Consider the following 122,976-nt stretch of genomic DNA (forward strand, 5'->3'; position numbering starts at 1 on the left):
CGCAAATGACACGATTTCATTCTTTTTTATGGCCATATAGTATATATACCATATTTTCTGTATCCATTCATCTGTTAATTGACACTTAGGTTGATTCCATATCTTTGATATTGTGAATAGTGCAGAAAAAAACATGTGAATGCAGGGGTCTCTTTGATGTATTTATTTCTTTCCCTTCGGGTAGATACCCATTAGTGGGATTGCTTGTGTGATCGAATAGTAATTCTGTTTTTAGTTCCTGAGAAATGTCCGTAGTGTTTTCCAAAGTGGCTGTACTAGTTTAAATTCCCACCAACAGTACAGAAGAGTTTTCTCCTCATCCTTGCCAACATCTGTTATTTATTTATTTATTTTAGTAATAGTCATTCTGACTGGGTAAGATGGTATCTCATTGTGGTTTCGATGTGCACTTCTCTGATAATTAGTGACGCTGACCATTTTTTCGTATTGGCTGTTCTTATGTCTTCTTTGAGAACTGTCTGTTCCTGTCCTTTGCCCACTTTTTACTTGGATTATTTGCTTTTTCCTGTTGAGTTGTTTGAGTTCCTTATATAGTCTGGATATTAGTTGCCTGTCAGAAGAATAGTTTGTGAATATTTTCTGCAATTCAACAGGTTGTTTCTTCACTCTGATATTTTGCTGACAGAAGCTTTTTGTTTATTAAGTCCCATGTGTTTATTTTTGTTTTTGTTGCCTGTGCTTTTCAGAACTTAGTCATAATTTCTGACTCTTCTGGTCAATGTTCAGAAGAGTTTTCCCTTGGTTTTCTTCTAGCTTTTTTAAAATATAGTTTTGGGTCTTATATTTAAGTGTATGGTTCATTTTGAGGTTTTTTTTTTATATGATGAGAGAGAAGAATCCAGTTTCATTCTTTTGTGTGGGGGTATATGATTTTCCCAGCACCATTTGTTGAAGAAGGTGTCCTTTCCTCAATATAAGTTCTTGTCAGTTTTGTTGACAATTCATTGGCTGTATACATGTTGCTTTATTTCTGGGTTATATTCCATTGGTCTATGCATGTATTTTTATGCCATATCATGCTGTTTTGGTTATTATAGCCTTGTAATATAGTTTGAAGTCAGGTAATGTGATGCCACTAGTTTTGTTCTTTTTCCTTAGGATAGCTATGGGTATTCAGGCTCTTTTTGGATCCATATGACTTTTAGAATTGTTTTTTACTATTCTGTGAAGACTGACATTGGTATTTTGACATGGATTGCATTGAATCTTTATATTGCTATAGACCAATGTGGTCTTCTTAATGATCTTAATTCTTCCAGTTCATGAGCATGGGATGTTTTTCCATTTGTTTGTGTCATCTTCAATTTCTTTCATCAGTGTTTTTTAGTTTTTCCTGTACAGATTTTCACCTGGTAGGTCATTAAGAGGATATTGTTTAATTTCCATGCATTTGTCTTGTTTCCAGAGTTCCTCTTGGTGCTGACTTGTTGTTTTGTTCCATTGTGGTCTGAGTATATTTTTAGTATAATATTGATTTTTTTTAATTTATAGAGACTTATTTTGTGGTCGAATATATGGTGTATCCTGGAGAATGTTTCACATACTGATGAAAAGAATATGTATTCTGCAGTTGTTGGGTAGAAGTTCTGTAAAAGTCTGTTAGTTCCATTTGGTCTATAGTGTAGTTTAAATGTGATGTTTGTTTGTTGATTTTCTGTCTAGATGTTCTGTCTAATACTGAGAATAGGGTGGTGAAGCTTCTTACCTTATTGTATTGCATTCTATCTCTCTCTTTAGATCTAGCAATATTTTCTTTATAGATATGGCTGCTCCAGTGCTGGGTGCATATATATTCAGAATTGTTAGATCCTCTTGCTGGGTTGATCCCTTCATCATTATATAATGACCTTCTTTGTCTTTTTCTACTGCTCTTGACCTGAGGTCTGTTTTATCTAAGTATAGTTACTGCTGCTTACTATTGGTTTCCATTTGTGTGGAGTATCTTCCTCCATCCTTTGACTTTTGGTCTATATGTGTCTTTTCTTAAGGTGTGTTTCTTTAAGCTGCATATGGTTGAGTCATTTTTAAAATCCATTCAGCCCTTCTATATCTCTTAAGAGGATACTGTAATCTATTTACATAGACGGCTATTATTGATTTGTGAGGCTTCCTTTCTGTCAGGTTATTAACCATTTTCTTGTTTTAAATACTCCTTGTTTCTTTCCTTTTATCTTATTGTTTGTCCTTGTGATTTGGTGGATTTCTGTAGTGGTACCATTTGAGTCCTTTCTAGTTCTCATTTGTATGATTGCTTTACCAGTGAATTTTTTACTTTCATGTGTTTTCATGATGATAATATCATCCTTTTGCTTCCAGGTTTAGGACTCCTTTGAGTATTTTTTGCAGGGCTGGTCTAGTGGTAATAAATTCCATCAGCATTTGTTTATCTTGGGATTACTTTATTTCTCTTTTATTTATGAAGAATAGTTTCTTTGAATATTCTGTGGTGGCAGTTATTTTTTCTTTTAGTACTTAGAATATATCAGTTCCTTCTTTTCTTGCCTGTAAGGTTTCTGCTGAGAGATCTGCTCTTAGTCAAATGGTATTTCCTTTAGAGGTAGCTAGATGCTTTTCTCTTGCTGTTTGTAGAATTTGCTCTTTAACTTTGACTTCACACAATCTGACTATAATGTGCCAAGGAGAAGACATTTTGCACTGGGCATCTGCCTGGGGATCATTGGGTCTTCTGTATCTCTATGTCTAAATCTTTTGTTAGACTTGGGATGTTTTCATGTATTATTTTGTTGAGTAGGTTTTCCAATATTTCCTTGTTTTTTTCACCCTTATAGATACCAATAATTTATAAATTCCATTGCTTTATATTGTCCTAAATGTTATGAAGGCTGTGCTCATTCTTTTTTGTACTTTTCCCTTTATTTTTGTCTGACTAGATTATTTCAAAAAACCTGTCTTGAAGTTCTGAGATTCTTCTGCCAGATTCAGTCTATTGTTGAACTTTTCAGATGTGTTTTGTATTTCCTTCAATTAATTATTCAGTTCCAGAATTTATATTTGATTACTTTTAAAAATATACATCTCTTTGATAAATTTCTCATTTATGCCCTGAATTGTTTTTCTGGTTTCCATAGTATTGATTCTCAGAATTCTGTTGTATCTCACTGAACTTCTTTAACATCAATATTTTGAATTCTTTGCCTGGAGTTTCAAAAATTTCTTTTTGATTAAGATCTATTTCTGCAGAATTCTTGTGTTCCTTTCCTTGTTCTTTCATGTTTCCTGTGTCCTTATGTTAAAAACTGTGCATCTGGTATAACGGCGGCTTCCTCCTATTTTTTAATTTACTCTCAAAGAAGACATTTTCTTGAAAATGTATCTATGTTGCTTGTTTGGTGGGGTGCTTTGGCTTTGATTATGGTTACGTGCAGTAGTAGTATACTTTCTGTGTATTTCTTTGACTGTAAATAGTATTAGTGATATGTGTGATTTCTTTGGCCAGTTGGACATAGTTATTAGTGGAGCATATGGTAAAGTTGTGCTAGGGACAGGGATGCTCAGTGGGAGAGTCTTCAGGTCCCCAGCATTGGCATCAGTGGGCTGAGCATCTATCTTTGTGCCCCAGGGTGGTATATACTGGCTTCTCTGTTGGCAGTTACCAGTGGGTTGATTCTTGGGCCTTCAGGTTGCTCAGTTGGACGCCCATAGTAGCATCAATGGATCAAACAATCGTGTGGGTTCTTAGGCCCTGGGCAGCTAGCATGGCATTGGCAATAGCAATAGCATGGGCGAGATGATTCTATGAGTCCCAAGTGATGTGCATTAATGTTGGTGGTGGCTGCAATGGGCTGGACAAGATAGTCTTTGGACCCACAGGTGGCACTTGCAGGTAGGTGCCAGGCAAGGTGGTAGCAGCCAGAAGTTTAGGTCCAACCTCAAACCCTCAGGAGAAGTGCTCAGTTGCCCAAATGAATTGGGTTGAGCCATCCACAGGACCCTGAGCTATATGCTCTGTCTCAGAGCAGGAGAGGTGAGGCGAAGCTGAGCTACATGGGCTTATGCTCAGGTCCTCAATGGTGAGAGCAGGCACTAGCTATTGTGGGCAGGGTCAGGACAATCACTGGGTCCCAGGCAGAGTATTTGGGTGAGGGGCAGTGGCAGCCTCACTGAGGCCCTGCTACTGAAGAGGGTAGGGCCATCTAGAGTGGTCACAGCCTGGGTCAGTTGAAGGTGGCAGAAGAACATACATCCCTTTCACACTCCAGTCCTGGTGGGGCTCAACCCCCACCCTGGTTGCTGGAGCCCCCATCTGGCTTGCAAACAAGTTCCAGTGGCAACTTGTACCCCTCTTGCATCCTTGTCTCAGATCCTGGCAGTGCTCGCTTCACAGCCACTGCTGCCCAAACCTTGCTCACTTTCTAGCCCCAGCTGCAGGAGCACTCCTGGCTTCAATCCCCTGTCCCAGCAGCAACAGCTTAAGTTTCTGTAATGCCCCAGTTTCAGTGTCTCTGGGTCCTGAACAGCATATGGTTTCCAGAGGATAAGCTTGAAAATGCTTAAGTGTCAGAAAGGTGTGGAACCCAGCAGGAGCTCCCTTCCTGGAGTAGTTCTGTCCAATGGTGTCCTGACTCTCTATGTTAAGTTTCAGGTGTTGGGTGTTGGAAGGGTTGGGGGCTTCTCTCTTGACCAGGATTGCTGAATTCTGCCACGGAGATGTGGGTGACTGGAAGTCTCTAACTCAGTCCTTTGTGCATTGGGAAGTCACTCCCTGCTCCAGGCCAATCCCAATCAGGGAGGCTGCCTCTTTTCTTTCTCCTTCCCTGTTTTTGGTGCCCCCGGTCACTTCTCTGGTGGATTCCAGGATTTTCCCTTGGATAATGTAATTCAAGTGTGACTGTGTATACACTACTCTGGTTCTTCTAAGTGGAGGAGGCAGGCATGAAATGCTTCTAGTTAGTTGTCTTGAGCTACTCTTATTTAAACAATTTTTAAACACAATAGTATCTAGATAAATGTTCATTCATCCTTACTAAAATAAGAGAGCTAGTTTTGCCTTTATTTGATATATAAGTAATTGAGCCACCAATAAGTATAATACTTGTTCTAGATTATTTTTTAGGTAAAAATGTGGCACATAATAGAAAATTCAATGAAATTTGTCTTAACAGTAAATAAAGTTATATCATGTTCATAGACTGGAAGGTTAAATATGAAGTTGTGATTTCTCATTATGTTTCTTTAATGAACTTTATTAGGTATAATTTTTATAGTCAAATTTGGAATTTATTTCGCCTAAAACAGTTCCAATGAGAGAAAAATTTTGACATAACAGTGAAAACAAAATCCTCATACCTTACAATTAAAATTTTTGGATATTTGTATCATAAGCATATCTGGCCTATAAGAAGCATCATTTCTACTAGAGATTTCTCATCAAGAATAAATGAGGTCCTTTTCATGAGGAAAACAAACAAAACTCTTAGTCATAACTTTGATCCGTGTTCAACCTCCTCAACAAAGTTTTGCATGCATTATTTTTATACTAGAGATGTGAATTTTTAAAATTAGCAACACATATTTTTAATATACCTGAAGATATTTCCTTCCTTCCAATAATTATCAATAAAAGGAAAGGCAGGTATATGTACTACTATTATTAGATCTATCAGCCTAATTTTAATTTCTAATTAATATCTTTATTTAAATTGTTCAGTTTAATAAAAATAATTTAATGGGTTAAGACACTGCCTTCAATTAGGTTTTAATTTAGAGCAGAAGACAGATCCTACAAGAAGACAGTCCTACATGAATATTTAATGTTGCATCTGGGCACTTTTCCTGACCTATGCTAGTTTGCCAACCAGTGTTTGTCCAACATACAAAGGTAGGCTGCATATACTCAGAAACCAAATTATTGAGATTTCAACAATATACAAAAGTCATTTCATATGCTCATACTTTCTGTTTATTCTCTTATTTAAGGAAAAATTCACATTGTTAATGGAAAAACAGGTTCTTGTGCCAGCCGGCTAGTAAATCTCATAATTTCATTAAAAACACTGTGGATAACTTTGTACGCTATTAATGGGAATGTACATTAGTACACCCATTATGGAAAGCAGAATGTTGGTCCTCCCAAAATTAAAAATAGAACTACCATATGACCCAGAAATCCCATTTATGAGTATCTATTGAAAGAAAACAAAATTCATATATTGAAGAGACATCTGTACTCCCATATTTTCCAAAGTACTATCCGCAACAGTCAAGATACGGAATCAACCTAAGTGCCCATCAATGGATGAACAGATAAAGAAAATGTGGTATGTATATGCAAAAGAATATTATTCAGCTTTAAAAAGAAAGAAAATTTTGTCACTTGCAACAACATGGATGAACCTGGAGGAAAATATGCCAAGTGAAATAAGCTAGGCACAGAAAGGCAAATACTTCATGATTCTGCTTATATGAGGAATCTGTATAAGTCAATTTTATAAAAGCAGAGGCTAGAACCCTGGTGATCAGGAGTGGGGGTTGGAGACAATAAAGAGATGTTAGTCAGAGGGTACAAAGTTTCAGGTAGACAAGAGGAATCTGGAAATCTCCTGTACTGCATGGTGACTATAGCTAATAATACTGTATCATATATTTCAATACTGCCAAGACAGTACATTTCCAATGTTCTTATCACAAAACAAAACAAATATTGCTGGATACAAAGCAATCCTTTTGATGAGTATAAGGTGTTACTTTAAAGTGCAAAGGGGTTGATAAGTGTGAGATGTAATGCATATATTAGTTAGCTTATTTCTTCATTATACAAGGCACTCATATTTTAAAACATTAGGTTGCATATCATAAATATACACAATTTTATTTGTCTATTAAAATAGAACAATGAAAATTCAAAGGAAATGTCCACAAAACATCACATTATATGCTGTAAATAAATACAATATTTATCTTTCAATTCCACCTCAATAAGGCTGGAAATATTGTGTTGAAAAATCCACAACTCAGCCTACTGCCTGGCCCTCTTGAGCCTTCAGGTCCCTCCAGCACTGAGACTTGGGATTCAGCGTTGTGTCCCCTGTACTCCCACATCTCTTCTTGGTCCCTGGGGCAGCGCTTACCTGAGGAAGAGGAGGCAGAGGCAGATAGCCAGGATCTTCACAGCTGCTTCCCCAACAGCCACCAGGACCACCTCTACCACAGGTCCTGATTTCGAAAAGTTTTTCCCCAGATGGGAGCAGTGGCCTATAATCCCAGCACTTTGGGAGGCTGAGGTGGGCGGATCACTTGAGGTCAGGAGTTCAAGACTAGCTTGGCCAACATAGCAAAACCCTGTCTGTACTAAAAATACAAAAGAAATTACCTGGGTGTGGTGGCACATGCCTGTCATCCCAGCTGGTAGGGAGACTGAGGCATGAGAATTGCTTGAACCTGGGAGGCAAAGGTTGCAGTGAGCCAAGATCACACTACTGTACTCCAGCCTGGGCAACAGAGCGAGACTCTGTCTCAAAAAATTAAAAAAAAAAAAAGTTTTGCCCCACACTGGATGGGTGAATACACACACTTTTACCCCTCCCTGTTGGGCATGTAACCTTGTTCACCTTCATGGAGAACCACTTAGCCATATTTTTCAAAATTAGAAAGAACATATGATCCAACTGTTTTGCATTTAAGAACTGATTTCACAGGCATAGATGTACACTTGTGGCAGCAGATACAAGATTATTTATTGCAGTGTTACTGTTGGCAGGATAAAATTAGTGCCATGATATTCCATTAGGCACAAAATCAGAGTCCACATTTTTGATGCCATAAAAGTGGAGTCCATCCACACAGTGGAATCACACACAGTACTGGAGGAGAGTAATATCACTCTGATGTCACTACTGATGTTAAACTATCACTGAGCTCCTTCGGGCAAGCAAATCAAGGTGCAGTGCAGACAGTACAGACACTGGTGGATTCTGGGGAAGGGCATGGGTGACTGAGGGCAGATTCTACTGTGCATTCTGAATTTTCACCCATGTGACTGTATCGTCTGTCCAGAAGAACTTGGATCAGGACTATTGGGGAGAATAAGAAGATGAGGGAGGAGGAGTATTCAGGAGGTGGGGACTCAAAGCCTGGATCTGCTATGTGAATGGCACCCTGTCCTTGTTACGGGGCCCATGGGAGTTGTATGTGGAAGAGGCCAAGGGTAGTGAGGGGAGGATGGGGACAGGTGCTCAGGTGGCTTCGGAGACTAAGGATGGGGAAGACCCTGTTTCACTTACAAGGGGGTCTCAGTTTACCAAGGTGAGTCCAGGAAGAAACAGTAGCCCAGCCCTGCCCAGAGCTGCAGGCCCTATTCCCTCAGCCCCAGGGAGGGGGCTCTGTCCTATCTGTGCCATCTCCTAGAGAGACACCGATCCTTGGGTTCCTTAGAGCATCTGGAACAGGAAGAGAGAATTTCCTTTTCGTTGGGGTTGAGATGAGGTAAAAGTAGGCACTCCTTCCCTACCCCAGAAGCCACAGGAATGTCAAAAGGCAGAGCTTCTGTCCTTCTACTTCCCCTGCTCAGCCAGGCCTCCAGGACATAGTCATAAAATGTCCCCTGCCCTGATCCTCCTCTGCCCCCTACACCCTCAGGAACCCAGGCATCTTGGCCCCAGCACTCACAGGAGACACTGAGCTGGATGGTTCTCTCTGTGGTCACACCAGCTCCAGGGAACTTCACCAGCCAGGTGAGCTTGGTGCCGTGGTCCTGGGGCTGTGGGGTGATCATGAGCACCGAGGAGCCGAAGGTCCTGGAGCCCAGATGCAACAGGGAGACCCCCATTCGGAAGAATGTGGAGGGGGGTCCTCCCATTCACAGGCTCAGAACACGTAGCAGGTAAGGTTCCTGGTGTGACTGGTACCCGAGGATCTCCGGGATGAAAATGTTGGGCTTGTGTGTCAGGGCTGAAGAGGAGAGAGAGGAGCTTGGGGACCATCTGAATGTTGTCAGCCCACCCCAGTGTCCTTTCACGGCTGTCCTCATGCCACCACCTGTAGAAGGAGCACAACCTTCATTGCATTATTTCTGATGTCTGGGCTCTTAACATACTTGTCATATTCCAAGAGAGCATCCTACAAGATATGAATGTTTCCTGAAGGGTTTCTCCTTTCTGAAGAGTCCCCATGGGCTGGGCGCCATGTCTTACGCCTGCAATCTCAGCACTTTGGGAGGCCGAGGCGGGCAGATCATAAGGTCAAGAGATCGAGACTATCCTGGCCAACATGGTGAAACCCCGTCTGTACTAAAAATACAAAAATTAGCTGGGCATGGTGGCAGGCACCTGTAATTCCAGCTACTCAGGAGGCTGAGGCAGGAGAATCTCTTGAACCCGGGAGACTGAGGTTGCAGTGATCCGAAATTGTGCCACTACACTCCAGCCTGGTGACAAAGCGAGAATCCATCTCAAAAACAAAGGAAGGAAAAAAAAATAGTCCCCGTGTGCGCCTCTGATGCTCAGGGAGAAGTTGTTGGTCTCGAGGTCCCTGGGCAGTAGGAATTGGCCCTGGGTCCTGCCATGAAGCGTTTGTCCTGGTCACTGGAGGATTGTGGTCTACATCCACCCCTTTCTGGAACCAGCATAGGTGAAGGGTTCCATAGCAAGTCCAGGGGTAGGGAAATTTGCACAGCCTGAGAACACACAGGCCCTCCTGCACCATCACGGGTTCCTGGAGCTGCAGCTGGAATCCCAGAACCTAAGCCAGGGGCTCAGGAGAGAGGAAGAGACTAAGCCGTGGGCTCTGGAGCCTCCTAAGTGGGGACTGCTGTCTCTGCAGCCTATGCAGGGTCAGCAGCAGTGGCATCTCTGCCTCATACCCAGGGGCAGACCTCTGAAAGGGAAGGGAAAGCTACAGATGTGGGAAAGCAGAGGAAGTTTGTGGTGAGAACAACAGGTGACCAGCCCAGAAAAGGGAACTTCAGACACACAGAGTCCCTTGTAAGTAACTCTTTAAGAAAACTGAGTTCCATTTTTGCATGTTGCTCAGACAAGGCAAGAGGCTTGTCCTAAGTAAGGCAGCAATGAAGGACCAGGGTCCCCAAGTCCTGCCTCCTGGACTTGTGCACAAGTGACTGGAGAAACAGGTGCCACCTGGCCAGTTCCCCGTGAATCACAGGCTTGGGACCCCCATGGAGGTCAGTCTCCTAGGGATGAGTGCCAGAGGCGTGAAAGGGTCCAGGTGAGGTAAGAGCAGCAACACTTCATTCATTCCACATGTGCATTCATTCTCAAACAAAAGTAAAAGAGACAGAGTTGCATCATTCCTGACCCTCAACTAGCTCAAGTAGTCCTGGAAGACAGACGCAATCATGGGCTTGAGTTTTCTCCAAGGACAATAGGGAGTCATGGAAGGTTCTCGTGCAGGAAAGTGTCAGCGTAATATATACATGTCAGAGAGATCCCTCCAATGCCAGACTGGAGGCTAAGGGCCCAGAGAGAAAGCCGTTGTGATTGTTCGGTAAGGAAGAACCATGCTTTCAAGGAGAGAGTCATGTAGTGAATTCTTAGAATTGCATGTGACCTCAGTGTCCTTTTTAAATACCAGAAGCAGGGCTCAGTCACCCTTAACAATTTCCAGTTCTAAACCACATTCAAACGGCTCAAGACAGTGGCCAGAGATAAGAACTTAGATGGGCACAGTGACTCATGCCTTCAACCAACCCCAGCACTTTGGGAGGCTGAGTGGGGTGGATCTCTTGAGCGGAGTTCAAGACACCCTGGGCAATATAGAGGGAACTCATCTCTACAAAAAAACAATAGATAAACAGAAGAAGCAGCTTCATCTCTCCTGCAAAAGCAGATTGGCCTTCCTGCTTTTTCTGGTGCTACCTTTAAGGGAACCATTCAGATATTCGCCCATTAACTTAAAATAACCACATCTGATTCCCTGAGAGGTACTGCCTGATGCCATGTGCTTTTCTTTCTCTCTCTGCCTGACTCTTCATTCCTGCCTCGGGTGACCCAGGGATGGACTGGGTCCCCCCACTCATTACTGCCTCCCCCCCCACTCATTACACTCTCATCGCCTGGAGTTTATAAGTAAAAATCCTTAAACATATTTCCCAGCTTGGTGGTGCATTGAACTTGCACCCTCCAGCTGAAGAACTGGGGCTACCCTAGGCTGGGTTTTCCCCCAGGACACCTGGGAGGTTACAAGGGTGGACTTCCAGTGCCAGGGCAATGGTCAGGCAGACATAAAGTGAACATGGGTCAGAAAAGAACCACAAGGGCATCTGTAGCTTACACAAGTTGCCCATGTGAGGCACCCATGGTCATGGGCCAGACAACCAGGCATTAGATCATCTTCCACATAAGAGAAAGATCCTGTGAAAGGTAAGCTGTAGACACCACATCCAGCTCTCCTTCATTTCCCGTTAGGGCAGGGTCATCAGCCACTCTGGCACTGGAACCCCAGTTTAGCTGAGGACTCTCAAAACAAGTCACCTTGGTAACTGAAGAAAGAAGCAATTTGAGACATTTTCAGAAAGTGGACTTTGCAGAGTTGGCAGTGGTGCACGACAGAGCAGGAGCACAGCCATCTCAGACAAACACCGCCACTTTAAGTTCCGGCTCCCTTTCTAGCCTCATGCATTTCAAGGAAATCCCTTCTCTTCTAACAGCAAGCAGCCAGAAAGAGCAGAAAGTAAAACACAGATAAGACAGCTCAGGCACAGAGGGATGTCAGGGGGCAAAGTCTCTTGGGTAACCACCAAACTTCACACTCATACAAGGGCCCCAGTAAAACAGTAGGCCTTAACAAACACATTCCTTTCCCTTTAGGTACACTAAGATAGGGAAGCTAAAAGCAGATTCAGGGGGTATGCCTGCAGCTTCAGGAAGATGTGTGGGAACAGACACACAAATCTCCCTCCCAGAAAAGCAAGACAGAGAGACAGAAACATTCTGAGCCTGTGATAAGCTCTCCCACCCTGAACCCTTAAAAACTCTTAGTCTGTAAAAGAGAGTGCCTCTGACCTAACTCAGCCAGAAGCCCCTCTCAGGTTTCATCTCCAAAATAAGCCTGTCTTTAACTGTTAAGCCACTTTTTGTGTTTCTTTCCTTTTTCTTTAATTTTTATAGTGCCTGAGGGAGGGGAGCATCTGCAGTGGCTCCCAGAGCCCAGACTCAAGCAGCAGGGGCCTAGGGGTGTCATGGCAGAGAGCTGGTGCGATGAGCAGTCAGGGCTTGGGGGCAGGTCTGGTCTGGAGAGGGAGGAGTAGGGAGCTTCACAAATCCTATGGGAGTTGGACTCAGGGGAGGTGGACGTGTTCACCAAGGGGGAAACGGAAGGCCCTGGGGGGAGGGGTGGGGAACCCACAGTCTTAAGCTTAACTGTGGGTTGGGGAATGACTGAGATGGCCTGGCCAGGGAGGTAGGAGGAGAAGGAGCTGTGCATTGGTGACATCAGTGGTGAGAATTTTATCAGGGATGGGTGGGAGGGGCAGACTGCAGGGGGCAGCGGGGTGAGGGGGGGTGGGACTCATTGGGATGTCTTCAGCCCTCTCCCATCAGAGCTCTGGGCCTCCACTTCTGTCCTGAGCAAGCAGGAAGCCCACCTTCATCACCACCCCAGAGGAGGGGTTTTTTCCTACCTGTACTATTTCTTCGGGTAGGGCCAATAGCCAGGTTCTGTGGAGCATCTGGCATCTGGAATGGAGAAAGGCACCATTTTCTACTACCATGGGGAGGAATATGGCTGCTCTGCCTCTTTGGCTGAATCCACGGAAAGCTGCTGAGGTGAGGACTGGGTGATTTCTTCTCCCTTCTCCAGCAGAGCTCCTGACCAGGTGTCGAATCTCTCAGGTCCTGAACCCTCCCCATCCATCCTGGCAGCCCTCAGCCACCCAGGTGTCCTGGCCCACATCCAAGGGGGATGCTGAGCCTGGTGGTGCAAGGAGCTCAGCTGGGCTGTGAGAGAGAGCTGAGCTGCAAGGTGGCAAGGTCACCGATTAAAGCAATGATAGACCAAACTGAAAGGATAAATCAAGCATTTAATCACAGATGGCAGTGATAGAGGCAAGAGTCTAAACCAGAGAATGCACCAACTCTTCTTGTTTCATTTCCTGCCTCCTCTCTGAACTGGGTCCCCCCACTCATTACTGCCCCCCCCATTACACTCTCATCGCCTGGAGTTTATAAGTAAAAATCCTTAAACATATTTCCCAGCTTGGTCAGGTGGCTCATGGATCAACACAGACATAGGGGTCAGGGTCCTCTCACTGAGGAGGGAGCCCTGAACAAAAGGCTCAGACAGTTCCACAGACCCTGGGAGGGGTGGGGGCATGAGAAGGGCTAGGAGTGGAAAATAACTGAGTACTGAGTCAGAGTGGGGAAACATGTCTTCAAGGTTCCTCCTGCCCCCAGCAAGGTGGTCTCAGCAGAGACATCTGTGGAAGACCTCTGTCCAAGGCCTCAGACAAAGAGGCCTAGAAATAAATGTAACTGGGATAGAAATGCAAATATGCACGGTGGATGACTGGCCAGAGAGGTGCAGTCCTTGACCACAACCCAGTGTGAAGAGGGTGGAGTCCCCCAGTGAGGCCTTCCAGGAAAAGGCTTTGTAACTGCCTGTAGTCAAACCTGAAAAGCCACAGCTATGTTTTTAACCAGGTGCTGGACTCCTCAGATAGTTCTATCCATGGATCGACCGCTTCCTAGGAAGGTCACCTGGCATGGGGGCCTGATGCCATGTTCTTGGACCCTAGGATACAGAGGTATGCTGAGGACTTGGGGGGGCTTCAGAACCCCAGGAAGAGAGGTGCATCCTCCTTCACAAGCCCCTAGCATGGCGCTGTTTAGACTCCAAGATGGCTAGACTTAAGCTTAAAGGGATATAAATTATGGGTATCTGATACAAGATAGAGAGGAGAAGAAAACTCAGAGAGGAGACCCCAGAGTGTCAACCTAGGGGTGGCCTCCCCTGCCCTCAGCCCTGGGATCCTGCACCTCTCCCTTACCCTCCAGATAAGAAACAGGTATGTTCCTGCCTCTGGGGCTCTCCCCTGAGGACCCTTCTCTGCTGGTCACAGTCAGAGGCAGTGTCATTCATTGGGAGCTATATTTCATGTGATATCTCTGACCTAGAGATGTTTTCCTACTTTCCTGCATCTTGAACATCTGATGCTTAGAGAGCAACCGTGGGCCTTTGGGTCTCTAAGGAGGTTGGCTTTGCCCCAGGTCTTCTGTCTTCTGTTCCAGGTTTTTCTTTTCTTTTCTTTCTTTCTTTCTTTTTTCTTTTTTCTTTTTTTTTTTTTTTGAGATGGAGTCTTGCTCTGTTGCCCAGGCTGGAGTGGAGTGGCACAATCTCAGCTCACTGCAACATCTGCCTCCCAGGTTCAAGCTATTCTCCTGCCTCGGCCTCCTGAGTAGCTAGGATTATAGGCACCTGCCACCACACCTGCCTACTTTTGGTATTTTTAGTAGAGATGGAGTTTCACCATGTTGGCGAGGCTGGTCTCGAACTGCTGACCTCAGGTGATCCACCCACCTCAGCCTCCCAAAGTTCTAGGATTACAGGCATGAGCCACTGTGCCTGGCCTTCTTCCAGGTTTTGACAGGGCTTGTTTGTGGCCACAAGGGGATTATGGTGTCTGTGGGCCCCCTCTGAGATCCAAAGGTGGGTGTGAACTGGGTTAAAGTCAGTCCAGAAAACCCACAGATTGCACTGGAGAATGAGGCTGGGCACAGGATGCAAAGGTTCCCCCTTCACCATCACTGACTGAAAGGTGAGAGCGCAGCCGGGTGATTCTCATGGAACTGCTGCCAGGAAGCAAGCTGTGGCTGCAGCCTGACTGAGCAACCTCTTCCTCAGGCCTCTGCTGCCCCCACAGCGGGGGCAATGGCAGCAGCAGAAAAGGATGTTCTACATTCCGCTGACACCATCTGATTTTTTTGGGAGCCGAAAAGGCCAAAGGGATCGTGACCAACTCAGCATTCCACTGGATCAAACAGCAAACTGTTTATCATGAATGAAGGATGTGAGCAAACTCACGACTGTGCCTGCCACCAGAAGGTTTGCTGAGGACCATCACTCCCTGGCCCCGGCTCCTTGAGGTTATCTTCTGGGACATCTAGAGCCTACTGTTCAAGGAGTACAGTCTTGCAAGCCTACTCTGGACCAAGCAGCTGACCTCTTCTTCCTCCACCCCCTCACCCCACCTTCTCGCTATCTCTTTTGCCTAATAAAGATGGAGGGCTGTGTGAAACTCAGGGCCCTTGTCCACTAGAGGCAAGGTGCCCCCGACCCCTTCTTCCAAACATATTCTTTTGTTCTCTTGTCTTTATTCCCGCTTTCGTCCCCCTTTGTTCAGTCCACCAAGGTCCGTGCAAGTTACAAGTGGCACCGCGAACAGCGACAGGATCGGGCCCTCCACAAGTGGCGCCCCAAACAGTGAGAGAACCAGACTCTCCACACTGATTAGCCTCTCCTACGTGGAAGTGGGCACAACCATAGAGTGATAGATTCTCTTCCTGGACTGAACGCCATAGTTCCTTTCCCAAATTTCTGCCTTCAGCAGGAACACTACTTTGCCCTCAGAACACTGCAGGGGAAATGAAAGTTGAGCTCTCCTCTCCCCTGACCACAGCAGGGTGGGACCTTCCTTCCGCCCCTTCCTCACCACCTGAAGACCAACCCCCACTTCCCTCAAGAGAGATGTGAAGTTTGTGGGTCTATTTTCCCCAGGTGCTTTTCTTGGAGCCCCTTGCATAGGGTCGTAGGAGGGCGAGACTGAGACTCTCCTAAAATGGAACCCTCTCTGTCCTCAGTTCCAGCCCTGGCTCCAGCTCCAGCTCCAGACTTAGGTGAGCTCTTTGGGTTCAGGGTGAGGCAGACAGAACTCGCCCTGGGTCTCTGTTCTTCCTCCCACTTCCTGTGGGCCCTGCCTCCACATGTACGTACACAGTCTCTTCCCTTTGACTTTTCCACAGTTTTCCAGCCTCTACAACTCCTCCCCTCTGTGGGGTGACCACCAAATTGGCCTCTCCTGGCCTCTCTCTCTCGAAGTGAATAGCCTGCTAGGTCTCCCATGGAGAGTTCCCCATCTCTAAGCTCACAGGACTCTTTTTTCAATCTAAGATCCCTTGTGTGCCTAAACACTTTGAATGTCTTCCCTTCCATCACTTCCAAAGACCATGCTTCCATCAGCCTCCTGATATTCTGTTCTTCCATTTAGCCTACAGATCCTGAAGTATATATACATAATATATATTTTATATATGATATGTGACATATAATATATGTATATATTATATATGATATGTGACATATATAATATATGTATATATTATATATGATGTATGACATATATTATATATTATATATGATGTATGACATATATTATATATGTTTATGTTTGTGTGTATATATATGTAAAATCTTTCAGGATTGGGCACAGAGCTAAAGACTGTAAAGGACCATGAGTCTTGTTCTTTGTCCTTCAGAGCTCCATTTGGGTACCAGTACCAGTCGAAGACGGAGGTGAGAGGAGTAGGGAAGGAGAGGGGGAGGGGAAGAGAAACAGATTGAGACAGAGAGAGAAGGAGGGAGAGAGAAAAAGAGAGAAGAGGAAGAGAGGGAGAGGGGAAGAGAGAGAGAGAGAGAGAAAGTTTTCCTTCAACAGGAACACTCCCTTTGCCCTCAGACAAGGCAAAGGGGGAAAGAAAGGGAATAGAAACAGGTTGAGACATAAAGAGAGGGAGAGGCAGGAAAGAGGGAGAGGGGGAGAGAGAGACAGAAGAAGGGAAAGGGGAAGAAGGTGAAAAGAGACATATACTGAGATAGAGAGGAAGAAGCAGGGAAGAGGGAGAGAAAGGGGCAGGAGAGAGAGAGAGAAAGAAGGATAAGGAGGAGGAAGAGGAGGAGGAGGAAGAAAAGGAGGAGAAGGAAGGAGGGGAGGCGATGGGAGTTTATCACAATTAGACAGGGATTCCTGAAGGCCCTGGGGGTGGAGTCTGTCCTGAGAGGCAAGAAACCAAGGATACGCGCAGAGTCCCTTTCTGAGTGATCTAAAGCCCCATCTCCTGGGCATGACCGAGAGCCCGAGAAGGGCAGACCCAGACAGGGAGGTTTTCCTATCCTGCCGCGTCTTCTCCCAAGTCTCCCATCAGGGCCTGCCTAAAGAGGCAGGCGGCTTTCGCTGCACATCCAGACACATTTTGGTCCTGGCGAGCCCCAGGCATCGGAGGTGGCGCTGTCCCTGGTGCTGAAGCAGGGCTGTGTCCCTGGTTTAGGAATGACTGGGCTGTGCAGAGGAGTCTGACTAGATAGGATCCCGATCTGGGATCTCTACTAAAAATACAGAAATTATCCAGGTGTAGTCACGGGTGCCTGTAATTCCAGCTGCTCGGGAGGCTGAGGCAGGAGAATCACTTGAACCTGGGAGGCGGAGGTTGCAGTGAGCCGAGATAGTGCCATTGCACTCCAGCCTGGGTGTCACAGTGAGACTCCATCTCAAAAAAAAATAAATAAATAAAATTTAAAAAATTTTAAAAAAGGGTGCAGCACAGTGTATCAAGGATGTTTTGTGTGTAAAAAAGCATGCTCACATGAAATTTGTATACTTACTTCTAGATGAAGATACACATGCATAAGGCATCTCTGGATGAATGTATCCAAAACAGTTTACAATGGAGGCCTCAGAGGAAGCAGACTAGGAATCTGGAGGGCAGAGGTGAGACAGGTGCATTCTATACATGCCCACTTATGTCTTTTCTTTGTGAGATCATGTGAATATATTGCCTGGGAAAAACTTCTTAAATTAAAATTGTTGAAAAGTAGAGAGGAGAGGCTGAATGAAGAGGCAGGAAGGCAACATCTGATTCTCAGATTTGGTTCTATTAGTGTTGGTGAAAGAGCTGAGAAGTTCCAGAAAGCTGCCAGGCCGGACACAGTGGCTCATGCTTGTAATCCCATCACTTTGGGAGGCTGAGGCCAGCAGATCGCTTTGAGCTCAGGAGTTTGAGACCAACCTGGGCAACATGGTGATTCCTCGTCTCTACAAAAAAATGCAAAAGTTAGCCAGGTGTTGGTGGCTTGCACCAGTAGTGCCAGCTACTTGGGAGGCTTAGGCAGGAGAATTGCTTGAACCCAGGAGGCGAAGGTTGCAGCGAGCCAAGTTTGCACCACTGCACTCCAGCCTGGTGACGGAGCAGGACTCCATCTAAAAAAAAAAAAAAAAAAAAAAAAGATTTGACGATAAGAAAGTCCTCGTCATCGTGGTGAGATGAGGGAGTGTTCCCTGGGGCTGAAACAGGGGACAGAGGATTTAGATTTAGGAAGTCTTCTGGCACCTGGCTGGAATTTCTGATCTCAGCCCTCCTGTCGAGCAAGCTCTGAGACTTAGACTCTATTCTGAGGTGTTGGAGGTGCCCTCCCACCCTAATCACAGTCTTAGAAAGGACAGTTTGTCTCCTACCTGTGTTATTTCCATGGAAGACACATGGTGAGGTTCTGTGGAGCATCTGAATTCAAAAGATGACACATCCCTCTTCAGTTTTGAGGTTAGGGGAGCGTCCTTTTGGTCCCTTCCCCTGCTCAGAATCCAGGACCCCACTCCAAGTATCCCATACCCTGACTCTCTTCCCACGGCCACTGCCCAAAATAACTCAGACTCACAGGAGACTTTGAGTTGGATGGTCATCTCTGCAGTCACATTAAACTTTGGGAAAGTCACTTGGCAGGTGATATTGGGGCCGTGGCTCCAGGGATGTGGGATGATGGTGATCTCTGAGAAGTGAGGTGTCCCAGGGCCCAAGGAAATGACGGTTCCCCATGTCCAGGAAAAGGTGAGAGGCTTCCTGCTTTTACAGGCTGCTGACACGTAGCAGGTCAGGTTCACAGGATGGCCAGATTCCAGAGTTGCTGGGACTTGGATGTTAGGTGTCTGGGTGAGGGCTGGGAGGGAGAGAGGCAGAGACCTGGACACAGAGAGGGGACTTCCAGGGTGCGACCTCAGAAGCAGCCTCTGTCCTGGCTCCAGGGATAGCTCTGAGCCTTAGGCTCCTGGACACAGGCACCCCTACCTGTCACGTTCAAAGACAGTGTCTTTTGCTTGAAGCTGAATTTCACGACAGGACCCCTCTCCAACCAAAAGAAGTACACTCTGCCATCTTTCCTCCTGGTGTCTCTGATGCTCAGGGAACAGTTGTTGGTCTGGGGGTCCCCGAGGAAATGGAAATGGTCCTGGCTTATCTCTTGCAGCTTCTGGCCGGGTTTGTTTGTGGCCACGGGAGGATCCCAGTGTTCATTGTCCCCTTTCTGGAACCAGAAGATGTAGAGTGGGTCTGAGTGACTCCATCTGTCACTGGGGTAGGAGAAGGAGCAGGGCACCAGGACACACAGGCCCTCCTACACTGTCACCAGCTCTGGAATCTGCAGCTCATACCCCATGTGGTCCTCCAGGGAACCTGTGGAGAGCCCAGCATTTAGGCTTGTAACATAGACTCCAGCCAACCCTCCCGACTCTGCCCAGCCTCCTCACCTCCCCACAGCAGTGACAGCAGTAGCAGCAGGGATGGCATCTCTGAGACTGGAGCGGCTGTTTAGAGCCCCCTTCAGACCACCTGAGGAACCCTTCCCAGCACACACCTGGTATCTATTTTGAGTTTTCGCCTCAAACCCTTCCCTCCAACAGAAACACTCAAACCACGTTTGGGGAAGTGAAGGCTGAGGCCTATTCACCACAGGGCCAAGCACACCCTAGCAGGGAACTTTCTTCCTTTTGCTTCCCCATTCAGACCTCAGATTATGTCCCCTGAAGCCAATTCTTCACCTTCCCTCAGGAGAGCTGTGGATTTGGGGACATTCTCCCACCGTGCAGGGAAGGAGATGCTGGAAGCAGGGTTCCACCTGGGACTGATTCCTCCTATTCCATGCTCATCCTCAGATCTGGGCATGCTGGGAGCCTTGGGAAGCCCTGGCTGAGCTCTCGAAGTTCTCTGAGCAGGAAAACCCATGGTGCTAGGGTTGAAGTTTGGGGCCCATGAATGGAGTCCCTGACTTAGGTGGGATATTTGCTGCTTTCTGATGCTTGTTTGGGTTCAGGGAGGAGCTTGGGCTTGCCTCACAGACCTTTCTTGGGTTTCCGTGTGAGCTCTGCCTTTGCTGTGGGGCGTTTTTTCTTCCAGAAAGAACCCAGAAAACATTGCCATTTACTGCTGTCACTGCCCTGGGCCCCTGCTCTCCTATCCCTTGGATTTCTTCTTTCTCTTTGCAGGCTGTTGCAGCAGCTCCTGACACACCTCCTTTGTGCTTTACCCAGTCCCCACTCCACTAAGACCGCAACATCTCCCTTCCTCATCCTGCCTCCTCCCAGTAGACATCTGGCCTGTGGGCTGCCTTCCAGAAAACTATCTGGCTTGTGGTTACATGAAGCCAGAGTCCACTTCTGGTTATGAGAACATGATCTTCCTGAGCCAGATAATGTGTGTTTAGCTTGATCCTAAATGAGTTTCAACCTAACACCCTAATCTGCCCTCTCCTACCTGAGTCTGGATGTCAGCTACCCATCCATTTGACACGTATTGAGCACCTATGACCTGTCTCAGAAATGGCATCACATTGACCTGTTTCAGAAATGGCATCAAGGGTAAAGAAAAATGACCACATCAAGACCCCTCCTACCCAAGAAGACATGGGATGACAGAGAACCAATCCTGCTAGTGACAGTGAAGCTATGATTTCTAGGACGAGAGTAGATGAAGAGGTTTGCTGGCTGCTATAACAGGATCCAGTAAAGGGGCTGGCCCTAATGGGTGAATGTACAAATTCCTCCCTCAACCCCTGAGGAGTCTGACTGGCACTTCTGATATTTGGGGCTCAGGACGTTAAAAACTATAGAAAATATTAATTCCCCACTCATAATGTAATTTGCATGTACTATTCCCATATGTGCAAATTAACTCTTCACTGTGAACATAGGCAACTTGGCATTCCACACTCAACCGGCTTAAGGGCAGACTAGCAGTCCCACGGAGTTGATGTTCCTAAGAGCACCCCTCAGCCTATGCTGGTGGATAACACCTGGTGTGGGGGTGAGTGAGAAAGATCCCAGTAGAATAGCCTTTCTCCTCCCCACTCCTTCTTCCTCCACCCATGAAGGCTACTCTTTATTCAAGAGAAACATGAAATTGGGGCAGAAGTGTGCTAAGAAATATTTAACAACTGGATTTCCAAAAAATACATATTCATGATAAATTTTACTGATATAAAGTATGTGTAGCACACTGTTGAGCACCCAAATCTGTCGCTATTCGGGTTGCCACTACGTAACCCTCATGGACCTAGGGGGACTGAACAAAGTGGGGCCAACGTGGGAATAAAAGACAAGAGACAAAAGAGTATATTTGGAAGAAGGGGTTGGGGGCACCTTGCCTCTAGTGGACAAGGACCCTGAGCTTTACACAACCCTCCGTATTTATTAGGCAAAAGAGATAGCGAGAAGTGGGGTGGAAGAAGAGGTCAGCTGCTTGTTCCAGAGTAGGCTTGCAAGACTGCATTCTCTAGATGTCCCAGTAGATAACTTCAAGGAGCTCGGCGCCAGGAAGCGATTGCCCTCAGCAAACCTTCTGGCAGCGGGAGTAGTCGTGAGTTTGCCCACATCCTGCATTCATGATAAACAGTTTGCTGTTTGATCATATAGCCTCCAGTGGAATGCTGAGTTGGTCACATCCCATGGGCCTTCGTCTCCCTGCAGCACATAACTTTTAAAGAATAATAAAATGTACTATACTTTTTATTGTAAATTCCACAGTCAACTGATTCTTACAGAATGCTTTCAGTGATTTTTCTGAACTTTTGCAACTTTAGCTAACTTATAATGGCAATTGATGAACAGTACACTGTGTAGTTATGAATGTTGGTTGATATTTTCATTTACTTTAAGGAGTAAGATGAAACAGAAATAATGAGATGTATGGTGGGATTTTATTATTCTGTCAATGACAGGAGTAAACTCTTTGCTGAATCAGATAAGAGGTTTGGAATATCTACATTAGAAGAATATTTCCTGAATTTTTGTGCTATTTACAATGTAACGACTGCAGATATTAACATTCTCTAAGTTGCATTATTAACATTTTATCCATCACTATATCAAGTGTAGACAATCAATAAAATGATAAATGAAGACTTGATGGATGGTATTTGCCAATTTCTGCAGTGTAAACACTTCTATCATGACTGACTTCAAGCTACAAATGTGAGTTGTGTAAAAATATAATTTCTGATTATTTCCTTAGAAGATATTTTTAGCAGAAACTGGATCACCTTTTCAAGGGAAAGTAATATGTTTGCAAGACAATGATGAGTATTTACAAACTGCTTTCAAAAATGGCTGTAACAGGCCATGCACAGTGGCTCACACCTGTAATCCTAGCACTTTGGGAGGCCGAGATGGAAGGATTGCTTGAGGCCAGGAGTTTGAGAAAATGGCTGAAACAGTGTCCATTTCCCCAGTCTTGAATGAGAGTAACCATTGCCTCTCTAGCTTCAGGAATTATTAATTTTTCCAGTTTTGTTAATCGGCAGTTTGGATAGTCATTCCAGACACCAGAATAAAGGAGATCACATCCCTGATTAAAACCTGTCAGCGACCTTCATTCCTCCAGGCAAAGCCCTCAACCATTTTCCCACATAAACCCTAAACAGACTAAGAATCTCACTTTCATAGACTGGCCCAAAGTTTGTCTTCAGGCCACATGCAATTTCCAAGGGCTCCTCTTCCTCTGCTTCTGAGGAAGGTGCAATATCAGAATATGAATGAATGAGAATGATATTCTTAGAAACTTAATATTGGATCCATTTGAACAGATCAATAATTGAACTTTGGGAAAACTTCAGCACATTTCCTTAGCATCCAATTTCTTGTGATGCAAATCACAACTGTTAATTTGCATTTTGTTTTCTAATCCTATATCTCAGAATGATGAAGCCTTTTTTTTTTACCAGACATCTTAGAATAGGTTTGCTTAAAATGAGATATATGAAAGAAAAGGGTCATTTTAGTCAGTGGGTGAACATTTATCCTTAGCTATAAATGAAGGTGATAAACAGTTTCATTTCTGTATATAGAATGTTCTGTTCAACACTGTATTTTGGGGGTGAAGTTTCTTTTAATGTTCTTGGTTGTTTACTTTCTTTGATTTCCAGGAAAAAAAAAAAAAAAAAAACAGGCACAATTGGTATCAGAGATTTTGAGTGCAGGCATCTTGTTGAGATCATTATTTAACAAGGCGTTGAGTCATGCAGGCAGTAGATTGGTTTGAAGTTGGTCAGGATGAGAGTTCTTGGTATAGTCTAAAGTGAAGTATTTGAAATTCTGAAGTCCTCATAAGTTGCAATCAGTTGTCTTTATTTTTTGAAGCACTTTAATTTTGAAGCACTTTAAGTTTCAAGAACCAGAATTGTTTTTCTTTTTCTTTTTTGACCTTCATCTACACAAGATTTTTTGTCTTTATTTTTTGAAGCATTTTAATTTTGAAGCACTTTATTTAAGTTTCAAGAGACAGAATTCTTTCTTTTTCTTCTTCTTTTTTGACTTTTATCTACACAACATATATGAAGATTCATAGAAAGTTTTGTCTGTCTTCTTGAGGAATAGCCAACTCCAATCTTTAAAAACTGTTCTAGAATGTCCTAATCAAATTTTTTAACTTCTAAAGATTAGATGAAATAAAAAAGCAACCATAGACTGGAAGAAAAATGTTTGTGATATGCATATCTCTCAAAGACTTATTTTTAGAATATATAAAAAATTCTCACAACACGATAATTTTAAAACACAATGAAAAATGGGTGGAAGATTTGAGGAGGTGCTTCAGCAAAGAGGACAAATGAGTGGACATTCAGCACTTGAAAAAATGCTTGATCTGAGAAATGCAAATTAAAATTACTGAAAGATACCACTATGAGATACTCACTAAAACATATGAAATTAAAAAGACTAATAATACTAAGTATTGATAAGGCAGTGGAGCAACTAGAATTATCATGCATATGATAAAAGATATATATTAAAACCTATACCAACTTACACCATAAATAAGGAAAATTGAGGAGCATTCTCATTTGAATCAGCAACAAGAAAAGGATGCCCACCGTCACCATTATTACTTGACATTATTAAAGAGGTTATAGCCAACAAGGTAAAACCAGAAAAATAAGCAAGAAATGTAAAAATTAGAAACTGAGTAGTATTTCCGGTATTTGTAGATGATGTTCAAGTTCCCATAGATTTTAACATCATAATCTAATAATAGAGATGAGACCCATAACTTTTGCCATATTCTGTTGGTAAGAAGCAAATCTTATGTTCTGTTTGCACTCAAAGGGATGGATTTATACAAGGTGTGACTCAGTAGGGGTCACCTTAGGGTATGCCTGCCCCACTAAGAGTATTAGGAGCAGTTACCCTTCTTCCTACAGACATACAGATGTCCCAGTAGAGGGACTCCTTCACTTGCCCTGAATATATACATGCTGGGCTATTGTATTTAAAGTTTCCTACTTCTATCTCAATTTTCACTCTCTGCATTTTCCTTTTTTAAAAATAAAATGTACCAAAGCCGTAGGGTAAAACCTATGACACAGTAAAGAATAGTCTCAGATTTGTAAGTGGAGAAAATTCAAAAGTTCTAAATCCGGGGAATTTTTTAGTAACTTAAGTATAATGTCACACTTTCTCACACAGTAAAGAGAAGGGTTTTTATTGCTTTTACACTATTTGCTTACAGTAAATATATAATTGATTTTTAAAAATAAAAGCAGGTTTCATGCTTCATGTAACAAAGTCAGGTTCAGATACTAACTGTGAAAACTGAACTATTCCTGGGGAACCATGTTCAAAAACATGCTTCATTGGCTAAACAGTCTTATTTTATTATTCCAATTGACAAAAAATGAGGTATAAAGTAATTAAATGCAATATGGTGGCTTTAAGTGTAGAGAAGGGGTGGCAGAAGCTGTGGACACAGAATGTAAAATCGGTAACTACAAAATGGCAGAAACAGCTAAAGCAATATATTTAAATTATTATCTTTTTAAAAAGAAGGATCATTTCAGATCTTCACCTTCAGATCCTCACTCAGCCCTCCCTCCTATTTCCTACTAATCAGGCTTTTTTTTTTTTTTTAATTTTATGATTGCTATCTCCCACCTTCTAGAATATATTTTTGTTTATTTGATTGAACAGCCTCTTCCTGAAAATTCTGCCCAGTTGGACTGGCTGACATTGTTCTCAGTAATTGTGTTTTTTTCCTTTAACTTGATTGCATTTTTTTCATTCTCCTCTCTTTAAATGAAGTGTCCCAAGAGCCCTAAATTCTCTCTTCAGGTGGTCTCTTGGTAGGTAACTTCATCAATAGGTTCATCCAGGTATAGAGAGCAGTGGTGTAAGGATAACAAAGATACAATTTCTCAGAAAGATAACATTTTCAAAAGTGCTATTAAAGACAGTGAGTTGTTTAGCAATTCAGGAAAAAAAAAATCAGAAGCGAAAATATAGAGTAAAAGTATTTTTCAGAATACAGAATGTCAGTTTCTTCTAGAAATATATATACACAGTATTGAATAGGTCCCCCGCCAATGTGGGACCCAGGGCTTTTACTCTGTGACATTCCATTTGCCCTTCTTGGCTGTACGGAATAAAAGCCCTTTGACGATGGCGGCCTCCAATATATCATAATCCGTATGGGTGCGGCCATGCCGTCCTCCCGACGAAGTTTCTGAAGTTGAATGAACCGCGGAATAAAGGTACGCCGTTTTACGCCATGATGACTGTTGGCAGAGCGTAGCTTCAAAAGTGTTAGTGGGCATGCGCGCGGTTCAGTTCGCCCGCAGAAATCCTAACGGGACTGTAACCCAAACCGGAAGTGGCCTAGAGCGGCCATTTCGCTTCTGTTGTTAAGTGGATCTAAGCCTGTGCGGCTTACGGGATGCTGAAGTGATTGGGAATATTAGCAGTGGGGGTTCTGTAGGGTCAGGGAGGGGAAGCCAGCTTTGGGTGAGTGATGAGGGGCTTGCTGCGAGGGGGCGGTGCGTGATAAAGGGATTTCTCGGCTGAAGACCGGGCTGTGAGGTAAGTGACAGGCCTGTTTTGGCTGAGCGATGGAGGGTTTCTGGGGTGGGTGAGGGGTGTTGTGGGGTAAGTGGTTTTTGCTAATTTTAGTTGGATAATTAGCTGGTTAATTTTCCCGCTTTTCTTGCTTATTTTCTGCTTGTAATAAGTATTTTTGTGACTTAAATTACAAGTGTACTTTAATACCGGATTTTATATTGGTCCACGAAACTTGCTAAGTTGAGGACAGCGAACGTGCGTCTTAAGAGCGCCTTTGCAGATGGTGCTGGAGGACGTTCAGGGAAGGGATTCACTCTCCGTGGGACTCGAGAAGTCAGTGATTGATTGGCAGCCAAGAGCTTCAGAGGTTGGAGGCCTTTGAGGATCACATTGTAACACTCTCAGGGGACCAGTGATGGGCGACCTATAGTAATCAGTAGAGTGGGGTTGCCAGTAGTAGCCTATGGCAGCCAGTTGACTGGAGGCATAGGGGGTTAATGATGGGGATTTGTGAGGGTGACTGCATTGCTTTCTAGGCAGTGAGTGTTGGGGTCCTTCAGGGATTGGTGGGTGGGGCAGTGTTGGCCTCTTCTTGGGTTCCTTCGATATGGTAAGGATCGGTAATTGACGGTTGAGCAGATCGACGATGGTCTCCTATTGGAGCATTTCATTTGGACCCCTATGTTGGAGATTATTTGTCGTTTTATGGAAACCAGAAAATTGTACTCGCTGGGAAACATTTCTTGGCTATCAGGGCAGTAATGATTTCAGAAGCCTGGGCCATGTCAGTGACTGGGAGGCATTATGGAACTTTCTGGCAGCCCTGTAGTCCACTCATTGGGGATTTCTGAAAATCAGTGCTGTCAGTGATTGCATTCAGGTGCGGTGGGGGCAACTTATTGTGGACAGGCAAGAAATGGTAACTGGAGGCCCTGATGCATGTCTGCAAATGTTCTGCATCAAGGTGGGGATTGGGACAGTGATTTTAAGTTTTAGCTCTAGTCAGAAGAGGCTGGTCTGTGTGGTGTGTTACGGATGGGGACTGAAAAGTCCAGAAGCTCAGAATAGGTACACCAGACAAAGCCACCTCCCAGCCTGAGCTCTATGAAGGCAACAGGAAGAGGAAATGGTGTTTCCAGAAGCTGGCTATGTAAGGGTGCATGAGATAGTGGGGACAGTGTACAGTTTAGAACAAGGCAGATGTGGGCTGATTCCGTTTTTCCATTTACAGACTGAGTAATCTTCAGGCAAATTATGTAACAGCCTCATTATCCTCATCCCCAAAATGGGCGTAATAATGCCCATGATATTTAGCTGACAATTAAATTGACAAATTTCTCTTTTTTATTCATATTTATCACTTGCCAGGCAGGCACTGAGGACTTGACAAGCTTCATCTTGCTTGAGTTTCCCAACACCTGTGATAAATACCTGCATTTTCATTTTGGAAACTATAACTAAAGTAATATTTTCACATTCTCTCAGTGAAAAGTTGGCAAAGCTACAATGAATTCATCATTTAGTCCAGACTCAGTCTTTATTTTTAACCCTGACTAATAACTAGAGTTGGGCTTTCTGAACTTTGCCTACTCCAGGGTCTGACACAGTGACTTCACCTCAGTGCCCTCAGGAAATATTTGTGGAGTGAATGTTGAATGAGTGACCATGTACTCATTGCTTTTCTGAGGCTTCTGCAGAATCCCCGGGTCAGGCCACCTCATTGAGGCTGCAGGATCTCTCTTCATAGCCCAGCACGCCTCTCCGCAGTGTCCCTGGTTGGAGAATCCAAACACCCATCCAGCTTCTGGCTCCTGGGAAAAGTGGAGTTGTCAGCAAGAGAGACCGAGAGTAGAAGTCCAGAGCAGAGATGCCTGCTGACGTGAATTTATCCCAGAAGCCTCAGGTCCTGGGTCCAGAGGAGCAGGATGGATCTTGCGAGGTAAGCAGGGGCAGCCCTGGGGACAGTTCTCCAGAACGTGAGGGCAGACACAGGATGCAGCAGGCTCTGGGCTCCCTGCTCCTGAGTCAGTCTTGAGCCTCCTGTCAAGCGAGGACCACAAAGGCTGATGTTTCCACATTCATAGGCTATCTGTGTTCTAGAGGAAACCATGAATTGGCTAATAAAAGAGGATAGTAGAGGGTTGGCCTTGGGTCAAGAAAGAAGAAACTGTAGTCCCTGGTCTGATCAGAAGCCCCAGTCATAGGATGGAAAAGCTGACGTTTTCCCTCTAAGCACTTGTTCCGCTCCTTCATCCACCATTGGGTCTTTGAAGAATTTCAAGTGGTCCCCACCCAAATTCCTTGCTTGGTCCATGGGGATTGGCCCATTTTTCCTCTGTTCTCATAAGGTGCAGAAAAATCTTCCTTCGTAGTTTAAATAGTCAGGGAGGTAGAGCGAGAACAGGCTTTTAAGGACCATGTTGATTTTCCTGTTTAAAAAGGTGAATAAAAAATGCTGGAAAATAGTGTCTCAAGATTGCCCACAGATAGTCAGGATTTAGTAACAAGAAATAGTCAGGATTTAGTAACAAGAAATCAGAATTCTTGGTATAGTCAAGATTTCCTGAAATCCTAAATTATTCTGTGTATCTCTTGATGCTTTATTTACAAGTCTTTAAATAGCATATGACTATAGTAGTAAATAGTGCACCATTGTTCTGTGATAGGTTTATACCCAAATTTACAGAGATGTTGTTTTTTAAAAAAGTATAATAAATATGTGTGTTATTATCCTGAACCAGTGTATCGTGAGAAGATTATATATTTCAGTAACCTGTTAAAATCATCTCAACCTGCTAGAAACATTTGATAATAGAAAGTATTAAAAGAAGGGAACATTAACACAAAACAAATTGCACATATAAATCATTTTCAAAATTGTAAATACCCCAAATATTTAAAAGTCATTCTTAAAAGAAAAATTGAAACATGCAAGTTTAGGTGGGGTACGGTGGCTCACACCTGTAATCCCAGCACTTTGGGAGGCCAAGGCGGGCAGATCACTTGAGCCCAGGAGTTGGAGACCAGCCTGGGCAACACGGTGAGACTCTACAAAAATGCAAAAATTAGCCAGGTGTGGTGGCATGCACCTGTAGTCCCAGCTACTCAGAAAGCTGACGTGGGAGGATCACCTGAGCTTGGGGAGGTCCAGGTTGCAGTGAGCTGCAATCATGACACTACACTCCAGCCCGGACAGCAGAGTGAGACCCTGTCTCAAAACAAAACCAAAAAAACCCATTTAAAACATGAAATTGTCTAAGTCTTTGTGACAGCAGTACAAATGCACAAACGTTTCTCTCATTTGCATTGATGTTGGTCAACCTGTATGTTCAGAACCTCTTCAAGTTTAGTGTTTTAGGACACATGTTCAATATAAGCTTTTTTCCTTTTTTAACAATGAATTTTTTTTTCCTGCTTGACCTGATTTCTAGTTTGTCATTTAAATCAATACTGCTGTCGCTAATTCAGATTTTCCATCAGTGTCTGAATTCATGTCAGAATATATCCCAGTACCATTCATGTTGTCTTCTCTTTGTGGTGTGTATTTCCCTCTGCTCTGGACAGTACTATTTTTATGTTGTTGTTTTTATCTTTCTAATTTGATGGAAATGAAGATACTATAGTGTTTTAATTTGCATTACTTTGTTTACAAACAGCATTTTTTTTCATAATTTTATTGGTCAGTTGTCTTTAGTGAGTTACTTTTTCTCACCTTTTGATTTATATTTTGGTTTGGATTTTTGGAGAGTTCTCTTTTTTTTTTTTTTTTTTTTTTTTTTTTTTTTTTTTTTTGAGATGGAATCTTGCTCTGAAGCCCAGGCTGGAGTGCAGTGGCACAATCTCTGCTCACTGCAGGCTCCACCTCCTGGGTTCATGCCATTCTCCTGCCTCAGCCTCCCGAGTAGCTGGGACTACAGGTGCCCACCACCACCCCCGGCTAATTTTTTTGTATTTTTAATAGAGACGAGGTTTCCTCGTGTTAGCCAAGATGGTCTTGATCTCCTGACCTTGTGATCTGCCCGCCTCAGCGTCCCAAGAGAGTTCTTACATAGTAATAACCTAGGGTCCTTTTTGCATGTTTGTAAATACTTTTTGTTACTTTTTCCTTTGAAAGTAGGTTTTAGTTTTATTTGAACATAGAAAAGAGGATCAGATGGTTTTGTGAAGCCTGTAATCTTTTAAAAGAGCTGTCACTTGCTGTATTTTTACCCAAGTTCCAGCTCCTCCCAGGCAATCACATTTTACATTTTTAGCTAATTATTTCGGCATTTACCTCCTAATCTTTTAGTGACATGCCTATATTGCTGCCTCTTGGATTGTTAATTAACATGTTAATTAATTAAGAAACATGTCATTAAAAGGTTTGCTTTTACCCACTTCCTCATACTTTCATCCCCAACACCTGCTTTCCTTGCCCATCCTCCTCTAAGAACTGGTTCAGATTCTGATCAGGTCAATATTCCTTGTTTATTATTATGACTGTGTGAATCTATATTCAGAGCTGCCTGTACAGACTGTGATAACTCGTTGCCTGCATAACTTAAGGTTTTTCCCTGGAGCACACAATTTTATGGATTATTTACTTGCCTATATACATGTTAATGTATTATACAATTTTCTCCAAGTGTGTACACACTCTCTTCATAAATTGAATTTGTTACTAGGTAATGGCAGCAGACACTCGCTATTTCAGGGACAGTTTTGTGTGTGTGTGTGTATGTTTTTTTTGAGACAGAGTTTCGCTCTTGTCTCCCAGGCTGGAGTGCAATGGCGTGATCTCAGCTCACTGCAACCTCCACCTCCCGGGTTCAAGCGATTCTCCTGCCTCACTCTCCCGAGTAGCTGTTACATCATATTAGGTGCACTTTAGTATCTGGTTATCTCTCTCCTTGTGATAAAATTGATGATTGGATTCAGATATTGTCAGCCCACTCCTCCATTATAAAGACCCCATCAGTCTTTCATATGGTTTTAGCAGTCATTGGTGATCAGTAAAAGTGATATTTTTGTTTTGTCCTTCAGGCTGCATTTATCATCTGTGATACTTCTGTAATGAAGATCTTTCCATCATCAGTCCTTTCATGAACCTAATATTGGTTCTTATGGGAAAGATCATCTTGTTGAAATATTATATGATCATATATCTTCGCTGCACTTAAAATCCTGAAATGGCAATCCATTCATTAAAATAAATAATCCGTACCCATTATATATTCAGACAACAGCCCAGTTCCTTGGAGCTTGGATGGTAACCACTTTCCAAACATGACACAGTCGCCTCTTACCTCACACAGAGGTGTCTGCTTCTCCCTGAATTCACAGTATTTTCCTACCTCTCTACTTTTATTCATGCTCTTTTCTGGAAAATGATTTCCTTCGCACATCCTGCATCAAAGTTCTTACTTCCAGTGTAAGCTGCGCCAACTCTAAGTAGCATTACCTTCTACTGCTAGGTAGAATTTGCCTTTCCCTAATTTGCCCCTCCCCAACGGTGTCCTCTCATATATTTCTACCATGTTCCCTTTTTAACTCCATAGTTGAGCTTTTGTATTCACATGTCTTCCAAGTCTCTGAATTACTGCAAGAGTAGAAGCTTATGTAATTCTATGTTGAGCACCAGGACCCAGCTTAAGTACAGCTTCACATGTAGTTGCTTCATCAACATCATGCTGGTTATTCCTAAATTAGCTAGAGGACTTAGAGGGAACCCATTTCTGGCCTCATTTTTGGAAAAAAAAAAAAAAAAAAAAAAAAGAATCAATGTAGGTGTACAGTGGATGGAGGATATTTCTCTAATTTTTTTAACTCCCTAAAAATGTGAAATAGGTGTTTGGTGGGAAGCCTCTGTGATGGATCATGGTGAAAATCATTAAAAGCATGTTCCTCCTATGTGTGCCATCCCCACTCACCAATGATGACCTAATTCACAGTGAGCTGGGGTATACTGTTACAGGCATCACTGTCGTTTGAGGACGTGACCGTGGACTTCAGCAGGGAGGAGTGGCAGCAACTGGACCCTGCCCAGAGACGCCTGTACCAGGATGTGATGTTGGAGCTCTATAGCCACCTCTTCTCAGTGGGTGAGCACAACTGACCTGGGAATCTTGGCTGGATCCTGTTGAGGAGATTTCCTTCCTCCTCGTTGCAGGACGCAGTGGGATATCAAAGTATGTCATGACTCTTTCCTTGGTTTGCCCTGGATTGTTTGTTTCTTTTGGGCATCTTTTAGTATTACTTTGTGCCCATGTTGACTTTTCTAATGAGCCAGTGTAAAGCTTCACTGAATGGCCTCTAAAACTGAAGAAGCTACACCCAAATCCAGTATCCTTTCTAATTAACAGGGTATCACATTCCCAACCCAGACGTCATCTTCAGAATGCTAAAAGAAAAGGAGCCATGTGTGGAGGAGGCTGAACTCTCACATCAGAGGTGTCAAGGTGAGTAAATTGTACCCAGGCAAATGTAGATATCTTTGCAGGGAACCACTACCAGTCTACCATACTACTCCATTCCCTCCATTCCCCCAGTGATGGCCCGTAGGTTGCCTCCTACTCCCAGTTTCTACATCAAACACTGTAAATATTCTATAAATTCTGAATGTCCTATAGGGGCTGCCTTAAGAATTTCCCAGTGGTGAATACTCAGGAATGGGATTGCCTGGTCGTGGAGATAAGTATACTTGACTAAGTCAACCATATTGCTCTTCTGATGGGCTGATGGGCTGCACCAGTTCACGCTCCCATGTGCAGTGCACAAGGATTTGCATTTGCACATCTTGCTTGCTAACACTTGGCATTAACAAAATTGGTGAATTTATAGCCCTACTGATGGGTGAAAGGGCTGTTTTATTGGTTTTTGTTTTTGGTTTTGGTTTTTTTGAGACAGAGTCTCGCTCTGTCACTTAGGCTGGAGTGCAGTGGCGTGATCTTGGCTCACTGCAACCTCTGCCTCCTGGGTTCAAGCGATTCTCCTGCCTCAGCCTCCTGAGTAGCTGGGACTACAGGCGTCTGCCACCACACTCAGCTAATTTTTTGTATTTTTAGTAGAGACAGGGTTTCACCGTGTTAGCCAGGATGGTCTCGATCTCCTGACCTCATGATCCGCCTCCCAAAGTGCTGGAATTACAGGTGTGAGCCACCACGCCCAGCCTGTTTCATTGTTGAAGTGTTCTTTTTCTAATAACTGAATGAGAGCCTCTCATCTTATCTGTTATCTGATTGGCGTTTTCATTTGTTCATTGCATTTTCTTACCATTTATCTATTTGTGTCCATGGAGTTTTCTGCCTTTTTTTTTTTTTTCTATTTTTTTGCCCCTAATTTTATTCATTTTCCATCAGAAAATCAATATTGGTCTTCTTTTCCTCCCAATTGTGACACCTCTAGCTTGCAGCCCTGTTCTTCCATATGGGCCCCTCCCCTCCCCTCCCCCTCCCTTCCCCTCCCCCCTCCCCTCCCCCTCCCTTCCCCTCCCCCTCCCTTCCCCTCCCCCCTCCCCCCTCCCCTCCCCCCTCCCCCCTCCCTTTCCCTCCCCTCCCCTCCCCTCGACAGAGTTTCACTCTTGTTGCCCAGGCTGGAGTGCAATGGCACAGTCTTGGCTCACCGCAACCTCCACCTCCTGGGTTTGAGTGATTCTCCTGCCTCAGCTTGCTGAGTAGCTGGGATTACAGGCATGCACCACTATGCCTGACTAATTTTGTATTTCTAGTAGAGACGAGGTTTCTGCTTATTGGTCAGGCTGGTCTCGAACTCCCGACCTCAGGTGTTCCACCTGCCTTGGCCTCCCAAAGTGCTGGGATTCCAGGCGTGAGCCACTGTGCCTGGCTATGGGCATCTTTTCATACAGGAATTGACTTAAAGGACCTATCCATTCTGAACTCTCAGTCCTCATATTTTTATTCTAATGATTTCTATGTCAGTACCTCTAGTCTCTGTGCTTAAACTGTGTTCTGCTACTTATTTAGCTCCATGGAGGACAGTTCCCATGAGATGACTCACTTTCTTAATTTTGGGAGATCAGAAATTGGAATCATCATCATCCAAGTAAGAAATTCTTACCTGACAAATTTTGTCAGATTTTTCTGTGTTTCTGGGCTCAGAAACACAGTCCTCTAATTTATTATTTTGGAATTCTTACCAGTTTTTTTTTTTTCTTTTTATTAAGAAGAAGGTGACCCTTTTTCTTAAGCCCAGTGGTATTACAACAAACTAGATCCCCATTTTCTCATATTTAGACAATGTTGTTCCTAATGATTTCAGTTTTTTGAGTTCAGTCAAGATACTGACAGATTTTATTACCCCCAAACATGGCTATTTTCTTTTTTCCTCAGTAGATATGATAAAAACATGCAGTTATTTCCTACTGTGTAGGATTAACAAACTCTTTTCAGTGACATTGTCCTCATGGCCACGTATTTCCAATGTAAAAAATATACCTGAAGAGTTTTCATCACTCATGCTCTGCTCCATTGTTTTTGTATGTTGTTTAATGTTTTCTCCATAGACTGTATCACTTTGCATACAGTCTGCTGATTACTTTGTACTTTGTTTACTTAATCTTCATGATGTCAGTGTTCCGCATGAGGAAACCATTGTATTTAAGATACAGGATTAGGATTTTTGTATTTAGGATACAGAAATCATTGATTTTCTGAAAATGGTCAGGAAAGAATATTTCACACTATTTTAAAAGGATGCTTTAAATATTTGCTGAGATAAATTCAAAAGAACAGATTGTGTTTGGATGGAGAAGACAATGGCATTAAATGTTAAAAGCACTAGCCTTTGTGCATCAATCATGTCTATTTCATGAAAGGTTACTCAAAAAGTAAGTGTATCAACACGGGAAGCATGGATAGTAAATGCTTGTGAAGTTCAGAAAAAGTGTTGTCAGCCTAGAGGTGGAGTGACATTGGGAATTAATTTTAAGGACACAGTACCTGTAACTGGTCCACAAAGCCATTTTGAATTGAAACAAAGAAGCAGATGAAGCAGGCTAAATGGGAACAGAGGACATGAGAGTGTGCTTGGATTTGAGAATAAATTGGACTTCTTTTTTGCAATCAGCATTGTTAGGCTGCATTGGAGAGTTGTGGAAGAGCTTTTCCGTACAGTTCTGATAGTTTACATTGAACATTTTGGGCAGTAATTTAAGTGTTACCAGGTTCAGCAAGATTTTTATGACCTGAATAAAGTGAGAAGTTAAAAAGGTTTCAAATCTCTGCCTGGGGACACAGAGGAAGACTGCCAGAATAAATGACCACCCATATATGGGTAAAATTGCTATTTAAGAGTAAAAAATGAAATAGAAAACAAATAACCTGTTTTAATAAGTGGGAAAAGGAGGTGAATAGACATTTCTTCAAAGATGATATACAAGTGGCCAATAACAGGAAAAAATGCTCAACCTCACTAATTATGTGGGAAATGCAAATGAAAACCACTGTGTGATACCCTTTACATCCATTAGAATGGCTACTAGTAAAAAAACAGAATAACAAGTGTTGGCAAGGATATAGAGAAACTGGAATCTTGTGTATTGCTAGTGGGAATGTAACACGGTGTAGTCCTGTGGAAAACAGGATGGTGATTTCTCAAAAATTAAACATAAAATTACTATATGATCCAGCAACTCCACTTCTGGGTAGATACCCAAAAGAATTGAAAGCAAGAACCCAAAGAGCTGTTTGTACACTCTTGTTCATCGCAGCACTATTCACAATATCCAAAAAGTGGAATTGTCCATTGGCCAATGAATTGGTAAACAAAATGTGGTCTATACATACGATGAAATAATATTCAACCTTAAAAAGGAAGAGGAATTATGAAACATGTTGCAGTGTGAATGAATCTTATCATGATGCTGAGTGAAATAAGCCAGACACAAAAAATCCAAATGTATCATTCTACCTATATGAGGTACCTTGAGTTCTCAATTTATAGAGACAGAATAAGATTGTGGCTGCCAGAGCATGAGGGACAGGGGGAAAAGGGAAATTGTTTAATGGGTACAGCATTTCAGTTTTGCAAGATGTAAAAGTTTTGGAGATCCATTGCACAACAGGGTGAATACAGGTAGCACTACTGAACTGTATAATACAAAATGGGTAAGATGGCAAATTTAATATTATGCACTTCTGCTACAATAAGAAAAAGTTAACAATAAAGATTAAGTGTCCTTTTTTTTAAAAAAAAAAGAATGAAAGATGATTGAGTTTTTTTGACAGGACAAGAGTCTGGGATACAGTTTGAGTGACTCAAAGCGAAAAGAAACTACATGTGATGGTCATACTCAGTATTACAATCTGGTAGAAAAAGTAATAGTCAAATTTAGTAACTATTATTTTTATTGAGAACCTGCTGTGTTTTGTGCACTATACTAGTAAAGTGCACAAGATGATCAGGGACTCTTATTCTTGGCAAAAAACAAAACAAAAAACTAAACTAAAAAAAGGCGTATTTGATAGCATAAAGCCAAAAATTCTAACAGAGAAGAATTAATTTCAATGGAACAAGGGTGAAACAAATTCTGGGGAACAGCTTGCTTACCCAGTCTTTTAGAATATCTTTCTGGGGATATGGGTATATTCCTAAGTTCAAGAAGAAGAAAAAAATGTAGCTTCATGGAGAGTTGGGGCATAGTCATTTTTTCACTGGTTGGCCATGTCAAGATAGGTGAAGCTTTAATAGTTTTCAGAAGGATGTACAGGGACGATGTACTTGGCATTGTTTCTAACAAGTAAGATAAAGCAGGCAGATTGGTGAGGATTCATCTCTGAAAGTTAACGAAGACCTACACACTGAGTCCCCTCCTTCAAGCCTTGGCTGTCCACAGATGTTGCCCTACAACGCTCTTGTCTGTTTTATCCCCTACTCCTCCTACTAGATCTGGGTGTCCAGACCACTTGCATAAGTGGCCTCAGGTTGTTGAAATCGAATCCCCACAGATTAGCAAAGTGATCTTAGCCAATTACATAACCATTATGTGCTTCCTTTTCTTTGTAAAACAGGAACATGCATCATGGCTACCTCCCGAGGTTATTATGCAGATTAAATGAGTATGTAGGCCATTGCCTGGCACATGCTAAGTGCTATGTAGATAAGTGCTCATCATATAATAAGGGCTCTGTGTTTCTACTCATTGTCCGCATCATTAGCATCATTATTACATGACTCAGCAATTTCCTTGTGTTCATTGTCAAGCAGCTTCATACAGTTTCTCCTCTTTCCTGTTCATTGTGTCTATTTCATCTTCTCTTTCTCCTTTTAGAAGGGGAGTTTGGGCTTGAAATCCCACAAAAGGAGATTTCTAAGAAAGCTTCATTTCAAAAGGATATGGTAGGTGAGTTCACAAGAGATGGTTCATGGTGTTCCATTTTAGAAGAACTGAGGCTGGATACAGACCGTACAAAGAAAGATAAGCAAAATCAAATTCAGCCCATAAGTCACAGTGCTTTCTTCAACAAGAAAACATTGAACACAGAAAGCAATTGTGAATATAAGGACCCTGGGAAAATGATTCACACGAGGCCCCACCTTGCTTCTTCACAGGAACAACCTCAGAAATGTTGCTTATTTACAAAAAGTTTGAAGCTGAACCTAGAAGTGAGTGGTCAGAATGAAAACAATGACACAAAACAGCTTGATGACGTTGTTGGGTCTGGTCAGCTATTCAACCATAGCTCTTCCCACGCTTGTAGCAAGAATATCCATACAGGAGAGACATTTTGCAAAGGTAATCAGTGTAGAAAAGTCTGTGGCCATAAACAGTCACTCACGCAACAAATTCATACTCAGAAGAAACCAGATGGATGTTCTGAATGTGGGAGGGACTTCACCCCAAAATCACACCTCTTTGCCCAACAGAGAATTCATAGTGTAGGAAACCTCCATGAATGTGGCAGATGTGGAAAAGCCTTCACGCCACAACTAAAACTCAGTGTATATCTGACAGATCATACAGGTGATATACCCTATATATGCAAGGAATGTGGGAAGGTCTTTATTCAGAGATCAGAATTGGTTACACACCAGAAAACACACACTAGAAAGAAGCCCTATGAATGCCATGACTGTGGAAAAGCCTTTTTCCAGATGTTATCTCTCTTCAGACATCAGAGAACTCACAGTAGAGAAAAACTCTATGAATGCAGTGAATGTGGCAAAGGCTTCTCCCAAAACTCAACCCTCATTATACATCAGAAAATTCATACTGGTGAGAGACAGTATGCATGCAGCGAATGTGGGAAAGCCTTTACCCAGAAGTCAACACTCAGCTTGCACCAGAGAATCCACTCAGGGCAGAAGTCCTATGTGTGTATCGAATGCGGGCAGGCCTTCATCCAGAAGGCACACCTGATTGTCCATCAAAGAAGCCACACGGGAGAAAAACCTTATCAGTGCCACAACTGTGGGAAATCCTTCATTTCCAAGTCACAGCTTGATATACATCATCGAATTCATACAGGGGAGAAACCTTATGAATGCAGTGACTGTGGAAAAACCTTCACCCAAAAGTCACACCTGAATATACACCAGAAAATTCATACTGGAGAAAGACACCATGTATGCGGTGAATGTGGGAAAGCCTTCAACCAGAAGTCAATACTCAGCATGCATCAGAGAATCCACACCGGAGAGAAGCCTTACAAATGCAGTGAATGTGGGAAAGCCTTCACTTCGAAGTCTCAATTCAAAGAGCATCAGCGAATTCACACGGGTGAGAAACCCTATGTGTGCACTGAATGTGGGAAGGCCTTCAACGGCAGGTCGAATTTCCATAAACATCAGGTAACACACACTAGAGAGAGGCCTTTTGTCTGTTCCAAATGTGGGAAGGCTTTTGTCCAGAAATCAGAGTTGATTACCCATCAAAGATCTCACATGGGAGAGAAACCTTATGAATGCCTCGACTGTGGGAAATCGTTCAGTAAGAAACCACAACTCAAGGTGCATCAGCGAATTCACACGGGAGAAAGACCTTATGTGTGTTCTGAATGTGGAAAGGCCTTCAACAACAGGTCAAACTTCAATAAACACCAAACAACTCATACCAGAGACAAATCTTACAAATGCAGTTATTCTGTGAAAGGCTTTACCAAGCAATGAAATCCTAGTGCATCAGCATATTCATAAATGAAATATACTCCCTGAGTTTCTTGAAGAAGGGAAAATCTCAGAATCAGGTCTAATTGTATGTTATTGAATTCATGCTTCAATAAACTCTAGGGATGCACTGCATGAAGGGGGCCGGCCCCTCCACACCTGTGGGTATTTCTCATCAGATGGGATGAGAGACTGAGAAAAGAAATAAGACACAGAGACAAACTATAGAGAAAGAAAAATGGGCCCAGGGGACCGGCGCTCAGCATACGGAGGACCCGCGCCGGCACTGGTCTCTGAGTTCCCTCAGTATTTATTGATCACTACCTCTACCATCTCAGAGATGGGGACGTGGCAGAACTATAGGGTAATGGTGGGGAGAGGGTCAGCAGGAAAACATGTGAGCAAAGATCTCTGTGTTATAAATAAATTTAAGGAAAGGTGCTATGCCTTGATGTGCACGTAGGCCAGATTTATATTTGACTTGACACAAACATCTCAGTGCATTGAAGAGCAGTATTGCCGCCAGGATGTCTCACCTCCAGCCATAAGGCAGTTTTCTCCTATCTCAGTAAATAGAACGTATGATCAGGTTTTACACCGAGACATTCCATTCCCAGGGACAAGCAGGAGACAGATGCCTTCCTCTTTTACTAATTCTCCTCAGCACAGACCCTTTACGGGTGTCGTGCTGGGGGACGGGCAGGTCCTTCCCTTCCCACAAGGCCATATCTCAGGCTATCACATGGGGAGAAACCTTGGACAATACCTGACTTTCCTGGGCAGAGGTCCCTGCTGCCTTCCACAGTGCATTGTGTCCCTGGGTACTCGAGGTTAGAGAATGGCGATGAGTTTTACCAAGCATACTGCCTTCAAACACACTTTTAACAAAGCTCATCCTGCACAGCCCTAAATCCATTAAACCTTGAGTCAACACAGCACATGTCTCTGCAAGCACAGGGTTGGGGCTAGGATTACAGATTAACAGCATCTCCAGGCAGAAGAATTTCTCTTAGTATAGAACAAAATGGAGTTTCTTATGTCTACTTCTTTCTACATAGACACAGTAACAGTCTGATCTCTCTTTTCCCCACATTGCATGTGTGAACACATGGCAAAGTCATGCTTTATTTTATGTGAGGGCAATTACTGAGAAAAGAGTAAGCAGAAATGTCCTTCTCTTAGTACTGGCCTCATTAAGGATTATAAATTTTCACCCTGGGAAGAAACCCTGACTAATGCATTGAGAAAAGCCTTTCTGTAAAGAATGGTACAAGACAGGTTGTTACCCGATTATTTATAGTAAAGTTTGTGGGAAATTATATCAATGATAACCCTGTTTGTTTTGGGATATATTTCTAAAGTGCCAATACAGTAATGATAGGGCAATATTATGTGTATGTGTGTGTGCCTTATGAATATAAGCATATATATTATATGCAGGTTGAATATCCCTTCCCCAAAGTGCCTGGGATCAGAAGCATTTTGGATTTCAGATACTTAACAGATTCTGGAATATTTGCATTATATTTATTGGTTGAGCATCCCTAATCTGAAAATCCAAGATGAAATGCTCCAATTAGCATTTCCTTTGAGCGTCATGTTAGAGTTCAAAAAGTTTCAGATTTTGGGTTTTCAGACTAGGGATACCCAACCTGTATGTACATATATTTAGGTATGTATATATATGCATATGCAGACATATGTATATGGTCTGGTAGGCATATGTGTATGTATGCGTATGTAGGTATGTATGCCCTCAATGCAGTGGGGTTTGCTGCAGAATTCACTGCACAGCAGGAGGTGTAGGTAGATTACAGTTATTTTTTAAGAGAATCTAATGTAATTGTTTTTATAAAAATTATTCCCTGTTGAATATGTCATGAGGTTGTATCAACAATTATTAACTCCTTTATTATACATACACATGAATGTACATTTTTAGTAAATGCATAAATGAGATTCTATAGTGTTTACTGATCTTTATATTATAGCTTTTCTGTTTTTAGGATTAGCTCAGCTTGCCCCTCCCTTTCCATCTCCACCATCTATAGTGAGCCTCTCCATAATCAGTGCCAACCATTAGTCTGGTTCAAGTCTCTGCACAGATAATCAGTGCCATCCATTAGTCTCGTTCATATATTTACACAGGCCCCTAAACATACACACCAGGAGTCAACAAACTGTGGCTATTGGCCAAATATGGCCTCCCAGCTGTTTTTTTAAAATAAAGTTTTATTAGAACACAGCCATGTTCATTTGGACATGTATTGTCTGGGCTTCTTTCATGCTCCACTGGCAGAGTTGAGTAGTTTTAGCAGAGAGCAAATGGCCCCCAAGCTGGAAACTGAAAATATTTACTCTCTGGCTCTTTACAGAAAATGTTTGCCAACACATGACATACACACAAACACACACACATTACTATGCTCATAATCATATACCTGTGTAAGGACCCTTTCGTTGATTTATAAAACTCAGATCTCTTACACGTGTGGATGGTATTTTTTTCATTCTACAATCCATGATGGGTTGCACACACATGTATTCTATGAGGTTGACCTGTCATAATTTATTGAGCCATTCCCACAGTTTTGATTGCTTATTTCCCCCCCACACACGTTTTTTGCTAAAAAAGGGAGAGGGGACTGTTATAAATACTTCTGAGACGCAGACCAGCATAATCTTTTAAGTGCATAGGCCCAGGAGCCAGGTTCCTGCATTTGATTCCTGGCTCCACTCTCTACCCTCTGCATCTGCTGAGCAAGTTATTTGGTATCATCTATTCTGGTTTTCTCAACTACAAAAGGGAGATTATGATAGTACCCTATCCCCATGCATTTGGTGTGAGAAGTGGGTATGTGTTAAACCGTTGGAACTGCATGGACAGACCAAGTATCCCTGAGCCTGCCTGGCTCCCTTGTGCTGGGTGTGGGACTGTGGTGGGAGATCTCAGTCAGCTGGAAGTCTTTTCCAGAAGGGTGTTAGAGATGGGCACCCATGGCTTTAGTCTCCATACTCATACATATAGAGCATGGCCTCCCTCTGTCCTTAAGAGTCTCTGACCCCTCCCCTCACAACCTCTCTGAATAGTCAATAATATTTACCTTCTGATCAGGGCTGTAACATGGGTGGCCTCCCTGGAAGTTGTTACAACTGGTCCTTAATAGACACCCTCACCCCTTTGGATAGCACACAATCTAATTCTGGGTATAACCTGTTTGCTACTCCCTCTCTTCCCCCTGAAATGAGCTTAAGTTCCTATTCTTCTTGGTGCATAATGGGTGCACTCCAGGAAGACTTCCTGGAGGCAGTGGCCTTCTTAAGCCAGAACCCGTTTATAACCCATGTATATAGCAGCAGCCTGCGCACAGCTGCCCCTGGTCTATTCAGGCAGGGGTGCTATCTAGGGAACTCCTCAAAGAACTCCTCACGTGTAACCCGCCTCCTCTCCCGGTCCCGGAGAAGCTGACCCTTCATGCAATGCCCGCCCCGTCATGTACCTCCTGCCACGCGGCACACGCAGCCCTCCTCGGGACGAGCGCTGTGCAGTGCCTCCTTCTGCGCCGCCTTCGAGGCCGAGGTGCTGCACACGGTGCTTGCAGGCCGCCTGCTGCCGCCCGCCGCGGTGGTGGCCGTGGGCGCCTCGTACGGCAAGGACTCCACAGTGGTGGCGCACGTGCTGCGCGCTGGCGCCGCGCCTGGGCATCTCACTGCAGCTCGTGGCCTTCGACGAGGGCATCGGCGGCTACCGGGAAGCGGCGCTGGCGGCCGTGCGGCGCGCTGGGAGCTGTGGCTCACCGTTGTGGCCTACGAAGACCTCTTCGGGGCTGGACGGTGGACCCCGTAGTCCGCAGCACAACCAATTCCAGCCGCAGCCGCTCCTGCTGCACCTTCTGTGGGGTGCTGCAGCGCCGGGCGCTGGAGGAAGGGGCGCGCCTTCCTCACACACTCACCGGTGAGAACAAGGGCGGCCGCAGTTCTGCGTGATAGAGGGAGTGGGGAGCATGCGCAGGCAATGGGCGGTTCCTGAAAGGGGACTGGGGCGCATGCTCCAGAAGTGGGCGAGGAGACCCTGGGAGCGGCTTAGCAGGAGGATCCCAGTAAGGCGCTGGGGAAATACACATGTGCCTATTTGGGGCCGGAGCCGCTGAAGGCTCATGTGGGTAGTACGTGTGCCTCCCTAGGATGGAGTAAGGCAGGTTTTTCAAGCCTCTGGGTCTCTGCCATCATCTTAGTACACACATTGGCAAATAGAGGGGTAGAGGGGCTACCCTGTAGGAGCTAAGGCTGGAGTACTCTGCTATTATTATTATTGTTATTATTTTGAGATAGAGTCTCGCTCTGTTGCCCAGGCTGGAGTGCAGTGGTGCAATCTAGGCTCACTGCAACCTAGCCTCCCCCCGGATTCAAGCGATTCTCCTGCCTCAGTCTCCTAAGTAGCTGGGATTACGGGCGCCTGCCACTACGCCTGGGTAATTTTTGTATTTTTAGTAGAGGGAAATGACTTTCTTTGTATCTCCCTTTACAAAGAGAGAGATGTGAAGAGGCGTCTCCCATCATAAGCCATACAGTCTGAAACGCTACGGTGTCTCTTAACTCCTTTTCTTTATAGGTTTCTCTCCGACAACTCTTATTTTTTCCCAATGATTACTTTAATAAGTAATTATCGTCCATTGACTAAATACCAGATACAAGCTGTGTAGCCTAGAGCAGATTACCTAACCTCCATTTCATCTTTTTTAAAATGGGGATGTTAATAATATCTGGGTCCTTGAGTTGGAAAGTACTTGAGTTATATATAAGGCACTTAGACTAGAGGCTGAAAAACAGTAAACATGATGTAAATGTTTGCTGTTATGACAATGCACAAGAGCACAATACAATCTGTACTCCTGCCTGATTTTCACGTATGTAATTATAACCTGACAAGTGCTACTAGGGAAAATTACACAGAACATGTGAATTTATATCAGGGGATCCTAGTGACGGGGAAAAGGTGGGGATTAAAGAAACCTTTCCTGAGTGAACTGAGACCCGAAGGCTCAGTGAATAACCAGGTGAAGGATGAGTTGGAGTTTGGGGGAGCGGTGTTCTGAGCTGAGGACACAGAGAGGCAAAGGCCTTGAGGAGGGGAAGTATGACCAACTTGAGAAGCCCTAAGAAGAACAGCAAGCATTTTAATATACAGAGTCAAGTATAACATGACAAGATGCAGAATAAACATGGTTTCCATTTACATTGTATGGCGACTGGTGTGTTTGTATGCACTAACTTTCTGGTCTTTCTAAACCTCGTGATCTGTATTCCCAGAGGCACTTGTGTCTACAGCTCTCTTGAGAATCCCCATTAGATGGTCCTTTTTTCTCCTGTGTTGTCTGAAATACAGTTTTAAGTGAGGCTGAAATGGTTTGCAGCTTAAAGCATTTTTACCCGCTATGTGGAAGGAGAGCTGGCGAAGGGCCTGGTGTACAGTAGGTGGATGGCAAATGAGGGCTCCCCCAAGGAACTTGTTTGTGTTCCCTTCAGGTTTTCTGTCCACCTCCAGTCTCCATCTGGCTGCTCCGTGGTGCCCGGGAGTCTCCATGGTCCAGTTTCCCCATCAGTGTCTCTTCCCCCTCCCCCTGCCCCTCTGTCTTGGGTCCTGGCGGCCCCGCTGTACCCTGGGTTTCTATGTTCCGCGCTCCTCTCCCCGTCTCTCTCCGGGTCCTGGCGGCCCCACTGTGCCCTGGGTCTCCGCTCCCCGTCTCTCTCTGGGTCCTGGTTGCCCACAGCGCCCCAGGAGTCTCCATGGCTCTGTCTCCCCCTCCCTGTCTCTGGATCCTGGCTGTTGCACGTTGTTCGCGGGTCTCCATGGCTCGCTCTCCCCCTCCCCGTCTCTCTCTGGGTCCTGGTTGCCCACAGTGCCCTAGGAGTCTCCATGGCTCTCTCTCCCACTCCCTGTCTCTGGATCCTGGCTGTCGCACGTTGTTCGGGGGTCTGTCTCCATGGCTTGCTCTCCCTCTCGCCGTCTCTCTCTGGGTCCTGGCGGCCACACTGTGCCCTGGGTCTCCGTGGGTCTCTCCTCCCAGTCTCTCTCTGGGTCCTCGTGGACCCTTGGTTCCCCGGGGGGCTCCCTGGCCAGCAGCGCCCTCCGCGCGCCACCTCACCCGCTCCCGTCTCTCCCCAGCAGGTCACAACGCCGACGACATGGCGGAGACCTTGCTCATGAATTTCCTGAGAGGCGACGCGGGGCGACTGGCCCGGGGCGGGGGCCTGGGCTCCCCGGACTAGCGGGACGCCCTGCCGCGCTGCCGCCCGCTGCAGTTCGCCTAGCAGAAGGAGGTGGTGCTGTACGCGCACTTCCGCCGCCTCGACTACTTCTCCGAGGAGTGCGTCTACGCGCCCGAGGCCTTCCGCGGCCACTCCCTGGACCCGCTCAAGCGCCTGGAGGCGGCGCGGCGGTCGGCGGTGCTGGACCTCGTGCACTCGGCCGAGCGCCTGGCGCTGGCCCCGGCCGCGCGGACCCCGCGCCCCGGCGCCTGCTCCCGCTGTGGGGCCCTGGCCAGTCGCTCGCTCTGCCAGGCCTGCGCGCTCCCGGCCATCGGCAAGGGCCGCCGGGGGCTGGACGAGGAGGCGACGCCGGGGACACCCGGGGATCCGGCCCGGGCCCCCACCTCCGAGACTGTCCCCACCTTCTAGCGACTCCAGGCCTCCCGCCGGGATCCGACGCCCCCGAGTGGGGGCTGCCTGTAAATGACACTGTGAATAAACCCGGTTACCTTACCGGGCCTTCCATGTGAGGTGGGAGGGGGATGGGGGCCTAGTAACCTGAAACCCTGAAGAAGCTGGGACCCCAGACTTCGGTGTTTCAGGGAGGAAGGGTCTCGAGCTGGGCTTCTGACTCTGAGGGAGGAGGGGGCTGGGGGACCATCCTGGGTCTGAGAGAGGAAAGGGCCAGGACTAGGGCTAGAGGAAGTGGGACTGGAGACCCCAGGCATCTGTGGCTGAAGAAGGAGGGCCTGGGGTCGTGGACTCCTGGGTCTCAGGGAGGAGGGGGCTGAACACTTTGTGATTCCTGAGCGAGTGGGGGTTGGTTGGGGACCTCCTGCCCAGTGCCTCTGCTGGTTCTGGGTGCGCTCAGCATGGTCCTGACCCTCCTTGAGCACCAGATTCCTGATGTTTCCTGTTTGCCCGCAGTGGGGTAAGCGGAGTGACATTACCTGATGGACACACGCCATTCACAGCCCCCGTCACGATGCCTCCCTTCCAGCGCTTCGTGTGCAGCACGCGCTGCACCCTCTCGTTTCGTCTCCACCACGGCCTTACTGGCTGTAGCTTGAGCCACAGTAACTGATCTGGGGGCTCCCACCAGGTTGACCTGGCTCCAGAGCTCTCAGAGATTTTGGGATTGCCTTTCCCCCATGCTATCCTATCCTCATCCATCACCACCTGGATCTCTCTTGTCATAGGTAAGGAGGGGCTGGTGGGCTTTGCAGACCTCTCAAGTTCTGAAGGCAGAGCTGCGTGAGCCTGAGTCGCGTCTTAACTTTTCTGACCTTCCATTTCCTCCTCTGAAAAGAGAAGCAACCCTCCCTCTTCACTCCCCCCACGTCAGGCTACTCTTGGGAGGATTCAGTAACTTGGTCGTTCATATTAAGGTTTGGCCACCAGGGGGCTTTTGCTTTCAGGATTGCTGCTCAACTGGTCCTGGAAGGAGTGAGGCCCAGAAACTTCCTGCCTGACCTGTGGGAGATTTGGTGTTCTCAGTCCCACCTCCGAGCTTTGCTGACTTGCCTCCCTAGTCAGGAATGCCTTCCCTTTCCCATCTGCCTGCTCAAACCCTCCAGGGTCCTTGTAGAAAGAGGACCTTCCTGATTCTCCCCTCCCACCCAGTCCAGGGCATACGGCTCTCCCAAACCCTACCACGTAGGTCACCCACCCATAGGTCCTATCCTGATTCTGTGGCCTTCCAACCGTTTTGGGTTATGCTCTCCCTAATTAGACTGATCATTAAGGGCAAAGACCAGACCTGTCTCCCCACTGGACAATACAGCATTATTCATCCAAGAAACATTTATTGAGCATATAATGTGTGCAGGGGCTGTTCTAGGCACTGGTGAGAGAAAAAAGACCAAATCTTTCATGGAGCTTACAGCCTTGTGGGAAAGACACTTATATAATGTCAGATAATTAGTGCTGTGGATACGAAATAACATAAAGGGAAAAGGTGTAAAGAGGTGTTATTTTAGTTGTTATTTTAGTTTGAAAGGCCAGGACCTCTTTGAGAAGGTGACTTTGGGGGCAGAGATCAAATAAAGCAAGCGAGGTTTCTAGCCATGATAGAGTAGCTAACGTCAGAATAACACTTCCACACTGAGACTGAGACCAACTGGAAACACAGGACACACACACACAAAACAATCTGAAGACATTGGAGAGCTACCAAGTTGGCCAGGATCCAAGAGAAAAGGGAAGCTCATTCTCCTGGAGGGGCCAAAAGGCTAAGGAAGCAAGCAGAAAGCAGAGGCTTAAGAGGATGGGAACCTGAGTTGAGCTTTCAGTAGTGTTATGGCTGGGGTTGGAGAAAGAAATCATGGTGGCCAGGTGCAGTGGTTTATGTCTATAATCCCAGCACTTTAGGGGGGCCAATATGAGAGGATCACTTGAGCCCAGGAATTTGAGGCCAGCCGGGGCAACATACAGAGACCCTGCCTCTACAAAAAAAAATTAATAAAATTAAATAAATACAAATAGATCATGGAGCCTGGTGCTACCAAGGTAGACAGGACTTGAGGGACCAAAACCCTGGAAGGAAGGGAAGATCATTGAGGTGAGCCCAACATACTTAAACTCTCCTCTCAGCAGTCTGATGGAACTGGGTAAACCAAATTTGATGTTCCGGGTCTGATAAGGAGAGGCCCAGTAAACACCCCAAACCTTCTGTTAGGACTCAAGAAGGGTTACAGATTAAAAGTAAGGGTTGGCCAGGCGCGGTGGCTCACGCCTGTAATCCCAGCACTTTGGGAGGCCGAGGTGGGCAGATCACAAGGTCAGGAGATTGAGACCATCCTGGCTAACACGGTGAAACCCCGTCTCTACTAAAAATACAAAAAATTATCCAAGCGTGGTGGCAGGCACCTGTAGTCCCAGCTACTCAGGAGGCTGAGGCCAGAGAATGGTGTGAACCCAGGGGGCGGAGCTTGCAGTGAGCCAAGATCGCACCATCGCACTCCAACCTGGGCAATAGAGTGAGACGCCATCTCAAAAAAAAAAAAAAAAAAAAAAAAAAGTAAGGGTCAACTGGGAGTAGGCCTGCCCACAAAAAGACCAAAACCCATCTTCAAACTCTCTCAACATGGGGCTGGCTTATGGGATCTGTCTCTATTCTACTTGCTAGAAAGCAAAAGTAGGGTAGCCCTAGCCACATGAGCCGATTTACCTTTAAATTAATTAAAATAAAATCAAGGATTAAATCCTCAGTCACTCTAAATACCTGTCAAGTGCTCAGGACCACTATATTGAACAATGCAGACACAATGCTTCCATCATCACGAAAGTTCCTTTGCACAGTGCTGTTCTAGACTGTCCTAGAATCCAGAGGAGGAAAATTTCAGTCAGAGCTCCAAAAAATCTCTGCAGTTTTTCAAACAAAATACTGGAAATTCAACTAAAAATGAAAAAGTTTACAAGCATACCAGGAGATATGACAAAATAGTTGAATACCAAGAAGCTGGGCATCAAACACAGATGTAATTACAGGTGTTTTAGATATGAGTTTTAGGTATGGACTTTAATTGTCATCATGTGAAAATAGATGCTAAAATGGAGAGTTTCAGCATTGTATTGGATTACATTTTAAAAAGAACCATTAAAACTGTGAATGTGATGAATAATAAAAAGAACCAGGCAGAATGGAGTAACTAGTAGCAGACTTACCCTCCTGCTGTAAACAACTATAAAATAGCATAATGTATTAGGCAATTTTCCCTGCTTTGCTCCACATGCAGGCCGGCTTCCCAATTGCCAGCCCTGGGGATGACCTACACCTGCCTCAAGTATACCACCACCTGCTTGCCTGTGTGCTTACAGAGGCAGTAGCTACATAGGCAACAGTTTTCCATAGAACTTTCTGAGATCCCCCTTCGGAGTCCCATGGTAATAGTGGACATACTTGGCTTTTCATACATCCCTGCAAGCTCTATCTTGCCCATCCACACCTGTTCTTCAATTGAACTGCTTAATGATGCTCTCATGATCATCCTGCCTTCTCCAAAGCATCACTTTCCAGCTCTACCACATTTGCGTTAAGTTCTAGGTCCTCTAGCAAGCCCTTTATTCTCATAAAACTCTTGGTGGCTGTTTCCCTGGCCATACTCTTGTCTGGTGCAGTGACAAAAATCTATAGAGATAATTTTAAACTCTGAGTCACATTATCATTCTTCAGGGCATATTTACTCTTGCTTGTGGCAAGCAGACCACTTTGATTTGATCAGATATTGAGGAAATTTGGTCTGGCTTTAATCCTTGTGAGGTATCATCTAGTTCCAGCTCATCCTTACTCTACAAGGTCCCAACCAGAGCACTGCAGTGTTTGCCACAGCCCTTTTTCCTTGGCAAGCCCTCAGCCATAACTTTTATCATTCTATCTCCGTGAGACTCAAACGTTCTACTTCGCTTTTCAGACTGTGTTTGGAATCAGCAACCTACTTCATCTGAAGGGTTTGGTTGTGGAAGGCATGAAGGACCCTGAGCTGAGAGCAGAGGACCCAGCTCAGGGGCTGATGCAGAGGCCACTTGTGATACCATACCCTCCCAGTCTGTGCCCCAGGTCCTCCCTCTCCCCAAAAGTGCTGATGCAGACACCTGACATTCACATTCTAGGTATCCTGGAATCTGGGTGCAAGGGGGCTCTGACTTCACCATGTCAGAGCCTGCTGAGGATATAGGACACCCAAGAACTGTTACTGGCAATGGGTCACCCTGAGACACACCTCGCTCCACCCACTCACCCACCCACACTTATTGTGGTTGTGATTATCAGAAGAGCTTGCACTTTACACTTTCCTCACTCCAGGATCCCCAGATGGTCTCAGATCCAGTTCGTGGCTGTTGGTTCTTGAAAGGGGCCATCCTCACCTGGATGTTCCAGTACCAAACATAACAGAGTCTAAAATGTGAAAGAAGGCGGCAATGGCAAATCTACCTTCTCTAAGGCCTCCAAACTTGCAATTGGCCCCCAAGCATGAGAGGTGCCCAGATGTGGGACACAGGAACACCTAAGCTCTCTGTGAGTAGAGCAGTACTCTACCTTTCACATTTAGAGGTTATGTTTTCTATTTGTGACAATATCTCACAAAAGTCTTCTCTTCACGAGGGAAAAATGTCATGCTCCTCTCCTTCTTGCCATCTCTGTTGCTCAGTGAATGTCCCCAAGGAGGTGGAATCAGCCTACAGTTCTTAGTGTCTTCTCTGCAGCTTTTGATCTGTTCTATTTGTGGAAATAGGAGGATCATGGAAATAGAAATGTTGACCTCTTCCACAAACCAAAAGACATAGGCTCTTCTGGAGTAAGCACAAAAATTTCAAGATGAGAGAAGGTCAAAGCATGAGGATACAGAGGTACTTTGTCCTGTACCACATCTTCAAATCTCAGACCTGCAACTTCTATCCTGCATATTTCTCCAAGCTGTACCCCAAAATGAAGACCAAGGACCTTCTCTGAAGTCATATTTCCTGCAGTACTCTTGCCCCTGCACACGCACAGCAGGGGTAACAGCAGCATCTTGGGTTTGGAGCGGGGGGAGTCTGGGACTCCTGACATCACCTGATGAGTTTCTTCTATCTGCAGATCAAGGCAGCTACAGAAAGAGGACAGCTAGAGATTTTTCCTGGATTGGGCTGCTCCAAGTTCCTCTCTCTATTAGGAGTCCTCTTCCCTCAAACAACCACCAGAGAAGTGAAAGTTGACCTCCTTTCACCCCAGGCCTACTGATAACCTGTTCAGTGCCCCCTGCCTTCTCATTCCTCACTCAGATGTGGCCTCCTCTAGGCATCCATTCCTACCTCTCCTCAGAAAATTAATGGGGCATGCCCCACCTCTTCTCTGTTCACTTGGAACTCTTGGAGATCTCTCTCAGAGCAGAAGAGTCTAGGAGCCCTGAAACTGAATCTTCTGCCCCTCCACCCAGTCCTAGTCACACAAGAAGTCACAAGAAAGTGGAACTGAAACTCACCTGCAAGGGGGCCCTTCATTGTCAGAGACTATGACTCAGAACTGAGGGCCTGGCTCCAGCTTCACACTTGGCTGTGACATTTGTGGTTTTTCTGGTGTCAATTTGAGTTCAAAAAGTCACTGAATTTTTGTATGTCTCCTTGCTTATTCTCAGGTTTCTGATAAGCCCTTCACTCACACCTTCAGTGTTGAGTTTTGACTTCTTAACAGTTCCTCCAGCCCTATGGGCCTCCCATCTTCACACACAGTAATTATCAAATCTCTCCCTCTTTAACCAACATCCATTTTACCCTGACATTGCCTCGCCTGTTCTGCCCTTCATGACAACTCTCTGCATCCTGTGGTCCACTGAGGCCCCAGGATCCTTTTCCCAGTATAAATACTTACCATTCATGTAGAATGAAGGAAAACTTAGAATTTGTTTCTGTGACCCCTCAGCTCCAAATATAACTTCACAACCAGCCTTCTGATAGATACTTCATTCCTTCATTTGAGCTGATTTGGGTTTTGGCACAGAGCCAGGTATGGAAAAGGATCACATATCATGTTCTGTTGTTCAGAACACCACGACAGAACAAATAAAGGATTCAAAGCAAGACCAAATTATCGACCCACTGGAAAACGAAGGGAGGAAGAAATGGAGCCTGCCACAGAGAATGTTTCCTGGAAGGAGTGAGGGCAGAGTCAGCTCAGAGAAGCAAGTATCCCAGTGGCCTGTGAGAAATGCACCATCTCTCTAAAGTTGTCTTCTCTTCCCTAAAATGAGGGGGACTTCAGAAGAAGACTGAGGAGGAGTTTGGATGTCCTCTGACCACCTCTGTCCTGCAGCACAGAATGTAACCAACCCTACTTTCCAACCTTCTTACCTCTGCATTGGAGACAGGCCAGAGTTCTGCCCCCAGGGGGCGCTCCATCCGCCATGCCGGATTTGGGGAACTACTACCCAGGGTTGGCGCTGTCCATGGTTCTGCACCATAACTGTGCTCTGAGTTCAGGAAACTCCCAACTCCGCCGTGGACACAAATTCACAAGCTCACGGTTCTGAGCTGTAGGCCAGCGGGGCACCTAAGTCAGAAAGGCTTCGAAAAGGCTGGGTCCCTTTTGGGAAGGAGAGGCCAGGGAAAGGGACTTATCTCTGTGCTTTTCCTCTCGCTCCTCTTGTTGACCTAAGGATCATTCTTTTGAATTGTAGTGCCGGCCTGGCTAACGGGCAGGGAAGAACAAGGTATTTTTCTGACGTTCCAGATTATGCTGATGTTGCTGGCTCTTGGACCACGCTTTAAGTAGCAAGTCCCTGCCTGGATCTCCTCTCGGATAAGGGTTTAGGAAAGAGATGGACATTCACTGAAGCTCCCCAAGTTCCAGACTCAGGGCTGTGCTTTTCTATATATACCTCATTTAATCTTCATAACCAACGTAAGAGATGTATGGTTAATAATTCTCATTTGACAGAGTGGGAAACAGAGACTGGACGTATAAGCGACTTCATGGGGTCTCACATTATTGGTGCATGTATATATGTGTGTGTGTATATATATATAAATATATAGAGAGAGAGAGACAAAGTCTCACTCTGTCACCCATGCTGGACTGCAGTGTCATGATCTCAGCTTACTGCAGTCTCAACCTCCAGGGCACAAGTGATCCTCCCATCTCAGCCTCCCGAGTAGCTGGGACCACAGGCACCTGCCACCATGCCCAACTCATTTTTGTTTATTTTTCGTGGAGATGGGATCTTACTATGTTGCCCAGGCTGTTCTTGAACTCCTGGACTCAAGCGATCCTCCCATCTCAGCCTTCCAAGTATCTAGGTCCACAAGCGTGTGCCTCCATGCCCACTAACTTTTTCTTTTCTTTTTATAGAGACAGGGTCTCACTATGTTTCCAGGCTCGTTCCAAACACCTGGGCTCAAGTGATCCTCCCACCTCACTCTCCCAAAGTGATGGGAGTACAGGCATGAGCCACTGAGCCTAGTGATAGTTTCCATTGTGATGTTGTCAAATCTATCAAGATTTTTTATAAGAAGGATGAATTTTCCTTAACTTTTTGTCATAATCTCCATAAGGAAAATTACTGTTTTCTTCAAAAATTTTAAGAAAAGATGACTAGCAGAAGATTAGACATTTCCTAGCTTGCAATATTTTTCCATGTTTGTGTTATCAAAAATATACTTACCATTCACATTGTGTAATCATCTGTTATGCTGAGAAATAGAACATGCGGGCACCCCGGGAATCTTAGAAACCCTCTTTGTTTCCCACCCTCCCTAACCTTCTCTATGAGTTACCACCTTGCTGATATTTGGAATTATCTTTTTCCCTGCCTTTGCCTATAAGCATAATACCTGTGTATACATTCTTAAGCAAGAATAATTGCTTTAAACATTCACACAAATGGAACAATGTGGTAATGTGTATTTTGTATAGCCCAATAGCACTGCACCAGCTTTCCTTGTATTAATGTCGGCATATTATACTTTCCCTTTTAGCCTTTGCTATCCTTGTACTTTACATGTATATGTTGTAAAGATCATATACTTGGAATCCATCAAAGTGGACTCTGTTTTTAACTGAAGCATTTATCCAATCATATTTAACATAAATGTCCCATGTTATATTTTGTTTTCTGTACGTGTCATCAATTCTACATTACTTTATTTCTCCATTTTTTTGTTTGTTTACTAAGTTTTTTGTGTTGTTTGGTTTTTTGTTTTCTTGAGACAGGTCTCACTCTATCACTCGGCTTACTGCAGTCTCCACCTTCCGGGCTCAGGTGATCCTCCTGTCTCAGCCTCCCAAGTAGCTGGGACTACAGGCATATGCTACCATGCCTGGCTAAATTTTTTGTATTTTTTTTGTAGAGGTGTGTTTTGCCATGCTGCCCATCTCGAACTCCTGGGCTTAAGTGATTCTCCCCACCTCGGCCTCTCAAAGTGCTGGGATTAACAGGTGTGAGCTACTGCACCTGGCTGGTTTACTAAGTTTTTAATAGTATACCTTTAATCATCACTAGGTTGAAAGTTATATATTATGATTCTGTTCTTTTAGCCATCATGATACAAATTTACAGCATGCGTAATTAACCTATCAAAGTTTTTAGTAAATGAAAACCTCTCTCCTCCTGGATAATATATGGATATTAGGACATGTAAAATATGCTTACCTTGGTCCTTAGCCGTTGTGTTTGTCAGGAATTCTAAATTATCTTTTGTTTTTATTAAAGTTCCCCCATTTACTTGCTCTGAAAGATCACTATTGCTCTCATTTTTGAGTTGACTTTACTGAGTATAGATTACAAATTGATGTTGGAAATAGTATTTGCCTTCTTCTACTCTCCAGGTTGCTACTGATAATTCAGCTCTCAATTAAATGGCTTTTCTTTTGAAGGCAATCCTTTTTCTCTGGTAGCTGTTCAGATTTTTTTCCTTGTCTTCAGTTTTCTTTGATTCAGCCTTACCTTGACACAAACCCAATGTGGAGATGGTCTCTTTTGACATTTCCAACCTTTCGCTGGGCCATAGATTTGACCTTCATTTCCAGAGCCACATGCAAGACCACAGAACCAAAGCTCCCTTTTCCAATATGAGCAAATGCCCTTGGGAATTTTGGCTTAGTGATTCTGCTTACTTCTCTGGGCTCAGGCTTTCCCCAGAATTTTGGCCTACTAAGTTCCCATTTTATTTTCAGGCATTCTATACTATTTAAGGGAAGTATTCTTTTTCTACTCTCATTTTTTCCCCAAAATATTTTATTATTTTCAACACAAGGCCTGATCAAAATTATCTAACCTGTCATAACCAAAACAGTAGTCACAATTCAACTTCTTTACAGTGATGAAAACGGGGTTTGGGTGGTAGATATTGAGAATCAGTGTCCTCCCAGTACTCCACTGGAATTATCCATTCATTTCCTCATGGCCACTTGCTAAAGTTTCTAACATCATCATTTATCTGGGTTTGGAGAAACCTAGATAAGTAACCAGCGAATTTTTAGCTGCTTTTGGTTTAGCATTTAAAAAAAATTAATTAGTTCAATTTTAGAGGAGGGAGAGTATAATTTCTTTCTTCAGTCCACTCTTCCAACCCAAGACCACCCATGAACTCATGTTTGGAGGAAAAGATAGTGTAAGCCAGATGAAAGCAAGGAGGCATGACTTCCAGGAGGAGAAATCTCAAATTGCAAAGAAAGTGTTGTATGAACCAGCATGAAAGGCTTAAGGAAGGGTTGGCCAAGAGGAAAGCATAAATAAATAGATAGCAGGGAGGTCATGAAGGACTTTAAGTGACAGGGGAGGTGCTTGTGATGTATTGTCTAAGGCCAGGGAGCCATGAATGGGTTTGGGCAGGAAAGAGTTAGATTCAACTCTTTGGCTGTTGGAAGGATTCCTGTGGGTCTCAAAAATGAAGGACTGGAGCCGATGGAATATGATGCAAGGATTGCAGGTAAAAGTGGGCAAAGATATGACCCTGGCAAGGATGTAAGATCCCACATCATGAACCAAGTGTCAGGCTGAGGGGCTGGTCTCTCCTAGGGAGTCTTTGAAGAGTTCTGGGAAGGGGAGTGACACCAACATATTGCTGCCCTGTTTTTTGTACCCGGTCATCCCCAGCCTTGAGAGAATTTTCCAACAGGACCTTCCTATTCAAGGAAGAGAGACCAGCAAGCACTGAGCACATGCCCTGTGCCAGGACTTGTGTTGGTTGATTTCCATGTGTTGCTTTCTTTAATGGTCACAACAACCTTTGAGGTAACATGCATGATCTCTGATTTACAGAATGGGAAACTGAGGCACAGAGGGAGGCAGTGAATTGCTTGATGACAGTGCCAGGGCCTAGGTTTGAGCCCACTTCTCCAATTCCATCATCTGTCTTCTTTCTGCTCTGCTTGGAGCACTTACACATCAGTTAATGTTAACATTGTCACAAGGGCTCTTTGTGCTTCAGCAAGTGGTCCCTGACTTGTCCTTCCCCCCAGACAGGCTGTGGTTCCTCCGGCCAGGACTGAGCTCTGGGTGAGTCCTCACTTGTTTGTCTTGACCTCTGAGTACTCCGTGGTGCTTGGGGCCTCCTGGTCCTTAGGCTCCCTCGACTTCATCTCAGAAAAGCTGAGGGAGGCATAATGGAGCTCCTGTTGTTCTCCCAAGGGAGGGGTATCCCCAGCAGGAGATGCTTGGTCTCCGGGGCTGTCTGGCCAGGGCTTCTTCCTGGAATCCTGAGTAAAGGGGAAGGAAAGGTGTCACAGTAGGAATAAAGAGGCAGCATAGAATAATGAGTTCTTATATTTATATGTTGCCTTGGGATTTATTTTGAACCTAAGTTGGACCGTCTCATGCCAGAAGCAGGGCTTAGTCACCTGGACACAATTTCCAATTCTCCACCTCCTCCCAGTTCCCCAAGGTGGTTAATCCAGATGTCTGCCCGATACAACCACCTCCTTGTGACCAGCTCCCTATGGGACTTACAGCTACAACCTTCTTGACTTACCTCCTGACTCCTGTATCCCTCATAGGCTGCACAGATATACTGCGGCAGCCACATCTCAGTCACAGTGTGGCTCCACGGAACTCCTGCCTGCTAGCTCTAAACCCCCAGTTAGAACTCCCTGTGGGAAACCTGCTTGGGTTATGCCCTGGACTCTAATTAAGGCTTTGGCTCATGGATCCTTATCTCTCTCTCTCTCTCTCTCTCTCTCTCTCTCTGTCTCTCTCTTGCTCCCTACCCACTGGATGAGTACTTGTGTCCCGGTCAGTTCCCTCCTTTCCATTCGCCCTTCAAGGCTTGCTGTGCCGTCTTCTCTCTGGGACCTGTGAGTAATAAACTGCCTCTGTTACTTCATGTGTTTTGTTGTGCTGTCTTCTCTGTGTCCCACCCACCCGACAGACCTGAACCTGACTTCTTTTCTGGTCAGGGCTCTCCTAGAGAATAGCTGTCTTGGTAGGAATAAACTGGACACAGGTCATATGAGAGCTGCAAGGACATCTACCAGGATAAACAAGTTTGCTATGAGAGGGACTGCTGGTCACAGGCCGGGCACTTAGGCAGTAGGCGGTGTGCCAGGATAAAGGAGTATTCTGCGAAAGTTACACTGTGAACATATGGCCAAATCCCTGGGGTTCCCATTCAAGGCAGGGCTAGAGTTTATGGCCAATCCCCAGAAAGAGGCCTCAACACCAAAATAAGAGGAAAATACAATAAATGGTTCCCATGGGGAAGTTGGGCTGATGTAACATTTATTAATTCATCCTTTTATAATCCACTCCTCCTAGCAGGCCATAGGCTGCTTAGGTCAGGGTCTATGTCTGATTTCTCACACTGTACGTACCCAGGACCTGGCACAGGGCAGACAGGGCTGGGTTCAAATCCCGGCCCCACCTGTCCATATACATTTCCTGTGAACTCAACTATTCACTCATTCTTTCAAAATTTTGTAATACTATGATTGATTAGACCATATTGAGGACTTACTAATCACACTGAATAGTCACCAAAAAACCCACAACAGTATAAAAGATATCCTAATTATCCCCACCTTACACACAGGGAAACTGAGGTGGAGAGAGGTTAAGTAACTTGCCCAGGGTTATTCATCTAATACATGGTGAGGCCAGGATTCGAACCCAGCCTTGTCTCCTCTCTTTCAGGTTCTGGGCACGTACCGTGTGAGAAATCAGACATAGACCCTGGCCTAGGCAGGAGGAGTAGATTATAGATGAAGTAAATGTATACCTTCAGCATATGTTACAAGGTATCTTATGTGCAAAACAGAAAAGAGACGGCAATTCTGATCCTGGACCCAGGTTCCAAGAAACAGAAACAAAATGGAGCCGATCCTAAGTCCCCAGCAAAGATGGTACCCAGACACAAGAAGCAATTTCTTTCCTCTCCCACCTTCACCCATATCCCTACCCATCACACTGTGGAAAAGTATGTTGAAAGCAATATGAGTCTTCAAACAGTAGCTCAGAAATTTTCTTTTTGAGACAGAGTTTCACTCTGTCATGCAGGCTGGAGTGCAGTGGTGTGATTTCATGCACCATTTCTCAAGGCGGAGGCACGAGATTCACTTGAACCCAGGAGGCGGAGATTGCAGTGAGCCGAGATTGTGCCACTGCACTCCAGCCTGGGCAACAGAGTGAGACTGTTAAAAAAAAAAAAAAAAAAGAACACTTTAACATTTAGATAATAATAGTTTTCAAATAAGAAAGAAAAGAAATAGAAAAGGAAGAAATATTTGAAAAAAAATAGTGGAAATAAAATTTCCAGAGTTGAAGAAAGATGAAACATCTCAGCTGAAAGAGCCCCAGAAGTGCAAGAAAAAAAGATACAGGGCATCCCATGCCTAGATACAGGATAGTGAATCTTAAGAATATCAGAACCAAAGAGAAAATTATAAAAGTTTCCAGGGAAAATGAGTGGATTACCTACAAATATGTGAGATTAAGAATGATGTAAGATGTCATTTTTTTTTTCTGAGACAGAGTCTAGCTCTGTTGCCCAGGCTGGAGTGCAGTGGCGTGATCTTGGCTCACTACAGCCTCTGCCTCCTGGGTTCAAGTGATTCTCCTGCCTCAGCCTCCTGAGTAGCTGGACTTAAAGGTGCCCACCACCTCACCCGGCTATTTTTTATTTTTAGTAGAGATGGGGTTTCACCATGTTGGCCAGGCTGGTCTGGAACTCCTGACCTCAAGAGATCCACCCACCTTGGCCTCCCAAAGTGCTGGGATTACAGGCGTGAACCACCGGACCTGGCCAACGTAAGATTTCTTGACAGCAATACTAAATGCAAGAAACAGTGGGGTGAATTTTAAAGCACAGAAGGAAAATCACTTTAATTTTAGAATGTATATCCTGCCAAATAAAATTCAAATGTAAGGGGATAAAATATATTTCCAGGCATATAAATCTTCAGAGGCCTTGAGGAACCCAAATTGAAAACCCATTGGGAGGAAGAATTCAAATACAAAGAGATAAAGAGAAAGAAAAACAGAAAATCTGTGGTAAGTATGAGATAGAAAGGTAACAAAATACCTCAGCAAAATGTGTAGTTGTGTATTTTTTTAAAAAAATCAAATAATAGAAAAATGCTAAGTATGTTCATAGTAACACAGAACAAAAACTGCACATCTATAAAAAATACCAACATTGTAAGAAGTTGAAGGAAGAGAGGCCAAGAGATATAAAAGCACACCAAAGTTCTTTTTGTTAGATGTAAGACAGAGATATTAATTTTTTTTTTTTTGAGACGAGAGTCTTGCTATGTTGCTCAGACTAGATTCAAACTCCTGGGCTCAAGCAATCCTCCTACCTCACCCTCCCAAGTAGCTGGAATTACAGATGTGCATCACCGCGCCCGGCAAGATATTAAGCTTCTAAGTAAGAAAGGAGAAAAATTAAATATTGAAAAAGTGGAACTAAGTGAAAGTAAAAGGTAAAATAGTAGAAAGAAATTCACATATGTCAGTAACCACAATAAATGCCAGTAAACTCAACAAGGGATGTCAAATTGGATTTTTTAAAACCTGGTTATATACTGTTTACAAAAATCACTGCTAGAGCATACATACATAAAATGTTGGGAGGATGGGAGAAAATGAAAAAGTATCAGGCATCTAACTAATCAATAAGAAACTAGAGTAGCTATATTAAGATCCATATGCCAGTTCATTGCAGCCTGCATGAAAGAGTGAGACCCTGGCTAAAAAAAAAAAAAAAAAAAAAAAAAAAAAATCCAGTCCAACAGACTTTAAAGCAAAAAGCATCATTATGAGCCAGGCACGGTGGCTCATGTCTGTAATCCCAGCACTTTGGGAGGATGAGGTGGGTAGATCACTTGAGCCCAGGAGTTCAAGACCAGCCTGGTCAACATAATGAAACCCTGTCTCCACTAAAAATACAAAAATTACCTGGGCGTGGTGGTGGACACCTGTAATCCCCGCTACTCGGGAGGCTGAAGCAGGAGAATTGCTTGAACCCAGGAGGTGGAAGCTGCAGTGAGCCAAGATCATGCCACTGCACTGCAGCCTGGGTAACAGAGTGAGACTCTGTCTAAAAAAAAAGCAGAAGAAAGAAAAAAAAGAAAACAAAAAGCACCACTATGAAGAGAAAGAAGAGAAAGAATTACTGTTTGATGAAATGTTCAGTTCACTGAGAAGATATAATGCTTTTCTAAAATATATGCTTTTAATTTAAAAGTACATTAAATATAAGAAACACAATTGATAGAACTACAGTAAGAAATTGACAAATACATTATCATAATGTCAGATTTCAACACACCTCTCTCAAGTATTGACAGGTTGGGAAGATCTATCTACGTCTAAAGATTTGGGTTTGAACATTACAATTAACACACTGGCCTGTTAGTTTAAGAAATAAAAAATATACATTGTCACCCAGGCTGGAGTGCAGTGGCGTGTGCGATCTCGGCTCACTGCAACTTCTGCCTCCTGGGTTCAAGCGATCCTCCTGCCTCAGCCTCCTGAGTAACTGGGACTACAGGTACCTGCCACCAACCACCATGCCCAGGTAATTTTTATATTTTTAGTAGAGACGGGGTTTCACCATATTGGCCAGGCTGGTCTTGAACTCTTGACCTTGTGATCCACCCACCTCAGCCTCCCAAAGTGCTGGGATTACAGGCATGAGCCACTGTGCCCGGCTAAAAATATACATTTATTCTTAAGCACATGGAAAACATTTACAAAAATTCATTGTATACAGGCCACAGATCAAGTCTCAACAAATTTTAAAAATAAATATCATAAAACCATGTATTCTGACCAAAAAGCATCTACTTAGAATTTAATTATGAAAGATGTTTAAAATCTTCATACCTTTGGAATTTTTAATCCCAAATAATTTAAGATTCAAAGAAGAAATCACAATGTTGTTTTAACAATATCCACAACTGAATGATATTCAAATAATATATATCAAAATTTGTGGAAGGGAATAAAAATGAAATTCTGAGAGAAATTTATCCCTAATTATGTTTTATAGAGAATGAAAATATATACACTAAGAAGGTAAGTATCCAGCTTAAAAATTTATCAAAGATCATCAGAATAAACCAAAACAAGTAGAAGGAAGGTGCTGAGAAAATGAGAGTAAAAATCAATAAAATAGAAAACAAAGATACAGTGAGAAAATTCCACAATCCCAAAAGTTGGTTCCGTGAAACTGATAATAAAATAGGGAAAGAGGGCCGGGCGCGGTGGCTCACGCCTGTAATCCCAGCACTTTGGGAGGCCGAGCCGGGCGGATCACAAGGTCAGGAGATCGAGACCACGGTGAAACCCCGTCTCTACTAAAAATACAAAAAATTAGCCGGGCGCGGTTGTGGGCGCCTGTAGTCCCAGCTACTCGGGAGGCTGAGGCAAGAGAATGGCGTGAACCCGGGAGGCGGAGCTTGCAGTGAGCCGAGATCACGCCACTGCACTCCAGCCTGGGCGACAGAGCGAGACTCCGTCTCAAAAAAAATAAATAAATAAAATAAAATAAAATAGGGAAAGCAATTAACAAGATTTAGCTGGAAAAAAAAGAAAGAAGTCACAAATAACCAATGTCAGGAATATTTCCAAAAGGGGAAGTAATCTCGACAAAAACAAATAACATAAAGACAAGAGAATGCCACCTATATCCTTTTGTCAAAAAAAAAATATGTAAAACTTAGATGAAATGAACATGTCTCTAGAATAAGGCTCGCTGAAGAATACATAAAATGATTAAATTAGGAAAATTGCACATAGTGACACCACCAGGCCCAGGTAGTTTGATAAGTGACATCTATCAATCATCGAGGAAACAAGTCATTTCAGTTTTACACACTCTTCCAGACAATAGAAAAAGAGAGACTAGTCCCCAGTTTCTCAATCTTATCTTGATGCCCAAACAAAAGAAACAGGAGGAAAAAGGAAAATGACAAGTGTATTTGACCCATGCATATAGATGCAAAAGTGCTGAGCAAAAGATGATCAAACTGAACCTACTAGAGTATTTTTTAAAATGCTATATACAACATGCTTTTCTCCCAGGAATGCAGGAGTAGTTTCATATTAGAAAAATCTTTGTCATTCCCCATGGTAAGAGATTAAGTAGGAAAAAATCCTATTAGTAGATGCATTCAAAAACCACAACAGATGATAGAAAGGAGCTTCCTTAATCTGATGAAAGTTCACAAAACCAAGTAGCAGGATACTGGGTGCATTTCCTTCAAAATCAGCAGTAGCAAAAGATGCCCGTGGTCCCTATGTCTACTCAACTTTGACCGTAATCTCACCCAGCATATTGAAACAAGAAAAGGCAAAGAAGTGCTTAGGACAAAAGGAAGAAATAAGGTGTTATTACTTTGCATATGATATAATCATCTAATTTGAAATCCCAAAAGATTCTAAATAATACCCAAGACCAATGTGTGATTTTTTTCTTTTTCCAGAGATGGAGGTCTCACTATGTTATTCCCCGGCCTTGAACTCCTGGCCTCAAGAGATCCTCCTGCCTCAGCCTCCCAAAGTTCTGGGATTACAGGCACGAGCTACCAAACCTGGCCTAATTTGTGATTTTTTTTAATTGAAAAAAATTTATTTAAAATACTTCAGTTTCTATAACAAGTTATTTGAACTAATAAGGGAGCTTAGCAAGTTGGAAGGAAATGAAATCAATTAAAAATGTAATTGAGTTTTACTTGCTGCATTTACCGAGAGAATTAAGACAATTCTCTAAATCCAGAGAGCTGACACCCCAGAAGCGGTGGGTGTCACTATGAAGAGATGCACAGTTATAGTGAAGCCCCTCGAGGAACCCAGCCGAGAAATTCAACCCCATCAATGCGGGAAAGGAAAAGGAGAAGTTCGGTGTTGCCAAACGGTGAGGAAATGAAAAGTAACTGGCTTCTATTCGAACCATCCATAGTCATGAACTGCCCACAGTCTGAGGTGTTACATGGACTTCCGTTGCCAGAGGAGGTTTGCGTGTCCTCACTTCCTCATCAAAGTGATTATTCAGGGCAGTGGGTCAGTTGTTGAAATCTGACATCCCTTAGAAGAAAAACACATCTGCAGAGCATACATGAGGACAGGCATTTCTTGCTCAGTACCTGAAGCCCAAAAGGATGAGTTGATTCTTGAAGAAAATAGCATTACACTTGCATCAAACCCAGCTGCTTTGATTCAGCAAGCCATGACAGCTAAAAATAGGAATATCACTAATTTTTCAGATGGTATCTATATTTCTGAAAAAGAAGAGATCAGCAGGCTTATAAATAAGATCTAAGAATTCTCCAGCTACCAAAGCAAAAAGATTCTAAAGGACACATGCAAGACCAACTTGTGATATTTTTTAATTACAAAAAATATCAACCCCTCTTATATTTTTAAAATACTTTCATTCTGCACTGTGATAAGGAATCAGAAAATGCACTTTTAAAAAGATAGCATTTACAATAACAACAAAAGCTGGTATTTAGGAAGAAAAATAACAAAAGATGTGTAAGACCTGTGTGAAGAAACTCTACATTATCTCTTAAAAACACTTAAAAAGATTTAAAGGAATAGAGAGAGAAAGACCTACTCTCAAGTATAAGAAGGCATGAATTTCTAAACAAGTAAAATTTTTCCAGATTGAGCTATAGATTCAATGCATTTTTTGGAATTTGACAACCTGATTCTTTTTTTTTTTTTTTTTTTTTGAGACGGAATCTCACTCTGTCATCCAGGCTGGAGTGCAGTGGCGCAATCTTGGCTCACTGCAAGTTCCACCTCCCGAGTTCATGCCATTCTCCTGCCTCAGCCTCCTGAGTAGCTGGGACTACAGGCGCCACCACCATGCCCGGCTAATTATTTTTGTATCTTTAGTAGAGACAGGGTTTCACCATGTTAACCAGGATGGTCTTGATCTCCCGACCTCATGATCCACCTGCCCTGGCCTCCCAAAGTGCTGGGATTACAGGTGTGAGCCACTGTGCCCAGTCTTGACAACCTGATTCTAATATTTAAGTGAAAAAAAAAGGATCAAGAATGGTCAAGATACTATTGAAGGAGATTAAGGAAGGGGTTTTGATGTACTCGATATCAGGACTTATTTTTGAATTTATAGACAGTGATGACTCAGGGACAGTAAAATTGACTATTGGAATAGAACAGAGGCCACAGAAAGAGACCCACAAAATACAGAATTTTAATACATGGCAGAATTGGCATGTAGCTCAATGGAGAAGGGAGAAGGACTATTCAGAAATGAAGGAGAAACGTATCTGGATCAACACTATACACCACACACAAAAGTCAACCCCAGATAGGGTGAGCACTTAAATGTCAAAAGAAAAGCATACTCTCTATGTCCATCACTTCAATTTTTTTTTATTCTTAGATCCCACAAATATGTGAGAACATGCAATGTTTGTCTTTGTGTGCCTGGCTTATGTCACTTAACATAATGATCTCCAGTTCCATCCATGTTGTTGCAAATGACTGGATCTCATTCCTTTTTTGGCTGAATAGTACTCCATTGTGTATATGCACCACATTTTCTTTATCCGCTCATCTATTGATGGACACTTAGGTGACTTCTGGATTGTTTGCAACTCAGTGGATCAATGCTTGAGGGGATGGGTACCCCATTCTTCATGATGTGTTTATTTCACACTGCATGCCTGTATTCAAACACTTCATGTACCCCATAAATATATACACCTAATATGTATCCACAAAATTAAAAAGAAAAAAATTAAAAAGAAAAGCATAAAACTTTTAGTAGAAACTATATTTGAGTATCTTTCTAATCTTAGGATGGGTGAAATTTTTTTTAATGAGATCCAAAAGGTACTCAATAGAAAAGAGAGGATTTGTGAATATGCTTATATTACAACTAGGAACTTATGTTCATTGAAGATCACTTTAAGAAGTGAAGACAAGCTACACATTGGGAGAATATATTTATATTGATGACACATATAATGAGAAACATAGTGTAAAGATGTATAAAGCAAATTCAATAAGAAAAAGTCAAACACCCAATAGGAAAATGGGGTCCAGATGTGGCCAGGTGTTTTATAGAGGACGAAAACAGAAAGAGATTTTTCATCTTCATTGGTAACCAAGGAAATGCAAATCAGTACCATAGTGAGATAGTAAAATAGCCTCCAAAATTGAGAAAACTGAGAAAAGCAAGTGCTGAAGAGATTACAGAACAACAAGACTTCCTAGGCATAGATGAGAGTATAAATGGATGTAATTGCTTTGGAAAGCCGTTTTTCATGACCTTGTGAAGATGCCCATTCACATGTCCAGCGATGCGGCAACTCAATCTTTAGGTAATGCTAAAGCAAAGCTCTCGCGTGTTAATACAATGAGACAGGGATAAGAATGTTCAGAACGGCTCAAATGGAAAAACCCAAGTGTGCATCAATATGAGCTTAGGTGATAGATACAATCATAAAATATAACATTATAAGTGGTCACACCTATAATCCTAGCACTTTGGGAGGTCAAGGCGGGTGGATCAAGAGTAGCCTGGCCAACATGGTGAAACCCCATCGCTACTAAAAATACAAAAATGAGCCTTGTGTGGTGGTACGCGCCTGTAATCCCAGCTACTCAGGAGGCTGAGGCAGGAGAGTTGCTTGAACCCGGGAGGCGGAAGTTGCAATGAGCCGAGATTGCACCACTGCACTCCAGCCTGGGCAATGGAGTCAGACCCTGTCTCAAAAAATATAGATATTATAAGCAGGAAAAATGAATACAACTGCAACTTCATACAGCGTGGATGAATCATAATACCATGTTGAGTCTACAAAGCAAGTCCGAGAAGTGTGCATGGAACACGATACCCTCTGTAGATTCATAAACAGTTAAAACTAAATAGTGGTATATGTTAAGTCTACATATATGTGACAACAGTAGGAAGACAAGATTCACAACAGTGGTTACTGGGAATGGATCAGGGAGCAACACAGGTGGATATAAGTCATCACCAATGTGTTAGGTCTTAGGTTGGATGGTGGGTTCCCAGTTATTTATCATATTATGAACAAAAGTGAAAAAGTAAAAGTAATTGCTGCTTGTTCCAATGATGATAGCTTGGTCATGAACTAAGCATTTTGGATAATTCCATTCGGGGCAACACTAGATCAATTTTATAAAAGAGGAGAGGAGACATGCTGGACAGAAACAGCGTGAGAAAAAACTGCAGGGGCTAAAGAAGCCCCAGCCCCTGTCCTTCAAGAATTCCACAGATATTGGCCGGGCGCGGTAGTTCACACCTGTAATCCCAGCACTTTGGGAGGCTGAAGCAGGCAGATCACCTGAAGTCAGGAGTTCGAGACCAGCCTGGCCAACATGGTGAAACCCCGTCTCTACTAAAAATACAAAAATTAGCCGGGTGTGGTGGCACATGCCTGTAATCCCAGCTACTTGGGAGGCTGAGGCAGGAGAATTGCTTGAGCCTGGGAGGCGGAGGTTGCAGTGAGCCGAGATTGCGCCACTGCACTGCAGCCTGGGTGACAGAGCAAGATTCCGTCTCCAAAAATAAAAATAAAAAAGAATTCCACAGACATGATGAGGGGGTGGAGACAGGTAAAGGCAGTGGTGATGTGTGATGGGGACAGGGATGCGTATAGGGCTGTAAACACAGAAAAGAAGGGGTAGATGTCAACGGGAGGGGAAATGACTAGAGTAACAGATACTGAGATTAGAGCTGGAAGGATTGGATGAGGTAGTCTGGTGGAAATGGGGAAGGAAGGGTGGAAGAAACTGTACTTGCAAGGGCTCTAAGTTGTAGGACAGCAGGTCTGTATGGAGACAGAAGGCCAGTGTGGCCAGGCCACGGGGCAGGATCAGAGGTTAGGAAACAGGCTGCAGTGGCCACCTGGTGTGGGGCAAGGAACACGGGCCTGATTCTCTAAGCGACGGGAACAAACAACAACTCCAGGCTGCCTGGGAAGTAATAGTTTTGGGGCGATGGTTCTGGCAGCCTGAAGTTTGGGATGAGAGATGGAGGCAGGGAGGAGGTGAGGCAGGCTCTGTGGTCAGTAGAGGTGGGGAAGGAAGATGAGCAGAGGACAAGTTAGTTTTACTTTTAGAAAGAAGGTTGGTGGCTGGGCGCAGCGGCTCATGCCTGTAATCCCAGCACTTTGGGAGTGCCGAGGCAGGCAGATCACCTGAGGTCAGGAGTTCAAGACCTGCCTGACTAACATGGCACAACCCCGTCTCTACTAAAAATACAAAAATTAGCTGCAGGTCGTGGTGTGCACCTGTAATCCCAGCTACTTGGGAGGCTGAGGCAGGAGAATCGCTTCAACTTGGGAGGAGGAGGTTGCAGTGAGCCAAGACTGCACCATTGCACTCCAGCCTGGGTAACAAGAGTGAAACTCCATCTCAAAAACAAACAAAACAGACAAACAAAGAAGGTTGAATGGGACATAATGATTTCCTGGATCTGGGATATGAAGGGGGAGAACAGGAGAGAAGAGAACTCCCAGGAGACGAGGGAGGAGTGGGTTTGGTGGAATGCCGAGGAGCTCAGCCTGGACTTTCTGAGTGGACATGCACAAGAGAAGATTCCCAAGCCACTCACCCAGGAGACGGTACCCATAATGGGGTCTTCATCATCCATTTTTTCTGGTCTCCCAGCTGCTTGCTTCCTGCGGACTTTCACTCTAAGGAAAGAAACCAGTACAGTGCAGCTGGGACCACCCAGGTACAGGTTTGCAGGCTGCCCCAGCCCGTGTTAAGACGGTGAAAATGACAGTGAAGATATCCAGGCCCTGGAACTGAACTCGGAGACCTTCCTGACATGGGAATGAGGGCTCCATCCTCCTGGATAACCAGGGGTTTGGTCAGGGCGCCATGGACTGAATTTCCATCATATAGACCCCCTCTTACACACAAAACCATGGTAGGAATGGTCATAGCAGTGTTATGCATCATAGCCAAGAAGCAGAGGCAACCCAAATGCCCATCAATGGCTGAACAGACAAATCAAATGTGTTTCATTTATACAATGGAATATTATTTGGAAACAAATGGAATAAAGTATCGATGCGTGCTACAACATGGATGAACCTTGAAAACATTATGCTGAGTGAAAGAAGTCAGCCACAAAGGACCACATATCGCATGATTCCATTCACACAAAGTACAGCTGCAGCTTCAGGGCAGACAAATCCACAGAGACAGAGAATAGGTTAGGGCTGGGGGAAAGAAGCGGGAGTGATAGCTAAGGGGTGCAACGTTTCTTTAGGTCTTGGTTTTTCACTTTAGGCTAATGAAACAGTTCTATAATTGATTTTGGTGACAGATGCACAACTCTGTCAATATACTTAAAGCCATTGACTCGTACACTTTCAGTGGATGAATTGAACAAAGTGTGTATCTCAATAAAGCTATTAGAAGAAAGAAAGAAAGAAAGAAAGAAAGAAAGAAAGAAAGAAAGAAAGAAAGAAAGAAAGAAAGAAAGAAAGAAAGAAAGAAAAAGAAAGAGAGAGAGAGAAAGGAAGGAAGGAAGACAGGAAGGAAGGAAGGAAAGAAGGAAGGAAGGAAGAGAGAGAGAAAGAAAGAAAGAAAGAAAGAAAGAAAGAAAGAAAGAAAGAAAGAAAGAAAGAAAGAAAGAAAGAAAGAAAGAACACCTCTCTGGATCTACTCAGTTCTGCTTTTGGTTTGGTTTGGTTTTTCTTTTAAGACAGGGTCTTTCGCTCTGTGGCCCAGGATGGAGTGCAGTGGCACAATCCCGGCTCACTGCAGCCTCAACCTCTATGATCAAGCTATCCTCCTGCCTCGGACTCCTGAGCATCTGAAGCTATAAGCACAGTTTACCACCTCTGGCCTTAGCTCTGCATTTCTGACATTCAGTCTCTCCTACTCCCTACAAACACCAACCTGTACCTTCCCTGGGACCAAGACTTACATTAAAAAGAAGATGAGGCACAGACAGATACAGAGCAGGGCCATGACACCAGCACCACCAAGGGCTGCAGGAACCACTCCTGTCCTGAGGTTCAGTCTCCCTGCAGAAAAGAGGGGCATGCAATAACTCACTCTCAGCACTCAGACTCTTCTCCTCCCACCTGCTGGGCAACTTGCTCCAGGGCCCTGCTCAGACAGGAGATGTAGAACCCTGTCCTCCCCACCACCAGTCCAGCCTCTCTCTCCTACCATCCATCACTCTGGGATCCATGCCCCTCCCCTCAGTCCCCTGCCCTCTGCAATACGCCCCCTGACCTTGCAGCAGCACGACAGAGTCGCTCTGGGACCCATAGGTGTTCCAGCCCTTGCAGCTGACTTTGAGGCCAGAGGTGAGCCCACCGTGGAGGATCAGGGAGCTGTTGGCCCAGAGCCCGGCTGAGCTGGAGTTGACCTTGAATGAGCCCTGGCTGCTGTTCCCCTCCAGTGGCTTCTCCCCAAGCCACCAGCACAGGGAGGGAGCCGGCCAGGCTCGAAAGGAGCAGCTGCAGTGCAGACTCTCAGCCTCCCAGGAGCAGGAGGGGCCCAGAAGCTGTGGGAGGGCTGTGGGGAGGGAGGACAGGACTCAGCAGGGAGCCTCTTCCCTCTTTAATACCGTACAGTTCCTGCTCCAGCTGCCCCCACACTCACAGTAAACTGAGAGATTCAGAAAAATGTGCAGGGAGCCCAGCGGGTGCTGAGCGCGGCAGGTAAAGACTCCTTCTTTTGTAAACTCTACTCGAGGAAGCTCCAAGATCCCAGTATTGGCGATGGGGGTGGCATTCGGGGCAGAGGATGCCTGGAACCAGCTCAGGTGTGCAGGGGGGTTGCTGGGAGCTTCACAGAGCAGCCGCAGAGCCTGGCCCTCCAGAACCAGAAGCGTCGAGGTGTTTTGCAGGATCTCTAGGGCTTTGGGGAGAGAGAGATGGGGTCAGGGAGGCTGACAGTCCCTATCCTTCCCTCCTTCCCAGGATCCAGATGACATCTCCCTCTCCTCCCCTGGCCATGCTGGCTTGGTTCCATCCCGGTTCAAACGCTGGGCCTTTGCACACTCAGGAAACTGACCAAAACTGTCTGAGTCTCATGTCTCCAGAGGAGGCTCAATATCTCACTGGTACATGCCTGGACTGCGGTGGAAAGAGGACAGAGAGCCCCCTGTGGCATTGGGAAATACAGTCCCATAGTGTGGCAGGACATAGACTGAGAACGCAGGAGTGGAAGGGTGAGAGGAGAAGAACCACAGAGCTAGGCTGACTGAGATGAGAGGGACATGAATTGGTCCTTGGTGACTGTGGGAAGAACCAGACCACAGGAGGGATGGGAGATGGGAGGGGTCTAAAGTCTGTTCACCGCTTTGAGCAGAGTGCATGAGTGTGCACCTGTGTGCGTGTGCGTGTGTATGTGCATGTGTGCGAGTGCGGGTGTATGTGCATGTGTGCGTGCGTGGTGTATGTGCATGTGTGCGTGTGCATGTGTATGTGCGTGTGTATGTGCATGTGTGCATGCATGGTGTATGTGCATGTGTGCATGTGCGAGTGTATGTGCATGTGTGCATGTGCGAGTGTATGTGCATGTGTGCATCAATGGTGTATGTGCATGTGTGCGTGTGCGTGTGTATGTGCATGTGTGCAGGTGCGAGTGTATGTGCATGTGTGTATACGTGGTGTATGTGCATGTGTGCGTGTGCATGTGCATGTGGGTGTGTATGTGCATGTGTGCATGCATGGTGTGCGTGCATGTGTGCATGTGCATGTGTATGTGCATGTGTGCATGTTCGAGTGTATGTGCATGTGTGCGTGCATGGTGTATGTGCATGTGTGCGTGTGCATGTGCATGTGCGTATGTGCATGTGTGTGTGTGGTGTATGTGCGTGTGAGCGTGTGCATGTGAGTGTGTGCGTGTGCATGTGCATGTGTGCATGTGTATGTGCGTGTGTGCATGTGAGTGTGTGCGTGTGCGTGTGCGTGTGTGCATGTGAGTGTGTGCATGTGAGTGTGTGTGTGTGCATGTGCATGTGTGCATGTGTGCCTGCACATGGGGCTCACAGAAGGTGGAAGCCAGAAGACAGTAATTCTCACTCTTGCTCTTCCCAAATCTGATTCCATTCAAGCTCTGATTCTCTACATCTGCTCAGACAGACCCAGAGGCAGGTCCCAGCTTTAGAGAGGAGAAGGTCTTTCCTACCTGTGCCATTCCTGAAGATGGTGATGTTCTGTGGAGCATCTGGGATAAAAAGATATAACATTGGCTTCAGGAGTGAGGAGACGGGCATGGGCCCAGGAGGTACCCAAAGAGGAGCCACAGAAACCCACCAAGTGGGGAAGGCTGTCCTGGCTCACTCCCTCCCAGATCCCAAGGCTCAGATCCACGCACAAGGCTTCTCAAGTTATTGTTTTCTTTCTCTCTTACACACACACACACACACACACACACACACACACTCTCTCTCTCTCTCTCTCTCTCTGTCTCTCTCTCTCTCCCACTGCCCTTGGGGACCCAGCTGTGTCCCCAGCACCACTCACAGGAGACGTTGAGCTGGACAGTTCTCTCCGTGGTCACCTGAGCTCCTTGGTGTTTCACATGACAGGTGAGGTTGGTGCCATGGTCCTCGGGCCTCGGGGTGAGGGTGAGCTCCGAGGAGCCGGTGGTTTTGGGGTCCAGCAGACTGAGGGCATCCCCCGTCCAGGAGAATGTGAGAGGTCGTCCCACTTCACAAGATCCTGGAAGGCTGCAGCTCAGCCTTGCGAGGCGGCCGGACTCCAGAGGCTCCAGAAAGTGGACGTCGGGTTTCTCTGTCAGGGCTGAGGAGGAGACAGGGAGATACCTGGGCCCCAGGGGCTTGAAGACGTACGGTGTGACCCCGAGAGTGGCCAGGCCTCAGGCCCCGACCTGCCCCAAGTCCTACACCTCCTCCAACCGCCCCTGCCCAGGTCCTGTCCCTGTTCTCACACGGGGGTCTCCACGTCCCAGGGTCCTCTCCAAGGGCCCCCGCCATACCTGTCACCTCCAAGTTCAGCTTATTCTGAAGGTAGGTATATTTTACATTCCTTCCTGCCTCCACGCGGAAAGAATAGTTTCCCGTGTCCCCCATTCTGGCATCTCCGATGCTCAAGGAGCAGTTCTTCTTCCAGACGTCCCCAAGGAGGCGGAATCGGCCCTCGGTCTCTGGCTTCACTCTTCTGCCTGGGTCATTTGTGGCCACAGGCTCACCATAGTATGGGCTCTCCCCGTTCGGAAACCAGTAGACGTAGAGTGGGGAAGGGGAGTACCAGGAATTCCAGGGGTAAGAGAAGGAGCAGGGCACGAGGACGCACAGACCTTCCTGCACCGTCACCGACTTCTGCACTTGCAGCTCGTACCCTGGCTTCTCCTGCAGGGACCCTGGGGGGGCACAGAGGCTCAGCTGCAATTCCAGCCCCACCTTCTCACCCCCGTACCTGTCCCTCCTCCCTCAGCTCACTCACCCCCCCACAGCAGGGGCAGCAGCAGCAGGGCCAGCATGTCTCCATCCGCCAGGGCCCCAGCCCGGTCCCAGGTCCCTCTGTCAGGGAAGGAAATGCCCCAAATGTGGGGTGGGGCTGAAGAAGCCCCAACAGGAAGCCGGTGGGTGAGTGAGAACTGTGGCTGTAGACAGAAGGAGAACTTGGGCATCACGTGCTGTCGGGGTGAGGCGGGGGCTGGGAGGTCATCCTGCTCCCACCCCCACTGGACGCGGCAGGTGAAGATACTGAGGCCGCCAGACGATGCGAGGCTTGTCCAGCTGGGGATCTGGAGGTGATCACCCCTCAAATGATGTTTTAGTCATGAGTGAGATCCTCAGGGGGGTGAATGCAGAAATAAAAGAGAAACGAGGGCTTGTCCTGGTGATGAGGTGAGATGTCAGAACCACCCTCCACCCAAAAACCATGAAACATTCTGGGAATACATAATTTTAAATTTGATTTTAAATGTTTAAAATGACCAGGCACGGTAACTCATGCCTCTAATCCCAACACTTTGGGACGCTGAGGTGGAAGGATTATTTGAGCCCAGGAGTCTGAGACCAGCCTGGGCAACATAGCAAGACCCCATCCCTAGAAAAAATAAAAGCTATTAGCTGGTGTGGTGACACACCTATAGTCTCAGCTCCTCTGGAGCACTGAAATAGGAGGATTCCTTGAGCCCAGGAGTTTGAGGTTGCTGTGAGCCATGATTGCACCACAGCATTCCAACCTGGGCAACAGAGTGAAACCTTGCAAAAAAAAAAAAAAAGAAGTTCAAAAGTGCTGGAAAAAAATTTTTCTTTGACCCAAATTGAGTGGAGGGTCAGAACATGAGAGAGCTGAAGCACTCTTATGTTAAGAAGATTCTTGGGACACAGCACAGTCCAGTTTGGGTCTTGATGGACCGGAGGGTCTTGTAGGATGGCGGTGAAACACAAGGCCCTGCTAAAGCCTCATCCTGTTAAGGAGCTACAGAAGCAAATTTGCCACCATCAGGCTAATGAAGCTCAATCTTCAATGCCCTCCCTTCCAGGGCCCACTTTCCAGATGCCTAGAAGGGGCCCAAGCAATGTGTGGAAATAACCTGCATTGTTACTGCTCATTTATGAAATAAATTTCATAATCGTTTCCCACAATTTAACAATGACCTTAACAAATGGTCACATTCTGATTAATGTGTTGTGAGAATAAAGACAGTTTCTTAAGCTATCAATGATCAAAACAAATGTCAACCTCCCATGCCCGAAGAAATACCGACTTCTCTTTCTAGTCTATCTATAAAAATTATATTATAAAATTATTCTCCAATATTGGCCAGGTGTGGTGGTTCACATCTGTAATCCCAAGCACTTTGGGAGGTTGAGGCGGTGGATCACCTGAGGTCAGGAGTTCAAGACCAGCCTGGTCAACATGGTGAAACCTCATCTCTACTAAAAGTACAAAAATTAGCCAGGCGTGGTGGTGCACACCTATAGTCCCAGCTACTCCAGAGGCTGAGGCAGGAGAATCACTTGAACCCAGGAGGCAGAGGTTGAAGTGAGCCAAGATCACGGCACAGCACTCCAGCCTGGGTGACCGAGCAAGACTCTGTCTCAAAAAAAAAAAAAAAAAAAAATCTCCATTATGAAGGCAATCAAAGAAATCACTCAAAAATACAGGAAAAAAGTATGCAGGTATAGCAGACAGGTAGACTATACTATTAATAAAAATAGTATGCCATTTTTCTGAGTTGTCTCATATTTTGGCATTTTAGATTTTGTGATTTGATGTGTTTTCTCAGTCCAAAAATCATCCCATGTGTGCCAAATTTTGTATTTTTGTATTTTTTTCCTAAAGAGTCACAAAGACTCTCTTCTTAACCATACTTTTGTCCTTGGGACTGCCTTGTCCAACTGTAGCAAGAATCCTGCTAAGTCAGTTTTGCAAGACTCTTGATATCTGATCACCTTCACTATCTGATCAAATTCCCTAGCCCTCACTCTTGCTCTCTGATCATGCTGGCCTGCTTTCAGCAAGAATCCTGTTAAGTCAGTTTAGAAAGAATCCCGGTATCTTCAGCATCTCCTCTTAGTAGTTTTCCATCCACTGACATACACACCCAGCCTCCCTCACCTGCTGCACCGTGTTTCTTGGCTATAAAACCCCCTTGTCTTTGCTGTATTCCGAGTTGAACCTGATCTCTCTACATTATTGCACTAGTCTTTTTTTTAATTGATTTCTGTTTGGTTTTTTTTTTTGACAGGGTCTCACTGTGTTGTCCAGGCTGGAGTACAGTGGTGCAACCTTGGCTCACTGCAACCTCCCCTTCCCAGGTACAAGTAATTCTTCTCTCTCAGCTTCCTGAGTAGCTGGGAGTACAGGCGCGTGCCACCATGCCCTGCTTATTTTGTATTTTTAGTAAAGATGGGGGTTTCACCATGTTGGTCAGGCTGGTCTTGAATGCCTGACCTCAGGTAATCTGCCCAGTTTGCCTCCCAAAGTGCTGGGATTACAGGTATAAGCCACCGTGCCTGGCCTGCACTAGTCTTGATACTTGTCTCAGTCATCCTGAATAGCCAATGTTAACAGGTGTCAGAATAATTTTTTCTTTTTTCTTTTTCTTATTGCAAATTCTGAACCTTATTTCTCATTTGAACTGTGAAAGTAATTCATCATACCGGCTAGTAGGATCTAAAGATAAAGACTCGATTATGTAGGAACATGGCATTTTTATCTTTATATTAAAATCTTTATATTAAATTCCCTCTGCTAAAATACATAGTATGGTTTCTGTTTTCACATCAGCCCTTAACTAATTAAATCTCAAGAGATGAATGAATGAGCATTGGGTGATTTCAAATCCCTTTATGATATAATTCATAGCCAACTAGAAATTCTCTTTAAAGAATTTCCCAAACAAGATAAAAGTGTCTTCAGCAAACATCATACACCTAATGAAGTAGCTTCAGGTCCTAGCATAAGAAAGCAATAAAAATAAGTAAAAAGTACAGCAATTACAATGAAATTTTAACAAAGGTCTTTATCAATGACATGATTGCGTATATAGAAAAATCCAAAAATAGATACAGATACATTTGAAGCCTTAATAAAATATTTACAAGACTGCCAGAGATTAATCAAATTACAAAATCAGTTGTCTTTCCACATCAGAGTAATAAACAAAAGTGGAATTTTATAAAAGATGCCTTTGACAAAATCTTCAAAAATTATGTTATAATAATTATAAAAATTTCTTCTGGGCTGGGCGCGGTGGCTCAAGCCTGTAATCCCAGCACTTTGGGAGGCCGAGACGGGCGGATCACGAGGTCAGGAGATCGAGACCATCCTGGCTAACACGGTGAAACCCCGTCTCTACTAAAAAAAATACAAAAAACTAGCCGGGCGAGGTGGCGGGCGCCTGTAGTCCCAGCTACCCGGGAGGCTGAGGCAGGAGAATGGCGTGAACCCAGGAGGCGGAGCTTGCAGTGAGCTGAGATCCGGCCACTGCACTCCAGCCTGGGCAACAGAGCGAGACTCCGTCTCAAAAACAAAAACAAAAACAAAAACAAAAAACAAAAATTTCTTCTGTATTGAAGAACATTAAAGATGTAAATAGGCTGGGCACAGTGGCTCACGCCTGTAATGCCAACACTTTGGGAGGCCGAGGCATGTGAATCACCTGAGGTCAGGAGTTCGAGACCAGCCTGGCCAACCTGGTGAAACCCCGTCTCTACTAAAAATACAAAAATTAGCTGGGCGTGGTGGCAAGCGCGCCTGTAGTCCTGGCTACTCGAGAGGCCAAGGTAGGAGAATCACTTGAACCTGGGAGACGGAGGTTGCAGTGAGTCAAGATTGCACTATTGCACTCCAGCTTGGGCGACAGAGCGAGACTCCTTCTCAAAAAAAAAAAAAAAAAAAAAAAGGGTAAATAAATTGAAAAAGAGGCCATGTTGATGAGTTTGAGAACAATATTCTTCTCAAATACTGTACAAATGTCAATTTTACCCAACAATCTACAGCGTCAAAGGAATATGTCATACAATCTCCCAGGTGATTTTTGTGCAACTTGATAACTCTATTGTAAAATTTACACTGAAGTAGAATTGTTCGAGTATGATCAAGACAACCATGAAGAACAATGAATGGTTTTGCAAGATAAAAAGATGTATTACAACATTATAGAAAATATGACCATTTCAGGCTGGGCACAGTGGCTCACGTCTGTAATCTCAGCATTTTAGGAGGCTGAGGCAGATGGATCACTTAAGGTCAGGAGTTTGAGAGCAGCCTGACCAACATGGTGAAACCCTGTTTCCTTTTCTAAAAAATAACAAAAATTAGCTGGGCATTGTGGCATGCGCCTGTAATTTCAGCTGCTTGGGAGGCTGAGGCACAAGAATTGCTTGAACCCAGGAGGTGGAGGTTGCAGTGAGCTGAGATTGTGCCACTGCATTCCACCCAGGGTGACAGAGTGAGACTGTCTCAAATTTTAAAAAGTTTGAGAAAATAGGCCCGTTTCAATGGTTCACACTTGTAATACCAGCACTATGGGAGACCGAGGCAGGAGGATTACTTGTGTCCAGGAATTCAAGAGCAGCCTGGGCATCATGGTGACACCCCATCTGTACAAAACACACAAAAATTAGCTGGGCATGGTGGCTCATGCCTGTAGTCTCAGCTACTTGGGAGGCTGAGGCAGGAGGATCGCTTGAGCCCAGGAGGTGGAGGTTGCAGTGAGCCAAGATTGCACCACTGCACTCCATCCAAGGTGACAGAGTGACAGAGTGAGACCTTGTCTGAAAAAATAAAAAAAAAAAAAGACCATTATGTATTGACTAAGTAGAACAAAACTGAGTACCTGGAAATAGACCTCGACCACAGGAAACATCATGTGTGATAGAGGAAGTGGCAAATGATAAATTTTTCTTTTTATTTATTTTGGTTTTTATTTATTTGATTTTTGTTTTTTTGAGACATTGTCTCTGTCATGCAGGAAGGAGTACAATGGTGTGATCAGAGCTCACCACAGTCTGAATTTCTCTGGGTTCAGGCAATCCTCCCATCTCAGCCTCCTGAGTAGCTGGGACTACAGGAATGCACCACCACTCTTGGCTAATTTTTTAATTTTTTGTAGAGACAAGGTCTCACTATGTTGCCCAGGCTGGTCTCGAACCTCTGGGCTCAAGCAGTCCTCCCACCTTGACCTCCCAAAGTGTTGGGATTACAGGCACGAGCCACTGTGCCTGGCCAACTTTTCAAAAAATGCGTGGGCAAAACGTAATGCAATCAAGTTTGCAATAAGTTTGCAATGAAATTTGACCCCCAGCTCATGCATAAAAGTCAAGTACAGGTAGCTTGAAGACCTAAATATGACAGAGAAAACAATAGGGCTGTTAGAAAATAATATAGCAGGAAATCACTATGAACTTGAGGTAGGAAAGGATTTCTGAGCAAAACATAAATAATGCTATATATTTATTTTTATCATTTATTTATTTACTTATTTATTATTTTTGAGATGGAGTCTTGCTCTGTCACCCAGGCTGGAGTGCAGTGGCGCGATTTCGGCTCACTGCAACCTCCGCCTCCTGGGTTCAAGCGATTCTCCTGCCTCAGCCTCCCGAGTAGCTGGGATTACAAGTACGCGCCACTACACCCAGCTAATTTTTGAATTTGTAGTAGAGATGGGGTTTCACCATGTTGGTCAGGATGATCTTGATCTCCTGACCTCGTGATCTGCCCACCTCAGCCTCCCAAATTGCTAGGATTACAGATGTGAGCCACTATGCCCGGCCAATAACACTATTTATAAAAAGAAAGATTGAAAACTTGACCCCTGGCCCAGACCCTGAGCTCTACCTCTCTGAGGTCTTGCCTCCACAGGACCTGCACATCCAAAGGTCTTGTCTCCCCAGGACCCTGACATCCTACCCCAGCTCCCACAAGCCATGCTAAGGAGGCTGGTTCTCTCCATGCTTCTCTAGCTTCCAAAGGGGAAAACTGAAGGGCACCTGCAGAGCACCTGAAGGCCAGAAGTAAAGGTGACCACTGAGACAAGGAGTGAGGTAGCAGTGATGGGTCTCAGGTCCCTGAGAGGGGAAGGCAGCACCTTTTTGAGAGAAGGTAATGGGTGGTTCCTCTCCGTTGGGCTCCAGGGTCCCTTCTGAGTGATGAGTAACAAGAGATTTCATCCTAACTCCAGGGTGTGGCCTCACCCTGGTCTCCACCTCTTGTTGCTCACTCTTGGAGAATTTGTGCCCCTGTCACTCTCACAGTGACTCCTTAGGTAAAAGGTATCTGTTATACCACATCCTCTTAAGATATATCTCCCAATAACTCCCATCTGGAATCCCCCAGTTCTCAGAGAAAAGCTATTGTCCTGGGAGCAACTGAGGAGGTGACATTGATCTTGGGAATTAATATTTTTTATTTTCGCCCTCTGCTTTGTGATCACTAAAGCACAGTTACCACGTGCCTGGCTACAGTGAGTTTTAGGATTCCAGGATTCCAGGTGTAGAAGAACGTACAGAACATTAGGTCACTTGTTTCCTTGGGTGAGAGACGGAGATACCTGCAGTGCCAGCCCCAAACCCCACGTGGTCCTCTCTGGCATTTGTCCCACTCCACACTAGAGGCATCTCTCAAGCTGGAGATTCCAGATCTTGCCCAGGGACAGCTTCATTCCCCCAACCCCCATCCTCTGTGCTGTTGGGGTGAGGGAAGAGGAAATTGCAACCAGAAGCCACAAGATATAGACAGAAGGGCAGAAAAGGAAATTTCCCCACAAACTCTACCAGGAAAGCTGGGCCCTAAGGGCAAGGAGGAGGCCAGGCTGGCCCACCTCAGGGGCACAATGCCCATCCTAATAAAAGTAAAGTAACACAAAATACAGAATTGGGTGAAAGAAGGAAAAAAGGAATTGGGGTAAAGAAATAAGCATTTTCCCATTCAAGAAGGGCTACGGAATTTGCCTTGAGACAGGAGTGTGTATATAGTTTATCACTACTTTGTTTTCAAATCAAACTGGTGATAGTATTTTTACTGAGGTGAAATTCAGACGACAAAATTACTAGTGGTAATTTTGGATGTATACACTTTTGAAGGATGAGGTGAAGAGGAAGTTAAAATGGTGCTGGATAAAAAAAGGAACATGAACATTAAGGCTCCCCCTTATGGAGGATAGAGAAAGCATTTTTTAAAGTTCTGGATTCAGTGGCAATGAGATGAGGATTTGGGGGATGACCTCTTGGACTCAACAACATGGTGATAGGACACAAAATCCAGTGAAAGACTTTCTGTGGTGGGGATGAATGGTGAATTTCTGCAACACGATGTCTAGCATCCAATTTAACCTACTTCTTATCCTGAAGGGCCATTCCTTTCTGCTGCTCCCAAACCTTGAATGAAAAGTGCTACCCAAAATATATGTGTACAAAGTGCTGGGAAAGGCAGGAAAGAAATCTTTGTTCTCATGTTTGGGGAAGGGATACCAGCTTGCATATGTCAATCACCCATTACCCTCAGGAACTCTCCCACATATTGTGGTTAAGTTGGCAGCTTTGGATTTTCTGTGATTGTTAAGCATGAGAGATCCAGTTACTTTCTGGGGATCTTAAAACCTGAACAGGATGCAAGATTTGGGAACTACTGGTTCGTACCATCAAAACTTAAATCTTCTCTTAAACTCTTGGACGATATCAGCCTGGTACAGTACAATTTTAACACATTCAAAGCAGGAGAGGAGGAGCTGAGAACAAAGTTACAACCTGAGACTGAGTTGATGGTATGATAAAGTGAGGCAGGAATTATGTGGAGGCAATTATCAAGGACTCCAATTAGGAGAGGTGTGGACTGAGAGAACACTCTGGTAGCTATGAAGTCTTTACTTTTGATTGGGCATCCATTGGATAGATATATTTAGCTTGCATTTCTATTATGTTTGACTGAAAGCATTGACCAAAAAATGTTTTATTTTGGTAAAATAATGCATAACACAAATTTTAATATTTTAACCATTTTTAAGTGTATGGTTCAGTGGCATTGAATATATCCATCTTGTTGTACAACTATCACAACCATCCATCTCCAGAACTTTTTCATCTTTCCAAACTGAATCTGTGTACTCATTAAACACTGACTCTCTATTTCCTCCTCACCCCAGCCCTTGGCAAGTGTCATTCTACTTTCTGTATCTATGCATTTGACTACTCTAGGTATCTCATATAAGTAGACTCATATGACATTTGTCCTTTTCTGTCTGGTTTATTTCACCTAGCATAATGTCTTCAAAGTCATCCATGTTAAAACGTTTGTTAGAACTGCATTCTGTTCTAAAGCTGAATAAGATTTTATTTGACACATGCTACGTTTCATTTATCCATGTATCCACTGATAAACATTTATGTTGCTTCCATGTTTTGGCTATTATCAATAATGCTGCTGTGAACCTTGGTGTACAAATATCAGACCCCCTGCTTTCAATTCTTGGGGGTGTCTACTCAGAAGTGGAATTGTGGAATTGCTGAATTACATAGCAATTATATGCTTTGTTTTTTGAGGAATTTTCATAACATCTTCCATAGTGACTGCACCATTTTACATCCCACCAGCAATGCACAAGGGTTTCAATTTCTCCAACTCTCCACCAATATTTGTTATTATCTGGTTTTGTTTTGTTTTTTAATAGTGGTCATTCTAATGTGTAGAAGTGGTATCTTCTAATGGTTTTGATTTGCATTCCTGTAATTATTACTGTTTATAGAATTGTATAAGTCTTTATGCGTTGGAAATTATCAATTTATTTTCAATATTTCAATATTGAGAAGTATTAAAATAATATGAACTTACTCAACTTACCTTTCAAAATTGGGAGATCTGGCACTCTCCTTATGACAGTGATTAACTGGAGATGAACAGGAACTGCCTCTTTTACTTTGCCACACTTTCTATTTTGTACTGTAGTGGTCCAAGCTGTCTCTTCCAACAAAGTTACCCAAACAATAAAGAGGCGGAAGACATAGGATGGAAAAGATAAATTGTTTTAGTCCATTTGGGCTGCTATAACAAAATACCTTAGGCTGGGTGATTTATAAACAACAGAAATTTATTTTTCATAGTTCCAGAGGCTGGGAAGTCCAAGATCAAGGTGCCAGTGGATTCAGTGTCTGGAGAGAATTCTCTGCTTCCCATATAGTATCTTTTTGTGGTATCCTCACATGGCAGAAGAGGAAAACACACTTCCTTCTATTTCTTTTATGAGGACACTAGTCCCATTCATGAGGATGGCACCTTTATGGGTCAATCACTTCCCAAAAGGCCCCAACCTCCCTTAATACCATCATCTTGAGGTTTAAGATTTCAACATATGGCCGGGCGCGGTGGCTCAAGCCTGTAATCCCAGCACTTTGGGAGGCCGAGGCGGGCGAATCACGAGGCCAGGAGATCGAGACCATCCTGGCTAACACGGTGAAACCCCGTCTCTACTAAAAAATACAAAAAAACTAGCCGGGCGAGGTGGCGGGCGCCTGTAGTCCCAGCTACTCGGGAGGCTGAAGCAGGAGAATGGCGTGAACCCGGGGGGTCGGAGCTTGCAGTGAGCGGAGATCGCGCCACTGCACTCCAGCCTGGGCGACAGAGCAAGACTCCGTCTCAAAAAAAAAAAAAAAAAAAAAAAAAAAAAAGATTTCAACATATAAATTTTGGGAAGACACACATTTCTATTGTAGCATAAATAGAGTATATCAAGAGTGAAAGCATATAGAAAACAAGTAAATATTGCACTCTCTTTGCTTCGTGCACTTAGAGAACTTAAAAGAAAAATACCTGAGGTGTATAAAATTTAAATTCATGAAAAAGAATGAAGAAATTATAAAAGCAGCAAGACACAGGCAGATATTATCTTAGATGGAACCACAATAAGAAACTGATGACTGAATTGTCATGAGAAACTCACCGCCCTCCAAAGTGGAATGACATCTCCAAAAGGTTAAAAGAAAAAGGCAAAGCTAGAATTCTACATTTTGGAAAATTATCCTTCAAAACGAAAGAGAAGGAGTAGTGTTTTTATTATGAAGGAGTAAGCTCCTAGCAGAGTGAACCCACCACAACAAAACAAAACGAACAAAAAACAATCCTTACAAGTTATAAGCTTTGAATGGGGAAAAAAAAATCTACTTGGAAAATGGTATAAAAGAAAATAGATTCTGGATGGGAGTCAAAATTTGGGGACGGGGACCAACAAGGAATAAATAGCTCTATTCCAATGTTAGGCCAGAGCTACAATGCAGAAATGGGCTGCTAAAATTCTAATAGAACTTCCATCTTTCTGGACTGAGAAACAAGGGATGAAGCCAGGGCAATTAGGAACACTGAAACATGAGGTGAGAATTCTGGAAAGGAGAGAGCTAGGGGAAAGGAACTCCCGCTTCTGAGTATAAATGCTCCCATGTCTCTGACTGACCTAAGAACCATGTATGTGTAGGGCATACCACAAGCACTGCAGGTAAAGATGACAGAATTGCTATGAGACTTGAGCTGTCACCCATCACAGGCAAGGAATAGTCTGCAATTTGACTTGAACCAAATTATTTGCCTGCTTTAAAAAATACTCTTTAAAGTAATGTAACTTGTTGCAGAGTCTCCACAATGTAACCTTAAGAACATTTAGGATCCAATCCAAAGCTACTCAACATATGAAAACACGGGAACATAGGACCTACCTGAATGTAACAACACACAGAAAAGGGGAAAAGTGAAAGACAATACACAGAGGCCAATGCTGAGATGACCAAGTGATAGAAACAACAGACCAGGACTTTAAAGCAGCTACTATAACTATGCTCAAGGAGATAAAGGAAAACATAGTCATAACGAATAAAGACATAGGAAATCTAAGTGGTGATATAGAACATATTTGTTTTAAAAGAGCGAATGAAAATTTTGAAACTGAAAACTGCAATACAGTATCTCAAATTTTAAAGGAAATGGATAACTGAAGAAAGATCTAGTGAATGTGAAGATAGATCAATGAAAATTATTCAACCTGAAAAAAAAGAGAAAAAATATTAAAACTAATAGGAAACAGAGATTCAGGGACATGTGAGACAATACAATACGTCTAACTATTTGTAATTGGAGTCCTGAAGGAAGAGGAAAGACAGAATGGAACAGACAAAAATATTTGAATAAAATGTCCAAAACATCCTAAATTTGGTAGAGACATGAAAGAAACCAAAGATTTAAAGCAATCCCTCATAAAAGTAATATCCAGCCCCAACAAAATGGATGAAGAAGTACTCAGTCTCATTAGTAAGTGGGTAAACTTAAGTTCAAAACACTAGTAAAATACTATTACACACTCTCCAAATTGGAAAACTTTTAGATGTCTGAAGATGTCAGGTGCTGGTAAAGAGTGGAACACTGAAAGACAAAAATTGTTCCCATCACCATCTAATAAATTGAAGATATTCATGTGCAATGAGGATGCTGCTCATCAGACCTGATATCTGATCCTCTTGGCAAGTAGGCTGTCTGTGGGAGAGGAAGGAACTGGTTCTGGGTTAAGGGTCATTCCTGTGCAACACTAGAGGTCCCTAGCTTCTCTTCCTTCTGGAGCCAGATTCATAGACAGAATCTCAGAGCAAAGAAGATATTTATTGTCTGAGTCCTGGGAGAGGGGATTGGAGGCCCAGGATGTGAGAAGTGGCAGGACAAGCAGTGGATCGGGATGGTAAAGAAATCTGAGCCTGAAGGCATTTGGGGCAGTGAGTCAGTGAGGCTGGGAAATCCTCTTGGTAACATCCCCAGTTGACTCCCTGTGTCCTGAGGAAGACAGGAGTTTATCCTGGCCTCCAAAGCTCTTCCCATCTTGGAAAGTCTCAGCATCTGCAGTGAACACAGAGCTGTGGTTGTAGGGGAGGGTCTGGACTCCCTAGGAATGAAAGAGCTATGCCAGCTGGTGTAGAACAACGGAAGGCTATAGATTAGAAGAAAGATGACTCCCAAAGAGATTTCTCACCCCAGCAAAGTTAGTACCCAAGGTCAGGAGCCCTCCTGCTGCCCCCTCAGAGACAGAGTAAAGATGTGGAAGTAGGGGAGGGACAGGGAGGAATTGGTGCCAAGATCAAATCTCCACCCACACTACTCAAAGCCCACCTAGGACCCAGGTGATCTGCAACCAGCTCCTAACATTTACCCTGCCCTGAGAGCAGGGGATGTGCTTCCAGCATGGGGCAGCTCCAGGATGTTCTAGTCTAAATGAACTTAACCAGATCCTTCTGGCCTTTTCCTGCTGCCCTGACCTAAGCTGAAAACCGAGGACTCTGCTGCTTAGTGACATGTCCGTTCCCCAGCCAACAGGTTTTTCCTCTCCCAGGGCTTGGAAGTCCTGCGACGACAGTGACTCACAGGCCATGCTCAACAGGGTGGTTCTCTCTGCGGTTGCCTCAGCTCCAGGAAATGGCACCTGAACAGTTAGGCTGTTTCTGATCTCCTGGAGAACCAAAGTGAAGGTGAGCATCAAAGTACAGGGCATCTCAGGCCCCCAGGTGGAGAGGATAGGTGTCATTCAAGAGAAATTGAGGGTCATGTTCTCACCACAGTTTCTGGCTGGTTACTCTCCATAGCATGAATAGCAGAGGGTCCTCTTGAAGCTGGGCTTTGAGGCCTCCTCCAGTCCCCATCTTCTTGCTGTCTCCTTGAGAAGACTTGTACCTGTCAGTCTCACAGCAAGGCTTTTACGTCCCAAGGTACATCTCATATGAGAACTCCAAATACCTCTCAGTTCCACCTACTTCAACAACCTGAGAGATTCTAGTTCTCAGGGAACTGTTGATTTGAGGGTCTCTAAGAAGTTAGAATCAACTTGGACTTTATTTTGTATATTTGGATCTGGAGTCATTTATAACCACTAGAAAAAAAAGATTGAATTAGCTGCTCACGTTTATTAGAGGTTTGTCCCAGACCATTAGCTTAATTGCAGTCAGTCTTGGAATTCCAGGTGTAGGAGATGGCATGGAGTACGAGGTCACACAGACCCTCCTATTCCATGAAAGAATCTACACCTCTTCTACAGGAGAGACAGAGACCACCAGCAGCTCCAACTCAATCTCCACTTGCATTCCTCACCCCCATTCTCTGCCCCCCATTCCACTCAATAGTAAGAACTTATTGTCAAATGATAGTAAGAAACTATTAAAAATAATCAGATATGTGAAATATACAACTGGTTACTTTCAACGAAGTGACAATAATGATGAAGATGATATAACAAAAGAAACTGTAAATCAGAAGACAATAGAGTGATATCTTTAACCTATCATCCAGATTTCCATACCCAGACAAAGAATTCTTCAAAAATTAAATTAAAATAATATTTCATGTTAAAAAAAAAAACCTAACACAGTTGAACTCCAGTAGACTTGCAGTATAAACAAAAGTAAGTTCTTCAGTCTAAAAAGAAATAATTTTTGATAGAAGTCCTGAATTTCATGAGCGAATCATAACTATGTAGGTAATTTTTAACAGTTGTCATTGTTGAAATCAAACTATAATGTTCTATGAAGTTGATAACATTTATAGGTGTAAAATATAGGATAATAACAAAAATGGTGGGAGGAATGGTATGTGTATCTGAAGATATAGTTGTTCGTATTATTCAAGAGATAAAAATACTGATGCAAGAAAGATTGCAATATGTCAAGGATGCATATTTTAATAACTAGGCAACTATAAAAGAAAGTAATAAAAGGCAAATAAAAATTAAGAGGAGAAGACCGGGCACAGTGGTTCATGCCTGTAATCCCAGTACTTTGGGAGGCTGAGGTGGGTGGATCACGAGGTCAGGAGTTCGTTAGAGAACAGCCTGACCAACATGGTGAAACCCTGTCTCTACTAAAAAATACAAAAATTAGCCAGGTGTGGTGGCCCTCACCTGTAATCCCAGCTACTCAGGAGGCTGAGGCAGGAGAATCACTTGAACCTGGGAGGTGGAGGTTGCAGTGAGCCAAGATCACGCCACTGCACTCCAACCTGGCGACAGAGCGTGACTCCATCTCAAAAAAAAAAAAAAGTGACTTTTATGGTATGCAAATTATATCTCAATAGAGCTGTTAAAAAAACCACAGTCGATATGGCCAGTTACAGTGGCTCATGCCTGTAATCCCCAGCACTTTGGGATACTAAGGCGGAGGGTTCACTTGAGCCCAAGAATTCAAGGTTACAGTGAGCTATGCACGCCAACCTGAGCTACAGAGCAAAACCTTGTCTCAGAAACAAAGAAATCACAGTAAATAAATTGAAACAGAATACTAAAATATGTTTGAATAATCCCAAAACAGGGCAGGAAAATGGTAGAAATAAATAAATTAAATAAATAATAAAAAAGAAAAATAGTAGTAAAAAAATGGTACACCTAAATTCAAGCATATCAATAATAACATTAAATGCAAATACTCTAAAAAATTTAGAGATTGTCAAAATGAGTTAAAATTAAAAGTGTGACCCATATATATGCTTTCAAAAATGTTCACCTCAAATATAATGAGGTGAAGTTAGGACTTAAAGGATGTGAAAATGCATACTATGCAAACACTAGTCAAAAGAAAACTGGAATGGCCGTGTTAATAGCAGACAAAATACACTTAAGAGCAAAGAAAATTACGAAGAACAAAAAGTGATGTTACATAATGTAAAACAGTTGATTCAGTCAACCATGGTGGCTCATGCCTGTAATCTCAGCACTTTGGGAGGCTGAGGCAGGTGGGTCACCTGAAGTGAGGAGTTCATGACCAGCCTGACTAACATGGTGAAACCTCGTCTCTACTAAGTACAAAAAAATTAGCCACGCGTGGTGGTCCATGCCTGTAATCCGAGCTACTTGGGAGGCTGAGACAGGAGAATCGCTTGTACCTGGGAGGCGGAGTTTGCAGTGAGCCGAGATCGCGCCATTGCACTCCAGCCTGGGCAACAAAAGTGAAACTCCGTCTCAAAAAAAAAAAAATTTTTTTTAAGTTGATTCTTTAAGAAGACATAAGAATTCTTAATATGTATGCACCTAACGACAGAGTTTCAAAATACATGATGCAAAACTGATTAAACTGAAAGGAGAAACTGAAAAATCCAACATTATGATCAGAGACTCCAACATTCCTCTCTCAGTAATAGACCGAGCTAGTAGACAAAAAAGTTACTGGATATAAAAGTGAACACCATCAAGCAACTATGTCTAATTGCCATTTAACATTCGTCCCATAACAGGGCAATACACATTCTTTCCAAGCACACAGGGAGCATTCACCAAGATAGACCAGTGTCACAAGACAAACTTAACCAATGTAAAAGACTCTCACCGTGGGTGAAAGTGAAAATTAGTTCAGCCATTGTGGAAGACAGTGTGGCGATTCCTCAAAGACCTAAACACAGAAATACCATTCGACTCAGCATTCCCATTACTGGGTATATACTCAAAGGAATATAAATCATTCTGTTACAAAGACTCATATACACATATGTTCATTGCAGCACTATTAACAATAGCAATGGCATGGAATCAACCTAAACACCTATCAATGGTAGATTGGATAGAGAAAATGTGGTACATATACATGGTGGAATACTATGCAGCCATAAAAAGGAATGAGATTATGTCCTTTGCAGGGACATGGGTGGAGCTGGAGACCATTATCCTCAGCAAACTAACACAGGAACAGAAAACCAAATACCATATGTTCTCATTTATAAGTGGGAGCTAAATGACGAGAACACATGGATACATAGAGGTGAACAACACACACTGGGGCCTTTCAAAGGGTGGAAGGTGGGAGGAGGGAGAGGATCCGGAAAATGACTAATGGGTACTAGGCTTAATATCTGGGTGATGCAATAATCTGTACAAAAAACTCCTATGACACTTTACCTATGTAACAAACCTGTACTTGTACCCCCTGAACTTAAAAATTAAAAAAAAAATCATATCAAGCATGTGTATTTATTAAAATGGAACTAAAAAAGAAATTAGTAACAATGTGTTTAAAAATAAAAAACCAGTAAAATCTGTAATCACTTAGAAATTAAACAACACACTTCTAAACAATCCATGGATTAAAAAAAATCTCAGGGGAAAGAAGGAAATATTTTGAACTAATATAAAAATACAACATAACAAAATTTTTGTGGTGCAGCAAAAGTGATGATTAAAGGGAAAATGCAGAACTAGTGGATACAGAAGGCTGACTGCACGATATTCAAAGCAAAAAAACCCACCAAAACCAAAAATGAGCTGTTGATGATATGTGTAACAACATGGATAAACCAGGAAAACCATACTGAGAATGAAAGCAGACCCTAAAGCATATATAATGTTTGATTCCAGCTATATGATGCACAGAACCTGACAATATAGATGGATATAGACAGAAGGAGAATCACTTGAACCAGGGAGGCGGAGGTTGCAGTGAGCTGAGATTTTGCCATTGCACTCCAGCCTGAGCAACAAGACAGAAACTCTGTCTCAAAAAAAAAAAAAAAAAAAAAAAGACATAATTTTTGTCTACAAACTCTCACAGAGGCATTAAAGAGTAAAATCGATTACGTTGTATTGTTTCATAAAAGTTTTACTTATTTTATAATAATTGTATTGTATAATAATCACAGTGAGGTAGAGTTTTAACTGGAAAACAAATGCTGCCTGTCTGTGCCTATATGGATAAGGAAGTTGAGGAGACCAGAAATTCAAGTGTTAAGAAGGTAACTTTTGGCAGCCAGGCACAGTGGCTCCTGCCTGTAATCCCAGCACTTTGGAAGGCCAACGCAGTGGATTGCTTGAGGTCAGGAGTTCGAGACCAGCCTGGCCAACATGGTAAAACCCCATCTCCACTAACATACAAAAAAAAAAAAATTGGTCGGGCACGGTGGCTCACGCCTGTAATCCCAGCACTTTGGGAGGCCAAAGCGGGTGGATCACAAGGTCAGGAGATTGAGACCATCCTGGCTAATATGGTGAAACCCCATCTCTACTAAAAATATAAAAAATTAGCCAGGTGTGGTGGTGGGCGCCTGTATTCCCAGCTACTGGGGAGGCTGAGGCAGGAGAATGGCGTGAACCCAGGAGGCAGAACTTGCAGTGAGCCGAGATCGCGCCACTGCACTCCAGCCTGGGCGACAGAGCAAGACTCCATCTCAAAAAAAAAAAAAACTGGGTGTGGTGGCAGGTACCTGTAATCCCAGCTACTAGGGAGGCTGAGGCAGGAGAATTGCTTGAACCCCAGATGTGGAGGTTGCAGTGAACGGAGGTTGTGTCATTGCACACAGCCTGGGCAACAGAGCGAGACTCTGTCTAAAAATAAAAATAAAAAAGGTTAGTTTTGAGTATTGGGGGTATAAGACCGAAAGTACGTTCCCTTCACAGGGCTGGAGATGGAGGATGGAGAGGGAAGAGAACGGGGGTTGGGGAGGGGATGGGGTGCAGATAGGGATGCAGGTGTGGTAGGGCAAAACTCACAAGCAGAGGGGGATAAGTAGATGGGGTATGGGGCAGAAAGGAAAAGCGGGGTAGTCAGTGGGATGTCAGCCTCCAGAAAAGCTGACAGCCATGTCCTGCATCTGTCCCACAGGGCTGCGTGTCCACACCTCGGTTCTGTCTTGAGCAGGAGGCGCTCAGCCTGGCCTCTCATCCCTACTCCCCTGGGGGCCTCCACACCTGCAGAGCCAACACGGGCCTCAGATCAGCACCAGCCACTTCAGTTCTGATTCCAGGTGGGGCAGCACAGCTCAGCCCCACCTGGAACTCAGGAGCTTCCTGGAGACAGGCAGGCCTGCTCACCTGGTATAGTAGATCCAGGTGAGGCCGTAGGTGAGGAGGAAGCCAGTCCCCATGAGAGCCCCCCTGATCAGGGTGAGGACGAGGGGCCAGGAGCCCTCCTGTTTCTCGGTTACACATATGCAGGAAGAGGAGCTTCCTGGGGGAAAGGAGAAGAAGGTAAAGTGCTGTTCCCAGGCCTCAGTCCCTCCCACCAACCTGAATACCTCACCAGGCTGTCCACCCTCAGCACCTGTCCTGCAACTCACTCTGCACAGAAAGGATGAAGGACAGGTGCTGGGAGCCCAGCGGGTGCTGAACCCGGCAGGTGAATTCCCCTCCCTCTCTAGCCCCTATGTTGGGCAGCTCCAGGATCCCAGACACTGAGGTCTGGGAGGGATTCAGGGCTTTTCCATCCCGGAACCAGCTCAGTGAGGCAGGGGGGTTGCTGTCAACTGTGCAGGTCAGGAACAGGGACTGGCCCTCCACGATGGGCACTGACATGCCATTGCTCAGGATCCGCAGGGCTGGGAAAGAGATGCACAGCCAGGTGAGGGGAGCTGGGAGGCCCAAGTCTCCCTCACTCCTCCCACTGAGCTGTAAGAAGAAAGTTAAGACTGTGGTGAGTGCTGAGAATGGACTAGTCATGCATGAAGGGGTGAGGACTTGGTGATCAGGTCAGGCTATCAGAAAGAAGGTCGCTGAGCTGAGAAAAGATGGATGAGGAGGAGTTCTCACGTTAAGGAGAAGTGGATGGGCAGCTCAGGGGCAGATGTGCCAAGAACTGAGAGAAGAAGACGAGGAAAGAGGCTCCTATATCTGCAACCTGGCAGGGAGGACCCAGACCTCCCAAGACACAATAATGGAGGTAGAGGAAGCAGGCTTAGATCTTTTGGAGCCTTGGGTGCCAGGTTGAGGGCCTTGGGCTTTATCCTGGAAAGCAGTAGGCGGCTATGAGCAAGGGAAACAGAGTAAGCACTGGATCTAGAAAGATCCTGCTGGAGCCAAGTAGGTCCGGGACTGGAGGGAAGTGGGATGGGAGGCAGGGAGGTTGGGAGGAGGCTGGGACAATGGGCCAGGGTTGAGCACGAGACTTGAGCTGGGCCTGGAACCAAGGGGATGAAGAGGGAAGTGATAATTGGTGAAGTAAACGTGTCAAGACTTGTGGACTCACGGAGCAGCTGATGAGAAAGGGTGCTGTCTAGAGCGATGTTCAGAACAGCCCTGGGATCAACAGGGAAGGAGGAGCTGAGAAGCATCCGAGGGAGGTGGCTAAATGTGCAGATCTGTGCCTCAGAGAAAGGGCTGGATATAAAGTTGTGGGAGGCATCAGGACAGGGTCAAGGAGAGATGGGATCACTCAGGAATGTGGAGGGGAAGAACAGGATTCTGGGACAAAGCTATGGGAGGTGGGAAAGTCGAAGGCTCCCGAAAAGGGTGATCAGATAGAGATGAAGCAGGGCATGCATCAGAGGACATGGGGGCAGGCAGAAATTCAAGAAAAGGGAACAGCGTGTCCTGAGTACTCAAACTCATCGAGACAGAAAAGTGGAATGGTGACTGTCTGGTGGCAGGAGGGGGAAGTGGAAAGTCACTGTTTAGTGAGTACAAAGTTTCAGTTTTGCAAGATAAAAGGAGCTCTGCAGTTTGGTTTCGCAACAATGTGAACACATGTAACACTGCTGAACTATACTCTTTAAAATGGCTGAGATGACAAATTCTGTGCTATGTGAATTTTCTCACAATGAAAAAATAAATTTGAAACAGGGAGCAGAGAAAAGGGAGAAGCCAAAAGCAATACTAGGTTTGTTCGTGCAAGATCTTAGTGACCGGGATTAGGGGGGGCTGGGAGCAGGAGGGACCCAGACCCAGGGTCTTAGGGGTGAGGGAGGCTCTCCTCTCCCAGTGCTGAAACCTGAGCTGATAGAAGGCTCCCATCACAGCCCCAGAGGGAAGAGGATCTTTCCTACCTGTGCCTGTGCCATTTCTGAAGAAGATGCTGATGGCGAGGTTCTGGGGAGCATCTGGGATAGAAAGACACAGCCCCAGCTTCAGAGGTGACAAGTGGGAGGGGCGTGGGCCTGGGAGGTACCCAAGGAGGGCCCACAGAAACTCACCAGGTGGGGATGGCTGTCCTTCCTGCACCACACACGAATTTTCCCTGGTTATCATTCTCTTTCTTTCTCTCTCTCTCTCTTCTACACACATACACACACACACACACACACACACACACACACACACCCCTTACTCCCACTGCCCTTGGGGACCCAGCTGTGTCCCCAGCACCACTCACAGGAGACATTGAGCTGGACAGTTCTCTCCGTGGTCACCTGAGCTCCTTGGCGTTTCACATGACAGGTGAGGTTGGTGCCATGGTCCTCGGGCCTCGGGGTGAGGGTGAGCTCCGAGGAGCCGGTGGTTTTGGGGTCCAGGGGACTGAGGGCATCCCCCGTCCAGGAGAATGTGAGAGGTCGTCCCGCTTCACAGGATCCTGGAAGGCTGCAGCTCAGCCTTGTGAGGCGGCCGGACTCCAGAGGCTCCAGAAAGTGGACGTCGGGTTTCTCTGTCAGGGCTGAGGAGGAGACAGGGAGATACCTGGGCCCCAGGGGCTTGAAGACGTACGGTGTGACCCCGAGAGTGGCCAGGCCTCAGGCCCCGACCTGCCCCAAGTCCTACACCTCCTCCAACCTCCCCTGTCCAAGTCGTGTCCCTGTTCTCACACGGGGGTCTCCACGTCCCAGGGTCCTCTCCAAGGGCCCCCGCCATACCTGTCACCTCCAAGTTCAGCTTATTCTGAAGGTAGGTATGTTTTACATCTCTTCCTCTCTCCACGCGGAAATAATAGCTTCCCGTGTCCCCCATTCTGGCATCTCCGATGCTCAAGGAGCAGTTCTTCTTCCAGACGTCCCCAAGGAGGCGGAATCGGCCCTCGGTCTCTGGCTTCACTCTTCTGCCTGGGTCATTTGTGGCCACAGGCTCACCATAGTATGGGCTCTCCCCGTTCGGAAACCAGTAGACGTAGAGTGGGGGAGGGGAGTACCAGGAATTCCAGGGGTAAGAGAAGGAGCAGGGCACGAGGACGCACAGACCCTCCTGCACCGTCACCGACTTCTGCACTTGCAGCTCGTACCCTGGCTTCTCCTGCAGGGACCCTGGGGGGGCACAGAGGCTCAGCTGCAGTTCCAGCCCCACCTTCTCACCCCCGTACCTGTCCCTCCTCCCTCAGCTCACTCACCCCCCCACAGCAGGGGCAGCAGCAGCAGGGCCAGCATGTCTCCATCCGCCAGGGCCCCAGCCTGGTCCCAGGTCCCTCTGTCAGGGAAGGAAATGCTCCAAATGTGGGGTGGGGCTGAGGAAGCCCCGACAGGAAGCCGGAGGGTGAGTGAGAACTGTGGCTGTAGACAGAAGGAGAACTTGGGCATCACGTGCTGTCGGGGTGAGGCCGGGGCTGGGAGGCCATCCTGCTCCCACCCCCACTGGACGCCGCAGGTGAAGATACTGACGCCCCCCGAGGGGCTTGTCCAGACTTGTAAATCTAGACTCCTGAGGTCACCAGGTCCCACAGCTGCAGCACTTTCCTTATGCACCTTTGTCTACACAGGAAGGAGAACACCACCTGGCCGCCTCCCTGGGAGTCAGGGCCTCTGGACCCTCAGCGAGATGGGAGAATAAATTCTTTATGACATGACAGGAGCTGTGGTGAGGGAAGCACGGGCTGGAGGTTTCAGGTGGGGAAGACTTTCCTCTTTCCAGAGGGAAGGCGAGTTCTCAGGGACAAACACATCAGGTGGACATGACCAGGTCCTTAGCAGTCAAGAGAGATGTGGTCCCCACCACCCCTTGGATTTGGGTCCCTGATCTCATCATTGTCCTTGTCCCAGGCAGCGTCAGACTCCAGCCCTGGTGTTGACAGCCAGGTGAGGCTTGAGAGCTGGGCATTGGAAATGTGGAAGTTGAGGACATGGAATACCAAGTGTGAACCCAGACCCCTCACCTACCGGCTGTTGAACTTTACAAAAGTTGCCTACCCTCTCTGTACCTCAGTTTGCTCAGCTGAAAAATGCAGACCACAATAGAATTGCTGTGTGGGGATTTAGTGAGGTCGCATGTGTAAAGTGCTTAGGACAGTGCCTGGCCCTGAGAATTCCCTCATCCAACTGATGCTTCATGGGTACCTATGGTGCACCAGGCCCCCTGTTTTAGGAGCTGGAGATACAGCAAAGGATAAACCCTTGGGATGAGAAGGTAAGTAAAAAATCCCAGTGGAGGCTCCTCTGAGCACACGGCCTATGGGTACCCCTGCTCCACGAAGAGCAGGAAAAAAAGAAAAAATAATAAAAATAATAATAAATCCTAGTGGGAAGACAAACATTTAATATGAAATTAAAATACACAGTCTGCTAAAGAATGATATGTTTTAAGAAAAAATAAAAACAGGAACACAAAAGAGGAATCAGTGAGGATTGATTTTTTTTTTTTCTCTGAGATGGAGTTTCGCTCTTGTTACCCAGGCTGGAGTGCAATGGCGTGATCTCAGCTCACTGCAACCTCTGCCTCCCGGGTTCAAGTGATTCTCCTGCCTCAGCCTCTCAAGTAGCTGGGATTACTGGCATGCGCTACCATACCTGGCTAATTTTGTATTTTTAGTAGAGATGGGGTTTCTCATGTTGGTCAGGCTGGTCTCGAACTCCCGACCTCAGGTGATCTGCCACCACTTGGCCTCCCAAAGTACTGGGATTACAGGCATGATGATAAAATTTTTTACAACATGGCTTGGGGGGCCACTTGGAAGAGATGACATTTGAGTAAAGATGCGAAGAGTGTGTGGGAATTAGTCCACTGGTATCCATTCCAAGGGAACGGGACATTTAAAAGTCCCAAGGTAGGAACACACGTGGTGTGCTTGGAAAATAGCCATATGCCAGCATGGAGGGGTGATCCGTGGGGAAGATGGTAGGAGGGTAGGTCTGGGAGGTGTCCTGGGTCTGATCACGAAGAAATTTGGGGGCTCTCATAAGAACTTCACTTTTTTCTTGTCCAGCTGGTACCATGGAGGGTGGCAAAGACAGGAAGAAAGAAGAAGAAGAAAGAAGAAGAAGAAGAAGAAGAAGAAGAAGAAGAAGAAGAAGAAGAAGAAGAAGAAGAAGAAGAAGAAGGAGGAGGAGGAGGAGGAGGAGGAGGAGGAGGAGGAGGAGGAGGAGGAGGAGGAGGAGGAGGAGGAGGAGGAGAGGAAGAAGAAGAGGAGGAAGAAAGAAGAAAGGAGGAGGAGGAGGAGGAGGTTCCTGCTGTGCCGGAAACCCTTAAGAAAAAGTGAAGGAATTTCACAGAGCTGAAGATCAAGGCCTGAGAAGGAAGTTTGCCCAAAAGATGCTTCAAAAGACAGGAAGGAAGCTTTTCTAGCAAAAAGCGAAGCACTATCACAAGGAATATAGGCAGATGGACAGAACTGAAATTTGAATGCAAGGAAGGCAAGAAAAGCTGGCAACTTCTATGCACCTGCAGAACCCAAATTGGCCTTTGTCATCAGGATCAGAGGTGTCAATGGTGGGAGCCCAAAGGTCCGAAAGGTGTTGCAGCTTCTTTGCCTTCGTCAGCTCTCTAATGGAACCTTTGTGAAGCTCAACAAATCGTCAATTAACAGGCTGAGGATTGCAAAACCCCATATCACATGGGGGTACCCAAACCTGAAGTCAGTAAATGAACTAATCTACAAGCGTGGTTATGACAAAATCAATAAGAAGCAAATTGCTTTGACAGATAACACTTCAATTGCTTGATAAATATGTAAAGATAGCATCATCTGCTATATGAGGATCTGATTCTTAGGACCTGTATGGCTGGAAAATGACTTGAAGAAGAAATAACTTCCTGTGGCCATTCAAATTATCCTCTCCACAGGGTAGAATGAGGAAAGAGGCAACCCATTTTGTAGAAGGTGGAGATGCTGGCAACAAGGAGGACCAGATCAACAGGCTTCTTACAAGAATGAACTAGGGTGTCTACCATGATTATTTTACTAACGTGATCAGTTAATAAACAGTACCTACTTTCAAATTGAAAAGAAAAACTTGACTTTTGCTGAGTGTATTAGCCAGGGTTCTCCAGAGAAACAGAACCAATGGGGGGTGTGTGTGTGTGTGTGTGTGTGTGTGTGTGTGTGTGTGTGTGTGTGTTTATTATAAGGAACTGACTCCCACAATTATGGAAGCAGACAAGTCCCAAGATCCTCAGTCAGCAAGCTGGAGACCTGGGAGAAATGATGGTGTAGCTCCAGTACACAAGCTTCCAGGCTGGAGATCCAGGAAAAGCCAAAGTTTCAGCTTGAGTCCAAAGGCAGGAGGAAACTCAGCTTGCAGGTAATCAGGCAAAAGCAGTTCCCCTTACTCATGGGAGGGCCAGGCTTTTTGCTCTATCCAGGCCTCCAAATGATTGGTCAAGGCTCACCCACCCTGAGGAGGGCAATCCACTTTACTCAAAGTCTACTGATTTAAATGTTAATCTCATCCCAAAACATCCTCACAGGAACACCCAGAATAGTATTTGAGCAAATACCAGGGTACTCTATGGCCCCGTCAAGTGGAGACCTAAAACTAACCATCACCCTGAGCGAATTGTGAAGACAGGGGTTGAACAGAGAAGGGGCAGGATTTTATGTGTTTTTACCTGATCACTCTGCTTGCTTTCCTGAGACTAGACTCTGCTCAGCTATTGCAATGCTTGGGATGTGAGAGGAGGGTGCTCAGGTCTGCAAGGACACAGTGGAGGTGGTGAGAAGAGGGGGAATTAACAGTGTTTGTCAACAGATTGGACACACATGGGAAGAGAAAGGAAAGGGCCAGAGATAACGCCAGTGTTTTTGAGCTGAGCTGTTGCAGGCTTGAAGCTGCCATTGAGAGAAGAGGAAAAGACTTCAAGAGAAGAACCGGGAGCTCAGCTTGGAGCATGGTGGGTTAGATGTGCTTATTAGACATACAAGTGGAGGGGGAAAGGAAAGGGGTTAGATCTGTGGGTCTGGAATTTAGGAAAAATAGGAAAAAGTTCTGGCTGGAGAAAAAAGTGGGGTCATTCATGTTCAAAGAGTGTCTGTAGTCATGAGCCTGAGTGACATCACAAAGGGCATGAGTTTATTTATTTATTTAAGACATGGTCTAGCTGTCACCCAGGCTGGAGTGCAGTGGTGCAGTCATAGCTCACTGCAGCCTCAACCTCCCAGGCTCAAGCAATCCTCTCACCTCAGCCACTTGAGTAGCTGGGACTACATGTGCATGCCACTACGCTGGGCTAATTTTCTTTTTTAAAAGTAGAGACAAAGGTTCCACTATGTGACCCAGGTTGGTCTCGAACTCCTGGGCTCCAGTGGTGCTCCTACCTTGATCTCCCAAAGTGCTGGGATTATAGGTGTGAGCCACCATGCCCGGCCAGGGCATGAGTTTAAACAAAAAAGGGACAGAGACCATCTCCACGGCTTCCATAATCTGGATATCAGACCTGCTTTCCCACTGAAAATAACTAAAAATACAGGAAAGATAATTAATGCAAATCTTCTTAAAACCATAGAAGGGCTGACAAGAGAGAGAAGAATTTACAGTCAAAACTGCAGGAGATGGTGGGAACCAAGAGAAGGAAGCAGAGCACCAAAATCACAGGTGCCCTCCAGGAATTTTGAATGTGGGGAACTTGAATTTGGAGTTTCCTAGACCTGAGGATCAGAGTCAGACTTTGCACTAGGTGTAGGGGAAGTGCAGAGTTTGTGGTCACTCTCTCTTTCTGCACACCCCCAGGCTCCTTCTAGGGTAATGAAACTCAAGTGCAACCAACCCCACTCTCCTCCCCCACCCACCCTCTGGCCGCTGCCCCAGTCCATGGCAGGGAGGCCAGAAGCATCTCTAGGCAGGAGGAGACCCGAGTCTCTGCCCTGGAATCACCTCATTCTCTAACCCCATACTCTGATTCATCTATTAGGAGCGGGAACACAGAAGAGATAGGTGAGGGAGAAGGAAGTTGCATTCAGAAGATACAACACGTAGACACAAGCACTCTGATTCAGTGAAAGAGGAAGTTTCCCCATGATATCTCCAGCCTGGGTCCCCAGTCACCCTCTGAGAGTATCTGAGTTGATGTGGAAATACCAACACAACACCACGCTCTTGGCATCAGATCTCCAGCTCCAATGCTGAGTCCAATGTATAAATCTTGTAACCCTTGACAGACTTGCCCTTATCTTCACGTCCTCCTCTACACTTTTGGGTTTTCCAAGTTTGAGAGAAAGGCAGAGGTCTCAGATGGCTCTGTTCTCCTATGCAGTGGAGTTATTGTTTGTTTGCTTGCTTATTAGTTGACTGCCCACAACCCAGTTCTTCATCCACAGCCCTATTAGATTTTCCTTTGGAGAACTACCACTGTCAGCCCCACCCCTCGCTTCAGTAGGGAGTCTGGGAATTGTGCAGGGAGCACTGACAAATGGACATAGATCATCACCAACAATGCTGCAGCCAATTTTACGAACAAGCCCATGTCCAATTTCCTCTAAAGAATTTAAGTTTCAGGATTTTTGCCACACCTTCTGAAAAATAGCTATTCACTTTCTCCTGGCATCCCTGGGTGGAAGAAATGTAAGTCTGGAGCTGCCTGAGAACAAAGCCAACAGAGGAAGGAAAAACTCTAGGGTTAACAAACAAAGAAAAAGGATTTTAGAGACATCAACCAACTCTGGAACCTGCTGTGCCTGAAGCCAGTGTACTTCAGAACTTTTCAGCTAAGTGGGCCAGTGCTTGGCTTTTATTTCCCAACAGGCCCATTTGAGCTGGATTGATCTTGCTTGCATCCCAAAGGGTTCTGCCTGATACAACCTCTCCCCTAACCACTGTGCTCCACGTCCCCTCACCTACTCTGCGTCAGACCCTGAAGCCGCCAGAAGCCTCCCTGTGAGACTTGACCTCAATTTCAGAGTTCACAACCCTTCCATGGACGTCTGGGAAAGATGCTGACATATATCCCTCCCTTTTAACAACACCCTATATGACATCCATCAACATAAGGTCAATTACCAGGCCTGGCGGCATGCGACTGTAGTCCCAGCTGTTCTGAAGGCTAAGGTGGGAGGATTGCTTGAGCCTAGGAGTTCAAGATCGGCCCGGGCAACATAATGAGACCTTGTCTCTACGAAAAATTTACAAATGAGGATTAATAACCAGAATATGTAAGGAGCTCAGACAACTCTAGGAGAAAATCTAATAATCCAATCAAAAACTGGGCAAAAGATCTGAACAGATATTCCTCAATAGAAGACATACAAATGGCAAACAGGTATATGAAAAGGCATTTGACATCATTGATAATCAGAGAAATACAAATCAACATTACAATGAGATATCATCTCATCCCAGTTAAAATGCCTTATATCCAAAAGATAGGTAATAACAAACGCTGGCGAGGGTGTAGAGAAAAGGGAATCCTTGTACACTGTTGGTGGGAATGTAAGTTAATGTAGCCCACTGTGAAGAACAGTTTTGAAATTCCTCAGAAAATTAAAAATAGAGCTACCATGTGATCCAGCAGTCCCACTGCTAGGCATATACCCAAAAGGAAGGAAATCAGTATATGGAAGAGAGATCTACACTCCCAAGTTTATTGCAGCACTGTTCACAAAAGCCAAGACTTGAAAGCAACCTAAGTATCCGCCAGCAGATGAATGGATAAAGAAAATGTGGTGCTTATACACCAGAGACTACTACTCAGCCTTGAAAAAGAATGAGATCCTGTCATTTGCAATAACATGGATGGAACTGGAGGTCACTATGTTAAGTGAAAGAAAGCAGGCACTGAAAGACAAACTTTGCATGTCTCACTTATTTGAGGAAACTAAGAATTAAAACAATTGAAATCATGGAGATAGAGAGGATAGTGGGGAGGATAGTGGGCATAGGGGAGGGGAGAAGGTGGGGATGGTTAATGGGTACAAAAAAAAATAAGATGAGGCCGGGCGCGGTGGCCCATGCCTGTAATCCCAGCACTTTGGGAGACAAAGGTGGGCGGATCACGAGGTCAGGAAATTGAGACCATCCTGGCTAACACAGTGAAACCCTGTCTGTACTAAAAATACAAAAAATTAGCGGGGTGTGGTGGCAGGTGCCTGTAGTCCCAGTTACTGAGGAGGCTGAGGCAGGAGAATGGCATGAACCCGGGAGGCGGAGCTTGCAGTGAGCCGAGATTGCACCACTGCACTCCAGCCTGGGTGACAGAGCGAGACTCCGTCTCTTAAAAAAAAAAAAAAAAAATTTTTGAAAGATGAAATGAGACCTTGTATTTGATAGCACCACAGGGTGACTATAGCCAAAAATAATTTAATTGTATTTTAAAATAACTTAAAAAGTATAATTGGATTGTTTATAACACAAAGGATAAATGCATGAGGTGATGGATTCTTCATTTACCTTGATGTGATTATTACATGTTGCATGCCTGTATCAAAATATCTCGTGTAACCCAGAAATATATACACCTACTATGTATCCACCTAATTTAAAATGTAAAACCTTAAAACTCAAAATTTAAAAACTTAAAAATTAAACTAAAAATTAAAATTAAAAACTACAAAATTAGCTGGGTGTAGTGGTGCATGCCTGTAGTTGCAGCTACTCAGGAGGCTGAGGCAGGAGGATCGCTTGAGGCCAGAGGTCAAGGCTGCAGTGAGCTATGATCGTGCCTCTACACTCCAGCCTGGATGACAGAGAGAGATGCAAGCCTGTCTCCAAAATGAATGAATGAATGAATGAATGAATTATTAAAATAAAACCAGTTGTAGAAATAAACGAAGACCAACTAAATGAGAACAAGGAAAGGTTATGTATTCAGATCTTGCTATGACAAGGGAGTCAACCACCATTATTTGTGTTTTGGCAGAGACTCACAGGCAGGCAGTGGAGTGGGAGAGCTTCATAGTGGGGAAAAGAGAAAGCTTCAGGTGTGTCCTGATGGGAGGCTGTTGGCCTGGGGAAGCTGTAGGTGAGCCAACTAGAAGCAGGGAATCCTATGTGACTGGGTTAAGAAAGCATATTCACTTCCTCTGATTTGGTCCTAAGTAGAAAGTGGGGACAGAAATTAGGAAAGTTGTCAGTTATTAATCAAGTCCCAGCCATTTAGGGCCAGTTGTTACAGGGATTATTATTTAGCTTCCTGGACAGGCTACCAGAGACAAGTCTGACTTATAGAGAGTAGCCTGGCTGCCTGAACTGGTGACTGTGGATGATAGGCTGGTTTTTCAGGGTTGGTTGTTGCAAATCAGGGGTCAGAGTTCTAGTTTTACAAATGAGCTGGCCATTTCTGCATGTATATTCAGCCTCTCACAGGGTAGGAGAGCAATTTTCCACATTCAAAAAGAGATTCAAAATGTATTTCAGGGAGAAGACCTATATACTTGTTTTTCAAAACAAATTGATCACCTCTTTGGGTGTCTAAACAGGAAACCCAGGACTAGCCTGGAGGGTGAGCTGAAGAAGAGGCTAAATTTTCTCTGCATAATAGAATAATGTGAATCCTAAGATTGTGGCTGAGAGAGAAAAGACAGCAAAGGTCCTGGTCTTGATGGCAACGGAGGTAGTGGGGGCAGGAGCTGGTGTTCTCTTTTGATAGATGGGACCCCAGCAGCATGGTGACAACAGACATACTGCTGGTACCAGGTTCCGTGGGGTGGAGATGGATGGTGGAGATTAAGGTCCCATGTAGATTGCTCCATTAGGGCTCCCCCTGCTGGACCTGGTGAACCCAGTATTTTTGACACATTGTCTTTTGGGACCATTCACTACTGTTTTCCCCAAACTTTTGGTATGTTTTACACAATACCACTGGATTAACAGGACCGAGGAATGCAAGAAGGAAGCGTTTGTTCCCATGTCAGGATGAAAGAACATCACTGTGCAAATGACAATTAGGAGAATACTGTCATCTACAGTAATCTTCCCAAATAACCTGCAGGGTAGCAAGTTTGGGAATTACTGTACTTCTGTGGCTTGGGGTTCCATTTATTTCCTCTAGGCTTTAAAATCCTGGAAGGGTGCAGCATTGGGGGATCTCTGGTTTGTACCCTGCATAATGCAAAAATCCTTGAGGATATCAGTTTGGTATCACTATCATGTGGACCTCACTGAAGGTAGGGAAGGGGAACTGAGAACAAAGGCAGAGCCTCCCCACGCCCCCTCCCCCAGCCCCGTCTGAGAATGTGAAACAATGTTGTGAAGCTGAAGTATGGAGAGGAAATGATGGACTCCAACTACCATGGGTGTAGACCACAGGAAGGATGGGATACATGTTTGACCAGTGGTGGCGTCAGGGCTGAAGAAGACACCAGGCACCTGTAAAGAGTCTCTCTCCTGAGGCGGGTGGATCACCTGAGGACAGGAGTTCGAGACCAGCCTGACCAACATGGTGAAACCCCGTCTCTGCTACATATACAAAAGTAGCCAGGTGTGGTGGTGCATGCCTATAATCCCAGCTATTTGGGAGGCTGAGACAGAAGAATCGCTTGAACCCGGGAGGCAGAGGTTGCAGTGAGCCAAGATTGCACCATTGCACTCCAGCCTGGGCAACAAGAGTGAAATTCCATCTCAAAAAAAAGAAAAAAAGTCCCTCTCCCCTTGACTTGGCTTCCAGTGAGCAGGCAGGATCTGGCTCATCTTCACATTTTGTTTGACTGGGATGGTTTGGAAATATTTAACTAATTTACACCCTTAAAATATTGGGCCAGGCACAGTGGCTCACACCTGTAATCCCAGCACTTTGGGAGCCAAGGTGGGCGGATCACCTAAGGTCAGGAGTTCAAGACCAGTCTGGCCTTGAAACCCCGTCTCTACTAAAAATACAAAAATAGCCATGCGTGGTGGTTCATGCCTGTAAATCCAGCTACTTGGGAGGCTGAGGCAGGAGAAGGACTTGAGCCTGGAAGGCGGAGGTTGCAGTGAGCACACCACTGCATTCCAGCCTGGGAGACAGAGGGAGAGTTTGTCTCAAAAAAAAAAAAAAAGAAAGAAAAAATTGGAAGATATCTCACACTGACATGAAAGACCCTACTTTCTTGGAAAACGGGAAGATGCGGTATCCTCACATGTAGCAATCAGCCGAGGCTGAGCAAGAACCAATCACCTTTACTTTGCCACACTCCCCACCATGCGCTATCATCTCCCTCTACTAAAGCCAAAGTCCAGGTGCCATTTGTCGGAATACTTGCCCAGTTGTTTTCCTTATACAAATCCACTTCACTCATTTGTGGTAATTGCCTTGACCACGTAGAGGTTTGATTCAGGGGCACTGGAGTTACCAAACAAAAGATACCAGCTGTCTCTCTTTTTGGCTCATCAGCGGAGATCAAGCGCGCTTGAGAAAGAAAAGGAAACCAAAGCCCAAGGGCTCCCTCTGCTGGACCTAGTGAGCTCAGCATTTTTGGCACATTCCAGAAGTTAAACTTGAAGAGACACGTTTCCAAAGTATAAATGTGCAAGGCCAAGCCTCCAACGGAAACGTACAAAAGAAGAAAGAAGGAAGAAGAAGAAAAGAAGAAGAAGAGGAAGAAGAAGAGGAAGAGGAAGAGGACGAGGAAGAAGGAAGAAGGAAGAAGGAGAAGAAAGAGGAGGCGGCAGCGGTGGCGGCGGCCGCAGAGGAGGAGGAGGTGGAGAAGGATTTTCTCCTGAATCCAGCACAGCATATTCTAGACTTCCTGTCTCACCTGAAATGAATGGAGAGAAACTGAGAACCACTTGTGAATGTCATAAACCAGGGACACAGGTTCCCTAAAAGACGGGTATTTAATCACAGCATGTTTAATAATGATTGCAAAGCTATACAGAACTTAATTCCTAGAACCTGTGAATGTGACTTGTGGCAAGTGAGACTTTGATGGTGTGATTTAAGGATCTCAAGATGGGGAGATCATTTTGAATTACCTAAGTGGATCTTCAGTGTAATTGCAAGGGTACTTAAAAGACAGGCAGCTGGGCTGGGCGCAGTGGTTCACACCTGTAATCCCAGCACTTTGGGAGGCTGAGGTGGGTGAATCACAAGGTCGAGAGATTGAGACCATCCTGGCCAACATGGTGAAATCCCATCTCTACTAAAACTAAAAAAAATTAGCTGGGCATGGTGGCACGCACCTGTAGTCCCAGCTACTCAGGAGGCTGAGGCAGAAGAATCATTTGAATCCAGGAGGTGGAGATTGCAGTGAGCCGAGATCGTGCCAGTGCACTCCAGCCTAGGCGACAGAGTGAGACTCCATCTCAAAAAAAAAAAAGAAAAGAAAAGAAAAGAAAAAGAAAAAGAAAAAGAAAAAGAAAATCTTCATCCCTTCCCAAGACAAAGCACGAATATTCCTCCCCTTGCTCTTAATGTCCAGCCGCTTCATGAATGATACCCTATATCTGTAACTTCCCAGTTCTCAGGAGCTGAGAAGTTGATTTGTAAGCCCAGCTCCCACTTCCCCAATCCTGTAGCTGTTGAATGAAGCCTGCACTACTTGATACTCACTGTCGGTTTCACATATTAGCTTCATGACTTGGAACAGGAAACAGTCCCCTTTCTAGGGTGACCAGGACCCCCAATAACAAGATGGGCCTAGGAAGGAAAAGCCCTGAGCACTCCCAGGCCCCAGCACCTGGGCTCCTGATTTGGATGAGAACTGACTTCCTTAAATTTGTCAAATATTCTGATCAGGCACGGTGGCTCACGCCTGTAATCCCAACATTTTGGGAGGCCAAGGTGGGCGGGTCACTTGAGGTCAAGAGTTCGAGACCAGCCTGGCCAACATGGTGAAACCCTGTCTTTACTAAAAATACAAAAATTAGCTGAGCATGGTGGCATGTGACTGTAGTCCCAGCTACTCGGGAGGCTGAGGCAGGAGGATTGCTTAAACTCGGAAGGTGGAGGTTACAGTCAGCCAAGATCATGCCACTGCACTACAGCCTGGCAATGGAGCAAGGCTCCGTCTCAAAAAATAAAAAATTAAATAAAAATTAAAAACATTATCAAATGTTCTAACTCATCAGCATGGTATAGCTCGCCATTATTCAGGATGTTAATTCCTCTCAACAACATGCTCTAGCTTTCAGAGGTCTTGGAACCATTTTGTTAGTTTCACTTTTAAGAACACTGTGATTTGAAGTGCTATTTTAAAAGATACTGTATCTGCCGGGCGCGGTGGCTCAAGCCTGTAATCCCAGCACGTTGGGAGGCCGAGGCGGGTGGATCACGAGGTCAGGAGATCGAGACTGGACCTGGCTAACATGGTGAAACCCCGTCTCTACTAAAAATACAAAAAACTAGCTGGGCGAGGTGGTGGGCGCCTGTAGTCCCAGCTACTTGGGAGGCTGAGGCGGGAGAATGGCGTGAACCCGGGAGGCGGAGCTTGCAGTGAGCCGAGATCACGCCACTGCACTCCAGCCTGGGAGACACAGCGAGACTCCGTCTCAAAAAAAAAAAAAAAAGATACTGTATCTTAAGTTTAATTTTCTGATAGTTGCTACCAGAGATATAGAAATGATTTCTGTATATTGACTTTGGATGCAGCTGCTCTGCTAAATTATCATAGTTAAATCAAATTAGAGGATATTTTGGATTTTCTATGTATGTTATCTTGTCAATGAAAACAATGATGTTTTACTTCTTCCTTCCCAATCACTATGCCTCTTATTCTTCCTGCTTCATTGACCCTACTAGTAGTTTTACTGCCATGTTGCATAAAGTGATAATAATAGACATCCTTGTTTTCCTTGACCTTAGGGAAAAAGTGTTCCATTTTCACTATTCAGTATAACTGGAAGTTCATGCTACATGAATACAGTAACTCCAGTGCCATTCACCAGTAAAATTCCAGTTCATAATTGTATTCAATGTATATACAGTGTTTTTTGTTTTGTTTTGTTTTTTAAGAAACAGTCTTGCTTTGTTGGCCAGGCTGTAGTGTAGTGGCATGATCACCACTCATTGCAGCTAACTCCTGGACTCAAGCGATCCTCCTACCTCAGCCTCCCAAAGTGTTGGAATTACAGGTGTGAGCCACCACAGCACCCAGCTATTTAAAAAATATTTATAATTTGTGGGTCACAGTTTACAATTTGGAGCTCTCTCCCAATAATCTGAATGCCTAACTTCTCTTGAAATATCTGACTATCTTGCATGCCCATGTAACATCAATTAGCCCATGGAAGCAGGAGCTGCCCCTCTTTACTATGCTGCATTCCCCACCAAGTGCTATGGTCTCCCCTGTGCTAAGGCCAAAACAAGTATACTGACAAAGCTTTGTCAATATCTTGCCCTATTGTTTATCTTTTCGTTGTTGTTGTCATTTGAGACAAGGTCTTGCTCTTGTCCCCCAGGCTGGAGTGCAGTGGCATGATCAAAGTTCACTATAGTCTCCAACTCCTGCTCTCAAGTGATCCTCCCGCCTCAGCCTCTTGAGTAGTTAGGAACACTGGTGTGTGCCACCGTGCGGGGCTAATTTTTTTTATTTTTTGTAGAAGTGGGGTTTCACTATATTACCCAGGCGGGCCTCAAACTCCTGGGCTCCAGTGATCCTCCCGCCTCGGCCTCCCAAAGCCCTGGGATTGCAGGTATGAGCCACCATGTCCCACCCCCATTGTTTATCTTACTCCAGGCCTACTTATTTTCTATACCTCCTTTCTCTTGTAGAGACCTGACTGTGTAACTCCCGGGAAAACAGATGCAGTGAGCCATTAAATAAAAATTCCTGTAGCTGAAATCGCTTGAACCTGGGAGGCAGAGGTTGCAGTGAGCCGAGATCGCGCCACTGCACTCCAGTCTGGGCAACAGAGCGAGATCCTGTCTCTCTCTATATATATGTATGTGTGTGTGTGTGTGTATACACACACATATATATATATATATAGACAATATAGTGAGACCCTCCCGCTCCCCGCCCCCCGTCTCAAGAAAAAAAACAATTCCTCTAGCCAAGGGTTTACTCTCTACCTTCATTTCTCATCGCGGATCCCGCTCAAGAAGAGTCCGGGAGCCAATCGACGTCCAGTTGTCCAATTGTGCCCCCTGCTGGACAAGGTTCACTTGTTCAGCAGTAACTTGAGGAGAAACGGAGAGCTCCAGTTGAGAGGCTCCAGTTTCCTCTGCCAACAGTTTAGTAACAGTCCAAAGGTTTTAAAAACTATCAAACATTGGTAAGTCCCAAATATACATCTTCATTCTAGTCCTCAGTTTAGAGCTCTAGATCCACACATTTAATTGCCTGTTTGGATATGTACTCCGCGTCTCAAATTCATCGTGTCCAAACCTTACTCTGGACGCCTACTCCAAGCCTGCTCTTCCTACATTCTTCCTCATCTCAGTAAATATTAACTCCATTTTCCAGCTGCTCAGGCCAAGGATCTTGGAGTCTTCCTTATCACTCTTCCTTCTCTTACACCCTGCATCCAGTCAGAAATCCTCTCAGTTCTACATTCAAAATATACCCAGAGGCTGGGCACAGTGGCTCACGCCTGTAAACCCAGCATTTTGGGGAGTCAAAGTGGGTGGATCACTTGAGGCTAGAAGTTCGAGACCAGCCTGGACAACATGGTGAAACATCATCTCAAAAAAAAATTATATACATCTATATCTATAATCCAAATACATATATATATATATTTTCAAAACTACTTCTCTTCCTTCTCCTGCTCGTTCTTCTTCTTCCTCTTCTTCTCTTCCTCCTCATTCTTCTTCCTTTTTTTTTTTTTTTTTGGAGATAGAATTTCACTCTGTCGCCCAAGCTGGAGTGCAGTGGCATGATCTCGGCTCACTGCAACCTCCACCTCTCAGGTTCAAGCAATTCTCCTGCCTCAGCCTCCCAAGTAGCTGGGATTACAGGCATGTGCCACCACGCCCAGCTAATTTTGTAATTTTAGTAGAGACAGGGTTTCACCATGTTGGCCAGGCTAGTCTTGAACTCCTGACCTTGTGATCCACCTGCCTTGGCCTCCCAAAGTGCTGGGATTACAGGTGTGAGCCACCACGCCCGGCCTCATTCTTCTTTCCTTCTCCTCCTCCTCCCTCCTCCTCCTCCTTCTTGTCCTTCTTCTTCTCCTCTTTCGCCGTCTTCATCCTCCTCTTCTTCTTTCCTCACCTCTTCCTTTCTTTTTCCTCCTCACCATTTCTTTTCCTTTTCTGATCAATAGAACCCTGAAGCCAACAGGTGGGGCAGAGCAAGACAGATAGCTGTGCAGAGGTCATCCAGAATGGGGAGCTATTCCAGATGAGTGAGGAGGGTATCTACCCAGGGATGTCAGAGGGGAGTGTCAGAACCTGCGGAGGGAGGGCACTTACCTGTGTGTGCACACAGGGATGGCCCCTCATGTACATCAGAGCTTGAACAGGGTGAGTGGAGTCCTTTGCCAGAGGGCATCCCAGTAGTGGGAAGCGGGACCAAGCAGGATGAGGAGCCAGTCATGCTGGAGAGGAGCAGTGGCTGAGATAAGGGACTAGTTACACTCAGGGGATTGACTGAACAAATTAGTAAATATATCATGATTAATGGGAAACGAGTTTCTCATTCTCAGAGAAGGTATTTACACATATGGGATGGCAGAAAACTACAATGACCCATGTGGTACTTGATTGCAACTAGAGGTACAGGAGTGAATTCATGGATTTCAATCTGTTTCATGAATGAAATAACACATGAATGCAAATGAGAGACCAATTCCAACAAAGTCAGGATCAAGACAATGGCACCCAACGATCACAATGATTATTTAACATTCTAACAGTGGGGTTCTTGGTTGCAAAGGAAACCAATCTGGGTTAACTTAAGCAACAAAAAAGAATTCATTCATAAGACCTTGGGCAGCTGACAGATTCCATGAAAAGGCTAAAGTACCAAGTTTAGAAAATGGGTCAGAACCCAAGGAAACAATGAAAGAAGAACCTTCTCCAAGTTTCCCTAGGGACAGCCTAGTTCAGTGCCATCAAAATGGGTACTGAACCCTTCTTTATGTCTTTATAAAGTCTCAGTGTAAGTTTAGTCGATACCTGCATGCTAGCCACTAGGTTTCCAGGAAAACATGTATCTAGCTTTTAGGTCCTTAGAGGTGGGAAGGAGGACTTCCTATCATGACTCACACAGTGATAGAACCTCCTAATAGAGAAATGTAGTTCAGCTGTGCGCTGCAAACAATGCTCCGAGAGTGCTAGCCAAATGCAATTACAAAACAGAACCATATAAATGGTATCAACCCTGGAAAGGATATATCTTTATTATTTGCAATTAGCATGATTACATATCTGGGAAATTCAAAATTAACTGGGAAAAGGATTAGAGGCAACCCAGTAACGCATTAAAGTATCAGGTTATAAAAGGGTTTTACAATTTGTCACTACTGACATTCTGAACTGGATAAGCCTTGGTTGTTGGGGGAGAGAAGAGATATTCAGTGCATTGTAGGATGTTTAGCAGCATCTTTGGCCTCCAATCACTAGATACCAGTAGCACTCCCTCCCCTACCAAGTTGTGACAAACAAAAATGTCTTCAGACCTTGCCAAATGTCCCCTGGGGGGAAGGCAAAATCACCCCCATTTAAATTGGGTTGTGCAATTAATTTATAAGAATCAATAACTTTCTTACATTAAAAAACTAACTAATTAAAAGTTATAATGAGGTCAGGCAAGGTGACTGATGTCTGTAGTCCCAGCACGTTGGGAGACAGAAGTGTTTGAGCCTGGGAGGCAGAGGTTGCAGTAAGCCAAGATTATGCCACTGCACTCTGGCAGGGGTGACAGAGCGAGACTCTGTCTCAAAAAAAATTATAATGAAAAATCATTTTTGTTCATATTTAAATCACCTCAAAATCAGATTAAATCCATCTGAAATGACTTTGTGTATGGTATGAGGTAGGGATCTAACTTTACTTGTTGATTCTTTACAAGATCTTGATTAGTGTATTTATCTTATATCTTGCCAAATCAAATAAATTTAATTTTATTTTAAGTTCCAGGATACATGAGAAGGATATGCAGGTTTGTTACATAGCTAAACATGTGCCATGGTGGTTTGCTGCACCTATCAACCCATCACCTAGGTATTAAGCCCTGCATACATTAGCTATTTATCCTGATGCTCTCCCTCCCCTGGCGCCCCTGACAGGCCCCAGTGTGTGTTGTTCCCCTGCCTCTGTCCATATGTTCTCATTGTTCAGTTTCCACTTATAAGTGAGAACATGTGGTGTTTGGTTTTCTGTTCCTGTGTTAATTTGCTGAAGATAATAGCTTCCAGCATCATCCATGTTCCTGCAAAGGACATGATCTCATTCCTTTTTATGGCTGCATAGTATTCCACAGTGTATATTTACCACGTTTTCTTTATCCAGTCTATCATTGATAGGCATTTTGGTTGACTCCAGGTCTTTGCTATTGTGATTAGTGCTGCAATGAACATACACATGCATGTATCTTTATAATGGAATGATTTATATTTTTGGTATATACCTGGTAATGGGATTACTGGGTCAAATGGTATTTCTGAGAACTTGATTATTAGTTCTAAGGTTTTTCTGTAAATTCTCTTGTGTTTTTTTAGGTAGATGATCATGTTGTCTACCAAAATGACAATCTTGTCTTTTCATTTCTCATATTTATACCTTATTTCAACTTTCTCTCTGGCTATTTTTCCTAACACCACAAATGCAATGATAATTGTGGTAATAGTGGGACTCTGCCTCATTCTTGGCTTTAGAGCTTCATTATTATGACCAATGAGCACTTGAATATGGCTAGTGTGACCAAGTAACTTAATTTTCAGTGTTGTTACACTCTAATTAATTTAAACTTTAATGGGCTTGGCGAACCTGGCCCATCTCAAAATAAATAAAATCGAACTCCTATCTCATCTCAGACTATACACAAAAATACATGCCAGGCTTAAACATACAAACAGAAAAGTCATGAAAGAATTTGAAGAAAATGTAGGAAAGAGGTCAGGTGTGGTGGCTTATGTCTGTAATCCTAGCAATTTGGGAGCCTGAGGTGGGAGGACTACCTGATCCCAGGATTCAAAAGCAGTCTGGGCAATATAAGGAGACCCTGTCTCTACACAGAAAAGAAGAAAGAAAGACAGAAAGACAGGAAAGAAAGAAAGAAGGAAGGAAGGAAGGAAGGAAGGAAGGAAGGAAGGAAGGAGGGAGAGAGGAAGGAAGGAGAGAGAGGAAGGAAGGAAGGAGAGAGAGGAAGGAAGGAGAGAGAGGAAGGAAGGAAGGAGAGAGAGGAAGGAAGGAAGGAAGAAAGGAAAGAAGGAAGGAAGAGAAAGAAAGAGAAAGAAAAGAAAGGAAGGAAGGAAAAAGGAAAGAAAGGAAGGAAGGAAAAAAGAAAGTAAGGAAGGAAAAAAGGTAGGAAGGAAAAAAGGAAGGAAGGAAGAAAAGGAGGAAAGGAGGGAGGGAGGGAAGGAAGGAAGGAAGAAAAGGAGGAAAGGAGGGAGGGAGGGAAGGAAGGAAGGAAGGAAGAAGGGAGGGAGAGAGGAAGGAAGGAGAGAGAGGAAGGAAGGAAGGAGAGAGAGGAAGGAAGGAGAGAGAGAGGAAGGAAGGAAGGAGAGAGAGGAAGGAAGGAGAGAGAGAGGAAGGAAGGAAGGAGAGAGAGGAAGGAAGGAAGGAAGAAAGGAAAGAAGGAAGGAAGAGAAAGAAAGAGAAAGAAAAGAAAGGAAGGAAGGAAAAAGGAAAGAAAGGAAGGAAGGAAAAAAGAAAGTAAGGAAGGAAAAAAGGTAGGAAGGAAAAAAGGAAGGAAGGAAGAAAAGGAGGAAAGGAGGGAGGGAGGGAAGGAAGGAAGGAAGAAAAGGAGGAAAGGAGGGAGGGAGGGAAGGAAGGAAGGAAGGAAGGAAGGAAGAAGGGAGGGAGAGAGGAAGGAAGGAGAGAGAGGAAGGAAGGAAGGAGAGAGAGGAAGGAAGGAAGGAAGAAAGGAAAGAAGGAAGGAAGAGAAAGAAAGAGAAAGAAAAGAAAGGAAGGAAGGAAAAAGGAAAGAAAGGAAGGAAGGAAAAAAGAAAGTAAGGAAGGAAAAAAGGTAGGAAGGAAAAAAGGAAGGAAGGAAGAAAAGGAGGAAAGGAGGGAGGGAGGGAAGGAAGGAAGGAAGAAAAGGAGGAAAGGAGGGAGGGAGGGAAGGAAGGAAGGAAGGAAGGAAGGAAGGAAGGAAGGAAGGAAGGAAGGAAGGAAAGAAGATGATGTGGCTGAGATGGTAACTTTCTTAGCCAAGAGAAGAAACCCAAAAGCTGTGGTGAAAAACAGTGGTCACAAATGACTATGTGGATATAAAAAACTTTTGTATGGTAAAATGTACCAAAAACAAAATCAGTGCCTAAGGGGTCAGGGATGGTAAATTTTTCAATGCATATGGCAGATAAAAGTCAAGATCTATATTCCAGCAAGAAGTCTTACAAATTGAATTTGTTTAAAAAACAAAAACAAACATTCCAATAGAAAACAAGCAAAGAATGTGATTAGACAATTCACAGAAGAGCAAATCCAAAAGGCTAAACATGAAACAACTACTCAAATTAACCAGCAGTCTGAAAAGTGTTTGAGTCAAAATAACATGTCACCTTACACCTATGAACTGGAAAAATTATAACACCCTTAAGCTGGCATGGATCTGAGGAAAGGTGAGCACCTTTAAGTTGGCATGGGGGTGAGGAAAAGGGTACCATTTCATGTAGAAGCAATTTGGGATCATCCATTAGCAATACTCCCACACATTCACTTTATCTCAAAATCCACCTCCTAAGAATCTACCCCATTAAAACAAAAGCAGAACTACAGAAGGTAAATATACAAGGAAGTTAATTGTTGCATTATTCGTGGCAGCAAAACTGGAAATAAAGTTAATGCCCATCAATCTGATAATGGCTGAGTAACTTTGTTTGCCAACACCACTGAGTACAGGACAAATGTTTAAAAATCACAACAAACCGAACAAAGAAGCAGCTAGGCAAAATCAATTTCCCTTAAACCAGACATGAAAGAGATTTGCAAAACATGTAAAACAATGTCAGTCTTTACATTGATTTTTGTTTTTGAAAATGTAGGCATTTTTCATTAAATATATTAATTGTGTTAACAACATATAACATGCATGGGGCCAGGTGCAGTGGCTCACGCCTGTAATCCCAGCACTTTGGGAGACTGAGGTGGGCAGATTGCTTGAGCTCAGAAGTTGGAGACGGGCCTGGGCAACATGGCAAAACCCTGTCTCCATGAAAAATTTAAAAAGTAGCCAGGTATGGTGGTGCACACCTGTAGTCCCAGCTACTAGGGAGTCTGAGGTAGGAGAATCGCTTGAGCCCAGGAAGTGGAGGCTGCCATCAGCCAGGAGGTGGAGGCGAGCCAAGGCTCGCCACTGTACTCCAGCCTAGACAACAGGGTGAGACTCTGTCTCAAAAAAAGGGGGGGGAGGTTATCATTGTTATTTAAAATAAATATGTAAATATTTTGAAAATAATTCTCATTGAATGAAGATTATAAGGACACTATAAATGTAACTAGAAAAATATTAGACAACTCAATAGAAAAAATCACTGATGATCTGAGTTTATACCTTAGTCCATTCAGGCTGTTGTTATAAGAAAGTAGCACAAATAAACAAAACACCACTTCGAAACAAGAGCAATTTGTTTCTCACTATTCTGGAGGCTGGGAAGTCCAAGATCAAAGCACTGGCAGATTAGGTGTCTGGTAAAGGCCCACTTCCTGGTTTGTAGAAATGAGGACTTTTGGCTGTGTCCTCACATGTTGAAGGGGAACTCTGGGGCCTTTTTCTTAAACGTCCCAATCCCATTCTTGAGGGCTTTACTCTCATTGCTTCATCACCTCTGAAAGGCCTCATCTCCTAACATCATCACATTGGTGATTCAATCTCAACATTTGAGTAGAGAGGGACACACACATTCATAGCAGTAAACTTCACAAAAAGAAAATCCAAATGACCATGAGTTATATAAAAGGATTCTGAATAATTTATTATTTTTAAAACATATGGCGAAATTAGTAGTATTGCACCAATATTAATTTCCTGGTTTTGAACATTATGCTGTGGTTATATAAGACAGTAACTTTAGGGAAGTTCAGTGGAGGGTTGGCAGGAATTCGCTGTACCATTTTTTACAACTTTTCAAAACACTAAAATTAGCTCGGCATAAACAGTTAAAAATGTGGAGGAGTCAAATTTTAACATTTTACATTAGAGTATGGGAACAATGATTTCTCAATACTTTTAGCTGTTACTTTTTTCTCTATTCACCTTACTGCACAGTTCTGGTACTAAATAGATGCTCACTTTGCCAGCAAAAGGTCCTAGTGTTGGCCGGGCACAGTGGCTCACGCCTGTGATCCCAGCACTTTGGGAGGCTGAGGTGGGCAGATCACGAGGTCAGGAGTTTGAGACCAGCCTGGCCAATACAGTGAAACCCCGTCTCTATTAAAAATACAAAAATTAGCCAGGCATAGTGGTGTGCCCCTGTCGTCCCAGCTACTTAGGAGGCTGAGGCAGAAGAATCGCTTGAACCCGAAAGGTGGAGGTTGCAGTGAGCCGAGATCATGCCACACTATACTCCAGCCTGGGTGACAGAGCAAGACTCCGTCTCAAAAAAAAGAAAGGTTAGTGTTAGTGATGTTGCCAAGTTATTAAGCTTCCTTCCTCACTAATAGAAACTAACACAAAGAAAGGATTACTTCCTCTTTGGGAAATCTGGTTAAAGCTGATGAGGCAATTTAATTAAAACAATACCACAAACTGAATCTTTGTTTACTGCTTGTAAAGCTACTTTCTAGATCCTTTTGTAGTTCATAAGTGTGATGATTGGGTTTTCAGACTCGTGTATAAGATGTGCCTCCCTCATTCCTTGTTACAACATCAGCACATTACACATCTGAATGGAAAAAAAAAAAAAGATAGTTTCTGAATAGTTTCAGAAGTACATGTTAAGATTCACCTTAAGGCCGGGCGCGGTGGCTCAAGCCTGTAATCCCAGCACTTTGGGAGGCCGAGGCGGGCGGATCACGAGGTCAGGAGATCCAGACCATCCTGGCTAACACGGTGAAACCTCGTCTCTACTAAAAAATACAAAAAACTAGCCAGGCGAGGTGGCGGGCGCCTGTAGTCCCAGCTACTTGGGAGGCTGAGGCAGGAGAATGGCGTGAACCCGGGAGGCGGAGCTTGCAGTGAGCTGAGATCCCGCCGCTGCACTCCAACCTGGGCGACAGAGCGAGACTCCACCTCAAAAAAAAAAAAAAAAGATTCACCTTAAAGTAGTCATATAGGTCAAGAAATGAAACATACACAATATTTCCGAATCCGCTGCATGTGGCTTCCCCAATAATAATCCATGCCTCCCTCCAGAAGTCAGCAACATTCTAATTCTAACTTTTTGATAATTTTGCCCTCACTTTTCTTTTTATTGCTATTAGTCATATAGTTTTTGTTTGTTTGTTTTTGAGATGGAGTTTTGCTCTTGTTGCCCAGGCTGGAGTGCAATGGTGCGATCTTGGCTCACTGCAACCTCTGCCTCCTGAGCTCAAATGATTCTCCTGCCTCAGCCTCCTGAGTAGCTGGGATTACAGACATGCACCACCACGGCCAGCTAATTTTGTATTTTTAGTAGAGACGGGGTTTCTCCAAGTTGGTCAGGCTGGTCTCGAACTCCTGACCTCAGGTGATCTGCCCACCTTGGCCTCCCAAAGTGCTAGGATTACAGGTGTGAGCCACTGTGCCCAGCATAGAGTTTTCTTTTAGCTATCTTTAAGATTACATATTTACATGTATGGAACAAGATACTATGTGTTCATTTGATTTTGCAAATTTTTATAATATCACATTGATGAAGTATTCTATGTACTCATGTAGCTGTATTTCGTTTTTTTTCTTTGCTGAATAGTATTCCATTATGTGGATATACTGCACTTCATCAATCCACCTGCCTTATAAGTGGGAGCTAAATGATGAGAACACATTGAGGGGAAGAACATACACTGGGGCCTATTGGAGGGTAGAGGGTAGGAGAAGGGAAAGGTTCAGGAAACATAACACCAAAGGTTTAATACTTTGGTGATGAAGTAATCTGTACAACAAACCACCAGGACACAAGTTTACCTATGCAACTAACCTGCACATGTACCCCAAACTTAAAAGTTGTTTTTTTTTTTTTTTTTTTTTGAGACGGAGTCTTGCTCTGTCGCCCAGGCTGGGGTGCAGTGGCCGGATCTCAGCTCACTGCAAGCTCCACCTCCCGGGTTTACGCCATTCTCCTGCCTCAGCCTCCTGAGTAGCTGGGACTACAGGCGCCCGCCACCTCGCCCGGCTAGTTTTTTGTATTTTTTAGTAGAGATGGGGTTTCACCGTGTTAGCCAGGATGGTCTCGATCTCCTGACCTCGTGATCCACCCGTCTCGGCCTCCCAAAGTGCTGGGATTACAGGCTTGAGCCACCGCGCCCGGCCAAAAGTTTTTTAAAAAGTGTATTCAAGGGTTGAGATTTAACATAATTAATAGCTTTTACTGTCTCATCAAGCGCAATCTTAAATGAAGCTGGAATTTTTCTTAACAGTGATGTGAAGTGATAAAGAATACAACTTCTAGTACAATTTAGTGCTATTACCTTGCTTCCTGCTAAGGTACAGCCCTTTTATGTACCATTGCTTTTGCACCAGCAATGTAATGTCAACACAGAGAAAAAAGCAAATAACATCTGTGTATTATTACTAAAATAGTTTTGACCTTGAAGATGCGCCCTGAAAGAATCTTGGGATCTCCTAGTAGAACCCTTCCTCTAGAGGATGCATCTTAGAGGAATTTCTGTATGCATGTGTGTATGTCTGTGTATAGATGCTCCTTAACTTATGGTAGAGTTTCGTCCCAATAAGTCTGTCGTAAATTGAAAATATAATAAGTCAAAAGTAATTTTCTACTTAATATTTTCCATTTATGATGGGATTATACTGAATGTGTACTCAGTATACTGAGTACTGAATGTGTATGGCTTTTGCACTATCATAAAGATGAAAAATTATAAGTTGAACCATCATAAGTCAGGGATGGTCTGCATGTGAGTGTGTGTATATACCTCCTACTTCAGTAGATAATGCTAAAAAAATTCCCCAAACAATTGCATGAATTTACACTCCCAAAAGTGTACAATATGAGAGTTACCATTGCCCCACATCCTTGCCAACCTTGGTACTTTCCATTTTTAGCAATCTGAAGAGTATGTAATGGTATCCACTATGATACTGATTGATTTCTACCTCTAAAGAGGTCGAGGACCTTTTCTTATACAATTGGAGTTCATTGGATTTTCTTCTTGTAAAGTCACTTTGAAGTGATTGGCCAATTTTGCTATTGGATTGCCTGATTTTTTTTTCCAATTGGATTTGTATTTTCCTTAGTTGATGAGAATTGTTATGGATAAAGATAGAATTTCATCAGACTCATTTCTGCCTTCACTGGGATAGTTATGTTTTTTTTCTTGTATTTGTGCTGGGGATAAATACACTAAATGAGTCTCTAATATTAAACCACCCTTGCATTCCTGACATAAACACATTTTGGCTATGACACATTGCCATTTTTACATCTAGCTCTATTTAATTTGCAAACTTTGGCTTAATATTTGTGCCACTATATGCCTAATTAAGATTTGCCTATACTTTTATTTTTTTCATATTGTTGAGTTTGGGTATTAATTTTATAATTAGTCACAGAAAATGAGCAAGAGTTTGAATAGGAATAGAGTAATTTATTCCTAAAGTTTTGGTACAATTTGGTGGTATACCTGAAGTTTAGCCATCTTGACCTAAAGTCTGCTTTGTGGGATGATTTTTACTACTGATTCTTCTGAATAGTTTTAGAACTATTCAGGTTTTCTACTTGTTTTCTGAGGCTATTATACTAAATTACATATTTTTATTAATTTATTCATTAATCTAAATGTCAAAGTATGTGAAATTGTTCAAAATATTGTCTTATAGTCTCAATGTCTGCAACATCAGTGGTTATGTCCTTTATTTTATTTCTGACATTAGCTACGTATGCCTTCTCTCTTTTCTTTGTATTTAGACTCCCCAGAGGTTTATCAATTTTATTACTTTTTCACCAAACAAGTTAGGGCTTTGTTGATTCTACTGTATGCATTTTAAAACACGTATTATTTAGTATTTATTTTATTATTTTCTTATGTCTACTTTCTTGAGTTTTTTTAATCTCTTGAGAAGAAAGATCGAATTCAGTTTGTCTTATTTCAATTCCAGTAATATGATTTTAAGCTATTCATATCTGTCTTAGTCCATTTAGTCTTGCTTAAAAAGCAATACCTGATGCTGGGCAATTTATACAGAAAAGAGGTTTATTTGGCTCACAGTTCTGCAGGCTGTATAAGAAACATGGAACCAGCGTCTGCTTCTGGTGAGGCCTCAGGCTGCTTCTACTCATGGCAGAAGGTAAAGGGAAGCCACCACATGCAGAGATCACATGAGAAGAGAGGAAGCAAGAGATAGAGACGTGGAGGTGCCAGGTTCTCTTTAACAACAGCTCTTGTAAGAACTAATAGAGCAAGAACTCACTCATTACTAGGAGGATAGCACTAAGCCATTCATGAAGCACCCACTCCCATAACCCAAACATCTCCCATTAGGATCCATCTCCAATACTGGGGATAAAATTTCAACTTAAGCTTTGGAGGGGTCAAATATCCAAATATCTCTCTAAATATTTTCTAATTTCCAACTTGACTGCTTATTTGACCCATGGACTACTTAGAAGTGACTTCTTAATTTTCAACCTTTCAAGAGTTCAATAATATTTTTGTTTCAGATCTCCATCTTAACAGCAAAGTGATCAGAAAATATACTTTTTGTGATATGAATCCCTTAACTGTGTTGAGATTTTCTTAATGGCTCAGTCTCTGATCAAGTTTTACAAATATTCTGTGTGTGCTTTAGTAATGCATGTTCTGTTGCTGCTATGAGTGTAGTGTTTTGTCTTTTGCTTAAGTCAATTTGTTAATGATGTTGTGTAGATTTTCTATATCCTCACTGACTTTTTCCACCTGTTTAATTTACTCATTAATGAAAGAGATATGTTAAAAATCTCCCACTATCATTATGAATTTGTACATTTTCTGTGGTTCTGACAACTTTGGATTTATATATTTTGAGGCTGCATTATTTAGTGTATACTGATTAGGTTTTTAAATATTCTGATGAAACTATTATCATTGTGATATGATCGTCATTACTGGTAAGTATTTTGCCTAAACACTTTGCCTAAATAAAGTTTATTTTAGCTGATGTCAATATGTCTACCCAGGTTTCTTTTGGTTAGAATTTGCTGCATTATATATCCATTTTCATCTTTTTTCTTTGACATTCCCATATCACTATGTTTTAGATGTGTCTCTTGTAAATAGTGTATGGTTGATTTTTTTGGCCCAGTCTAGCAAACTAATTTTAACTGAAGCCTTACATTACATTTAATGCAATTACTAATATATTTGAATTTAAATTTACTATTTTTGTACCTGCTTTGTGTTCTGCCTTTTTTTTCCCCCACCTTTTCAATTATTCCTTTTTTCTTCTTTCTGGCCTATGTTTGGACTGCTGGAGTAATCTTTATTCTTCTTAGTTCATTTCTTTTCCACCAGTTTAGAAGTTTTACACTCTATTGCTAGGTTTATTGGTTATTCTTTAAAAAATATAAAATACACAGTTAATAAAGTCTAAAGTGAGTGACCTTTTAAAGCTTCTCCAATATAAGATAGGACATTAGAACCCTTTACTCAGTTTGCACATTCCAATATATTACTATTTTCTTATTTTACATGTGTCTTATATTTAAGCCTCCTACTCATTTTTATTGTTATGATTACTCAAATTATTACCAATGGTGAAATAACAGAGAGTGCAGGTGGAGGGCAAAGCATTGGGAGATTAAGTGGCACTCAGTCACCTTGGTGATAAAGGTTATTATGAAGACTGTGTTGCAGACAGGCTGCCTCTGACTAACTTGAAGACCAAACAAAAAGGAAAAGATAGCCGGACATGGTGGTTCATGCCTGTAATCCCAGCACTTTGGGAGGCCGAGGCAGGTGGATCACAAGGTCAGGAGTTCAAGACCAGCCTGAGCTACATGGTGAAACCCCGTCTCTGCTAAAAATACAAACTTTATCTGGGTGTGGTGGTGCATGCCTGTAATCCCAGCTACTTAGGAGACTGAAGCAGGAGAATTGCTTGCAAACTGGGAAGCAGAGGTTGCAAAGAGCTAAGATCGCACCACTGTACTCCAGCCTGGGCAACACAGTGAGACTCCTTCTCAAAAAAAAAAAAAAAGATACATGAGTCCTTGCATGCCCAACTTAAGACATACGTTAGAAACATCAGAAAGCATCTATGACTACCTTAAAAGAATCCCTTATCTTTTTTACCATGCCAGCTAAACACACAACCCCTCCAGATTCCACACATTAAACAAGAAAATAATTTTAAGGCCAATAAAGTACAACTGTGGGCCTCATTACCCAGAAGCAGGTGACTTGATGTATTGATGAAATGACCTATTGAAGGCAAGTTATAGTGCCATCTGGAGGTAAATATTTGGTGAGGTTGGGTGAGATGCTATCGAACAGTATTTGCCTTAAACCAACAACAATATACAGTGCCATTTCTCCCAGAGCCAGAATATACAATGTGAAAACCAAGAAGTGGAGGTAGGACTGGTCCCTCTTCCTTATTCACCTAATCACACACTTATGCAATTTTTGCCTCCTACATTTGCAATCTTGGAGTGGGTGGGTTTGAGAGTCCTAGTGTCTCAAGGAGAAACACTTCCACTAAAGAACCCAGCTATGATTTCAAGTGGAAGTAGAGACTGCCTCTTGGCCATTTTGGCCAAATCATGATGCTAAATCATCAGGCAGAGAAGGAGGTACCTTTACTAAGCTAGTAGAGGTACCAATTGATCCAATTATTAGGAAAAAAATATGTTGTTGCTATATAGTGCAATCAAGGAGAATTAGGAGTGGAACCCAGACTGTTCAGTAGTGAGGTTCTTCATACTCTACGTCCAGAATAATGGTCAATGGATAATTGCAGCAATGCAATAAAGAGGAAGCATTAATGACTTGGATCCTTTGGGTCACCCCACCAGGTAAAAAATTCCAAGAAACCAAAGTGCTAGAAGAAGGTAAGAGAGACATAAAATGGTTATCAATTTAGGCTTTATGACCAGCTACAGCAGCAGGAACTGAAGCTATTATGTTTTATGGTAACTAATTGTTTCTTTCCCACCTCAATTTCACCCTGATATCTTACATGAAGAGCACTTTTCATGTCTGTTGTTATAATTTCAGTTTCAGAAGTATAGCAGGAATGACTTCCCTCTGCAGTGATAGGAGAACTAATACCGGGCGTCTCTGAGTTAAGGATGTGAGCTTGTTCATCTAAACAAAAGAACATAATGGGTGATCAGTGGCAGCAGGAATGACCTGTGCCTCTCCAGATCCATCATTCACTCGTCTCTGCTCATTTCTGTGCACTGGGAGGCTGATGTCTCAGGACCGCATCATTAGCTTCCCCTTGCCAGTGGGAGGCACTGGCCAGAGATTGAAGGGTGGGAGGAAAGAAGTCAGGGTTTTTATTCCACCTGTTCCCTCCCCCACAGTTCTGGCAGTGGCTGCATTCCCCTGTGCCACAAATGCTATAAAGTAGCCCATCTCCCAAGGCTACTGCCCTTTCCCCATCAGGTCTAGGTTGGTACCCATTTCCCACTGCTGCTTGTCCTTGGATGCTGCACCATCTCTTTTTGGACCTCTTAATCCTGCCTACATCTCTGTTTAGTCCTTTCATTAGCCTATGTTAATTAATTAATTAATTAATTAATTTGAGACGGAGTCTTGCTCTGTCGCCCAGGCTGGAGAGCAGTGACGCGATCTCGGCTCACTGCAACCTCCATCTCCTGGGTTCAAGCAATTCTTCTGCCTCAGCCTCCTGAGCAGCTGGGACTACAGGCATAAGTCACCACTCCTGGCTACTTTTCATATTTTTAGTAGACACTGAGTTTCACCGTGTTGGCCAGGCTGGTCTGGAACTTCTGATTTTAGGTGATCCGCCCGCCTTGGCCTCCCAAAGTGCTAGGATAACAGACGTGAGCCACTGTGTCCGGCCAAGTATATGTTTAATTAAGCTCTTGAATATGCCATCAGCTTCCTATTTGAATCCTGATGGATATATCCATATATTTACCACCTGCTTCCTCCTCATACCTCAGACCTTCCACCTGGGATCATTTTCATTCTATGATCAAAGTGCCTTCCGTGAAGGAGGGTTTCAGTTTGCTTTTACCACATGCTATAGTACCAGTTTGGTGCCACTTTTACTTTTGTTCCCCTCATCTC

The 122,976-nt window shown here is 44.2% G+C and overlaps 3 protein-coding genes, 3 long non-coding RNA genes, 1 other non-coding gene and 1 pseudogene across 22 annotated transcripts; 5 read left to right on the forward strand and 3 right to left on the reverse strand.

The window, feature by feature from the left end:
* Positions 1-5,703: 5,703 nt before the first annotated feature.
* LOC139360441 (uncharacterized) lies at positions 5,704-19,517 on the reverse strand. The gene is made up of 5 exons (XR_011617840.1): positions 18,637-19,517; positions 18,437-18,482; positions 17,587-17,760; positions 12,614-12,668; positions 5,704-9,015 (listed from the first exon to the last, which is right to left on the reverse strand). It is a non-coding gene; the product is annotated as an uncharacterized lncRNA (long non-coding RNA).
* Positions 19,518-25,874: 6,357 nt separating this feature from the next.
* Positions 25,875-41,144, forward strand: LOC105497099 (zinc finger protein 175). Of its 3 annotated transcripts, none has more exons than XM_011767841.2 (5): positions 25,875-26,095; positions 27,762-28,013; positions 32,028-32,154; positions 32,416-32,511; positions 37,341-41,144. In XM_011767841.2, exons 2-5 carry the CDS (start codon positions 27,942-27,944, stop codon positions 39,176-39,178), a joined length of 2,133 nt encoding a protein of 710 aa, XP_011766143.2. In that variant the 5' UTR covers positions 25,875-26,095; positions 27,762-27,941; the 3' UTR covers positions 39,179-41,144. The 3 variants fall into 3 exon arrangements, with proteins under 3 accessions (XP_011766143.2, XP_024653431.2, XP_070943725.1); XM_024797663.2 differs by having other exon boundaries at positions 27,772-28,013; XM_071087624.1 differs by lacking the exons at positions 25,875-26,095; positions 27,762-28,013; positions 32,028-32,154 and adding an exon at positions 34,036-34,114.
* A 127-nt stretch (positions 41,145-41,271) lies between these two features.
* On the forward strand, positions 41,272-45,979 carry LOC105497100 (cytoplasmic tRNA 2-thiolation protein 1-like; annotated as a pseudogene).
* Positions 45,980-56,086: 10,107 nt separating this feature from the next.
* Positions 56,087-74,211, reverse strand: LOC105497097 (sialic acid binding Ig like lectin 5). 2 transcript variants are annotated; one of them, XM_011767840.2, is made up of 9 exons: positions 72,783-73,531; positions 72,316-72,699; positions 71,841-72,119; positions 71,503-71,541; positions 69,970-70,227; positions 69,598-69,882; positions 69,284-69,383; positions 67,955-68,036; positions 56,087-56,597 (listed from the first exon to the last, which is right to left on the reverse strand). In XM_011767840.2, the coding sequence occupies exons 1-9, from the start codon at positions 72,967-72,969 to the stop codon at positions 56,406-56,408; spliced, it is 1,806 nt and encodes a 601-aa protein (XP_011766142.2). In that variant the 5' UTR covers positions 72,970-73,531; the 3' UTR covers positions 56,087-56,405. The 2 variants fall into 2 exon arrangements, with proteins under 2 accessions (XP_011766142.2, XP_070943726.1); XM_071087625.1 differs by lacking the exon at positions 67,955-68,036 and having other exon boundaries at positions 72,783-74,211.
* A 77-nt stretch (positions 74,212-74,288) lies between these two features.
* Positions 74,289-94,135, reverse strand: LOC105497332 (sialic acid binding Ig like lectin 14). Of its 12 annotated transcripts, none has more exons than XM_071087628.1 (10): positions 93,812-94,135; positions 93,345-93,728; positions 92,870-93,148; positions 92,544-92,597; positions 90,843-91,100; positions 90,598-90,733; positions 85,374-85,473; positions 85,185-85,269; positions 81,636-81,749; positions 74,289-74,391 (listed from the first exon to the last, which is right to left on the reverse strand). In XM_071087628.1, exons 1-10 carry the CDS (start codon positions 93,996-93,998, stop codon positions 74,348-74,350), a joined length of 1,641 nt encoding a protein of 546 aa, XP_070943729.1. In that variant the 5' UTR covers positions 93,999-94,135; the 3' UTR covers positions 74,289-74,347. The 12 variants fall into 12 exon arrangements, 11 of the variants coding, with proteins under 11 accessions (XP_070943729.1, XP_070943728.1, XP_070943737.1 ...); XM_071087627.1 differs by lacking the exon at positions 74,289-74,391 and adding an exon at positions 76,417-76,672; XM_071087626.1 differs by lacking the exons at positions 74,289-74,391; positions 81,636-81,749 and having other exon boundaries at positions 81,758-85,269.
* Positions 90,851-93,195, forward strand: LOC139360444 (uncharacterized). Of its 2 annotated transcripts, none has more exons than XR_011617845.1 (3): positions 90,851-90,901; positions 92,517-92,934; positions 93,064-93,195. It is a non-coding gene; the product is annotated as an uncharacterized lncRNA (long non-coding RNA). The 2 variants fall into 2 exon arrangements; XR_011617844.1 differs by lacking the exon at positions 90,851-90,901 and adding an exon at positions 92,284-92,377.
* On the forward strand, positions 93,828-95,684 carry LOC139360443 (uncharacterized). Its single transcript, XR_011617843.1, has 3 exons — positions 93,828-93,954; positions 94,178-94,821; positions 95,618-95,684. It is a non-coding gene; the product is annotated as an uncharacterized lncRNA (long non-coding RNA).
* Positions 95,685-115,368: 19,684 nt separating this feature from the next.
* On the forward strand, positions 115,369-115,472 carry LOC139360563 (small nucleolar RNA U13). Its single transcript, XR_011618041.1, has one exon. It is a non-coding gene; the product is annotated as a small nucleolar RNA U13 (small nucleolar RNA).
* Positions 115,473-122,976: the final 7,504 nt, after the last annotated feature.

This window comes from Macaca nemestrina, chromosome 20 (assembly GCF_043159975.1).
Source record: "Macaca nemestrina isolate mMacNem1 chromosome 20, mMacNem.hap1, whole genome shotgun sequence".
Classification (NCBI taxonomy): domain Eukaryota; kingdom Metazoa; phylum Chordata; class Mammalia; order Primates; family Cercopithecidae; genus Macaca; species Macaca nemestrina.

Coding starts and splice junctions, on each gene's coding strand:
- LOC105497099 (XM_011767841.2), top strand. CDS start 27,942: ATGCCTGCTGACGTGAATTTATCCCAGAAGCCTCAGGTCCTGGGTCCA. Junction 32,155..32,415: donor TAGCCACCTCTTCTCAGTGG/GTGAGCACAACT, acceptor TCTAATTAACAG/GGTATCACATTCCCAACCCA. Junction 32,512..37,340: donor CTCACATCAGAGGTGTCAAG/GTGAGTAAATTG, acceptor TTCTCCTTTTAG/AAGGGGAGTTTGGGCTTGAA.
- LOC105497097 (XM_011767840.2), bottom strand. CDS start 72,969: ATGCCCAAGTTCTCCTTCTGTCTACAGCCACAGTTCTCACTCACCCAC. Junction 72,120..72,315: donor GCTGAACTTGGAGGTGACAG/GTATGGCGGGGG, acceptor TCTCCTCCTCAG/CCCTGACAGAGAAACCCGAC. Junction 69,384..69,597: donor CTCTGTCGTGCTGCTGCAAG/GTCAGGGGGCGT, acceptor TCTTTTCTGCAG/GGAGACTGAACCTCAGGACA.
- LOC105497332 (XM_071087626.1), bottom strand. CDS start 93,998: ATGCCCAAGTTCTCCTTCTGTCTACAGCCACAGTTCTCACTCACCCTC. Junction 93,149..93,344: donor GCTGAACTTGGAGGTGACAG/GTATGGCGGGGG, acceptor TCTCCTCCTCAG/CCCTGACAGAGAAACCCGAC. Junction 90,734..90,842: donor CTTCATCCTTTCTGTGCAGA/GTGAGTTGCAGG, acceptor CCTTTCCCCCAG/GAAGCTCCTCTTCCTGCATA.